Raw genomic sequence first — 121,896 nt, forward strand, 5'->3', positions numbered from 1 at the left:
ATTATTTCTGCATCTCTTTTAACACCTAAAATAACTACAACTCACACTTGAACCACATTAAATGAACTTACTTATTAACTAGCCAAATGAAACAATAACACATCTATAACATTAAATAAATTACTGCCAAATAGGAACATCTTTAAACATACTACCTTACAAAATACAACAACTGTTCATTTTTGATTATTCACACACAATCATAAATATAAAACATTTAAAAAATATATAAATTGATGAAATCACAAGAAATCAATTTACAAAAACATTACAAAAATTTTAAATTAATCAATCACACATAAATAAAAAATAACGAAATAATATTTTCAAGAATTAAAACATCACTAAATAACTTAAATCATTATTAAAAACTAAAATACTCATCTTATTAATAATTACCGCTTTTTATCTCCCCTACCGATTTAAATTTTTACATAGAACTCTACAAAAATCCTTAACAAGTAGATTTATAACTTAAATTTAAAACATTTATAGATAAACATACTTCATGAATAATCTACACACCAAACAACTAAACTAACAAGAAAAACCTAATAAAATACTAATATATTCATAACATCAAAACCCCAAATCATTAACATAAAAACCCATATAAACACATGAAAATACCTACAGTTAAAAAGACGTACCTTAATGAACAATATTCACAGCTTAATAATTCATTACAAACTCTTACCAATTAATGATTAACATTAATTACTTGATACCAATAAAATACAAGAAAATGTTACTTTAGCCAATAACTATAATAAAATATCGTAACTAATAACTTAAAATCTCACTTTATTAAAAATATAAAACGGTGAAGCAACGTATCATAAAAAAATCCCATTATTATCACTACACAGATATACGTATATACATATATCTATATACAGATAGATAGATAGATCATATATCCATCTCAACAGCAGCATCTGGGACCGATTCCTGTCTTCTCTCTTGTCTCCTAAATTTATTAGCCATAGAGGATGGAGTAAGGAAATCATTTTATTTATCACCTTGTTCTCCAGAAACCTGAAAAACAAAAGAAAACAGAACAAAAAGAAAAAAAAGAAAACCACATTTGAAAGGCAGATCCTCACCAGCAGCTGGTCCATCTCCTACGGGGGACCATATTCTAGGGCACTTTTGGTGCACTTGCCTGAACCTGTCAGGGCACTCTGTGCCTGCAGAAGAGATTTTTTTTGTCAGGGAGAGGCAAGGGGAGGAGAAATAACGTTCGAGACAGCTCAAATCCATTACTGTGTCACTTCCTGTGCAGCAGGTCCTGTGACAGGATGGGAACTGAGGCTGCTTGAAATTTAAAAGCTAAAGACACCAGCACAAGGTGTCCTTTTGCTTTGTCAAGGAAGTGATTCCCAAATCACACAGCCCCCCCACCATCGTCCCTCCTACCACCACCTGAAAGCCTCTTGATTCTCTTCTCAAAAACACAAGGGACACCTCAGAGTTCAGCAAGTTCTGCCAGTGCAGCCCTCGGGGTGCCCCCGTCTCCAGGTCTGTCCCCCTTGCTTTCATCCTCAGCCACGTCATTCTTCAGCCGTGGACAGGAAATTGTCCCCATTTCTCCCGTACTTCCCTGGTTACCTTTTCTCTAAGCCGTGCAGGACCCACGAGTGGAGGCTGTGATCCTCTATCAGCTCATGGGCAGCTCTAGAGGTGACACGGGCAGCACTCTGTCGTACCTCCAGAATACGACTCTGAAACAGACAATGCAACTTGTTCTTTTACAGCCAAGATCTGATTATCTAAAATAAAATGAGCAATTTGGCTGGTACCCCATCAACTTCCCATCAACTTCCAGCTAAAACGAACACCGCCTGTTCTCAGCAACTCCAGAGAAGGAAAGACATTCTCCCTTCAACGCTTCGCACCACAGGTGCTGCTCTTACAAGAAGTATTCAGGTAGCAAGACAGTTTTCTCTTTTTGTCCGAGGTTTTGATACCTGAAATCCTCAGGGTGGATGCTCCCAAACCCGAGAGTTCCCGGCAGGCGAGGTTCCCTCCTGCCGAAGCACTGTGCAGGTGACAAACGTGCTGGCTGGGGGAATAGAGACCCCAAAAAGAAAAGGCCCCGACTGCAGGAGCAAAACCACGGCACCCCCGTGAGGCTCCACGACGGCAGGAACCGGTCCCAGGTTCAGGGGATAAGGATGGGACTGGTTTAGACACAAGCAAAATTATTTCCCCATCCACACATCCACAAAACCAACAAGGAACAGATTTTCAAGAGGACCAAGGCAGAATCAGCTATTCCTTTCTGTTTGGTACTTGAGATCTCGAGGCCAATACAAGCTTTTGTGGTTTTGGGGTATTTGGGAACTGTTCTTTTTCAATTCTTACCTGGGAGCCCTGGTCACACAAAGGACTGCTGAGAAAGGCAAGAATGACCCGGAAAATCCTCTGGTAGACATAGAGCTCACAGCAATGTTTGTCACGCAGCCCTTCCCCAAGGAATCTGAGGATCCACTCGTGCTGTTTTGTACTGGAAGCCACAAAGAAAAATACCACCGTCAGACATTCCGACATTTCCTAAGGATACCTGCTCCTAAGAGCACAAAACCCCGGTTCCCTCCGAGTGCCAGCTCAGGAATTACCACAGCTTGTTCTGGACTTCTCAATTTTCCATTCCTATCAAATTTAATCGCTAACATCCATTGGGAACAGTCAGTCTGCAGCCCAAACATGCAGTGGAAATGGAATTTTAGAAGTTGCTGTTTCTAAAATACTTCAGTTGAACTCCAAGTTACTAACCTAAACTCAAAGAGGAATTGTAGCTAGCCGGGGCAGAACATTCTCTTCTCGTGCTCACAGAGCATACGCAGCACAACTCCTTGTGCGTTTAGTATTAAGAAGACAACAAAAACCTCACAGAAATAATAACATTTTGAATTCCTACATGAAACATAAGAAAGACGCTTCTAATTAACTACCTGTGGGAGAATGAGGTCTCATTGTATTTTTGCGGCTGTTTCTAATACATTTCTGAAGAATTACTGGGTACCTAAAATGGGACTCTCACCTCAAAATCAAAACTGTAGAAAAGCTGGAGAAAACCCGGTACCTTCCTCAGGTCCAAACAGCGGTGCGACAGAAGGAATCTCTTTACCCTTATGTACACGTGCTCCTCTGTAAAGAGAAAAGGCTGGCATGGTGGAGGAGGACAGCGCTCCCAATCCACAAGCCCGTGCTGTCAGCGTACCTGTCAGCTCCCGGCGGTGGGCAACTCCGGCCCTGCGGGCAAGGGGGAGACGGCTCGGGCACCTCCAGCGGCTGCTCTGCCCCGATGCTTTCGCGTTCTCCTGCATTTCCCTGCAGCGGAGGGGGTCCGGGACGGGGGCGGATCGTGTCAGAGTGGAGACGGCGGGGAAGCTCGGGGAGGCGGCGGGAACGCGGCGGGACGAGACGGGGACGCGGCGGGACGGCGACGACTCGCTTGACCTTCCAAAGATGGCGGCAGGAGGGGCGGGGAAAGCCGGGGCCCCGCTCCGCCGCCCGCGCGCCGCCCCGGCGGCATTTTCCGGCACGCGGTCGCTTCCAGCGTCTAGAGAGGGACGCGCGCGGGGATCGGGAAAGGGGAGTGCAGCCCTGTTCCGACGCCGCTCGCCCCCCGCCCGCCGCCCCCGGCCCGTGAGCGCTGCGACCGCGCCTCCGCCGCCCGCCGAAAGCGGCCCCGCCGGGCCGCCCTCGCCGCTGCCGTTCTTCTCGGTCATCGGGTCCCTTTGCTCTCCCGAATCTCCTTCACCCCTCCCCTCTATTTACAGACACCGCCCCGCTTGCCGCTCGCTCCCGCGCCTCGCCCTTCCCACGCTCGGCAGCCGTCCTTCCCCCCTCAGCCGGCACCCAGCGGCGAGGGGCAGGGCGCTGGCTGGGGGGGGCTGCAGTACCGCTCTCTGTCCACAAGGCGGCAGCACCGCCGGCGGCGGCCACAGCCGGGGGCTGCCGCTCGCCCGGAGGGAAGGGAGGCAGAAAAGAACAGGGGCGATCCCCTTGGAAAAATCCTGAAAAATAAATGGCCCAAAAAACATCCGCACACAAACTAAAACACACTGCCTCTAACCCAATACAACCCCTCCAAAATCCTTTTCTTTTAAACTCTCTCTAGCTATCTTTCATATTTATACTTTTCACATTCGCATTTATCATGTATATTGATGCATGATGTTATTTCGATTCTATACTAAATATCTTCCTATGACTTCTATTTATTTCTATTTTATCTTTTTATAGATCTAGATATATATATGATGCATTTCTATATTTATATTGCAAAAATAGTTCTGTTATTTAAAATAAAAGCCCTGCCTGTAACCAAATTCTAGCTCTATGATATTAATATTAACGATCTCTTATTTAAAAGAAAAATGCTGCCTGAAACCCACCCGTCCGCGGCGCAAGTGTGGCAACAGCCCGTGTCCGCAGTACTGGCAAGGCCGCGGGAAATCCCGGCGGGGCGGCGCCTGCGTGGCGCGCGGGCAGTGCAGCAGGCGGACCACGATTTTCCCGCGCTTTTTCTTTTTTTTTTTTTTTCTTTCCCTTTTTTCGCCTGTCCGCCATATTGAGAAGGTCAAGAGTGTCCCGGCCGCCGCGACACTTTCAAGATGGCGGCCGCGTGAGGCCCTCGGAAGGGAGAGGCGTTTTTGCCGATGCCTGTCGGCGCCCGCTCACAACCTGACCGCCCGCGCAGCCGCTGAGCTCACAGTCCGTGGCCACGACACGGGAAAAAGCGAAAAAAATCCCGCGGGGCGGCGCCGGCGTCAGGGTGGCGTGCAGGCAGTGCAGTAAACAGACCGTGGTCCTCGTTTTTCCCGCCTTTTTTTGCCGCCATATTGGGAAGGTCAAGCGAGTCCGCGACAACCCACTCCCAAGATGGCGGCCGCGGGAGGACCTCGGGCGACGGCTGCAGTCCCGCACTCTGGCCACAAGGCGGCGGCACTGCCGCCCGCCCTGGGGCTGCAGGCGGGGAAGGCGCGCAAAGAAGAACAGGCGCGACCCCCTTCCAAACATCCTCTGCAATAAATGCCCCTAAACAGCCCGCACGAAACCAAAAAACACCGACAAAAAAAAAAAAAAAAAAAAAACAAAACTGCCTCTAACCCAATAATAACCAAAATAAAAAATCTTTTCTTTTAAGCTATATTTCAATCTATATTACTTTTATATTTTTTATATTTATATTCACATTTTGATTTAAAATGTATACTGATGTATAATGATCATTTTATAATTTCTTACATTCATTCATATTACTTAAAGTTTATTTTATTTTATATTTTTATGCATCTCTTAATATATGGATTACATATTTCTATATTTAGATTGATATTTCTGAAAGGTTTATATTTTTAAAAATAAAATCCCTGCATCTATCCAAGTAAAAACCTAAAAAAAAAAAAAAAAAACCTCTTTTAAACTGTTTGTAAATTTATCTATATATTTTTCGCATTTATATTCAAATTTGCATTTTAAAGGTAGATTGATAGATGTCGTTATTTATATTCTATCTCTTCCTATTACTTATTTTTACTTATATTTTATATTTTTATATCTATCTTTATACATTGATTATATATTTTTATATTTAGAAGTCTATCAAAATAAAATGTATATTCATATTTTTTTAAATAAAGACCCTGCCTCGAACCAAATAAAAACCAAAAAAGCCCTTTCTTTAAACAATATTTAAATATTTATAGCATATTTTCATCATTATAATCACATTTGCATTTATACTTTCTATGGATGGATTATATTTATAAATGTATATAATATATATAATAAGATAACAAGATAGATAAAATATTCTATCTATTATATTTCATACATACTGCTAATACTTCTATTTACTTACATTTTAATTTTTATATAGATTTTAATGTACGTATGCTATACTTCTATACATAGATTTCTAATTTATTTCTATTTCTAATTTTTACAATAAAAACCCTGCCTACTAACAAATACAACATTTTAAAAATCCTTTTATTTTAAACTATATTTGAATATTTCTATATTCATGCTTTTGATATTTACATCTATATGCTCTTGTATATTATATTACAGTATATTGACGTACTATATTTAGATAGATATAATATATTACATGTAATGTGGTATAATAAGACATATACACTAGAATATCTATGAGGTATTGTGTCGATTTCTGTGATTTTGTATTTTTTTTCTATTTTCTGTTTATATTTCTATATACACGTATATTAATTATACATTACATCCTCACAGCGCATACCTGGGGCTGTTCTGGCTTTCTTTCCAAATGAATTTAGCAATACTTTCCTATTTTTACCAAGACCTATAAAAACGAAACATTTGCCAGGATTTAGTAGTATTCTACACACCCCCCCTCCCTGTGCATTTGGGGGCAGCTTTGGGTCCCTCGGGGGGACGGCACCCGGCAGGACCCCCCCTCATTCGCCACCCACCTGCTCCTCCGCCGCAGCGTGCGTCCCTCTCCTAGGGACCTTGGGGTGCCCCAAATGACACCAGAGCCCCGAGTCTTCACCCCTTTTTCCTGGCCCCCAAAGAAGGCACAGAAGGAGTCTAACTGCCCCGGACAGCAGCCCAGCACTTGCTTCCATCCCTTTCCACATGTACATCCCCCCCGAAAGGGACTCTGCCGCAACGAGAAAGGGGGGCAGCCCCCAGAAGGGTCGAAGCTCCTGCCCAGCCTCGCTGTCACGGGCGAGGGGCAGAGAGGGGGAGCGGCAGAGACGGCGGGGACGCGGCACGGACGGCACGGCACCGAGCGGGGGCCGCTCTCAGCGCGATGCCGGCAAAGCCGCAGGTCCGGCGGGGCCGGGCGGGGTTTGACCGGCACGGGGGGATCCGCCGAGAGCCTCCGGCCCCGTGCGGGGGGACTCCCGCAAGGGCCCGGGGCCGCCGGGCTCCGGCCCTCTGGGCTTTATGCTCCGGCGCCCCCGGCCCCGCGGCTGCGGGGAAAGAAGGAACGGGGCGACGGCAAGAGAGGAGGGCTAGCAGGGCGTGAGACAGCGTATGGAGGGAGGGAGGTCGGGCTGTGGAGGAAAGCGGGAGGGCAAGGGAAAGGCCGGGAGCGGGGAAGAGGGACGGTGCACAGAGGAGGGAGAGAAGAGGAATAGAACGGAGGAGCGGGATAGGGACAGGGCAGTGGGGGTCGGGTTTGCGAGGGAGAGGAGGGGAGGGTCCGCGGACAAAGAACAGGAATACGGGGAGGAGGAAGGAAGGGTAGAGGGGGGGACGGGAGGGGAGACCGAAAAGGGAGAGAAAGGGGTCGGCTTTGGGGAGAGAGGGAACTAAGGGATAGAGAGAGAAAGAAGGGGAATACGGGAAGGAGGAAGAAAGGAAGAAGGATTGGTAGAGAGAGGGACAAGAGGGGGAGCCTCAGAGAGCGCCGATCCACCCCGAGCCCGCCCCGGCGGCCCGCCCTGCTCGGGATGCTGCGCTCGGCGGAGCTCGGCTCGGTTCGGCCCCACTCGGCTCCTCGCCTACACTCGGGCTGTTCTCCGCTAGACTCGGCTGGATTCGCCTCTTCGGCCCAGCTCGGCTCGCCTCAACTCGGAGCCGCTCGGCTCCGCTCGGCTCCGCTCGGCTCCCCGCGGCAGCGCGCCTCCCGCGCACGCGCACAGCTCGCCGCTCTCCTGCCGCCGAGCCCCGCGCCCGGCCCGGCCGGCGCACGGAAACCCCCGCGCCACATCAGAGCCAGCAGTTTCTGCGCTAAAGCCTTTCTGTCCTAGAAGGAGATAAACTTCTCTACCTCCTTCGTCTCCTCAGTTTTCTTCTTTGATTTCAAAATCAGAGTTACAAAAACCTACTCAACTACAAGACTCAGTAAGTAGCCGATAAAGTAGTCCCGTCAATTGCAGAACCTAAAGAACACGTTATACTTAAGTTTCCACACTTAAAAAAAGAAAAATCACACACGAGTCCTACTCACTGTGTCAAGCCTTATTTAAAACACACAAAAAAAACCCTAAAAGAAATAGTTCCACAACCAAAACAGAACAAACAAGTAACACTAACTAAAACCACGCATCCAAATACACTGTTTATCAGTCACCAACCCGAAAAATCTCTTCTCAACGTGTCTCGTTTGTATACCTCCTCACAACTAACCTTATCCTTTACAAACACTAAATTGCAAATCAAAAAACTTACACATAACATAAACTCTTCAAATAACATTTATACACTCATACCCCAAATTACAGGTAAACCACCAAAAGTCAAATTACTCAAATCATTACAAACAAATACTTGTACAATATTTAGTTACAAAACAACCCCCAAACCACACAAAACCACAAAGTTGTTACCTCAAAACAGCAAACCTACAATTTAAAACAATTAATCCACTAAGACCAAACTTAACAATAATACATTAAAAAAACGCCCCCCAAAAAAAACAAACAAACAAACAAACAAAAAAAAACAAACAAACAAAAAAAAACCACAAAAAACAAACAAACAACCAAAAAAAAGAACACCCACCCAAAAATACCCAATCGCTCCAACACAAATTTACTTCTCAGGATCAAAACAGTACGACCTTTTAATAACCTAATTCTATTATTTCTGCATCTCTTTTAACACCTAAAATAACTACAACTCACACTTGAACCACATTAAATGAACTTACTTATTAACTAACCAAATCAAACAATAACACATGTCTAACGTTAAATAAATTACTGCCAAATAGGAACATCTTTAAACATACTATCTTACAAAATAAAACAACTGTTCATTTTTTATTATTCACACACAATCATAAATATAAAACATTTAAAAAATATATAAATTGATGAAATCACAAGAAATCAATTTACAAAAACATTACAAAAATTTTAAATTAATCAATCACACATAAATAAAAAATAACGAAATAATATTTTCAAGAATTAAAACATCACTAAATAACTTAAATCATTATTAAAAACTAAAATACTCATTAATAATTACTGCTTTTTATCTCCCCTACCGATTTAAATTTTTACATAGAACTCTACAAAAATCCTTAACAAGTAGATTTATAACTTAAATTTAAAACATTTATAGATAAACATACTTCATGAATAATCTACACACCAAACAACTAAACTAACAAGAAAAACCTAATAAAATACTAATATATTCATAACATCAAAACCCCAAATCATTAACATAAAAACCCATATAAACACATGAAAATACCTACAGTTAAAAAAGACGTACCTTAATGAACAATATTCATAGCTTAATAATTCATTACAAACTCTTACCAATTAATGATTAACATTAATTACTTGATACCAATAAAATACAAGAAAATGTTACTTTAGCCAATAACTATAATAAAATATCATAACTAATAACTTAAAATCACACTTTATTAAAAATATAAAACGGTGAAGCAACGTATCATCAAAAATCCCATTATTATCACTACACAGCTATACGTATATACATATATCTATCTACAGATAGATAGATCATATATCCATCTCAACAGCAGCATCTGGGACCGATTCCTGTTTTCTCTCTTGTCTCCTAAATTTATTAGCCATAGAGGATGGAGTAAGGAAATAATTTTATTTATCACCTTGTTCTCCAGAAACCTGAAAAACAAAATAAAACAGAACAAAAAGAAAAAAAAAGAAAACCACATTTGAAAGGCAGATCCTCACCAGCAGCTGGTCCATCTCCTACGGGGGACCATATTCTAGGGCACTTTTGGTGCACTTGCCTGAACCTGTCAGGGCACTCTGTGCCTGCAGAAGAGATTTTTTTTGTCAGGGAGAGGCAAGGGGAGGAGAAATAACGTTCTAGACAGCTCAAATCCATTACTGTGCCACTTCCTGTGCAGCAGGTCCTGTGACAGGATGGGAACTGAGGCTGCTTGAAATTTAAAAGCTAAAGACACCAGCACAAGGTGTCCTTTTGCTTTGTCAAGGAAGTGATTCCCAAATCACACAGCCCCCCCACCATCGTCCCTCCTACCACTACCTGAAAGCCTCTTGATTCTCTTCTCAAAAACACAAGGGACACCTCAGAGTTCAGCAAGTTCTGCCAGTGCAGCCCTCGGTGCCCCCGTCTCCAGGTCTGTCCCCCTTGCTTTCATCCTCAGCCACGTCATTCTTCAGCCGTGGACAGGAAATTGTCCCCATTTCTCCCGTACTTCGCTGGTTACCTTTTCTCTAAGCCGTGCAGGACCCCCGAGAGGAGGCTGTGATCCTCTATCAGCTCATGGGCAGCTCTAGAGGTGACACGGGCAGCACTCTGTCATATCTCCAGAATACGACGCTGAAACAGAGAATGCAACTTGTTCTTTTACAGCCAAGATCTGATTATCTAAAATAAAATGAGCAATTTGGCTGGTACCCGATCAACTTCCAGCTAAAATGAACACCGCCTGTTCTCAGCAACTCCAGAGAAGGAAAGACATTCTCCCTTCAACGCTTCGCACCACAGGTGCTGCTCTTACCAGAAGTATTCAGGTAGCAAGACAATTTTCTCTTTTTGTCCGAGGTTTTGATACCTGAAATCCTCAGGGTGGATGCTCCCAAACCTGAGAGCTCCCGGCAGGCGAGGTTCCCTCCTGCCGAAGCACTGTGCAGGTGACAAACGTGCTGGCTGGGGAAATAGAGACCCCAAAAAGAAAAGGCCCCGACTGCAGGAGCAAAACCACGGCACCCCCGTGAGGCTCCACGACGGCAGGAACCGGTCCCAGTTTCAGGGGATAAGGATGGGACCGGTTTAGACACAAGCAAAATTATTTCTCCCTCCACACATCCACAAAACCAACAAGGAACAGATTTTCAAGAGGACCAAGGCAGAATCAGCTATTCCTTTCTGTTTGGTACTTGAGATCTCGAGGCCAATACAAGCTTTTGTGGTTTTGGGGTATTTGGGAACTGTTCTTTTTCAATTCTTACCTGGGAGCCCTGGTCACACAAAGGACTGCTGAAAAAGGCAAGAATGACCCGGAAAATCCTCTGGTAGACATAGAGCTCACAGCAATGTTTGTCACGCAGCCCTTCCCCAAGAAATCTGAGGATCCACTCGTGCTGTTTTGTACTGGAAGCCATAAAGAAAAATACCACCGTCAGACATTCCGACATTTCCAAAGGATACCTGCTCCTAAGAGCACAAAACCCCGGTTCCCTCTGAGTGCCAGCTCAGGAATTACCACAGCTTGTTCTGGACTTCTCAATTTTCCATTCCTATCAAATTTAATCGCTAACATCCATTGGGAACAGTCAGTCTGCAGCCCAAACATGCAGTGGAAATGGAATTTTAGAAGTTGCTGTTTCTAAAATACTTCAGTTGAACTCCAAGTTACTAACCTAAACTCAAAGAGGAATTGTAGCTAGCCGGGGCAGAACATTCTTTTCTCGTGCTCACAGAGCATACACAGCACAACTCATTAGTGCGTTAGTATTAAGAAGACAACAAAAACCTCACAGAAAGAACATTTTGAATTCCTATATGAAACAGAAGAAAGACGCTTCTAATTAACTACCTGTGGGAGAATGAGGTTTCATTGTATTTTTGCGGCTGTTTCTAATACATTTCTGAAGAATTACTGGGTACCTAAAATGGGACTCTTACCTCAAAATCAAAACTGTAGAAAAGCTGGAGAAAACCTGGTACCTTTCTCAGGTCCAAATACCAGTGCGACAGAAGGAATCTCTTTACCCTTATGTACACGTGCTCCTCTGTAAAGAGAAAAAGCTGGCATGGTGGAGGAGGACAGCGCTCCCAATCCACAAGCACGGACGACAATTTGTGGAAGCTGCAGTCAGTGAGCGTGCAGCGCTCCGAGCTGGGAGAACAGCCCGGCAACTGCAGAAGGCCTTTGCTCTGAGGCGCGTTCCCATTGCTGCCCACCCTCCCCTTCTCTTGCCCAGGAGGAAAAGCTCAGGCAAGAGCGCACGAGCAGAGAGCAGGTGAGGGGATCGACACTCCCCAGGGCTCTGTTTTTCATCCCAGCAGTGACACACGCAGCACGTTCCAGTACCTGGCTTCAGGATCTGCTGTGCCACACGAGCAGCGCAGAGGGTGAGGGAGAAGGTGAACCTGAGGCTTGGCTGCCTGATTCCGTTCTGCACGGCATCCAAGAGATACAGCAACGGCAAGGGCCCCGGGAGAGAAGCCTGAAGCACAGCCCAAATGAACACAGCAGGAGCACAAAGACATCGATCAGCTTCCGGGACATTTCACGGGTCACACAGGTAAGAGCCCCAGTTCAGCAAATCTGAGGGTTTGGTGACGTCAGGATCAAAACACCCGGAAACCTGTGAGAAAGAAACTGAACTGCACCCGGCTAAAAGCCGACCCTGCCTCAAACTCCTTCAAACAACTTGTTCACGAGGAGGCAGGGATTGATTCAATACTCACCAGCCCATCTGGCCAAGGTCAGAGCTCTGTGCCCACCCAGGACACGGCAAACAGCAGGGACCTTTCTCCCACTCTCCAGCACGGACCTGCGAAGCCAGGGAGAAGTTTACAGAACAGAAGCAGCCAGAAGATGCTCTCTACTTCCATATGCTCTCTGATCGATCATTCCCAAGGAAAGTCCCCACGGATCGGAAGCAACAACCTCTCATTTCTCCTCCGCAATCATCACTGCTTGCCTTTCTGTGCGTTTCCTCCCGTGCCCTTCCCCAGAGCACATTAAGTCCATCTTTTGTTCCCAACCGCAGCTCTCCAGCACAAATGCCACTCCTCACACACACAAAGCAAACAGTCATCTGCCTCAGCTTTTGGCTTAGAAAGTAAAAACCTCAGTGCGTCCGGCTATGTGATTAAAACACAGAGACGCACGGGTGGACATAGATGGAAAGCTTTTCAGGAGAGAAAAGAGCTGATTCGCTAGCACGCCTCCATACAGCTTCAGAAAAATCAGAATCCACAGCAACTCCTAAGACCCCTGCTGAGGAACCCAGCCCTCCTGGGAACACCCAATTCAGCAGCCACGGGAAAAGGATGGGAGAAGCCAAGCTTGGGGTGAAAAAAAGATGACATCAATACAGCAGCCTGTAAAAAGCCTTCACACAGCAACAGTGGGAACCAGTCCCATTTGCTCCGTCCCTGCTTTTTGCGATGACACAAACAGGAAATGAAAACACGTGAAACACAAGGCACACCTATAGGGTGTACCAGGTGCTCCTTTTGGCAGCGTGGACGACAAAGGTCTCTCTGCGCACTTACAGGCAGCCCGGTTTCAATCCATCCTTAGCCCAAGCCTTCCTCGCCTCCCATTCGCCAGCGCTCTGCGCTGGCCTTTGGAGCGCTGGCCCCGTCCTCCCGCAGCAGCACGGCACCGGAACACAGCGAGGCAAAGCGTGCCGGAGCCGCCCGTGCTGTCAGCGTACCTGTCAGCTCCCGGCGGTGGGCAACTCCGGCCCTGCGGGCAAGGGGGAGACGGCTCGGGCACCTCCAGCGGCTGCTCTGCCCCGATGCTTTCGCGTTCTCCTGCATTTCCCTGCAGCGGAGGGGGTCCGGGACGGGGGCGGATCGTGTCAGAGTGGAGACGGCGGGGAAGCACGGGGAGGCGGCGGGAACGCGGCGGGACGAGACAGGGACGCGGCGGGACGGCGACGACTCGCTTGACCTTCCAAAGATGGCGGCAGGAGGGGCGGGGAAAGCCGGGGCCCCGCTCCGCCGCCCGCGCGCCGCCCCGGCGGCATTTTCCGGCACGCGGTCGCTTCCAGCGTCTAGAGAGGGACGCGCGCGGGGATCGGGAAAGGGGAGTGCAGCCCTGTTCCGACGCCGCTCGCCCCCCGCCCGCCGCCCCCGGCCCGTGAGCGCTGCGACCGCGCCTCCGCCGCCCGCCGAAAGCGGCCCCGCCGGGCCGCCCTCGCCGCTGCCGTTCTTCTCGGTCATCGGGTCCCTTTGCTCTCCCGAATCTCCTTCACCCCTCCCCTCTATTTACAGACACCGCCCCGCTTGCCGCTCGCTCCCGCGCCTCGCCCTTCCCACGCTCGGCAGCCGTCCTTCCCCCCTCAGCCGGCACCCAGCGGCGAGGGGCAGGGCGCTGGCTGGGGGGGGCTGCAGTACCGCTCTCTGTCCACAAGGCGGCAGCACCGCCGGCGGCGGCCACAGCCGGGGGCTGCCGCTCGCCCGGAGGGAAGGGAGGCAGAAAAGAACAGGGGCGATCCCCTTGGAAAAATCCTGAAAAATAAATGGCCCAAAAAACACCCGCACACAAACTAAAACACACTGCCTCTAACCCAATACAACCCCTCCAAAATCCTTTTCTTTTAAACTCTCTCTAACTATCTTTCATATTTATACTTTTCACATTCGCATTTATCATGTATATTGATGCATGATGTTATTTCGATCCTATATTAAATATCTTCCTATGACTTCTATTTATTTCTATTTTATCTTTTTATAGATCTAGATATATATATGATACATTTCTATATTTATATTGCAAAAATAGTTCTGTTATTTAAAATAAAAGCCCTGCCTGTAACCAAATTGTAGCTCTATGATATTAATATTAACGATCTCTTATTTAAAAGAAAAATGCTGCCTGAAAGCCACCCGCCCGCGGCGCAAGTGTGGCAACAGCCCGTGTCCGCAGTACTGGCAAGGCCGCGGGAAATCCCGGCGGGGCGGCGCCTGCGTGGCGCGCGGGCAGTGCAGCACGCGGACCACGATTTTCCCGCGCTTTTTTTTTTTTTTTTTTTTTTTTTTTTTTTTTTTTTTTCTCCTATCCGCCATATTGAGAAGGTCAAGAGTGTCCCGGCCGCCGCGACACTTTCAAGATGGCGGCCGCGTGAGGCCCTCGGAAGGGAGAGGCGTTTTTGCCGATGCCTGTCGGCGCCCGCTCACAACCTGACCGCCCGCGCAGCCGCTGAGCTCACAGTCCGTGGCCACGACACGGGAAAAAGCGAAAAAAATCCCGCGGGGCGGCGCCGGCGTCAGGGTGGCGTGCAGGCAGTGCAGTAAACAGACCGTGGTCCTCGTTTTTCCCGCCTTTTTTTGCCGCCATATTGGGAAGGTCAAGCGAGTCCGCGACAACCCACTCCCAAGATGGCGGCCGCGGGAGGACCTCGGGCGACGGCTGCAGTCCCGCACTCTGGCCACAAGGCGGCGGCACTGCCGCCCGCCCTGGGGCTGCAGGCGGGGAAGGCGCGCAAAGAAGAACAGGCGCGACCCCCTTCAAAACATCCTCTGCAATAAATGCCCCTAAACAGCCCGCACGAAACCAAAAAACACCGACAAAAAAAAAAAAAAACAAAACAAAAAAAAACTGCCTCTAACCCAATAATAACCAAAATAAAAAATCTTTTCTTTTAAGCTATATTTCAATCTATATTATTTTTATATTTTTATATTTATATTCACATTTTGATTTAAAATGTATACTGATGTATAATGATCATTTCATAATTTCTTACATTCATTCATATTACTTAAAGTTTATTTTATTTTATATTTTTATGCATGTCTTAATATATTGATTACATATTTCTATATTTAGATTGATATTTCTAAAAGGTTTATATTTTTAAAAATAAAATCCCTGCATCTATCCAAGTAAAAACCTAAAAAAAAAAAACCTCTTTTAAACTGTTTGTAAATTTATCTATATATTTTTCGCATTTATATTCAAATTTGCATTTTAAAGGTAGATTGATATATGTCGTTATTTATATTCTATCTCTTCCTATTACTTATTTTTACTTATATTTTATATTTTTATATCTATCTTTATACATTGATTATATATTTTTATATTTAGAAGTCTATCAAAATAAAATGTATATTCATATTTTTTTTAATAAAAACCCTGCCTCGAACCAAATAAAAACCAAAAAAGCCCTTTCTTTAAACAATATTTAAATATTTATAGCATATTTTCATCATTATAATCACATTTGCATTTATACTTTCTATGGATGGATTATATTTATAAATGCATATAATATATATAATAAGATAACAAGATAGATAAAATATTATATATATTATATTTCATACATACTGCTAATACTTCTATTTACTTACATTTTAATTTTTATATAGATTTTAATGTACGTATGATATACTTCTATACATAGATTTCTACTTTATTTATATTTCTAATTTTTACAATAAAAACCCTGCCTACTAACAAATACAAAATTTTAAAAATCCTTTTATTTTAAACTATATTTGAATATTTCTATATTCATGCTTTTGATATTTACATCTATATGCTCTTGTATATTATATTACAGTATATTTACGTACTATATTTAGATAGATATAATATATTACATGTAATGTGGTATAATAAGACATATACACTAGAATATCTATTAGGTATTGTATCGATTGCTGTGATTTTGTATTTTTTTTCTATTTTCTATTTCTATTTCTATATACACGTATATTAATTATACATTACATCCTCACAGCGCATACCTGGGGCTGTTCTGGCTTTCTTTCCAAATGAATTTAGCAATACTTTCCTATTTTTACCAATACCTATAAAAACGAAACATTTGCCAGGATTTAGTAGTATTCTACACACCCCCCTTCCTGTGCATTTTGGGGCAGCTTTGGGTCCCTCGGGGGGACGGCACCCGGCAGGACCCCCCCTCATTCGCCACCCACCTGCTCCTCCGCCGCAGCGTGCGTCCCTCTCCTAGGGACCTTAGGGTGCCCCAAATGACACCAGAGCCCCGAGTCTTCACCCCTTTTTCCTGGCCCCCAAAGAAGGCACAGAAGGAGTCTTAACTGCCCTGGACAGCAGCCCAGCACTTGCTTCCATGCCTTTCCACATGTACATCCCCCCCGAAAGGGACTCTGCCGCAACAAGAAAGGGGGGCAGCCCCCAGAAGGGTCGAAGCTCCTGCCCAGCCTCGCTGTCACGGGCGAGGGGCAGAAAGAGGGTGTGGAAGCAGAGAGGACATAGGAAGAAATGAAAGAACTGGGTGCATGATGAAATTGAAAAAAAAAAAAAATTAAAAAAAACCGAACACCAACAAACAAACAAACAAACAAACCCACAAAAAACACCCAAACAAACAAAAACCACCAAACTGGTATGGGCAGCACGACAGAGAGGGATTTAAAAAGAACGGAAGAGGACACAAGGAGCCCATGAGGAACAATGGCATGAGGAGCACCATAGAGCCACAGAGAATAAAAAGGAACACGAGTGAGGAATGGAGAAGGACAAAGACAGAGTGCCAAACACATGGCAGGGACAGAGGGATACAGAGACACAGAGGGAAACAAGGACCCAGAGGGGAAAAAACCACAGCCCATGCCGGTGGGGGGATGACGGGCAAGACGCTTCTCCTCCAGTCACTACACAAGTGCAGCTTCCCTGCAATTTCACGCTCAATATCTCTTCAAGCTTAACAGGTGGAGAAACGGGTACTCCAAGCATCTCCTTCCTTTGGGCGGCACAGACCCACTGGGAGAACCTGGAATTCCAGGATGGATCTAAACAGGGGAGTCCCACTTGCTACTCTCTCCACCTTTTCTCCAGCTTAGCCCTGGGCTGTGGAAGAAAAGACAACAAACATTTAAAAACCAAACTTGAAGTTTTGGTTTTGAGGATGCCCAAGCTGAGGAGAAAGCTCTTCCCACCACCCTCTTGGCCTTTTCCCACTCTGAGGAATTGTAGAAATGCACATCCAGACCCGGGGTGGGCAGCCTGGGATGTTTTCTACACAGCAAACGCCACAGGCCCGAGCACCAGAAGCCTGGAGATGCTCTGGATTGCAATTCACGTTTCAGTGAATCCTACAAGGGAGAGCCAAGTCATTTGTGCCTAGAGGAAATACAAGTCACCGTTTTTAACAGTTAAAATATCCGTGAAAGTTACTGGCTGCCTACAGCAGTGAGCTTCATGTGACCTCCCACACTTAGGGATTTATCAGAAGAAGCAGTTTCAGGTTCCTTCCTTTTGGAGCCCAGCACCAAACGGGAAACTTCTCACGACTGCTCCTGAGAGAGGCAACAAGTGGAACTTCATGAGCTCAGGAAAGCGACTCCCTCCCTGTGTCATGTCTCACCTGCCCGAGCACAGTGCTTTTGTACCACCTCTCTGCCTGCTTTCCACGTTCATTTAAATGTGAGAAGCCTGCAAGCTCTGCCTCCAGCCCCAGCCGCATCTTCCCTGGGCCACAGCACTGCCCCACCTGCTCAGGTGCTGCTCCCCTCCGCTGCGCTGCCCCTCGCCCCGGGGCCGGGGCGGGAGAAAGTGCAGGTTTTGTTTTCCAGGAGAGGCTCCGCCGGGCGGCCCCAGCCCCGCAGCGCCTCCCCGGCTTCGCGCAGCCCCCGCCGCTCGCTCCCACCCGGCTCTGCTCGGGGCCGCCCCCCGCGGGGGCTTTTCCCAGGAGCCGTCGTTCTCCGCTCATCTTCAACCTCGCTGCAGCCACAGCAACTCCCGCCCTCCTCCATCGTCACCGCAACCCTCTCCCGTCACTGCCGTAGCCGGGACCCGCGCCCGGCGCTCCCGAGCCGCTCCCGCGGGGCAGTGGAAGTGCCCACGCGGGCGTCACTGCGGAGCCGGCGGTGCCGAGCGCCGAGCCCCTCTCAGCCCTCACACGGGGAGTGCAAAGGTTTAGGACATTGAGGGCATTGACGGAGCAAATGCCAGACCAGAATAAATCATAAAAAAGTTTCAAGACTTCTTCCAAGTTTCTCTCCAACCATTTTACGTGGAGGTCCATGATTTTCCTGCTTCCTTCTGGAAAAATGAAATTATTCCTCAGCTGGGGAGCAGTCCCAGTCCAGTCCGAGCATGTGAGGAAAAAACATCTGCTCCCTGTGTGCCAGGAAGAGCCTTTCTAGGTCAAAGAACTGAAAAAGACTTGGCGTAGTGCATTTTTTTCCCCTGGAATAAGTGCACCCACCTAGAATAAGGCAGGCACAGCTTGTCAGGACACACTGCACTCTCTTCTCCAAACACAATCCTGGTCTCGTTGCAAACTGCCTGTGCCATGTGGTTTTCTCCAGGAGAAATTAAGGAATTTCTCCTGGCAGTTTGGAGATTATGTTATCACAAATGAAAGAAAGTAAAGAAGAAATATTCCCAGTAAGAGCCTTTGGGACCTTCTGGGCTGAATTTGGAAGGGGACATTCATTCTCTGCAAGTGCAAATACACAACAACCTCCAACACAAAGCAAAATATGTCAAGTGAGGTCTGAAGGCACCAGTTTGACAAACCTCATCGTCATTCTTTTTTTCAGTGACTTTTGCAATCAAACTCTAAAGCTGACAACCTCAACTGTCCCCGTGCTCCATCCAGCCACTCCGGAGCAAAACAATATTCCCTGTCACATCGACAATATACAGAGGGCAGAAGTCTCCTCTTCAGAAGCTCCTGGCCCGACCTGGAACTACAATGACATATTGCACATAGTAGGAGAAACTCCATTTGATTTTTTTGTTTAAGCAGAACCTAAGGAGAAGTGCTAGAGAAGTGGTATCCACCTATTTGCTACCACAGTGGAGATGGTGACTCTGTAATTCCTACACCACCTCTCAGCATCCTAGCTTTAGCTCTAGGCTGTCCAGAAGAGGAGCCAGATCTCTCCAATGGAAAAGATTTCTCACTTATTGAGTATGGAAATGGCTGAAGGTGGAATCTAGTGAAAAAAGGAATTCACAAGTAAGATCTAAGGCAACACAGTTCTTACCTTTATCAAATCCAATTAAAACCTGCAAATGTTTGCATGTCTTTGTGTGCATTCACAAGTGAAGAGAAATCCAAAGCTAGAGTTCATTATCAGGACCAGAAAGAAACCAAGGTACGAGACTTCATTAGGATACGTAAGATTAGCGCACGAGATACAAAGAAACAAAGTATTTATTGTTAAAAGCTCTTTGATGAATCACTCGGCATCATACAATGGATATGGTGGCTACAGAGTAGAGGGAGTCTCTCTCCCTTCCCCCTTATTCTTTATACATGTATTTGCTCACTCTCACAAACCCACTGTTGTATTTTTTAAATGGAGTTCCTCTCTTCAATGAGTTTGGAAAAGATGTTTATAATACAGGATCTGGCAGAACAGACACATCCTATTAAACAACAGAGCAGTTACAGAAAGGAGACGGCTTTCTTTAGGAAAAAAGAGCCTTCTTTCCCTCCTTATCTCTTTGCATTGCCTTAAAAGAGTTCTCCACATGAAACCAGACCAACAACCCCCAAATACCTGATTAGCATTTTGGCAAAATTAGGAGCCCTAGGATATGCACCAATATTGATTTAAATACTAATATTTTCACTTGGCTTCCACAGGGGAAGTTCTAAACAATGTGGTGCAAAAAACCTGCCAGCCAAGACGATGTCTGCACTACAGCTACCAACCCTGCTATGTTGAACAACTGAATCCCTGCTGGTAACAGTGAAAATGCTTTGACAGCGTGTCTCAAAATTATTTGCAAAACTTTTGGTTCTGTCCTTGCCTCCCACTTCCTAGGCTACACACCGAGACTGTCTCTCCCACGAGAGACACGGTGTGTGTCTGCATACACAAATGCACACAAAATGCACAGACTCACGTGGGCTGTGCTATTTCCAAGAGTAATTTGCACATTATCTTATGCTGTGTCTTTCTGGTGCTTCAGTCATACTCTGCCCCATTTTTAAATTTCCTTTCCCACTGTTGTACTCTGCTCTTTATTCCACAACTGAACATTTGCTTCCCCTTCAATCTCTAAGAAACATTTGATCTGATTCCTGCCTCATGGCCAAAAACCCAGAAGACTAAAAAAAACCTGTTTTTAGTCTGCCTGTTTCTAACCTGCCACGTCAACACTTCTGCTCCAAGATACATTTCCCTACTACTGGTACTCCAGAATTCCACTGAACTCTTTCCTAGTTTGATGCCGTATTTTCTAACGATGAATATTATCATCTATACATGAATTACTTCTATGGACAGAATGTTTTTTTGCAGTATGCATAGATTTGTATTGTATGCTGGCAACTGAAGACCCCAAAACATCTTCTTGTCATCTTTTATACACACAAAAAGACAACCATCCTGAACTTAAAATAAATTCCTCATTCACAGTCTGCCAAAATTACCTGCCTGTTCAGTGCCACTACCTTCCATTTTCAGTGCTCAAGCAACACTTGGTCTAGTTGCTTCCAGTATTGCTCCATTATTTATCTTCAAATAAAGTTTTCTTTGTTTCGCAAACAAGCAAGCTCTTAGCTGCACCTGTGGAACAAAGGACAAAATTTTTCTCTCTCTGATTCAGTGAAAGACCTGAACAACTCCCGAACATAGGAAAAAGGCATCAGACTCTCAAATCCCAGTTTAACCAAAGGAAAGACACCTGACAGCTAGTCCTAAGACTCACTGGTAGTGACCAGTCTTTTTTTATAGACAGTGAAATGCAAGAATTTAGATTCTGGACTGCTATCTCCAGTGCCATCTTCAGTGGCTGATTCATGCACACACCCATTTCAATATAACACTGCTGCTTGACAGAGCTTCAGCTTTCAGTGATGCGGTTGTGAACGCTGGCACCAACACCGTATTACTTTTGTTAATTTGCTCTGAAAGAGACTTGGAACCAGATCCATCCAATTAATTCTACATAGACTCTAAAACCAGGCTGGACTCCAGTATGTTGTCAGCTGTGGCAAATGGCTGGTATTGCTCTCAAGTATCTGCCACTTCAGCGGGAAGGCTCTCAAACCCCAGAATTCCCTGGCAGACATTCTGCAGGTATCTATCTCAGTCCCGTGCCCTTCTCATATCCTTGGTATTTTTCTCTGTATTTCTTATTCCTGCAGACTGAGCATATCCCTGAATGTAGCTGCTCTGTTTGCCACATACAGACAAGAGTTTTATACACCGAGCAGCATGCACACAATGGACACAGCAGCATAACAAATATGGAAGCACAGCAGCAGATGACCCCCACTGTTTTTTTCTCAGAATGCTTGTTTGTAGTCCAATTAGCAGAGTCCTAAATTAAATAACGTTGCAAGTCCATCACTGTGGCAACCTCACAGTCCCTCAGTATAACCAGTTTAAGACTGCAGGATTTCACATTTTACTGTGAAAAGAGGGGTTAACACAAAAGGGAAAAATGCCAAGTCAAGCCATTCCCAGTAAAAGGTCTCAGACCATTAAGTACTGCCGTACTTTTTCTCACACCAACAGGTTTTGTGGGAGAGTACTGCCATCACATAAATTCAATCAAAAGTAAATTTTCCAAGACATCTCTGAACAAAATGGATGGACTAAAAGCTATGGCACTATTAATGTGAAAACAAAGATATTAAATAAAGTGGTAAAGAGAAGACTATCTCTTCTGTGACTGAAGAGAAGAAACTTTTAAGTCAAACTAAGAAAGAAATTGGCAAAGACAGCAGAAAACACAACACTAGAGAAAAAAACGCATTTATTCAGAAGAGCTGCCTTCCTTCCGTACCACATGCGAATTTGATTCTCTTTCCAAGGAAGTGTAAGAAAGGAGGTGAAAAGGAGTAACCTAGAAGAGGATCTTGAGTGCCACATCAAATGGACAGTTATACTTCGGCAGCTGCTTTTTGGAGTAGAAATTATATTAGGCCTTTATTACAGCTCATCTGTGCACTACAAAAAGTGAGGAGGGGAAGGATTTAAGGAAGATGTCCCTGCTTCCAAGAAATTGTTCTGTAAATTCTCATTATCTGAATTTGTCATACATTTACAAAGAAGATGATTTCCAAGGGATATGTTCTCTGTGCTATTTAAGGCTGATAGTGCTTTATAACTCAACAGCATCCAAAATAACCAGCATGTATCATGTATGGGAGAGCTAAATAATTCCTAGTAAGAGGCAGTTCACCTGTGATCAAAATGTGAGATCAATCCAGGGACTCTGTTAACATCTTGAAGTAAAGAAAAAACTACCATGTGACATTAAGTTAAGCTTTTTGGATTCTACACCAAGAATTACGAAGTTATTTTCAGTGATGAACCCTACAGGCACACAGAGAAACATTAAATAATCTGGTATTTTACATATATACTTATTGTTAATATCTGCTGTGTTCAAGGCAGGCATCAGCAAAGCACCATGACGTTCTTTTAGTTTTCTCAGAATGCCTCATGTGTTGCTAATACCAGTGATATTAAGGATGCATAAGAAGCTCTTATCCCAGGAATGATCCTCTTTCTCTCAGTACAGTGTACAGATCATACCCATCTAGTGAGACGTGATTCAATCTACTTTTCACAGCCAGGACAAGGGGAAGAGAAATTATTTGTATCTGCAGAAGAGATGGCCTGACTATATGTCTTTCTTCCAGACGAGCTCTACGTTCCAGGATGCAAATGCTCCTAGTTTGTTCTTTCAGATGGTGAGATAGCTTCTTGCGTTGGTCCGGCTCAAATAAAAACTCTATCCAGCAATATAAAGCATTCCACAGCTAAAAGAAAGACTATCTTGCCTAATTCCAGATAAGTTACTGTTTGAGACTCTTGGGTACCATAGGGTAAGATTTCATTTATTTCTCTAAATCTGTAGTCTCCCAGAACACCTATCTCAACCTCCGCCATCGGTGCCACCATGATTCTAAGCATAGCCCATTAGGATTTGCTATGTAGTGTCTAACTTTCCACTAAAACTTAACAATGTGCGTTGATGAGTGAACCTTTAGTCTTCTTTCACACTGGCACTTGTATGGTGCTGTCTCTGGCTTGGAATGGTTTGACACCTGCCCTGGGCAAGATTTTCAAGGGTCACTCTAAAGCTGGTGTTCTGACTGGTGTGTTGACGGCACATTCTCATCCAGTCAGGAAGCAGGTCCATGTGTAACAGTGAGCTAAGTAACACCGAGAAGTCCACTGGTTTGGCGGTCATGATGCCAATGGAATTTTGTGAGCAGTACTTATGTGTTACGCACTCCCAAAGATTGTTCCAATTCCTGTCGGCGCTGCTGGATCTGAAAGAAAAAGACACACTGTACAGTTTAGCAGATTAAATTGCTCAGTGGCAAGTGATGCATTCATTAGTCAGCAGTGTGGATATTTCTTTCATACCTTGCAGTAGAAATATCTGCTCACAGCTTCTTGAGACCATGGCTCGTGATAAAATTCAGCTCTGCGTTCTTCCTCCGGGTTTCCAACCACATCAGTCATCACCTGTGACAAAAATGAAACCATTTTTCACCATAGCTCTTCTACTACATAGAGAAACTTTCAGATTTGCCCAGAGTGAAAATTTATCTACATTACACATAAAAATAGTCAGAACTGCTCTCAAAGCCCAAAGCAAATGGACAATGTGTGCTTACTGCCAAAACAGGATCATAGAGCGATCAAATGGTTTGCGTTAGAAGGGACCTTTAAGCTCCTCTCATTCCACCCCCCTGCCATGGGCAGGGACACCTTCCACTAGGTCAGGTGCTCCAAGCCCTGTCCAGTCTGCCTCCAGGGATAGGGCAGCAGGGGGTTGGAGCCGTTCTACAAAAAATAGAATTCTGATGACTATGTCTCCAGCATCACATAATCACAGGTAAATATAGTTATTGGTATATTTCGCAAAGCAGTGTTATGGAATCAGAACTCTGTTGCCAGCAGGGCAGCACCTTAACAGAAAAGGCTCTTATGGGACTAGTTCTCAGTCAGGGAAAACTCTGAACAATTAATCCAAGTATATCGCTAGAGAAGCTCCACTGCACCTCTGTTTCTAAGTTCCTCAAGTCAAAGTCTGCTTTATTTAAACATGCTTTCAGATGCCTGTCTCCTTTGAATACAATATAAATAGTAATAACCATAATCTTAAGAGTAGATTTTGGGAAGACTACTTAGTTAACAATAGGCATTTATATAAGAAAGACACAATGATTTTATTAAAATAATTTAATGGATTCAATAATACAACTGATTTAGAGGCATGTCAGCTAAAGACAGAAAATGTGAAACCATGAGGAACAAATTATTAATTTTTGCTGTCAAACAACTGAACTTCTTTACATTTGATTTCTTGCATATCTCAAATATAAGCTCAAGGACAGCTGATAAGATTAAACCAACACTCAAATTGTGTTCTCGTACTATAGGATGCTCCTGCTGAGTTTTACACAGCTTTGAATTTACAGAATACGTCAACAAGGCCCTGCATTTTGAACTTACTGTCTGGCCACAAACTGACCTACCACTCCCATGAAACACCACTGTTTCATGGAACTGGAATACAACCTAAACTACCTTTCCCCAACCTAAACTATCTTTCCTTTCCTAAACAATCTTTCCTATCTTCTCTGGGATTGTAGTAGTCCACTCATTGTCTGCCTTCCACCAATCATCCATCCTAGATGTTTGGCTATACACTCTATGCACATTTAGATAAAATTCTTCCATTCTGGTTCCACTAAGATTTTTCAATGTATTTTTCAAATCTTAGCTCACCTTAAGATCCCTGCTTTGGGACCGGAGAAGGTCTTGGATGTATCCTTTGGGATCCTTGGAGAAACTCAGCATAAAATCACGTTGTATTTTTAGCTGATTTATGGATTCAATTGTCTCATGAATCTGACAGAAAAAAAAAACCAAAGCGGATATTCTTTAATTCCTCCCATGCTCCAATGACCATCAGGTCAGCTCTGATACTGTCTTTGTACTCCTGGTAATGTACAAAGGTGACAATTCTACACCACAGACTTGTGCAGCCCTTCCTAGGGCTTTTTCAATTCAAAAAGTAGCAGCTTAACTGCAATCCTGCCACTACATTTTGGTCTCACTTGTACTTCTGCAATACAAGTATGTACAGGATTCTCCTTTACTTCCTGCACTGAACTCCTGCATGGCATGCAGAACTAAGCCATGTCACTGCACAACGTAATAATCTCCTGTGTAGAATCACTCTGCCTGCCAAGACTGGGATCTTTGAGGAAAGGTGCTACATAAATATGCAGTTAAGCAGTGCCCAGTGCAAGAAAGCAGTTATTCCCCTGGTTACCATCGTGATCACATCTTCAATATCCTATTGTAATCCTTAAAAACTCTAGCAGTTTCCTGATCAAGTCCATGTCAAATGAATAGCCATGACTTCTAGATTTTTCTTAAGAGAAAGCCTGTAAAAGTCACGATGGCTGCAAAAAGAAGAGCGTGAACAATGAGAAATCATGATTATGGAAGGTTTATAGAAAATTAATCATATCTTTAGAAATACTATGGCAGAAATCTTAGCTAGTGGGGAAGAATGAAGAGTGAGGAGCAGTCAAGATCCTATAATGGATAGTCATCAAGTATGAACGGGAGGACAGCTCATGAATCATTTGCACATAGACACACACAGAAGCAAACTTTTGCTGCCCTGTTCCTCTAACATTCTATTTTGAAATAGTAAACCTATCTTGCTTAGTTTCATGTATTCATCTCTTTTGCCAAAACAGCTAAGGTGACCAAGCATGTGGGAGAAAATAATCATCCCTTGATCTGGTTATGCCATCAAGGCCACCAGTGTAGCCACTACATTGTACGTTAAGAGAAGAGAACTGCTGTCAACTTAAAATCATTCCTTCTTTGGGAAAACGCTGTAGTTGTGCGGAGTGAACTCCACATGTGCCAAATTCCCAGGAGGGGACTCCATGGCAGCACAGCAATGTGATGCACAGAGGGTAACAGGAGCAGCCCATGCCCATTCACCCAGCAGTGACTTCAGAAACTTCACTGATCACAGTTTGCCCTGTGCTGTAGCAAATATTCAAAAAAAGACGCGACACAGACAGGGGAAAAGGTGAGCGGGACCGGGAACAGAATAACACTATGCATGCTGCTTGCAAGCTTATATAGGCTGGGAAACAACTGACTGAGCAGCTGAAAAAGACCGTCCTCAAGAGCCACAACAGAAAAGACACTGCAACAGTTACCAGAATGCATTGCATTGCTGGTGCCCAGACCCCTTTTAAAACTGCATGAAGACCAGAGTTTAACACACTTGTTTGTATTAGCAGTAAACAAAGAGAACTTGGGCCTTGCTCTGAGAAGGCATTTTTGTTTATCCCTTACTGATTCAAATCAGCCATTGGAACACGCCAGAACTGGCTAACAGCCCCTAGGACACGAATCCCTAAAACAGCCTGCAAAACCCACCACTGCCTTAAGACAGATATTATTATTTGAAGTGCACATGATCCTCTTCCACTAACACTTAGAACTGCCAAAGTGGTCCAAGTGATTTTCCTGCCATGCATGTTCCGTATTTCCACCTAATGCAGAGAGCCATTCTGCAGTTATGAATACAAACCCCACACCTGAATATGAGATTCTCCTAGCTTTGGCTTAGCAATTTAGCAAGATATCACGACCTCTCAATAAAAAGTTAATCATACAGTTCAGGTGGTTCTCAAGCATCAGGAGACTCAGTATACCACCTCTGAAACTCTATCATCTCAACAACCATGTCAGGCCTTGGATCAAATCCTAAGTGGGAATGCCATTCACCCTGATGTATTCCCACTGCATTTGGCTTGAAAACACATGCCCTTAACAAGTCCCCGTCTCACAATATTACTCTCTGACACATGACACCAAACACATGTCAAGCTACACAATAAGTACATGTACCATGGGATACTTTACTCTTGAGCTAATACCTTGTTATCCAATGCTGTTATCTCCTGTTGGTTAGCTGTTGAGAGAAGAAAACTACTCATCTGGCCCTTTAATGGGTCTTCAACTTCTACATCTATGTCATAACAAGCCGTCTTCTTCTGATCGTTGGGGTCAACACTATGGAGAGTATAACACAAGATCATGAGAACTGCCATAATGAATCAGAATTAGTTTCCAACTAGCCCAGAATTCTCTCTTCAATAAAACCTGTTGCAGATGCTGTGAAGAAAGTGTAAGAACAGGGTATCTTTATATATTTTCCTATTCTAGTATATTCTCTCATCTTTTGTCAGTCAGATTTCAAAGACTTTTGAGCTGGAGCTTTTGCCCAGACCATCAAATTTAATTTCTAACATCCTCCTGAGACCTGTTACACTAAATACCAGTATCATTCTTTGGCTTGTCCTGTCCTAAATTTATCTTTAGTTTGCCAACTTTTAGACTTAACATTTACTTTATTGTTAGACTAAAGTTTCTTAACAAGAAAACAGTCTTCAGCGCAGTAGTTGGTAAATCAGACTTCAGTCACTGTCACTTGCAATATAAAAATGCTAGCTTCTCAACCCTACCTGTCAAATGTGTGGGTTGTGTGCATCTGCAGTAGATAGCAAAAAAAAAAAAAAATTGCTCAGGATGTAATTGAGCTTGACTGACTTGGGGGAGCGGAAGAACTTCCAGGGATGGAATTGCAATAGGAGCGTTGTAAGCAGGTGGAGGAAGGTGATCCTTCTCTATTCTCAAGACCGATGAGGACACCTCTAGTACTGTGTTCAGCGCTGGGCTTCCCAGTGCAAGAGAGATCTATGGAGCTACTGGAGAGAATTTTGCAAAGGTCTGTGAAGATGATTAAGGCATTAAAGCACCTCACAGTTGAGGAAAGACTGAGAGGTCTGAGACTATTCAGCCTAGAAAACAGAAGGCTGATGGGGAGGGAACTTACCAAAACCTGAAGGGAAGGTTTAAAGAAGATAAAGCCAGGATCTTTTCAGTGGTCAGGACAAGAGGCAGTTGATGCAAACTGAAACACAGAAGGCTCCTTCTGAACACCAGGAAACATGTTTTTACTGTAAGGGTGACCAAGCAATAGCACAAGTTGCAGTAAGACCTTCAAAGCCCATCTGCCTTTCCCCCAGCCCAGAGAGTCCCATGTTGGAGACACTCCAAAGCCATCTGGACACGGCTGTGGCCAATGTGCTACAGGTGGCTCTGCTTGAGCAGGGGAGGGCATTTGACCAGATGATTTCCAGAAGTCCCTTCCAACCTCAAACATTCTGAGAATCTGTGATGCTGTGGCCGCCAGCAAGAAGATGAGCAGCAGAAGGAAAGCCAGAGAAAAACCCAGGTCCGGGTCTGGTTCTGCCGCTCATGTCGAAAGCCACAGAGAAGGCTCCACATTGTCTTTGGCAGCATTGCTCCTGGCTGAGTCCTGTCCTCAGGCCTCTCAGAGTCCCGAGCCCAAGTCAGGCAGGGCAGCAGGGCTGTGCAGAGGGACCCTGACAGGCTGCAGAAACGGGACGGCACTTCAGCACGGTAAAGTTCAGCACAGGAAAAGCTCTGCTCCTGGCAGAGAATCACACCGTGCAGGGGGACAGGTGGGCATCAGTGGGGTAGAAAACAGGTTGGCAGGAGAGGGCTTGGGCACCCTGAGGGACAGACAACAGTGCAGAAGGAGTCTGAGGGGTAAGGCAGCCATAGCAAAGGTCAGCTGCAAAAGGGGCTCTATTAGCACAGGTTTTGCCATCAAGCCCAGGAAAGAGGCCCTTGCTTGCTACTCCACGCTGGTGAAACTGGATCTGGACTGGTGGGCACAGGACCACAGAGATGTGACACCCTGGAGCGAGGCCCGCAGAGGCTCAGTAGGATGCTGGGGGCTGGAGCACAGACCTGCCAGGAGAAGCTGCAAGAGCTATAAGAAATTTGTTTCTAGAAAATCATGACAGTAGTCAAAAAGGGGGATGCTGGAGATAGCCTGTTTATACTAGAAGAATATCGGAGAGCTATGCTTTGCAGTCTGCTTGTGTTCTTTAACAGTGTGGAAGATGTCTCGCTTCTTTGCAGAAATGGAAATCCCACAGAGGTTATTCTTTTTACCTCTGATTCCAGGTGTGTCAGCTGCAATTAGGAATGCAGCTCAAGAAAATCTCCACTTCTAGCTTGAGCTCAGGTAAGATTTGAGTTCTACCAGCATCTCTATGTCTACTTCAACCCCATTGCATTGTTTCTTCTTTTTCTTCAAAAAGGAAGGTTGTTGGTGCCCAGAGAGCGATTCTACAATACTATTATAATTTCTTGAATGAGTTTAGAACACTTCACATTTCTATCCCTGTGCATATCCTATAAAACTAGAATGAAAAATTGTGATGTACTTGATCTTCCTGTAAAAGGCAGGCCTGAGGATTTATCTGAATTATGAGCACATACATTACAATCACTAGTGATGAAAAATTCCCTGTAGTAGTGTGCTGGTTTTGGCTGGGATAGAGTTAATTTTCTCCATAGTAGCTGGTAAGGGACTGTTTTGTGAATTTGTGCTGGAAACGGTTGGCCACACAGAGATATTTTCGTTATTGCTGATCGTTGCTTGCAGCCTGTCGAGACCTTTTCAGCTCCTCACACCGCCCACCAGTGAGGAGGCTGGGGTGCACAAGGAGCTGGGAAGCGACACAGCTGGGACAGCTCACCCAACTGACCAAAGGGATATTCCAAACCATGTGGTGCCATACTGAGCAGTAAACTGGGGCAGGTGTTCACTGCTCAGGTCTTGCTGGGCATCAGTCAGTTGGTGGTGAGCAATAGTTTTCATCTGTATTGCTCGTAGTGTTGGATTTTGTTCATCATCATCGTTATACTGTCTTTCTCTCCCTTTTACCTTTTCAACACTTCCCCCTGCCCTGCTGGGGAGAGAATGATGTGTGGATTAAGATTGGATTAAACCAGGACAGGCTGAAGATTGGATTAAACCAGGACAGGCAGCTGGCATACTGTTTCAGTGGCTGATTACATTCACTCTAAAAAACTGAATGCAGAGTGACAGGGCAGAGCATTTGTGAGACCCTGTTTTAAGCTTGTCTGGACCAGGCCCTTAAGTATCCTGGATAGACTTTGAACCTGATTTGAGTTTGGATGGGGGAGCTCTCAATGACGACCAGTAATCCGTTCTATTCTGTGACTTTATGATTCAGCGACATACTTCTTTAAGTTCAGTGACACCCAGATTTATTTTAGCTTAGCCCAACACTGTAAAGACTTCACTGCAAAAGTACTACCTGTTCCCAGGAAATGAGTTCTTCCTTTATCCACACCATTACGTCAGTACCATTTAAGATTGTCAGGTGCTGTGTGGTGCACACAGCGTATCAGAGAATGCTGCTAGACACAAAGCTGTAGCTTTGTGACACACACCTGTTCTTTAGCTGGTACATGACAAAAAACACTTCCTCTGGGACCTTTTTGTCATCTCTCTGCCCTGGAAACATAATCATCAGTTCTTTGTCATTTTTCTCTAAGCAATGACTATCTATCTCTGAGGAGCTCAGCTTTTTTGTGGTCCATTAGACAGGTCACTGCATTGTGCCCAATGACAGTACATACACAGCTCTCGATCTGCACGGCCACCAAGCGGTTTTTTCATTACTCTGTTTGATACATTCAAATGAATCAAAAAGCAAACTTTATTTCCATAGCCTATGCAATATTGTAACTTCTTATAATATATGTTACAAATTTAAAATAAAAAGCCCAATTTTAAGCAAATTCAGAAACATCTGCTTAAAAATATATTGTATATATTCTGTAGGAAATCAAATCAGTAACCTAAGTAATAATAATTTTTAAACATCCAGAATCAGAGTTTTGACCCTGACCACAAAAAAACTTGGAAAGGATTGAAATATCTGAACAGTAAAGTTGCAATCCCCAGAAGTCTCTTTATCCCCCTCCTCCATGTACACTGCTGTCACTTAAATAAGGCACATGCTGGAAGAGCCCGAGAGAGCTGAAAGTTGTGTTCATCTGCTACGCCAGGAAGACATCTGTTTTGACAAGGATACAAGAGCTCAGTATCTTGGTCACAATGACCTCCTCTGAATCCAGGCATTCTTTGTTGTTAATCTGTGGAGATCTCTTGACTCCTTGGCATTCTCAGGGTAAGACTAACAGTCAAGGAGCTGACCCAATCCCAACAAAGCATGCATGGACTGGCCCTGCATTTAAAATCACAATGATGTTGTACATTGTACATAATATATCAGTGATTAGAATGATTGCCCATGATACACAATACCTCATCTCAATTTCTTTTTTATCTCTTTTTTTGGGTTCAAACTTTCATTCCTCTCTCCTTAGCAAAAAGCTCAACTAATGGTATTCTAGTAAATATAAAAGCTGTTTTCCATATTCCTAGAAAATTGGTGCTGTGTTAGTGAAAACAATTCGGAATTATACAAACTAGAATGACATATAGAACAAACATACAGCGAAGTCCAAGGTATTCATCTGGAAGTTATAAAAACTGGATTTTGGTCCCTACAGTGAGTGCAGCTCTTTCTGTAGAGTACTGCAGTACTTTAGTGAGTGTTCTGCACAGGACAGTGCTGAGCTGACCAACCAGCTTACCTGATAATGTGGTTTATCACTATCGGGTCTGGCGGCAGCAGTAGGTTAGTGAGTCTCTGAGGAATTTCAGAAAACTTTAGCCGTGGACAGTCAAAGATCTGGAACACAGTAAACGACAAATTTTATTTGTCCAAAGCCCATCTTGCAGTTAAATGAGAAAGTAAGGAATCTGCAGCTCACAAGGAACTGAGGCAATTACAGAAGGTGGTTTTGAAAGCTGTAATTCAGGTTCCTTGCACAGATTAAATTTTTGGTCACTTCTGTCCCTGCACTTTCATCTGGGCTTCCAGACATATCCATCAGGCCATGACAATTTCAGGTGTCTCATTTTTGGTTTAGCTGCTGGAGGGAACAGGACCCTTCACTGGGACATGAGGACGAACTGTATCAATGATGGGAGAGAAGCAAATACTCCCTCTCTTACTGAGGGTTTACAGCAGCATATTGTAAAGAAAATGACTGATTTTTTTTTACCAGAGAAAACACAAACAGTTTGCATTCCCCCCCCCCCCCCCCCCAGGAATGTTTCCTGCAATATTTTGTGCTAAAGAAAAATACAAGAAAACATTTCTGGATTTTAAAACCATTTGCAATTTGTGGGTTTTTCAGGATTACGGAAAAATAAAGTCAATGTGATATTATTTATTTTTAACCAAAGCCTGAACAGTTTCTTTGGAGGGATCCACCCATTTCCAAACAGTTTATGGTTACTTTCTCTTTACTATGGTCCTGAAGCTAAATAGAATCGTAGACTCATAGAATATCCTGGGAGGGAAGGGACTGACAGGGGTCATTGAGTTCAGCTCCTGGCTCTGCACAGGACAACCCAGGAAATCACACAATGAATTTCTGCTGAATTCAGGGGGAAAAAAACAAAACAAAACAAAAAAAATCTGGAAAAGGTTAAAAGCTGTAGAATTTGGAAATTTTCTGTGAGCAATGGCAGTGCATTGACGTGAATATAGAAACAACACTCTTTACACCTTGAGTTTTCAGAAATATAATTATTACAGCCTTTGTTTCCTACTATGATTTTTAATGCTCTCAACAGGCAAACAGACTTTTCTCTAAAGATACTCCATTTAAACTGACTTAAAAAAAAAGTATATTAAAAAACTATATATTAACACTTGCCTTAAAATGTGCCCTTATGTGGAGGCAATTTTTAAAAATGTTCAGGCCTATGCAAATGCCTCTTAGGGAAACTATTTTCACCTGACAGTAGAGATACACTTCTCATAGTATTGTATCTATAAACAGAAACAACCTTTGCAGCTCCAGAGACAAAGGATGCAGGCAGGGTTGAAAAATAAAGGACGCTCAGGTTGTAGAATAGACATACAATAGACATCTGGGGTTCCTGACATAGGGTATCTTTTGAAATTCACAGTTTTCTCACGTGAGTGAATTTGGCAGCAGAAATACCTAGGAGCCAGCTCTAGGAACCATTTGCGAGGTTCTATTGCTTTTAAAATACCTTTGAACCTTTTTTTTTTTTTTTTTTGTAACACAAACAAACAAACAACAACAACAACAACAACAAAAAAAAACCAAAAAAAAAAACCAAAAAAAAAAAAAAAAACCAAAAAAAAAACCAACACAAAACAAAACAAAACAAAAGAAAAAAAAAGCAATGGGTTTCAAATCTCCCTGCTAATGTAAACATCATTTTTAAACAGAAAAGTATCCGTCTTCACCAACTCTAAAAGCTGTGTTGGACATGCCTGCATCCAGGAATTCAGCCAGCTAGTTTCTGAAGAACAAGGAAGTAACAAAACTTACTGAGTCTGCAGTCCTTATTTGAGTTCTGAATTCTGACACTTGATAGAGATGACTGTGGAATTCCCACCCAAAATCTCTCCACACCAAGCTCGATGCCATCTGCTCTCATCACTGGCTCAACACTCATGTCAAACTCCTAACGTGGATGTGTGCCCGAGTGACAAGAGCTTTAAGAAGGGAAAAGGGACCAAGGGCACATGTTAGTGAGAGGAGGATGGGAGACTGGAAACTAAGGGTGGGTGGAATTTTCCTGAAGCTTCTCACATTCCTGCCTAACTGAAGTTAGTGGTCTAAACTAAGTTAGGCTCTGAAAGCCTCTCTGGCAACAATGACCCTGGTGGGTCAGGTAACTCATTCAGTGATAATTTTTTAATCTGTACTGTCTTGTGCCCTTAGACATAAGCAGAACACAGCAGCGCGGGATTCAGAAAAACTGGCACACCAAGTGAGAAAAGCGGTATCTCAAGGGGAATGCCAGAGCTACTGGTGCATTGTGTACTGCTCCCCTGAATGATACACACACTTCCAGCCAGGACAACGCTTTTCTTTCCAGGAGTGATGTGGCTACAACGATAGAATCTACAGAAATATTATCAGACTGGAAGGCATTACTAACCCAATTCCTTTGCCCTCCATCTCTCAACCTGAGAGTATCAGAGTGAAAAACAAAAAAAAACTCATCATGAAATATTTCATTTATTGTAAGAGGATTCAGATTCCTAAGTACTAGTGTCAGTTTTGAAAGCAAGATCACCTAATTAGGACAATTTTGCCAGAGACCTAAGGAAAACAGAAACACTCAAAACAATCCCGTTTATAATTTAAATCAGTGCAAGCACTGAATTCTTATGAAACTATTCCAGATTAGCCAGCTCTTGCAGCTCTTGAGAGTCAGTCTTCTAGAAAAGCAATCAGCTACTTCCCAACTCTCTCATTTAACTCATCTTCTGAGGATGAGAAGAAAAGGTGTCATAGCATTCCTGCAGAGTTCTAAGACAAAGGAAACCTAAGAGCAAATAAGTCTCTAATGAGGTGCATGAGGAGAAGATAGCTTCAACAACTTCTTATTCTAACAAAGTTCTTAAATTAAAAGATAAAATAAATAAAATTGATAAGGCTCTCCTGCTTACTAAAAATAAGATATGTACATCTGTACAGGGCCACACAAAGGATCTGCTACAAATCTACCACACATACTACCCTGCCCTGGGTAGTGGCCAAAAGTGGATACTAAAGGAAAAATGTAAGAACAGGAGAAACATATACTGGTTCTCCCCCTGAGAAACCTCCCAACTTCCACAGCTTTGCATTTAAAACAGCCCAAGATTTCTCATCCATTGGTTTGTCACTTTTGGAACCTATATACACTTTATACCTATATACACTAATATACTTTAGCATTTGCAAGGTTCTATTGCAAGGAGCTTTGAAGTTTAAATATGCTCGAGTCCTTTTGTTTGTTTTCAATTTGCTACCTGACAGTTTTAGTTGGTGGATTGTAATTATTGACCAAAATATAAAAAACTACTCCTTTAACACCTTTATCTTTCTGCTCATGAATTTTCAAATGTTTTTCATCTCCCCCTTCCCATTTCCTCTTTGGGCTGGCAGAAACAAAACTCAGTCTAAATTTGCTATAGATAAATAAAGAATGGAAATCAAACAATCTAATCAAGAGAACAAACAGAATTGTCATTTTGCCAAAAATTCTTACGTGGTTTTAATATGGAATTTTCACTATTTGTGAAAAAGACTGCATGCTGTAATCCTCAAAAAAAAAACCAAAACCCAAACAAACAAGAGAATGACTATATAATCCTGATGACTTTGGTTCTCTATTCCTAAAAATACCCATGAATCTTACAATTATTTTGTTGCATTTTGTAGTCGCATATGTGCAGAGGTATCTTTAAATTTACTGCAAGCATTGGCTACTTTGAACTGCTGTAGGGCAAATTAATAACAGAAAAAAAAAATAAAAAGAAAACTGGGATACAAGTTTCATCACAACACTTACTTTCATTGCTTGCTAAAACATTATTCATTCATTGTAATTGCCAGTACTTTCCTTACATAGAAGTATTTCACAAACCCTACTTTCAATACTTTCAAAGTCATGTGCGCCTGAGAAACAAAGCCAGGTAAGACAGTGATAGCTCAGTTAACACTACCTTTCAAAAAAAACCCATAATCATATTTACAGAAAGGGTGGAGATGTTTTTATGTGACCTTCTTGGTTAATTCTAGAGATCATTGTGCAAGACAAAAAGTCTTAACATGCTACTTTCAAAAAATCATGCAGATCATTAAGAGTATTTAATTATCTGAAGAAGATTTAAGAAAAAACAGCTTTTCTCATTTGATCTTCCATGTCTTCTTCCTTCATAAACAGGGAAAGAGAAGGGAAGAAAACAGGTCTACATATGATGTGACAATCAGAATCAGCAGATTATTTCTTAGCATAAAATGATACAATGGAGGAAAAAAACCCATCAAATCAATACAGAAGTCCTCCTTCCTGGAAAGACCACAACTTTTGTGGAAGTGCTGAACCACCAGATGTAGGGAGTTTTGACAACACTGGCACATGGAGAGGGTGTTAATGATATTAGTTGTAGTGGCTGCTGAAAGCCATTCAGTACTGAGGATACCGCAAATCATGAAGGGAAAATAAAAATCAGTCATTTTCATTCATCCCAAATTTGTGGCTGGATGTTAGAGTTTGCTTCTAAAGAGCTACTGTGTCCAAAAAAGAGTTACCTGCTGGAAGTACTTGTCGCAGTTAATGTATTCCTTATCATGCGAGTCTTGCAGCTTGTTTGTTTTGATGTACTGCCAGAGAGCCTGGATGATGGCCGAGCGCGTCTGCGTGTGGATCCCCAGCAGACGGGCCAGCCGCGGGTCCAGCTTGAACTGGGGAGGCTGGAACAGAAAGCCAAGGAGGTGGCAGTACAGAGGAAAGCAGACAGAAACGCAAGGATGAAGTTTCAGTTTTAAGTCTCGGGGGACTCTGCTCCTCAGGAGATGTATCCAATTCTGTGGCAGAGATTGCAAAAATACAAGTATTGTATTTTTGTGTCCCACCATTCGTGCTCTGGAAGAAGGACCTTGTACCTGTGCTGTGCACACAGACTACCTGTAGCACATGCTTCAAATAATAAAAATTTGCACAAAGACTCAGGAAGAATTTTCCCTTTCAACACTGATGCAAAATTTGACTTTTGGGAATGAGAGAAGAAAAAGAACAGCCCTTCCTCTCAACTACTGGAAGTTAACCACAGAGAGAGAGAAGGAAGGCAGGATGACACTTCCACAGCTGCTAATAACTGCTGTCTCATGTCAACACACTGTCTTGGAACTCTGTTCAGGCACGAACATTCTGGTGCACATAAAAGAATTTACCCAACCACAACCAGCCAATGGTTTCTTTTCCTGATCTCAGTGATACAATTCAACTTCCCTGTTCTCCATCTCTTGTAACACAAACTCCTTGGATAATTTGGAATTGCATGCTTCTTCAAGTGTGTACTCATACTCAGGTTTAGTATTCAAGACATTATTAAGCAAGGATTACTCTGATGGGTGGTGGGTCACCCAAAGCTCGCTGTATAACAAATCAGGACCTAAGAACAAAAGGACATCTATTTTAAAGCATAAATTTATAATAATGGCGAGCATAACAAACATCATTATATTGTCTTAATAGCAAAAATTCTCACTGCCTGTATCAGTATTTCAGTTAGCCAATACGCTCCCTAAAATTAATAAAATTTTCTCTCTGTTAACATAAAATGGAGTGTCTATATCCTGAATAGATGCTATTTGCCTGGAGGCAAAAGAAGGTGGCAGAGAACAAGTTCTTAAAGTTACACCATCAAAATGCATCTGAGCCTGAACTGTCACTGAAAAGAGGGATCCCATCTACTCGCAGCAGTGGAGTTCAACAGTTAACAGCTTCCTTAAGGCAGCAACATTTCTTCCGGGGACGGTTTCAGTCAGCCTAGTGAGCTCCACAACTGCAGTATCCATCGTTTGTGCCAAGGTAAGGCTGCCACAACTACGCAGCTACTTCAGGCATCACTAGCAAAAGCTTCTCCTCTGAATTTTTTTTAAAGAACCACACGCATAACTTGCGTACAACTTATCTGACTATTCTCTAAGAAGCTAGAGGAGAAAATGCATATTTTTTCTGCAGATGGGCAATAAAAATACTAATTAACATAATGCCAAGACCAATATTTTGCTAGACTATATTAGAAATTCACTTGATTTGTCCCCTTTAAATTTTAAATAATCAGTCCATTTAGTATCATTCTAACTTCAATGGACCATGTGACACTCAAGTACAAGTATATTGGGTTTTGAGGTGTGCGACAAGATGAATTTGTTCTGTTGCACTAGGTTCCCAGTGGCTGTATGTTCCAGGCTAAAAGCAGTGCACTGACCTGGTAGTCCAACATGAGGAGTAATGTGCATCGCACGCTGACATCCCCAGGTCTCTTCACCTGGAAGCCATCCGTTTCCTGGGTCGTGGGAGTTCTGTGCCACTAACAAAGGGAAAACCAAAATTGTTGGTCTTTTTTTCACTGATGTCCATGGAGGTGCATCTTGAGCAGAATACCATACCAGAATCAGACAAGTGCAAGCTTTCTGAAGATCTGGAAATCTAAAAAAAGAAACCCGACAACAACAAAACCAAACCACACCGCCCCCCCTCCCCCTGCTCCCAGTCATTTCAATTCAGCTTTAGTGCAGAATCTGCTCTGCTGTTAACATACTTTACTTGTTAGGAGAAATGTGCACAATATTTTCATCTTTTCATACATTCTGTTCTAAGATGTGCACTGCAGCACTAAGTCATCTATATTTTTAGAGGAGAATCCTTTAGCAAACATTCTTAAGGATAATGAAATTTTGAAAACTTTGAAAATACTTTAAATGAGATAATGAATGCAAAGTCCCTTTAACAAGGGAGGCAACAGGCGCCAAGTGTTTTATCTGTGCCAGTAACTGGTTTGTACGCAAAGGGTGCACAGCCTTCTCACCTCCACAAGATGATTGTCAGGTCCATAAAGATCTTTGTCCAGTTCAATAACCAAACTCTTAAAAAAAGATGAAAACTTCCGTTTCTGTTTGCTGAGCTGTACAAGCAGAAGAACCAGACATGTATAAGGCTGCATTTATTAGCTTGTGTCCTAGACTTCTCAGTCTGTCTTGAACATTAAATCCTATGTAAACCACAAGTGTGATCAATCTAATTGAGTTCTCCCTCTGACAAAAACAGGATAAGATGCAAAAATCTCTACAGTAGTGGAAGAGTGCACATTTTAGGGAAGATTTCCTTGACTCTTAATGTTATTGAAAAGGACTGGCCTGTAAGGTGAACATGGCATCCATGAGACAGGTCCAGAGAATGGCCATGAAAATTATCTCAGGACTGGAGCACCTCACCTGTGAGGACAGGTTGAGAGAGGTGGGGTTGTTCAGCCCAGAGAAGCATGGGTTGCAGGGAGTATTTAAAGGGGGCTTGTAAGAAAGATCAAGGGAGACTTTTTTACCAAGGTCTGTAGTGACAGGGTGAGGGGAAATGGTTTTAATGAAAGATTGTAGGTTTGGACTGGTCTTAGGAAGGACATTTTTTACTTAGAGGGTGGTGAGGCACAGGTTGCCCACAGAAGCTGTGGCTGCCCTATCCCTGGAAGTGTTCCAGGCCAGACTGGATGGGGCTTTGAGCAACACGGGCTAGTGGAAGGGTGTCCCTGTATAGGGCAGTGGGATGGAATGAGATGGTATTAAAGATCCCTTCCAACCCAAACCATTCTATGATCCTAAGTCCTCTGTATACCTTTCTTTTTAACAGCCTGGGGTTTTTTTGATGAATGCTAATTTCTTGGTCTGATTTATCAGATTACAGGAAATTTTGCAGACTGGTTATACACTAATCAAATCTATTTCCTTTTAAGTTTTTTATTTTCATTTAATTATCAGTATTTGTTGTTTACTGCACAGCTCACACTGTCTATATTAAAAACTAGAAGGTGTGTGATTACCTGACTCTCCACAGAATACAGGCCACAGGATTCCAATTTATTTCTTTATATTTAATGGAGATAATATTTTATTAAAAAATGCTGGTAATTGAAAAGCTGTATTGTTCCAATAAAGAATCTCTTTCTTTATTGAAATTTATGCCCTCATTTCTTAACTGAATTTGTCTAACATCAATTCCCAGATGCTGCACTTTAAAACAACTTCCTCCTCCAGCAAGACTCTGATTCACGTACGGTTACCTCCAGACAGACTGAAAGCCTTGCCCTCTCCATGCATGCATGTTCTCTACCTGTTTAGCCTATAAATACTTACTTGTGAAGTGTATTCAAATAGATGACGCCTTTATTAGGAAAGTCCAGCCTTCCCCAAGGACAGCTAAATCCACCACTGAGGCTTCTGAGGACTTCATAATGGTAAAATGTTTCTCCCATCCTTGCTCTAACCATTCATACATTGTGTTGTACCCCCTAGGAATATGAAGTAGTGCCTTTTCCTTGTTATCCTGCTCTTCACAAGAGGCAACGCCCACTGTAGGCCAGAATTACCACACCTGTTGTAATCTGAACCCTGCCATCTCTTTAAAAGGGATTAATCTCAGCCCTCTTCTCTCCACTTCCTCCTACCTGTCCTGTCCTTATGTCTGCCTCGTTTTCTGCTGCACTCTCCAACATTCCCACTAGGGCCTTTACCTTCACTTGGGTTGGGCACAGTGCCTTCCCAGCAGCAACAAGTCAACAGTGCCATTCAGACATGTTTTGTCTCAGCTGATGTCCCCAGTAAAACCTACCACCCCAAAGGATAATCTTTAGATCCTGCCAGCCCCAATGAAGCAGAGATAAGTCATACATCATCCAGGAGCTTCCCCTCCACGCGCAGCTCCCACGAAGCAATGCTGCCATCAGAGTCATCAGCGTCTGATTTTGCAGGATTAAACGTGTTGGAGATGTAAAGTCTCAGTTTCCGCTTTTGCTGTTATGCACAAAGACAAGGGGAAAGTACATATCCAGTTTAAGTTCAGGATCTGAGGAAGCTGCAGAAAAGGTGATAATTACACATTTAATAGGGAATCTCCATGTTTTGTACTGCTGCACCGGTTGTATTAGAATTTAAGATTCTGTTACATGTACGAAAATGCACTGAAGAGCTGAATCTGAAAATTCCTTTCAAAAACTCCTGGATATACAAACATGCTGAAATTCACTGTAAATGGAGGAAGACAGGAGATTGCCATGCCTAAGAATCCCATACATCTGGATTAGATATCTGAGAAATCATTGTGAATAAAGCATGATATTATGTCCTTTCTGGCTTCAACCTAGATTGCTAAATTCAGTTGCAGCTCTATTGCAACACAAATGTCCTTCTTAGTTGCATCAGTTCAGATTTGTAAATGGCAGTCACAAATACAGCTCATGCTGCAAACTACCTGCCGGGCACATCTCTGCCCATCTGCATTCTACCATCATGCAGCATCCAGTAACAATCCTCCTGCAGACACACCTGAACACACCGACACACACACACCGGCTGCCTTACCCTCCTCTTCACCCCACCTGCCTTCACCCTGAGCAAACATGCTGCAGCTCCAGCTTGCTGGGAGACCTGAGTGAAGGAAGGCACCCTGCTTCATCCCTAACCCAGATACTCAAGTCTGTCAGAGATACATTCATGCTAATACATTGTCATTTTTACAGACCACCTGAAGTTTCCTGGCCACTATAATGGCTTATGGCTGTATTATTTCTCAGTGCCGTTCCTTCCATGCATCATGTGGAAAACCCAGCTATTAAGTCTGATGCAGGGATTCCAGAAAAGATTGTTACCAAAAATTACTTTGGGACTCTAATCTCCAATACCTATGTAGAACACAATGTCAAAAAGGCTACAGTTGTCAAGTTAATGCCAACAAAACAATGTAAGAAAGGAGCAATTTTATAAAGCTTATACATACATAGGAGAGAACGAGTAACATACAGCAGATTATACAGCATAATCTTGCATAGAGGAATGGGGAAGGCAGAGATGTATGGCTGAAGAGGAACAGGAAAATTACTGCATTTTGCCAAATCTGGAGAAGACAGTGACAGAGAAGTTTGATAGAAATGGAGTGTCAACAGTATGCTCTGACAGGGAACAGGATTTTCCAAAGTGCCATCAGTGCAGAAAATGATAGGTTTACACAGGTAAGAACATGCAGATTAACAGAAAAACCATTCTTGTGAATCCATGTTTTCTCCATCCTTTCCCACAGGATTTCTGTTGCCAAAGTGCTATTTCATAATATAATTATTTTATGGACCCCAAAACTCTATTATAGTGTGGTGGATTTGTGAAGGACTTCACATTTCTAAACTCAAAACTCTTCAAATCACCCTGGATATTTTATGCACCATTCCTAAATTTTATCCCCACCTGGATTACTTGCAGAACTGTACCTACATACACAAGCAGGCTTTTACTTACAGACATCTAGTGTTGCCAGCACCACTGGCTCCTTGTAAGAGCTACCTGGGAACGATTCTGCTCCCAGACATCTTGGGAGGCTGTCTCCTCTTCCAGGAACTAGACAATGGCTCTTGAACTTGCCCTACATACCGTTATTACCAACAGTGGTAATGCCTACTTTGTGCAGTGAAATTTAAAGAAAATAAATTTAGAAATCCCTAGCAAAATTTCAGAACTGTGGCTCTACAGCCAGGAACAGTTACTTTGGACCCTTAAGCTCCTTCTCTCCTACTGTGACTATTCTCCTGGCAGCTGATTCACACTACCATCGAGCCTGCAAAGCAAGACCCTTAGCAGAGACCCAAGAGTACAGTATGAATCCTACGTGAAGGGATCGATCCAGCAACAACTCCAGCATGCACAGCTATACTGCTATCATAGGGATGTCCAGTCTTGGAAGACACCAGTTCAGAGATGAGATACAGTCAAAACTGAGCTCAAGAAAGAAAGATACCAACATGGTGCTTGGTGGGATTTTAGAGTACAGGCCATAAAGCCTCTTCAGCTGCTGATACACACTAAAAACCACTGCATTTGGTTCACTCTCAGTATCCCTGTGTTCCACAACAATGTCAAGTTAATATCCAGAAGGCTCTCAGAATGACATATCCTTCCGTCTCCAGTTGAGCAACTCCATCTCCTCCAGGCAGGAAATGATAAAATTTATGAGCAACTTGATTGGTTTGCAGCTTAAATAAAGCAGTGGCAAGAAGCCACTGCCCTTCAATAAGTTCTGCAGATTTCTTAGCCTGGTGCTTTATCACACAGACCTAAAATCTGCTCTCCTCTCTGTATGGTGGATTCTCAGAGAACAGAAGAGTAAGCAACCAAAGGATTCTCAGTAGCTGGGAGCAAAAACTAAAGAGAAGACTTACAGCTGTAGGGCAAAAAGAAAGCATCACATTTCATCTCTTCAGACACACAAGAACTTTACCACCCAAAAAGGCAAAGCTAAGCACGGGGAACTTCACAGAGACTTGATCAACATTGTGAATCAAATAATCTCTTGTCCAAAAATCAGTAAATGCTTGATCCCTTTGCTCTCTTATAGTAAGACACTGATCTTTGACTCAACTTCAGCAAAAGGAACTTTAAATAGCAGTCACATTAAAATGAAAAGTCTTCCCCTAAACCCCTTGTATTTCACGTACAATTTCTCCTTGAGAAAACGAAAAGGAATAAAGTAATCATATGTAACAGATGAGCGGTCATGTCAGCAATGAACTCCTGCAAAGGTCTCAGCACAGCTGCTGGGTGAGCTCACGTGAAATCACACAGATCTGAACGGGAGGCTGACAGGAAGGGTGGGGCAGCACACCTACAGCTTGCTCTTTCTTCAAGTTCTCTGATGTCATCTTCACACAAATCAATACAGCTTTAAGTTCAAGTAAATGGGTGAAATGCTGGAACTCTGTCAATTCCTTCAGAAAACCTTCCCTGGTTTACAGTGTTACTTTTTTTTTTTCAGTTTCCATTAGTATTGAATCCCTAACAAGTCGAATCAGAAAGTTAAGTATCTGATGATCCCATGATCTGTGTGCTATCCCCCAGACAAATCTCCATCAACTGCTCAAGTTAGTTTCCTTCAATGAACTCTCAGGCTGGACCCAAAACCTCCCGGACACTTCCAGGGAAGTTGTGCTTGGGATTTTAAACAAATGAACAAAGTTATTAGCAGATAGTCTACTGCTAACTGACTCAAGAAAATCTGCCAATCTTGTAAGTAGTATTGTGTTAAGAGCTTTCTAAGTATATCTTAAGGGTGAATTTCTATGAACCTCAACATAGCATAAAAACCTCAAGCAGAAAGCACAGAAAAGATTAAAATCTGTGTTTCCACTTTTGCATATACAGTAACTGTTTCCTGATCTCACAGAAAAAAAAACAAAAAACAAAAAACAAAAAACAAACAAAAAACCCCCCAAAAAACCCCAAACAAACAAACAAACAAAAACAAAAAAAAATAATGCACAAAAAAAAAAAAAAACAAACTCAGAAAGCAAAATGAGCAGTGGTAGCATGGAAACTAAAAATCAGGAGACAGAAAAAACAATGACCACTGTCTGAGCATTATAAAATACCCAAATTAAATTAAGAATATCCATATCGGAGCTGGAATATAGAGGCATCTCGCTCAGAGCGTCAACAAGATACGTCAAAATCTGTAGAGGAAACAAAATTAATTAGGCAACTCCTGAACAAAAAATGGACATGAACTTAAAAATGGCCAACCCAAAGCAGAAAAATCAGTGCCTTAGTAGACTACACAAGTATCATGAATAATAAAAAGGAATGAGACAATACTTACTGAGTTCAAAATTTCACCAACACATGAAAAACACTTGCAGACAGTTCTATAAAAGTGTAAACAACAACAAAACTCAAAAAAAGGTGAAGCAAATACTACAGAGGAATAAAACAGAATTTTGTATGCACAATAGTCTACAAAATCAGCTGTAGCAGCTTATTTCATAGTTGTATATTGTACTTCCTCAGGAGAGAATGAGGAGTTGTATAGTGACAGGTAATAAGAAGAAGACAGGCGCACTAAAAAAATCATTTTTCCACAGTGATTGGGAGGAATGAATTTTTTACCTGAGAAAAGAGAACATTAAACAACCTGAAAGACATATCTAAAACACTGACTGATTAAATGAGGTAAGGTGTTCGCACTTCCCTTATCTCATAATGCAAAAAGCAGAACACATAGAATTATGCCACAAGACAAGTGTTTCAGAAAAAAAACCAAATTGCTTCTGGCAACAATCCAATATCAATTCCTCAGTCATCTTAAAACCTGAAAGTGGGGGAAAAAATCTCAATTCACAAAATTAGGGAGAGGAACACTATGATGGTGTTCTGACGCTACTACTTGTTTTTCACCTAAAAATGGAGAACCTGGAAGCAGATCATTTAGTTTGGAAACTGCAACTATACAAGTATCTGGTAAACTGAATGTCTCACATCAGTTCATTGCAAAAGAATGACAGTCCCTGGATGACAGTCTCTGGTTTGGGTGAGATGAAAGTACTGTCTGTGGTGCCAGGACTTAGAGTAGGAGCCCTGCTTGTGACATGGTCACATCCCACTTTCAGTCAGAAGACTCCGATTCAGGCTTTGGGATGAAAATCATCTCAGTCTTATGTTATGGCGACAACTGTCTATCTCAGGGTTACACAATGGAGAGAAACAAGCATTTTTAGAGTGTTATTTATCTGTATTATTTTATAGATAATAATACCACTTCTGTATGAGAAGAACTGTGCCCTGACCACCACTGCCTACACCAGCTTAATCTCTCAAGCATGAAGGGAGATGAGTGACTAGCTCACATGTAAATTAATGAAATGGCTATGTCTATACTTAGTTAAATAAATCCCACTCCCAAAGACCACCATGGTCTTAGAGCTGCATAGATTTTCAGTAATTCATTTTTTAATGACAGCTACTGGTCTGTTGAGCGTATGGTTTCTGTTTCCTTCAGGCCATGGAGTTTGCTATATCTGTCAAACAGCTCTGTCTGCCTGACTACCTCCTAAAAGTTTTTTTCTGGAATTCTGGCCGTGTGGGTCTTCCATGAAGTCAGTACAAGGACACTTGCTAATGCTGCTCTGCAGACAAGGAATTCTGAGACTCTCATGACAGATGCAATCCAAGAATGCAGGACTGGCTGAAGAAGACGAGAGTACACAGCAGTGTCCAACCAGCAGAAAACTGCCAAGGCAAGATCTAAACTGGAAAAGCTGGCAGCTGAAGAGGGCTGCTGACAGTAGTCAAAGGAGCTGACAGGTGGGGAAGGCCATTTTCCCCTTCAACAGCTGCCCAAACCCCAGGTCTCCTCACTTCTTGAGCCATCCCACAGCTGTCATCTGGTTCAAGAGTGCAACTGTTCTTAGGAGATCCAAGTAGGATCAACAAGCCAAACATATTTTATGCACTGTCTTCACGAAAAAAAAAATGCTTTAACCAATTATCCCTAAAATTTCCCCAGAATAGTTAGTCTTCAGACAGAAAAAACCCCAGCCTGAGCAGCACTAGACCATAAATCTGTGGTTCCCTACAATTGTTTCTAGCTACAGCTCAATCACCGTGACAAACACTGTAACTGCAACTACAGCTGATAACTCTGAGAAATCCTGCATATCGCCTACATAATTTCACATACTTTAGACAAGTTAATATTTCTCCTAGGATTACAATTCCAGTTTGAGAATCACTGTTTAAGGCAAGTGTTTCAAAATTACAAGAGTTTTGATAAGAGATGGAAATGCAGAGATAACTTCTATTGCTGTTACCAGTTCTGCAACTATAATAAAATGGAAATACTTAACATTAAGAAAAACCCAAGTTTATCTAGGTTTAGCCCTATTTTGACAGGTCTGATACCTATATGCTAGGACTACCTATACACGAATTTGGAAAACATCTGTTTGATCATTCTCTAGATGTTAACTGAGTAAATTATATTTAAAACATGTTTGCTAAGCCCTAGATGGAAACAGAATTTTCTGTCTACAGTTTCTGTAGAGTGTTGTGCCTCCTACACTCTTCCCTACCCCAGACACTGAATACCTCAACAGCACAGCTTACAGCTAGGACCTTGTGCACTTGTTAATTCCCTCATTAAAGAGTTTGCCACAGAATAAATAACTTCCTGCTGATTTATGAATTCAAGTCAAAGTTTTCAATCACCTATAAATGCGGCCAGATTCCTAACTAGTTTAAAAGAATGGTGTTCAACCCATATCAGGAAGGTAAGACAAATGATTTCTTCTGAGAGTACAATCTATTATGTGCAACACTTTTTAAGAATGAACTCATGATTTAGACCATCCAGGATTCAGTTTCCTTTCTGTCTAGGAGGTGTTAATGGAACTTAATTTTTTTTTTTTTCTCTTTCACATATATCAACTGAAAAAACACCAAGAGGTAAAAGCCTTCTACATTTTATCAGGTACCTGCACAGTGACAAAGACAACAGAATAGTGAACTTTGTTGGGCTGACCCCCATCACCGTGGTACAGACAAGAATGATAGCTTTATGTCACGGCAGACATATAGCTACAAAACCCTTCAGTCAATGGGAATTATTTGAGGAATAGAGTATGAGCTACCCAATACAGTCACAAGAACTTAAATGAGATATGAAAAGAAATTCTTCACAATGAGAGTGGGCAAAAAATGTAACAGACTGCCTGACAAGGATGTGAAACCTCCATCATTACAGATTTTCAACACTCAACAAGGCCTTGACAACCCTGTTTTTAACAGAAGGTTGAACTAGATAACTTCCAGTTTCCTCCTATCTAAACTATTCCATGAGTCCAATGAACAGACTCAGAAACAGACCTTTTCAGTGGGATATTAGGAAGAGCGAAGAGCAGGACTTTATCTAATAGAAACTGGAGAAAATGTCATCCATTATTTTCTTACACAAATAATAACTTCTGTAAGTAATTCTTCCCATTGTGTGTTCTGTTAAGTTCCACTTTTGACCAAATTTGAATTGGAAATGTAATACATACCTTCAGCACACCCCTCTAATCTCTTATTTTCTCATTTGTTATCATTTTAATACAAAGTTCCCAAACCAGTGTTTATCTGTCCTTTATTTATCCCTAGGCTATTATTCCCCTTATTAAAGACTTTCAGAAGCTAGAGCTGGTAGAGTGGTAGAATTTTCTCTACCACTTTTCTATGCATGCTGATTCCCAGCTGTTCGCTCTTAGGAGCTCTGCCTAACCCATTCCAAAGCATTTCTGCTAATGGGACTTTTACTTGAAAGGTACTTCCACCATTTACTACAAGAATTATTTTCCTCCTCTGCCACAATCTACACTTTTTTCACAACGTACCTTCATCGGCCTCTTCAGCGCTTCCTGAATATCCACGCGCTTCCGCATAATGGTCTGGTCTAGTTTGCGCTCAAAGGCCAAGAGATCCATGTAGGCCTGGGACTCAGGAACCAGCTCCCGGATCTGAGAAGGAAGCAAGGAATATCCAAACATTGGAAGCACGAATCTGCCATGTTCCAGAACAGCAACACTGACACATTCCCGGCCCTTGGACAGGCGTGCCCAGAGGAGTTCTCCCCCCGACAGCAGCTCCCAGACAGTGCGGCAGGTCTCAGCGGCATGGCACAAGCACAGACTGAAGAGCAGGAGCACAGAACTGAGGCTAATGCATTCTGTAAGACCCTGCCTGAATCCACAAAGCCTGAATCATGGCTGTTTTCTTCGAGTGAGGCTTAGCTACCAGCAGCCAGGAGACTACCCTCAGCAATCCAAAGTACAGTGAATTTGTCCTGTTCAAAACTAGAAAAGTGCTGCCACATAGGATGCCTGCCTTTGTCAGCACATCTTCCTGGCTGAGGTGAAATTAACCTTCATGTCAAAGTTTCAACATGAGCAGCCACCAGGTGTCAACTTGACACTGCCAACTTTTATTGGTATTTTGATACATTAGTTCTATCGACAAACCCCCTTTTTATTTTCTCTTTTACAAGGAAGTTAGCAGAGGAGGGGATATGAAGTAGGTTGGAAGTAAGACCTAATGAACTGAGCTTAGAAATGGGTAAGTATACCCTTAAATGAAAATGTTGGTTTTTAATTTGGAATAACTCATGCAGGAAAACCATAAAAAGATACTGTAAGTAATTAAAATAGATCTATTAGACTACCTTTTCCATTTCTACAAAATTCACTCTAGCTTTCACTTATTAACTAAAATATTTACCTTATAATATTCCCACAGGAATTAATAGTGAGTTGGTATTCATGTTTTGCTTTAGAATCAGAATTAGTTACAGTTAAAATTACAGTTTATATCTGGTGTAAGGCACAAACACCTATGTGAGAGACACCAGGCATGCACCTGTTCCCTGTGTTCTGCAAGGACATGAAACTATAGCACGAGGTCATGCCAATAGCCGGCTCTCCTAGTATTGTGTCTCTGACAAGGTTGCAAAGTTGCTGCCTTTTAGTATCCGCAACAGCCCAAGCAGAGTGTTCCAGAACCTCACTAGGCAATGTGGGAGGAAGAACCTCCTTTTTCTCATTTGGAACCTGCCACGAGTGAGTTTCATTTGATGCCATTTCCCTGCACTGCTGGAGCAGCAGTGGGAAGGCATTGCCTAGGCACCTTTGCTATATGTTTTACAGGTTCTTGTCATACCTTTTTTAATAATTTTCTTTTCCAGCCTGAAGATGAACAATTTCTCCCTGCTGTATTTAGATAGACTAAGGTTACCAAATAAATGTCTCTTTCAACCAACTCTTTTTGTTTTGAGATGGTAGAATACCTGCTCTACTTACAGCAAGACTGATACTTTGGAAAAGCAGAAGCCACAGAGCAAAAATTCTGTTCAGCTTTAGTCAAACCATCATATTTTTAACTGCTTATATGCTTTCTCAAAATGTTAGTATCAGCAGCATAATAAAAGAAACATGAGCATGAAGAGCAAGCATTACCCTGGAAACATCAAGGAATTGACCGACAGCTTGCAGAGTAAGGGCAGCGAGGCAGTGAGTGCAAATATTTGGACACAACAAAACACCCCAATGTTTTTTTCCTGTTCTGCACAGATGAAAAGATTCCTCAGTTCCTTGCCTGAAGAAATTAATGATGGTGTGCTACAGTCAATTAAAAATTCTGGACCGAGAAAGTAGTTTCTGACCTTTAATGCCAAGTTCCATCAGAGTCAGTTTGTGAACCCCCTCCCGGGCACATGGTGAAGCAGGGCAAGGCATACAGAGTCCTTAGGATCCAGCCTTTACAACGCAGGTGATACAATCTTTCTGGCTGGTTCAAGACCTGGGTACTAGACCCAGGATCTAATAAAATTTCTAGGAAGTTCGTAGAAACAGCAGAAACCTTCAATAACTATTTTTATTCCACACTTTTACATCTTTTATCATATGAAAGTGAAAGGGTTATTTCCTATTCCATTCCTATAACCAAACTGGATGTTAAATATTATAAGATGCTAAAAAGCACAAACACTTTAAAATCAGCCAAAGACAAAACTGCATCTAAGTCCTGGAACTGCAAATGGCCGCAGGTTGGGAGAGCATTGGAGAGAAGAATTGTACTTGCTGTGTTTGTATTCTTCTCTAGGGATGTGTTATGGTCACAGCAAAGATGGGATTTTGGGTAAGATCAAAGGCTCACTCAGGCCAGTTTTGGCAGCTCTCAGTCTTTTGCTTTCTCACCCTACTACTGGAATAATCTTTTGGAGGCATGATAGTGCCTATGTGATAAGGATCTGTGCAGCCTGCCTAGTTCCATCTCTTGCATGGCTTGCCCTAACGGAAAAGTTCATAGCTCCGTGCAGGTCTACACTCTTCTACTGAAGTTCTAACTATAGATACAAAAAGAGTGTTTCAATACTTAAATTCTCCATTCTGGCCTTTACCTAGAAAGGCCAGAATGAAGAAGTTTCTTGAAGAAACTCCAGAAAGCACCTAGCAGAACCAGCATCTCGTCAGCCAAGGTTTTGAACATATGTAGCTATAGTTTATCTTAGAATTCCATGGATAACTGGAAGAGATTACTATTAACATTAGTAAGACAGAGTCTTTCTTGAGGCTGGAGTTATCTTTCTATTATGAAAATTCAAACATTTCAAATTTTTAAATATTAGTAAAAAGCAATTGTTACTAAATTATGCATTTTTATCCTTGATTTCCACAAGATTTTTTATGAGTGGTGGCAAAAAAAATGGTCAACTTGCAAGTGGGGGCAGTGAGGACAGTGTGGAAGGAATGCCATGATGGGAGATAGTGTGGGGGCCCCACTACACCTGCCTGTAAACAGATGTGCAAGGCTTGTGAGACAGAATCAGAGACCAAGGAACAGCTGCAACACTACAAATTCTGGGATACAAACAACATCTTTGGATAGCTTCTATGGCTGTCACAGCACGACATCTTGGAAGGCAACGACAGCAGTCAGCAGGCTGGGGAAAGCAATGAGGAAGCCTTCTGCAAGAAGGTGAGCAGCAGAAGGAAAGCTAGAGAAAAACCCAGGTCCGGGTCTGGTTCTGCCGCTCATGTCTAAAGCCACAGAGAAGGCTCCACATTGTCTTTGGCAGCATTGCTCCTGGCTGAGTCCTGTCCTCAGGCCTCTCAGAGTCCCGAGCCCAAGTCAGGCAGGGCAGCAGGGCTGTGCAGAGGGACCCTGACAGGCTGCAGAAACGGGACGGCACTTCAGCACGGTAAAGTTCAGCACAGGAAAAGCTCTGCTCCTGGCAGAGAATCACACCGTGCAGGGGGACAGGTGGGCATCAGTGGGGTAGAAAACAGGTTGGCAGGAGAGGGCTTGGGCACCCTGAGGGACAGACAACAGTGCAGAAGGAGTCTGAGGGGTAAGGCAGCCATAGCAAAGGTCAGCTGCAAAAGGGGCTCTATTAGCACAGGTTTTGCCATCAAGCCCAGGAAAGAGGCCCTTGCTTGCTACTCCACGCTGGTGAAACTGGATCTGGACTGGTGGGCACAGGACCACAGAGATGTGACACCCTGGAGCGAGGCCCGCAGAGGCTCAGTAGGATGCTGGGGGCTGGAGCACAGACCTGCCAGGAGAAGCTGCAAGAGCTTCTCCAGCCTGGAGAAGAAAAGGGAAAAGGAGATCACCTGGGAGAGGGTGACGGCCACGTGGACTGGTGAAGCACAGAGAGGGCCAGCCTCCCCTTGGAGGCGCATGAGATTAGCGTGAGAGGCAACAGAAACTCACTGCAGCATGGGCAATTCATTCCCTATAAGAACTGGTTTGTAAAAAAAACCTCTGACAAAACAAACAAAACGCATCATGGTATCAAAACCTTGAAACAGGCTGCCAAGAAATGCTCTGGAGTGTCCATCCTTGGCTGGAGGTATTCAGAACCTGTCTGGACAAGGTCCTGAGCAAGCTGATGTAATTTGAACCTGTTTTATACAACAGCTGGCCTGCAAAACTTTCACAGGTCCTATTGCTGTGCACCTCCAATATCCCAGAAAAAACCCAATAAATAAAATTAGATCTATTTCAGGCAGGAACAATTGGAGCTGCATTCTTCACTGTCTAAGCAGGACAAACAAAAGGGTTTCAGCAATCTTAATTAAGAAAAAAAAGAAGTCACTAATAAATAGAGATTTGGCAACTTCTTGAGAATTAGACTACCCTAGAATTTCTGTCTTTGAGACAGGTAACAAAATCCAAGACCTCTTACTCCCCCAAGTCCGACAAGCTCAGTTTGATCCTTAGCCTTTTTTACTACCTATGGCAGATGGACATAACCCACACATTTCACAGGTATTGTTGAGAACCAGATTTTTTATCTTAAGTGGCAATGACTGAAGTCTGACTTGGCAGCTACTGGACAGTTTCCCTGCTAAGAAATTTTAGCCTATAGCTTGACAAAAGTGTCTCTAACACTGAGGCTTCTACGGTCAAAAAAGACAGCCAAGGGCTGACACTCCTTATAAATCATAACTGTGCCACCCTATGGCCTCTAAGAGAGAGTGGTTTGAGGAGGATTTCTGACTGGCTACCATGGGGCCAGTAACAGTCCAGTAAAATGGCAGAAGCAATCCATGTTCTTGGTCCTCCTCTCTTGGGACTGGGCAAGCCATTGCTGTTGCTAGGTTCCCCTCAGAGCCATCCGTCAGCCTGAACAAGGCCAGTTGTCTCAGTCTTTCCTCATGTGCTGATCCAGTCATTCAATCAACCTGACAATCATCCACTGTCCTCAGTCCAGTTTGCCAATGTTTTTCTTGAATTCAGGATCCTAAAACTAGACACAGTGCTCTAGCACTGAGCTAACGAATACGGAGCAAAGAGGGGTAATCGAGTCCCTCAATCTCTTGGCTGTGCTCCCGGCCACAGAGCTCTCGACCCTGATAATCATCTTTGCTGACAAGGCATACCTCCTTGCTCGCACTGAGCTCACTGTCCACCAGTGCCTCCAGGGCCTTTCCAGCAGTGCTGCTTCTCAGCCAGGTAGCACTCCTCTTTCTCAAGGAAGAACATTTGACCTAGTTGACTTTCATAAAGTTCTTGTTGGTTCATTCCTCCAGCATGCCCACAAGCATATAAACTGGTTTCCCCACGCAGTGATTGGTGTCATCTGTAGATTTTATAAGCAAGCACTGCACTGCCTCCTCCAGTGGCAAAGATGCTGGACTGAACAGCTGCTATGACACATATGACACATCCCTGCAGCACTGTGATGTCAGTATCTTCATGGCCAAGAGCAACCATTAGCCACCTGCTCAGCCTCATCATCCGCCCACATGGCTGTCAGCCCGTTTAGACCAAAATGTCCCAACCTGAATACAAGACTATTATGTATGAGAGAGCAGCCTTGAAAGGACATTGGCCAGCTCTCTCAGCTCCCTCAGATGCATATCTGTTGGATATCATGGAGCTGTACAGGTCAAGTTTCCTCAACTAATCCCTGGCCCTATCCCTGTCCACTGTCGCCTGTTCCTCTTGGATGTATTCACTGATCACAGGGCATGGAGGCATCATTAGTGCAGACTGAACAAAGAAGGCTTTGAGTGCTTCAGACTTATTGTCTCTGTGATCACTGGATCACCCAGCCCACTCAGCATGGAGTACACATTTTCCTTGGTCAGCCTTTGTTACTATTGCAATAGTAGAAGCTTTTCTTGTCCTTGATGTCCCTTGAAGATCTCAACTACAGCTGAGCTTTGACTTTGCTGATACCATTCCCTGCATGCCCAGGCAATGCTTCTAAACTCCTCCTTTGTAGCCTGTCCCTGCTTACTTCTTGTGCATTGCCTTTTGATGTTGGGACCACCACTGTGATTACCCTATTCTTGGCTCTTCATAAATCTGCTCATTTTCCTGCATTTAAAACAGGCTGCTCTTAAAGGTCCTTAAAGACCTCCCAGCTTCCTTGAGCCACTTTGCCCTTCAGAGCTGTTTCTCAAGGAATCACACCTACCAGTTCCCTGAATAAGCCAAACTCTGCTTGTCTAAAGTCCAGGGTTTGTACCTGACTACCCTCCTTCCTCATCCCTGGCAAGATCTTTAATTTCTTTATTTCACAGTTGCTATATCTAAGGCTACCACTGATTATCACACCCCTAATCTCTTCTTTCTTACATGAAAGAATGGCAAATCCAGGTGTTCCTCACCTCTGGTTGGCTCAGATGGAGAAAGAGGTGGACAACAGCCATGCAGTGACCAAACCACAGCAGGACAGCTATTATGGCATGGGATCTGTGCAGAGAATTCCACATGGTGGTCAGTGAACAACAGCAGCAAAAACTGACTAAACATTAGTGTAAAGGAAAATGGAGTAGAGAAGATGAAAAGGAAAGGACGAAAAGTCCTCAGGAATTCAGGGCTGAGTGAGAACAACAGCAGCCAATACTAAGAGACAAGCATGCCAGTGAAGGAGGGGCAGTTTGCTGTTTCAAAGTTGCACTCCACTCAGCAAGTTAAACAAGGAAAAGCAGAGAGGGGCACAGCTCTGGAGCCAGAATGGTTTTCAGCTGAGATTCTTGCATCAGAAAGGGTAGGCAAGGAAGCCAAAAAATCGGAATGGTGGATCACATTCACAGCTCCTGGGGAAAAAATGTAATGACTCAATACTAAGAGAAAGTAAGACTGACCAGAAGTAATGAGGAGGCAAGGCCTGGAAAAAGAGGTACAATCTGAGGTGCAGTCATGTGTCCCTACAGACAGTTTGTGGTCTGAGGTTGAAATTGAGGCACAACTGCAAAACCTGGGTCACAAGGGTGACATCGGCTCCAGAGATTTAGGTCCTCAGCCATGAATGAAGATGCCTGTGAACTTCTCCAAAACTGAATGAGGGTTTCAGCAACAGCCAAGTGTGAACAAGGGAAAGATCCAGAAGTGAGGAAAATAGGGCAGGAAAGAACCTGCTGGACAGAACTGGAGTCAATGTTAAATACACTATAAAAAATACTAAGCCTTGTCATGCTACAGTATGTCAGTGTGAGCATAACCAAAGTCCTTGTGTTCATTAAAATTGCATTTTAGACAAAAGATATGCAGTCAATGCAATCAACTTGCACTTAAGTAAAGCATTTGACATACAGTCATGAAGGGAACCACTCCTTAAGACTGAAAAATGGGAGTTGGAGCAAGACCTGGCATATGAAAAAAGTGTTCTTGTACAAAAAAGGAGAAGTATGCTAAGAACACTTAGTAATGATAAATTTGGGCGTCACTATCATTGCAAGGAAGAGGACAGTACAGAGAATGTAAGGAAGCTCAGAACTGTATAATGGAGATGGGATGATATATAGCATTACAACGCACAGGATCATGCCTCAGAGTCTACATCCTGCTCTAATATGGGAATTCATCAGTTGCATATGACAGAAAGCAGAAATACTTGTATTAGCCAATCACAGAATGACCAGAGGCTGTATCAACGTGGAAAGGCCAATTAAAAAAAAAAAGCCCAGCAATCTCAATTTGCAGTGCTATTTCCAATAGAGCTAAAAATGCAGGAGCAGCATTCAAGCACGGTGAATACTGGCAATCTGTAATACTTATGTATAGTTCTGGTTTCTTGAGAGTAGATTTAAAAAGGTTTGAAAGACATTAATTTAACCTGGATCAGATGAAACAAATGACTAAGAGGATTTCAAGAGGGGAGCCTCTCTAACTTGCCAGACTAGAAGTACTTCCCTTGGTGAGCATAGCAAAACAAAAAAAACCCCCAAAAAACAACAAAACAAAACAAAACAAACCCAAACAAAAACAAACAAACAAAACCAAAACAAAAAAAAACAAACAAAAAACCCACAAACAAACAAACAAAAAACCAACCAAGCTGGCAGATCAAAAGTATATCTCAGGTAAGGAACCTAACTAGTCTTGAAGTGGCAGCTGTGTCATGGCTTCCATGACAGAGGGAACCAGGCTGGAAGTACCAGGATGTCCCATGCAGTTCCCTAATCCAATCTTCCTATGTGCAAAGTTTGCTGGGTTGAATTTTTCATACAATTACATTCCTGTAAAATTAAATCATTTTCAAACAGTTGACCTGGAGTGGCTCAGTGATCCTACCCAACCAGCATGATGCTCCAGGACTATGGCACAGGCTTGACCAGAGAGCCTGGAAATCCAACAAGATGTTGTTACCTGTGCCAACTGCCTGAGTCATTATCATAGTCAGGAACAGTAGTGAGGAACAGTGAGAACCCACCTCCTTTGCCACTACTACATAAGATCATTTCTAAGAGTATTTAATATCTTGCCCTCTCCCCTTCAAAGTGCCCAGAAAACATTAGCAAGAGTCTGCAAAAAGTCTGTGGGTAACAGATGGTGACTGGCTAGAAAACACTCCAGAGGTAGTTCCAGAAAGCTGGAAGTTTCACCCCATGTTTCACATGCATTCCACAGCCACCAGTGCACATCCTCCGCTTGTCAGGACAATGATATAAACAGCATTTCTTCATCCCACAGATGGTGTAAGGGATTTCTGCCACATTAACTGGATGATGTGACTTAGAGAGAGGTCACATCATTGATACCAGTACTGCAGCCGCACTGATAACTGCAGAAGAGACTTCTAGCAAATGCCCTATTACTCCATCAGTTAGAGGTAATTGCTCATAGCAACAAAGATACTGAAAAGCAAGAATATTTGGTGACAGCATGGTTCTGAAAGCATCTGTAGAGATCTTTGACACACCTATGTAAGGCTCTACCTATTAAAGAATTATCATGGACTTGGTAAACAGAGTCAGTGATCTTCTGCTAGCAAAAAAGTTTGATTATCTCTTACACCTTTTAATCTTATAAAGGCAACACGCAAAATAAAAACCGAAAATAAAAACACTCCTGCAACCAACCAACCCAAAACAAAACTAAAAGCATCTTGAAATGGACATATATTTCCAGCAACAGCCTCACTATACAGGATGTATCATTGTCTGTGAAAACAGTTTGTGTGGGACAGACAAAACTGACAGTACAAGAAACTTAGCTTTCATTATAAAACAGGTACAGACCACCAGCAGAGCAGGAATGAGGCTTCAACATAATTACCAGGGAGGCTGCAAATGGTTCAAAAGTCTGGGTTTAATGGTAGCTTAGTCCTTTCAAGACAGCAACATAAGAGATCTAATGGCTTACATATGAAAGGCTCTGCTTTCAGAAAGTGGCAGGAATAACAAGAGAAGTAGTGATAGCATAACATCAGGAGTACCAAAGTGGGCTCACCTCTTTGGATGGCTGGTAGTAGGCACCTGTGAAATCTCACAGAAGTGACTTTGGAGCCTGCCAGCAAGTTTGGACTCACTTTAGCAGTGGAGCTTGAAAACTTGGAAAGGATATGGAGGAAAAAGACACCCCTGTCCAAGGGATTCTGAGCCCAGAAAAAGCACCAGCAGTCAAAGCAACTTATATTAGGATGTGACAAGGGTATGTATTTTGAAGCCTTTAGGGACCAAGCAGTTTCTTGTGAATTGTACTGAAGAGGGTAAAGAAAAAGACAAGTGAGAGGAGAGCAGAGAGAAATCCCAATGTTTGGAAAGGAAGAAGAAGATGTAAGCACTGAGGATCAAACACAGGCAGACACCAAAAGCCAGACGTATCCCCAGGGATAAGAGAATTAGTAACTCTCCAGACAATACAGACCCCTCAGACTCTGTTGTTTACACAGGTTCACTTCAGCCCTACGGTGACACAGCCATAAAAATCATAACCTGGCAGCTCTACTGGGCCAGAGACCTGAGCCTGAGCCCACCTCCTCAGGTACAGCCACACTCTGGACCAGGTTTTGGCCAGCCTCAAGAAAGGCTCAAAAGCCTTGTGGAGACCCGAGGCCCCAGTGCCGAGCTGCCGCCTGGCAGCCCAGCACCACGGTCCCTCCAGCAAGCGGCAGTGCTGGCTCGGCTAACCCAGGCACGAGGCCGCGCAGGCCGGGCTGCTCTGTGCTCCCAGCCCCCAGCCCAGCCCCAGCCTGGCTCTCCAGACTTTCACCCACTGCCTACTTACTTTTTAATTAGATTTTTAAACAAAAAGTCAAAGAATTTTCTAAAATTCCTCTAATTACACTAGGATGCTGAACTGATTGTGAAGGGAATAGGAAATGAAAGCGACTCACCCTCTGAGGGAGAATTTTGTCAGCCATCTTCCTCCTCTTGGCACTGTACATTTTTTAAAGAAAAAAACACGTTACCATGGTGACAGATCTAGGAGTAACGAGGCCACCTGCTAAATTATCCTGACATCTCCACATGCTGGTGCACAGCTGTGCATGCATCAGCAAAAGGGTCTCACCCATGCCCAGGACCTCTCGTACCCCTTCTCTCAGCAGCCTGGGGAGGCAGTTAGGTAAGAACAAATCAGGGCTGTCTGTTATGCATCCTGGAAAGAAGTCTGTAAGTTCTTTGATCACAGTGTCTTCCGTGGTGCAGGGCGGCAATATATGCAAGTGCATGTGCACACACTGCTTCTAGGTACAGACAGGCGTGCAGAGGACAGTCTCACGTGTGGCGTGCACAGACACACCTATGCGTGTGCACATCTGAGTGGCTGAGTGCCTGCAAATGGCACATCAAACATCTGTTCAAACAGACAACATGCATTTATTCAATCATGCCCAAAATTAAGTGCTGAAGAACATGCATATGTATGTATTTCATATGATGCATGAAAACACACACATATGGACACCCTTCCTTCATATGTACATACACACTTGTTTAACATATTTGCATGAGTGATAGATAAAGGTAGAAGACCTTACATTTCAACATTTCTTCATCTTTATGAACACGCATGTGGGAAGATGTATGTGTGCCTGCATTGTGTATACATACTGTGTCCATACCCATACATAGGCACATTTCTATAGCTGTGCTTTTAAAAACACGCTTGTACTCATGTACATAAACACAAATGTGTATGTGCCTAAGAAATGTTGCTGTCAGGAAGACTGTATTCAGATTCTAAGAACTGTTCATGCCCACCAAACCTGTCACCCAGCTTTCTCTAACAGGGCCCAGAGGGAATTCAGGTCCTATTCTTCATCTCTTTAACTTGTGAGGCCTTTATCTTAAGCAGGAGATTAATCACTCCATCTGTGACAGACAAATGGGAGAAAGCAAACCACCTGCTGCCACGCTGCCATATCACAAGGACACCCCTCCTTACTGTCTTCACACTGGAAGTCTGTCATCAGCCGTGTCCACATAAAGCTGTTTCCATGCACATTGGTGTGGCATATTCTCTTCCTATGTTTGTTAATAATGAGCCAGGGCTGAAATACCAGATTCTTAAGACTCTTCCCCATTCCCACATAAGCCAAGGCTGAGGAACGCTTTGTGCCTGGAGGTACAGCGGGCAGAAAATTCAGTTCACCCAACTTAATAGGTGAACAATGTCCCTTTTAAAAAGTGTAGGAATAACGGGAATGGAATGTCACATGGTGTGAAACTCCAACACCTTCCACAGCTCACAAAATGAAATCTGCACTGAAACACTTCACAGAATCTGGAAGTAAAGGCTGAGCAAGCCCCAACCTCCCAGAGGGATTGGGATATGCAGGTACCTGCAACAACCCCATAGGCTTGCAAATAAAAAGCAAGAAAAAAAGAAAACAAAGCAACATCCCCAAACAATCTGGATCTCAACCAGTTCTTCAATAATCTCTTACAGAAATGAGATTTTTGTCTCCACCAAACCTGCCAAGAAAGGACAAGTGCAACTTTCTTGGCCCATGCTAGGAAACACAGAACTCATTTTACCCCCAGAATTGGACCCAAGGTGCCAGAAAAGTGTGCCTGAAAAACACATAATGAGAAACGACAGGGAGGTGGAAATGAAAAAACATTCAATACATTATCTGAAGGGAAGGCACAGCAGAAGAAACAGAGAAACTCTCTGAGTACCCAGGCAGCACTGGTGTGAACTGGGCTCGATGCAGTTGAGATCACTGTTGGGTCTCAAACTAGAAACACTGAAGTTAAGAACAATGGAGGGGAACTTTTTTCTGTGAGTCAGGCCACCAACTTTTAGCAAATACTGTCCTTTAATGCTCCCTGGAAACTAGTTAGTGACTAAAGTTTACCTTAATTATCCAGCAGGGGCAATTTTTCAGGTTATATCCACCTAGTACCTGAAGGCTGAGCATTATTTTGCACAGTTTCCTGGAGAACCTCCTGGGAGGTGCTATAGAATGTGCATTTTGGCTGGTCCTGGGAAAGGCCTCCAAGAGGCACATGCACTGCTTGTGCTCACGTGCTGCATTCACGCACATTCCTTCTGCGCTCAACCTTTTTCAATTGTAATGTATTAATACTCTCAAGATCAGTGTCCTTTCCAGATGCATCCCAGACACAAGCATTCCCAAATCTGGCTTGCTGATCCAAGGTATATAACCTGGACAGAGCAGGACTCCTGAAGAACTGAACTTAGAGAGTCACGTTTTACCTACAGCTGGATTCCCTGACACCACCAGAACACTGCCTGAAGCTGTATATACATCTATAATGATTTTGCAAAAGGTAGCCCACGCAGATGACTGCACCCTATGTGCATGTGGATCACACTCAACACTCAAGACCGATGAGGTCTAATGTGCTGCAAAAAGAAATTAGTTAACCTACTTAAGAGAGAATGCATTCAGCAGTGTACAAGGTGGGCCTATTTCAAAAAGAAAGTTCCACACAGAAATCCCTCTATTTTAATGAAATTACTTCCAGTGCATATTTATTTACTTTGTATGTAAAAACACTTGGGACAACTGCAAGTTTTATGACCATTCTTCTGAGTGACCATAATACAAGCATTCACATGACAAACCAAAGTTTTTTCTGCTTGTGTCATTTACAGACTACTAGGTTAGCCAGTCAGAAATCAGAGCAACTATACAGAACAGGCAACAAATAATAAAATAATTGTACTATATTAGAAGAGAACTGTTCATTAATTCTAAAGGCTAAACATACTAGACAAATTTATGGCCTGACAAACCTGCAAAGTAAAAGCAGAATAACTTCAAAATCAGACATTATTAAAGGTTGGTTTGTTCAAGACCATTCACAAAAAAAAAAAAAAGGTAAAATTTACCAATGTTTTTCCTGCTTAAAAAACTGTCAGTACATAGATCTTCTATTCTGTCTCATTTGATCTTAAAAGTCTTATCTACTGCTAAACAGGTATCATCTTTGCTTCCTCAAATTGTCCTCCTGTGTTTTCTTTCCAGAACACTCACCTCCTAGCTCGGTTCTGAGTGGCTTGCTGCTGCTGTTGCACCTGCTGTTGCACCTGCTGCTGCTGGACCTGCTGTGGTGCAGTGCGTTTTCTTGTTGTTTCCATCACAGTCTGGGGCATCCCAGGTCGCACTGAGGGGCTTCCAACATATGGGGGGCCTGGAGGACCCATGGGAGCCCCCTGATGAGGCATTCGAGCTCCTGATGGCATCCCAGGGCGCTGGAGGAAAAGCGAAACAGAAAGAAAAGCCAGTTTGGTTCCTCTTTCTGCAGCTGCCAAGACATTTGTACATCATGCGACACAGGTCTCAAAAGAGTCCCCATTTTGACCATCCTGATAAGCACTAAGCAGCAACACAAAGCATGCGAGCTCTGTAACTGGTGTATCTTGGATATTGTGAAGAGGCATTCAGGGATAAAGTAGACAGGAAACAGGGAGGCAAAATACTAGGCTTGGGAAAACACTCCGTGGTCAGCAGCATATCCAGAGCAGGTTACAGCTGAAAGCTCTACCTTCAGCCCGAAGGGAACACCCCATGGCAGCGACACGCAGTCCACACTGGTGCAGCTCACGTGCTGCTCTGAGCACACTCCCACTGCGTGCGCTGCACTGCGAGCAGGCAGCTCTGATCAGCCGGGAGACAGAAACCAGCACAGGCAAACACCAGGATAAACATTTTCCACTGAGAGCCTTCTACTTCGCCTACACCAGAGAGCAGTGTAAGTTCATAACGCAACATGAATCCTTTATAAAAAAGGTCATGTCTCAGATCAACCCTTTAAAAAAAAAAAAAAAAAAAAAAATGGATGCAGTAGTTTGTCAGCAGCCCCTGTAAGCATTCTAAAGCCCTGGCATTTATGCTGACTTCTGCATGCTCTTGAGAGACACTGAGTCAAATCACGAGCTTAGACATAAGACACACAGTAAATCCAATTCTGAATTCTAGAAGTTTATAGGAATCAAGGAAAGCCACCAGTAAAATAATGACTGCCTGTAAAATGCAATTCCAAACAGAGAGATGATCTCATACTGAGAATTGTCAATATGTATATGTCCACATGTATGCAAAAATACAGACACACACACTCTCTAGGCATTTGAACCAGAACGAAACTAAGGATAACCATACAACAAAAGTCCTCTGAAAGCCAAGTCCCTCTACAAAGTCTCTTAAGGAAACCAAGAGGCAATGGCATCCATTATGGATAAACAATTGGTTAAAGGATAGAAATGAGGCAAAAGTAATTGGTTCTGAAAACAAAAGAAAGGCACATGTAAACTTCTACTGGGATGTCTCCTTTTCAGCATATTTAAAACAACCTGGGGAAAAAAAGAACCAAAAAAAGCCAGGAAAAAAGCAAGGAAGTGAAGAAGTTTGTTGGTAAAGCTAAGTTATTCATGCTGACAAGGACGAAGGCCAGCTTCAAGAACTGCAGAAGGAATTTATGAGACAGAACAAATGCTTAAAAGGAAGATGCAAATGTAGTTCAATGCATATTGAATTGAATTACAAAAGGGGAAAAAACAATCCAAGAATCACAGACAAAGCGATGGGCCCTAAGCTGATTGCTGTCCACCAGAACCAAGACCTTGTTTAAACAGACACTTCCAGAAAAATGTTAGTTCACTGGTTACCAGAGGTCAAAAAAAGTCATAAAGAAAAGAAATAAGAGTGGAGGGAACAGAGGATATCAGTGTGCTATGGCCATGGTGTGTCCACAAGTGAAGGTCTGTGTGCAGCTCTGGCTCCTGCAGCTCAGTGATGGCAGAGCAGAGCTGAAACAAGGACAATGAATGGCACAGAAATTCTTAGCATACTGAACTGCATCCAGGGAAGTAAAGGTAAATATATTGTGACTTTTCATCTGGAAAGAAGTGATCCAAGGTGATCTAAAGGGGCATTTGCCAGAGCTCTGCAGAATCACGTGTGGCCTGGGGAGGACAGTCAGGTATTGACTGTTCACTGCCCCTGCCAGAATAGCAAACCCTGGCCATCAGCAGGAAGGTCAGACTCACAGACCACTGGAGGGGTGAGTTTGTCACACTGTGACTATCAGCCCATGGAACCCTCTTCCAAAAGGGTGCTAACAACATGGAAGACATGCTTTGCTCAATAGTTGCAGACTGCAAAAGTACTTGGGAGAAACACACTACTGGACCCCAAAGTGAGATATGTGCACTCCTGAGGGTATGCAAGCCAGTCCACTAGGGGTGGGAAGAAAATATTTAGTGCACAGTCAACATATACAATTATTTTTAAAAGTTTATTTCATCTTTATCTCCTAATTTCTGTGATTTCTAAATATATAAATATGTATTATAATAAAACTTAATTCTAAAAGTAATTTGGACCCGCATCTCCAAATTAACTACCCAAATCCAGTATAGCTCCTAAAGCCCCAGCTCAGTGCCCTCCTTGATCACCACAAGTCTTAGATATTCCTCATGCTTGAGAAAGGAGAGGAATGGATGATCAGCAAAGAACCAATATGGGCTCTAACTGGTACGGACAGAGAAGCAAGGTAGGAGAGTCACCAGCGCAGGAATCCAAGCAGGTGAATTGAGCAAGTGTCGATGTAAGAAGGCAATGGCAGGTGTGGCCATAGAGAGAGCAACAGACAGTCCAAAATGCAGCTTTGTGCAAAGCTCCAAATGTCCTCTGCCATGAGCCTGGAGCCCCGAGAACAGCTGGAAGAGAACAGTGCTCTCTGTCCCCGTGTATGTGCCCCGACCCTCTGACCCAGGCAGAGTCAGCGGAAAGAAATGGCCCAGAAAATGCTTCTCTCTTGAGCCTGCATTTAAGATCTGTCATCTGTCAAGCCACACATTGTGGCCTCCTTCCAGCAAAGGGCAGACCACCGGGCCAGCTGTTGCCTGTCAGTCAGCTGGGGACATCTGACAGTCATTCAGAAGAGCCTGGATCCTGAGCACAGCCATCTCATGGAGACTGACTGGCTACATGGATAAAACTGAAGGCCCACTTTGGTGCTGCTCTAAAGGACAACTCAGGGCTTGAAGAACAAGGCCAGCAAGCTAAATCTACTCTTATTCTTGGTCTTATGTTTTTGAACTTCCTTCAGTTTCCTTTGTTAAGCACTAAAATAGAGAAACATAGAGAAAGGACAAAAATGAGAAAAGAGAGGCAGCTTTAGCAAAAGCACATTCGATCTCATCCGTGGACCGCCTCATTCCTTCACCTCTGTTCTCATGTTCCTACCTCCAAAATCACTCATAGATAAAATATTACTATGCAACTGTGCAACTGTCTTCCTGCTGCAAGCCCACCAGACTCTCAAGATACAGAAATGCTTTATCTATTTAAACTTCGATAAAAGAAGAACATACAAGCAGTATCTCACCTTATCTAAAAGCTTATTTTGCTCTCAAACACATGTGCGATACAAGACAGTGATGGACAATACATCAAAATTTTCACAACAGTGACATTAAAAAAGAAAAGTCTTCATACTAAAGAGTATCCCAATACCATTATGGCTTTTGAAAGAGATCTTGAAGGTGCATCTATCTACAGGTTAGGATCTGTCTCTCCTCCTCTTCCTCAGCAGGATGGAATCTGTCTCAAACAAGAAGCATCCATGGGAAAAACTGCAGTGCAAAACAGCACTGACACATCCTCCTTCCTGGAAAATCATCTACCTGAGACTCCGATCCCTGACCTATCTCTGTTTGTACCCACAGTCCTATCTCCTTTTTACCTCCATTGATTCCATTTACATGTATTAATCTGCACAAACACCTCACTGGATGGAGGGCAAAACCACTGTTGGCCATAGGAAATGAGGAAGACCACAGCCTGTCCCCAGCTGAAAGGACCACTCTCACAGCTCTGGGAAGGTGAAGCAGAGAATAGAGCAGAGGTGAGGCACAGCAGCAAGGCAAAGACACAAAGGCACACAACCAGTATTTCATCGGTATACTGGTCCCCAAGAGTTCTGCCGACTGCCTGTATACATGTGCACAGCCCATCACTACTCTGGCTACAGCTGTTCAAACCTGAGCATGCTGTCAGTGCAGCAGAACACCACCCCCTGACACCTGCTGCCATAGCCCTTCACTGCCTTCCACTGACCAGTTTCCTAAGTCGTGTTTGCCTTGTCTGCTGTCTTCTTTTTCTGAACTTCCTGTCACATTCCTGCCTCTGTCCTCTTTGTCATCCTTAAGTGAACTTCTGTCTGACAGCAGTAACAAGACAACATTAGAGCAGTGCTTTTCTATGTTCTTCTGCTGCAGAGTCTTTTCTCAGGGGATGTGCATCACAGCAGTCAAAACATAGAAGTAGAAAAAAAGGGTCCTGTCTGGACATACCAGTAAGAGGAAAATAACCTGGAGAACTGACAGGTGAAAGTATAAGAAAGTGTCAAGAAACGTAAAGCAAGAACACCCACAAGAGGCCTCAGAAAGACTGAACAGAGAGCCAGGAGTTGCTGCATTGCAGTTGAGTGCTGAGCTGCACTTACAGCAGTCTCCTGTCCTGACAGACTCCATCCACCTCAGCACCACACAGGCAGCTCTTATGGCTGGCTCGTGGGGAACAGCCACCAGCTTCTTGTTAACAGAGACACTGACAGATTTTGAGAATAACCACCACCACCAAGTATACAAACAGCATATTTCTTAACTAAAAAGGAGCCTCCAAGAAAAATGGAGAGAGACTGTTTACAAGGGCCTGGAGTGACAGAACAAGAGAGAAGGGCTTCATACTGACAGATAGTAGGCTTACATTAGAAGAAAATTCTTTTCTTATGAGGGTCATGAGGCCCAGGTTGTGGCTGCCTCATCCCTCGAAGTGTTCGAAGTCAGGCTGGATGGAGCTTAGAGCAATCTGGTCTACCTAAAAGTGTCCCTGCCCATGACAGAGGGCAGGGACAAGGTGATCTTTAAGGTCCCCTCTAATCCAAACCATTTAATGATTTCTATAGGGCATAAACATAAGCAAGGGGAGATACCTGATGCTGTCTGGAAGTAAGAATGAGTAACTAGAAGTACATGGAACCCTTAAGAAATTTAGACTAGATTGATACTGTGTGATGGCAGCAAGTTTCTGCCTGCACAAATGGTTTCCCAACTGCATGTGTTGTTTCAAAAGTACAACAAATAAAACTGGTACAAGGCTTCTCTCCTCCTTACAAATACAGATGTTACTTCATGAGTTCCCTTTTTTAATGTCTATGAATCTTTTAGAGGCTTAGTAAGCTGGAACATCAGTATCACAATTCTTGCCTCCTGCCATATTCACCTTCCTCCATTTCCCAGAAGCTCTCAGTCTAAGTCCAAGTGTTCCAGGTACCACACATTTTAATGTAATATTCAAAACAATCCAGAAGTCTTTAACTAAGAAAACATCCCATTTACAGAATTGGAACATGAGATTAAGTTCAGTTCTATTTCATGCGTGTCTGTTCACAGTTCAGAATAATATACCACCAAGTTCAAGTGGTGCACTTGGATGTAACCAAAAGAAAAACCCAAAAAAGTCTTTGGAATTGAAACAAATAAACCTTCCAGACCAGCTTTAATAGATCTCATTATACCACTGCTGTGATCTAATGCAGAGAAGGGATTTTCTGTGAAGAATTACCAGAATGCACCTCTTGAAAAGTATGGCTTTGGGAGGGAGAGGAACAAGAGACCTCTGCAGCACCATGACTAGCTTGGAGAGAGAAGAAGCTGGTCAAGAGCTCATTGTCTCTTCCCTTACAGTTCCCTTACAGTTGGCAGGATCAGATAATTCCTTATGCAAGATAAACTGAAAAAAATTCCTGACACAAAACACTGACTGCTAGAAGTTTAGAAGGGTTCAGGAAGATAGCATTAGACTAACATCCATAAATAAAATCCACATAGAGGCACTACACAGAGGACAGCTGTGGGTCAGAAAGCTCCCAAGCTCCAAATCAAAGTATTTGTATGAACAATCACTAAGATTTTGCCTTCTTCCTGTACTTCCATGTTGCCTTCCACTGCCCCCATTCTACATGGGATACTGAACTAAATGATCGTCTGACTATTTTCATATTCCTACAGTATTTTTTTTTTTTTTTTAGAAAGAGAAGAGCAATTCAAACATCTCACAGGTCCATATTATCCATACACCTACATTCATCAGCAAATCCAAGTTTTCTCAGCCAGGAACTCAGCTTTGTTTAACAAGCTCATATTGCACAAAATCACATTGATCTCAATTAAAGCCTTGACTAGCATTAATGATTTTATTTTCTTCATTATGTATGAACCTTTCTCTATTTAACAGTCTGAAATCAGTCCATGGCTAGAAAAGGACAAGCTTTCAGTCTCTACCAGCAGCTTGCTCACATAGTTGAACATTGTACAAGGTTTTCACTCTAGCTGTCCCCTGCATCTACTTTCCCAATCAAATTCCTTGCCGTAAGGTTTTTTGATTTCTCCAGGCTGCCCTACTTGCCCCAAACACCTCCTTGTTGACCACAACATGGAACATGTACACAGCAAACCAGTCCCTCCACTCCAGGCCCCATTCCCTGAGGATGCCCTTGCAGAGAGAAGCACGCAGGGAGCTCTGTGGTAGAAAGTGGAACAAACTGTCCAAAACAAACAGTTCATGAGGCTCTTTTCTAGGCATTCCAGTGTTAGCTGGCTTATGCTCTGACAGGACAGTACCTACACCCATGACAAAAGAAATATTAGTAGGATATTAGCAAAGCTCTATTTTTTTTTTTTTCAAACTTGGCCATACTCTCTTCACCTCACTATTGCCAGTAGTGATCTCTACAACCCTGTGACTGGGTGGGAGAAAGAGTCACATTTATTCACACACTTAAAACTAAAACAGACCACCATTCAATTTTATGAAAATCTCTTTAGTTCTTCCCATTCTAATAAAACCTCCATAATTTTTATAATATATATAATGTGAGTCCTTGAGGTCATGTAGTTCTTCCTTATCTCAAAGAAGTACCACCAGTATCTCCATCATCTTTGATAGATCTTTACTTCTTTAACCAGTACCCAAAAGCCTCCAATGACAGAGATTTTACACCTTACATAATCAGTCTCCATACTTAGAGATTATAAATAAAACCAAAAATACCCCTATTCCCTCACTGATGAAGCCTTCAGAGGTGTCCCGCTACTACTGCTCTGAGTTCCCAGTCTTTTGGCTTGTTAGTCATATAGATTACTAAAACCAGAAAAACATTATTGTAAGTATATGCCATGGATTTACAGTTGCTTCTGCGTTATTCCCTGCCTCACTTCTCAATCAGGCTAACAGTTTATGTGATTTCTTATTAGTGAGACACTAGGTAGCTCACAGGACATCCAAGCCTTTCTCCTGAATGGTAACATTTCATTTAAAGCCACGATGTATCAGGAGATGCAAAACTCATATATGAAATTAATTGCTTACCCCTTTTTCCAAATCACTGATACATCTGTTATAGATCTTCCATACCCATCAGACCTGTTGTTTAGTCTATTCTAACACTGACGAGTTATTTACCATAGATATTAAATATTTGTTTACATATTGGCATGGTCTGACATTCTTCTTTCACTGTTGTAAATGCCGTTTCATATGAGACACTTGATGTATTCACCATAAAATCCTATGACCAAATTTGAGAAGTAGATAGCCAAAGAAGAGGACTGAGGATAAGGAAAGAAGTCACATCAGCGATACACAAGTTTGTATGAATTAGCAATCTTGGAGTGTAACTAATATTAAACTGTAGAGATTAGCTGGAACTATGAAATAACACCTATGAGCAGAAAATAAATATGGATAAGGACTTATATCGCCACAGAGAGCTTCCTAAGCATAGCAAAGAGGACAAAGACCAAGATCACTATGGAAAACAGAAGCTGATTTGAACTGACAGCAATTACATTGTAAATACAGCTATGACTCCAGAGTTAAGAAAGGCACATAGACCTTTATGGGGTAACTGGTGGATAAAAGGCAAGAAGACTGGCTTTGGAAGGAAGATAGAGTGGGAACAGGAAAAGGACACAGCAGCAGATTTAAAAGGTCAGAACAACAGGAGAAGAAAATGAACCTCTCAGCAGGTTCTTGTGTGCAGATGACACAGCCAAGGTCACCAGCACAAGGCACCAAGCGAAGGTTCCTGCAATCGAGTCACAAGAGGACAGAGGTCTGGACAAGAGTTTTCACAAGACCAGCACCACAGACCTTCTCAAGACTAAACAGGCAGATACCTGTTTGAGGAAGAAAAAGACAAAAGAGAAAGAAACAAAGAAAAAAGCAGGGGAGGGAGACACAGGATCCATTTAAGGGATCCACCCAGCAATAAGGCCTATGGTAGGGACTAGAGGATAGAGGAAACCGAGGCAAGGAATGACCTGCAGCAAGACTAGTAGCTTGTTCAACAAAATATAAGGCAACAGCTGGACACCTAGAGAAATGTCATAAAGACTGCCTGAAATGTACTACTGGAGAGCAGAAAATGCATTGATAAAAAGATAATCAACATAAATGTGGTCCATTTGTCCATACAAATGCTAGAAAGAGAGAGGAACAACAACAACGGACTAAGTACAGCATAAAGTCTTTGGGGGGAAAAAAAATTCTTCCCACAAAAATGATGCACAAGACGCTGATGAAACTGAGCAGGAGTAAAAGCATAGTAAAAATAAATAACTGAAAGATATTTATCCTTTCTAAAAGCCCAACTGCTAACCAGAGGTGTAACAAACTATCAAGGTCTCAAGCAGGAGAGAATGAAGTGTCCCACTTGAGAGTTTTAACCTTTGAAAGATTTCACCTTTCATGGGGGGATCCCTTCTGCCTGGGACAAACAAGGAAGAAGACATCATCTAAGCTGGCAGTATGGAAAAGCACAAAAGCAGGATCAGGTGCACAAGAGCAAAGGGCAAAGTGACCTTAGCAGAGGAACATATGCTTCCAGAAAGATCAAGTGAATCCAAGAGCTAAGTGCCCGTAGGAAATACTGCAGGAAATATCCTGTTAATTTAAGTCTCAACAAAGCAAAAAAAGATTTCTCACAACATTCTATCTCTGTTTGCTTCTCCCCATTTTTTGAGAGGGAAGAGAAAATAATTTTCAATAACCCAATTAAATAATGTTATCATAGATAGAATAAAAAAAATAGTGATTTGAAGAAGAGATTGGTCCCTGAAATTAGAGCAGAAATTTCTGACTCCAAGAAATTCCACTAAAGTCTGCTATGCAACTGGATTTTTCAATTAATTAATTGAGGTGTTGACACACTTTGGGTAGTAATAAAACAGAAGAGCCAGCGCTAGGCAAACTCAAGGTAATGGCTGGCATGGCACATTCTCTTATTTGGCAGGATACAGGGCCCGGAGAGATAAAACGAAGTTATAGCTTTTTTTCATCTTTTTTTAAGTCATGGAAGAGTGACTACCCCAACCCATGTTTTGATCAAAATGAACCTGAGATGAGGAAAAAACTAAAGGAAAGAACAAACCAGGCACAAAAGCAGAACTAAAGGAGATGATAATGAAGGAAAGGAGAGGGTGATACAAGAGGTGTTCAGGCACCAGAACAACAGCCAAGGAGCCCCAGCCTCAGCAACAAGAAGCAGGAAAATATATACAGATATTCCAGGCTAATGCATATATTCAAGTAAGATGCCACTAGCAACAAAAGTCCCAGGGTAGAAAAGGAAGACTTTCCTGGCATCCAAATAAGTAATGGAAATGAGTTCTGCTATATTCATTCCAGTATAAATTAAAAATTTCCCAGGCTTAAGAGCCCTGCATGCTGCTTTCACATGAAGGCCAGCTAGATGTGGAATAAGCAAATTCACGTAACTATTTTTGCCACTCTTCTTGATACTAAAGGAAGAGCACTGGTGTGCAAATGCCAAGGGAAACTTTAGAAAAAGCAAAATCATCCCATCTGCACCCTCCTAGCTTGCACTTCTGGTTCTGCTCAGATACAGCCATCACAATCCAGACCACCTTGACAAACCCACATGTCTGCAAGTAAACCACTGCTACCACCTGCACACCCACCCTCTGTCACCCCCGAACAGCTGCCAATCTCGCCCAGCCTGCTCCTGTACACTGGCACCACATCACCTCTTCACAGCTCCCACCAACTCAGAAGGCCACCTCAGAGTCCTTGGCCCTATCAGTCCCACCATATCCAGGATCTAAAGGACACACACAAGATCCTACACATCTGAAGCATGGAGACAACTCAACAGTCTGCCTTGAGCCCCACAGGTTTTTATGATCTCTGTACAAGAGCCCCCACCTGATGTCTTCAAAAAGGTGTCACAGGATCCTCAAGAAAGAAGCACTCGGGAATATCAGCATCCAAATAATATCACATTCCTTCAGGCTCTTTAACAGCCTTATTTCTGTTCAATGTGTATCAATGCTAGAAATCCAAATGTTACAAATGGTGACTGCTCTCAGACACTAGAGTCATTTAAAGAACGTTTCCAATGGCAGCAAAACAGGGTGAGCATTTCCCCTTAAATGGAGATCGAAGACCTGATTATTAAACAAAAGCTGGAACCTTTTTGAAGACCTGAACGATTGCTTTAATTAAGCATGGCACCCTGACATTCTCTCGTGGGTGAGTTTCCATAGACTGTTACAGACCTGCAGAGCTAATCTCTTCAAGCCCCTGAAAGTCACCTGTTAAGTAGCCAGCGGATACAAATGAGCCAAGACTGGAGACAAGAACCAGAGGCAGCACCCCAAGGCTTCATCAGGCTCTCATCAGAATTGTTTTTCAAAACACAAGTTTGATTACAGAACAAAGTGTCCTACAAGCCCATATGGGTTAGATCCAGTGCAGATTCTGCACCATGATCAGGCTGAAAAGCATGCTATTCACCATTCATGGAGAATCACAGCAAAAAACACAGCACACATCCCCCCAGACACAAGCTGTATTAACAATGAATCAGTGCATAGGCTGGGGGTTCCACAGACCCCAGTGTTCTCCTGGTGAGGCAGCTACCAGCGCCCCAGGAGCACACTGCAGGAGCTGATCCAGCCCAGCACAGAACCTCCAGTTTCCACTCATCCCTCTATTCAGAGCCAGCCAGCTCACTAACTTTCCCGACTCACCACCCCATGGACCAGAAACTCAAAAAGTTTGCTTTTCGTAGCTTTGCGAGCCCCTCCTGTAACTTCATCTGTAGCCATCAGGGTCTGCTCAGCCTCTCTCACTCTCTCTCTTCCTCTTTCTTTCCCTTTTCTGCCTTTTTCTCCAACTCTCCCCTCTGAGTCCTGCTGGGCTCTCACACTTCTAATAGCACGGAGTGGGGAGGGGGCCCCTTCAGGGCCTTCCTGACGGCCCACTCGCGCTCAGCCTCAGCTGCTGCATTCCTCCACTGATAAGCCAGAAATAGTTTGTGCTGCCGGGCTCTGTCTGTTTACTCTGCAGGGACAGAAAATCCAGCTTTTTAAACCTCTCTGTCCAAACAGCAGAGATAAGCAGGAGGCAAATTGAAAAACACGTCTCAGTTTTCCCTGGTAGTGCTGCAGCCTCTCCTCCTCTGCATCAGGGATGGGAAATTCTGGGGCAAGGGGAAGGGGGAGGGGGCAACTTCAGCAGTGACACAGAGCTCAGCACCTCGCAGAGATGTTTTCCCATTAGAAAATGCAGCAGGCGAGCAGTGGTTTTCCCTTGCTCCCACTGCTCCTCCTGCACTGCATTTCCAGGCCCTTTCCCCAGGGACCTGGCAGGCAGCACACAGAAACATTCGCTGGCAGCATTTCCAGCATGAGAGACGATAGCTAACCCCTCTGGACAAGAGAGAAGCAGCGGGAGGCCGGAGCTGGGAACAGGGAGGGACAACATGTGGAAGCGAGGGGAAAGAAAGTGTGTGAGATCAGCGGAGGAAGGGGGTGGGGGGCAGCATGGCGGCACAGCTCCCACGGATTGTTTCCAACCCCCACTCCCACCACCTCTCCCCAGTGACCACTCCCGGGATGCTCTGGTAGCACTGTGATGGATCCTCTAGAGACCCCAGGTGACTGACAGATGCAGACAAATTATTAACAACACGGCTACTGTAAGACATCAGCAGTTCACTGCTTGCCACACAAAGCCCTACAGACAGTGTGTGACGTCCCAGGACACTGCTGGGAACATGAAGCCCAAGGGGGAAGGGAGAAGAGAGCAGCAGCCCAGCCCCTCGGTGGCCCTGGGGCGAGCGTGGCGCTGGCAGCACGGCGGCCATTCCACAAGACGAGTGTGGCTCCTCCATGATGGCCGAGCCCGCAGTGACGGCCCGGGGCACCGATCTGCTTCCCGGCAGCTCCAAGCGCCCGCAGCTCACAGGGGCCGATGCTCCCTGCTCTCCCTTAACGCAGCAATAGGTTGCCAGGTTACAAGAGGGGCTTATTCTATTCCTCTGCTTGAAATTCTTGTCTAGGGGCTGTGAATTTTCTGGCAAGACTGCAAACAGAATCAGATCAGAAACAAATAAAAATTATTCTGCCCTCATCCAAAAATAAAAACAAGCACAGAAAAGATGCTGCAGTGACTAGCAGTGAAGGGCAAGCCACAAAGGTCACATGGCCTTCTGAACGTGGGGATGAGGATAGTGACCTCCACTGATTTTTAGGGTCACCCCAATGTAAGTGCTAGTGTATGGCAACAGCCCTAGGAATCACAGAAATTTAGGGAGGGTGAGCGTGGTTATCAGCTCCTCCTCTCAGCCCCTCAGAAGGAATACACCAAGCAAATCAACATAACCTTGCCTTGTTTTGTGCTGGAAAAATTCCTAAAGTTCTAGCTGAACTAAAGGCACATATAATCTGGAACCAACTGCTGCATGTCTGGTGGACATGGTCATGTCAGGTTAACTTGATCTGGAGGGCTTTTTCCAACCTAAACGACTCTAAATTCTACATGCCAGCGTGACTGGCAAAGCAGCACGCAGCTGGTATCTGCCATGTTTTTTAGACCCCAGACTCACACAGGAATGTTGGCTCCCATCATGTGAGCCCCTTCCCTGCTCCCGGCAGACACCGTGCGTTTTCCTCACAGTCTGCACTAGTTGGTGCCGCACTGGCCGGCGGTCTCAGCAGTCCCGGCCGTGGGCGGCACCGGCACCGGCCCCGGTCCCGGCCCGTGCAGCTGTTTCCCCCTCGCGGGGAGCCGTGCGAGCCCCCACCGCGTGAAGCGGCACCGAGGACGGGCCGCAGTGGCTCCTCCAGCGGCCGTCGTTACGGGCCCGGCGCGGGAAGGGGCGGCGGCGGCTCCGGGCTGCGGCGCGGCGCGGCGCGCGGTCCCCCCTCGCGTCCCCCCGCGCTCCGTCGCCAGCACCATCGGCACCGAATGGCAACGGCGCGCCCGGCACGGGCAGGGCGTGCGCCTGCCACGGTCCCGGCCCCGCCGCGGGCAGGCGAGGACCGGCCCGGGCCAATCGGCCCGCCCGGGGCCGGGCCGGGCCGGGCCGGGCCGGGCGAGCAGAACCGCGGCGCGGCCCCGGGCGCGGCGCGCGCATGCCCAGCGCGGCCCCGTGAAGGTCAGCGCGGGCCGCGGGGACGCGCGGGCGGCAGCGCTTTAACCCCTCCCGCGCCGCGGCCGGGCGGGGCGGGGCGGCCCCGGGGCTGCAGCGCCGCCGGAGGAGTGGCACGGAGCGGGATCTGGCTGTTCTCGGCCGCCCCGGCCCTTTGTCCGCCGGCCGGAGCATGCGCTCGGCTGCGCATTTCAGGGTTTTCTTATTTTCCCCCTTAGCTGCAGATACGGCATGGAGCCGCAGCTGCCCCGATCTCCATCAATAGCCTCTGAGTACCTTCTGGAGCAGGAGGACATTTGCTATAAAGTGCTACTAATTTAAGCTGAAAACCATACCATATATATTGTTATCTATCTGGATGTCCTTTACAGACATCCAAAACCAGGTTTCCTTGAACATCAAATTCCAAGGCCAGTCGCGCTTCAGCTGTCAACTGAGTAAATATAAGAAAAAAATGTTTAAAAATCCTGTAATAATAAAAAATCAGCTCTTACTTAGCATGATGGTAATTCTCCAAGCACTTTAGAAAATGAATCAGTACATGCAGCTCTTATGTTTTGCAAATGGAAAATACGGTGCAACTGGATGGAAGTGACTTGCCCAACATTACCTAGCTGAGAATGAAACCCATTTCCTGTGATTCTTCAACCCTTCACAATAGTGTCCAGGAAAACGTACTGTGTGCGGCATTTGCACAAAGGGACGAAGGTTACCATGCAAGAATGTAATTTCCCATATTAAGAGAAACAGCATATAATTGTATTTTAAATTGTTTGGTTTTCTATTTTCCCTTTTTTTTTTTCCCATAAATGTGTAGAAAATAGTTGTCAATATTCTTTTTAAAAGTGACTGATTTAACCCAAGTCATCCCCAACTCCTGCAAGTATCCTGGCAGCTCCCAGCCATCTCTGACCTGGAAGTTCTCTGTGCCATGGGGCTCTGTGCAAGGCTTGTGTTCCTCCACTCATTCCTGAAGGCTCTTTCATACTCACTTTAGCTCACTTCATGTCCCATTCCCAGACCATTTCATTTCAGAGAAAGGCTGATCTCCTTCCCCAGTACTTCCTGGGACACTGGGTGCCCACTTGGTCTCTGTGTCTGTGGTTTGGTTTAACTTATGTTAGTCAGGGCTTTTCAGGCTGTCAAACTAAGATAGTCCCATTAGAAAAGAGATGAACCCAGTTTTGTTTTAGGGAGATATGTTTGCTGCTACTTGCCATTTTTTGATCTGTAGGTAATTGTAGAAGTACATGAAGGTGCTGATTACCTTAAGCAGGTGTGGTTTCCCTCATCCAAGTTTCACTTAAGTCAGCATTGCTCTTTTCACTGAAATGTAAAGTATTCACTATAGTTTTGGAATTGATGCAATGTGGCATAGAAGACATGCTAGAACCAGAAAATATCCCAAGATGGAGGCTCTGCTTAATCTAAAGCAATGTCCATTTGTTCCTGAGTTCAGAATTATTCAATAGTCTCATTAACAATATGGATAATGTACTTAGAGAACATGCTTATTCAATTTCCTAGAAACATACAGTTTGGAGAGGTTACAAGTTTGCTACAAGAGATTATCAAAATGAAAATCCTGAGGACCTGGAGATATGTCCTGTTTTTTTCAAACCACAATTCAGTCAGAAACAGTGCAGGGTTCCACATAAGGATATAAATCAACAACTATCTAAACAGAAGATGGGGAACAACTGGCTGAAGAGAGGTTTATTTTTCAGAAAGAACATCTGGGGATATGATAGATCATAAGCTGAATGTGAGCTAACAGTACTACACTGTCACAAAATAAACAGATAAACCCCCAGAAGATCAGGAACTGCAGGAATGCTGCCCCACTGCTCTCATCCCCTTGGTGGCAGCACAGGCACTGACAACAGTACTCAGATTCTTCATTTCTCCTCATTCCGTCTCCCTCCTCCCCATCCCCTGAGCTCTCCAGGCCACAAGTTGTTCCAGCTCAACATTTCCTTAAGGTTGAGAAATCAAATTTTGCCAAAATTGCTGAGGAACTCTTCCAAAGCAATTCTGTCGTGGTATGAATTGTCAGTGTCTCATCCAGACCAACCTTTGCCATCAGGGGCTCTGTGTATCAGAGGAAGTGTGGGAGAAACCAGGAAACCAGGATGGTTAAAGGAAGGACAGGAAGTGTGACAAGAACTGTAAAGTCAAAACAAGACTAAGAGAAAACAACAGTCATCAGGTGTCCAAAAGGCTGCTGCAAATACAGGGAAGAGCTGCTCCCCATACACAGAGTACAGGAAATAACGGCTTGAATTTCTCACAGGAAAATTTATGTTAGATATTAAGGAGAAGCACAGCAGTGACAGTAGAGATGTTCTGGGATAGTTTGTCTAGTAGGGATGGGACTCCTCATCGCTAAAGGTCTTTCAAGAACAGAAGAACAGGTCAGACAAGCATCTATCCAGAGTGATGGATGTGGTGTGGATTCTGACTTGGGGCAGGACAGAGAACCAGCTGATTTCCAGAGGTTCCTTTTGCCGTATTTCCCTAAAGAAACTTAAATTTTGTAACACAAAGGTTCCTTTCTCTGTTAGGATTTTCCAGTACTTGTTTCTAAAATCTATCTGCAAGGGAGGGGAGAGAAGGCAGGAAGGCAGGAAGGCAGGAAGGCAGGAAGGAAGGAAGGAAGGAAGGAAGGAAGGAAGGAAGGAAGGAAGGAAGGAAGGAGAAAATAAGATAAACAGAAGTGTTTGTCTCTGTCTCTGAAGGTTCCAAACATCATTGTGCAGAGGTAGAGAGAGAAATTTACTTCCTGATTATTTTAAAAGTAATCAAAGGCAACAGCAGGAATGCTAAAAGACAGAGAAATATATTAAATATATATGTAATATTATAGGATACAAAATAATGAGCCATTAGAATTATCATCAACCACACTAATATTTTAGTCAATTCTGTTTGACCTCATGGTAAGCTGTCTAGTTCTACCATGCCTTTACCTCCACTTTTCCATCATCACCATCCTCACCATCCCTCTTTACATCGAGTATGCAGCAAGAGCTGTGCATGGCTTCAAACATCTGAGCAAAGAACCAGAGCACTGCAAGCAGCAGCCACAATCCTCATCCTCTAGCCAAGGGCCAGAGCAGAGCTGCAAAGTGTGAGAGGTTAGTAGTAAGACTTTGGTCCTGGAAGGAGAACAGTTGGGAATACAGATTTGAATTTTTCAGAAGTGAATGAAATAGAGGAATTCTTGGTGGGTAATCCTGAGGGAACAGAGAAAAAGATCTATCAACAACTGCCCTCAAACCAACTGCCCCCTAGTCCAAGAAGTGTATCTTCATGATATTTGGTGGTTAGAATGATGGCTTTGGGGTGTGTTTGGTAAGAGCATCTAGAATATCCACCTGCTGTCACTCACTGACAGAACAGAGCTGAGGGAACCACTGGGTCAGCACCTGGGAACCACTGGTTCTTCCCAATGAGAGTGGTGAGGCCCTGGCACGGGTTGCCCAGAGAAGCTGTGCCTGCCCCATTCCCTGAAAGTATTCCAGGCCAGGTTGGACAGGGCTTGGAGCAACCTGGTTTACTGGTTGGGCTGGAAAGTCCCTTCCTACTCAAACCATTCTACAATTCTCTGATTCTATGTGTAAAAAACAGCAACCATGTCACATCTAATCCTTTCAGATATAAGTTTATTGCACAGCACTTTAAATTGGTATTCCTACAGGACAGCTGCTAAAAATCTGAGTTCTGGGGTTTTGTGGCAATTTTCATTAACTCTTATCAACATTGTCCAAATGGTCCTTTGTGTCTAATGTTTATGCTTTGAAGCATTTCTACATACCTGTCACATCCACATTCACCTTTTGTCAGACTAAACACGTGAAACTGTTATTTGCCTTCTTAAAACTCTGTGCCCATTTCTCATCATTCCATCTTTTCCTGTCAGTCCCAGTTAACCTGGCTAGAATAAGGGCAGACAGAACTGTACCTCCATTGTCCAGGCCACATGCTCGTGTGCCATTAAGACTTTTCTCACAAGCAGAAATCTATCAAACCTCTCCAGGCTCATAGCTACCTTCCACAACATCCTGACAATGACAGCTCCACGTTCTCTTGAACATGAACTGAAGTACCAGGCTTTTTCTCCTTCTTAAGCACTGTCATTAGATCACTTCTAGCATACAGTGCCTACTCCTGGGACAAGGCCCCAAGTGCATGGCTGTGCACTGTATTGTCACCAGATACCAGCTGGTTTCTGCTTGTGTAGTTCACAGTCAAGCAGTTCTTCCCACATAATCTGTTCTCTTCTGCTTCAACAATACCTATTTTGCATCAGCAGCAAATTTAATTATTACATTGCCTATTTTTGTGCTATGGGCATTAGTGAAAATATTAAATTACACCAATCCCTAGAGAAATCCTGAAGAAACTGCAATGTCTTTTGTGTCTTCTTTACTGAGCTCCTTACCTACACTGCAGTTCTGCTTTTACCTGTCTTCTGAGTCCCAGCCAAATTTTCAGATCACAGTGTATCAAAGGCTTCACTCAAGTCTAGACAAGAAAGACACTGAGTCCTTTGTGAGGAATCAATCTACTTATCTGAGAAAGAGTAGATTAGTAAACTTAGGCTGCTTTTTCATACCACACATATCCTTCTCATGCTCAGTTATTTTCTCTTTCAAAAATCATTCTTGAGCCTTGCAGGGACTTAGGATGAAATTAGTGCATCTGCCTAAAGTACTCTTGCCCTTCTGTATTGTCAGAAAACCTACAGAATTGCCTGTTTGTTTGTTAGGAAAAACAAATTTAAAGTCCATTTTGATTAATACCAGCAATGCTAAGAATTATGTCCTATCCTCACTGGAAATACTTTGAAAAGTGTCTATAGTTTAATCAAATCAATAGTAAGTAAATATGGACTGAAGGATGTATTCATAGGCAAAGCTGCTTAAGAATTGAGCACTAGGAGGCTGGAGAAAGCACAGAACCAAAGAAGGAAAACAGAGCAGTCTTGGCATGGACTGTCTTATAAATCCAGCTCCCACTTCAGCTGAACTGGAAGGACAATTAACAGGGGTTAATCACGTTGGTCTTAGAACATGATGGAACTGAGAGCAAGCAATAGTGGTGATCATAACAAAAGCTGCATTGCCAGACAAGGCAAAATGTCTTTTAAAATTATTTTATTTGGCAGAATAATTACAACAATTACAGATTACTCCAGAAAGTCAAAGTTAATCTCAAACAGTACATCATTACAGCAAACAATGGCTTTGGAAAAAAATGGCAGCCAGTGGGAAATGGCAAATGTGACTTGGCACATTGTAGGCAATGTAGTAAAATATTATTATATGCCTGAAATTCTTAATAGGAACATAATTTGTATGTAATTTGTATGTAACATTATTGAAAAGTTATAAACAAGTAATAAGAACAAGTGGAAGGAAAATTACTACTATGGACTCCAAGGGGGGTTTTCCATACAGATTTTTTTACCTCCTTCAAAGATCTAAATGAGAGAAGCAAAATATTTGTAGATTAAATCATCACACAAGAAGATTTTGGAAAAGTGTCATAGCCAATCAGGAGAGAGGATAAAAAACTCAACTTCGCCTAAAATGGTAGACAGGAGATTTAAGCTGGAAAAAATCAAGGTGGTGGAAGATAAATCCTGAGGTGGAAGAACTGTGCTATGTCTGTAGAGCAGGTAGGATGGTTTGCTAATCCTTTCAGCGCCGATTCACCCCGTACATAAATATATGTATGAAATCGCAGCAGCTCATGGCACAGAGACATTATTACAGCACTTGGGCTCCAGCTGGACAATGGGCTTTTGACTAAGGCTCATCTGAGCAACTGAGTATTGCAGAAGTGGAAACGGTCTGGAATGGAATGGAAACGGTCTGGCTACAGCACAACACAGTGGTTTGTCTGCTCCTCTCCCTCAGCAGAGCACAGGCACAGCAGGCTGGCAGCTCCCAGCTCAGAGCCACAACCTGCCTTTGGCCTGGGCTCACCAGCACACAGGGCACAGCAACGCACCGGGAGGAAGCACCTCTGAGCAACAAGGCACACCAGTGATGCCACAAGTTACTTGTTAAATCATCTTCAAAATGTGCAGAAGAAATGCCAGTTGAATCATTCTGGCATTCAGTGCTTTTCAAAACAGGGTTTGCTTTGGAGAACTTCCATGAGAGGGGCGTGTTTCTGCATGGCCATGAACTGTCAGAGGGAGAAGAGCTGAGTGTTTTACTTTGTGTCACATTCTCTGTCACATGCCACAATCCTTCCCATTCTTGGGACTCAGTAGTTTCTGGTGCCTGAGACTATGAGGAGGTACAGCTAAGAACAATGTCGTCTCTGACCTTGACAGTTTGCAGATGAAGTTAACGGATGGAAATAGAAGGAGCACAGTGGAATAGAGAACACCAGTCATCCCGACAGGCATGCCAGCTGTCTGGCCACACTTGTTTGGAACAGCCATCAAATTCCTACCCTGTGCACCCATCCTCGACACCTGTTTTCAGATCAATTTATACCCAGCCTGCAACTTGAAACCATAGAAATAACGCACTTGTGGGGGATTTCAACTACCTTCTTGTCTCTTGGGAAATAACTATGCTTCCTTCTTCAGAGAGATTCCTTAGTGTTCTGATACATGTATCAAATACACAGCCAAGCTGGTATATATACCTATGATACAGCAACACCAAATGCTAATTATAAATATTATGCCATATAATAATACATAAATTTCTGCTAAGATTATAGAGAGAAAGGCTTTCTAAATTATTATTGTAAGTCTGAGGTACCATGAAAATTAAAACAGTATTTTTTAAATCCTTTTAGTTCAGATCTTGGACATTAATCTCCAGTAGGGTATTCAGTGATCTAAACAAGCATAAAACAAACCTAAAAAATTAGTGAAAAGTTTATGTAGTGGAAAGTTAATCACTAATATTCCAATACTTATTATTGTATTCCAATAATTAATTATTGGAGCTAAGGCAGCTAAGAAATATTCCAACACAAAAAAGCTTGTCTTATTTCTGTTCTTCAGAAAAGGTTCTTCTGTCTATCACATAACTAACTCCTTTTCTGCTGCATCTTTAGCAACTCTTCCACTTGGCTGATTTTGTTTTGACAGTTACTCATTTTTTCTTATCTTCTGTTTCTCCACCTCCTTCTATTCAAGTCAATCCTTCCTCTCCCCAGTTCAAGCTCCTGCTGTTGCACATCACAAAACCGCAATTCTGTCGCTTCTGAACTTGGCAAATACTTTTTTTTCACTCTGATTAAATCCTCTTGGAATGCCACAGGCAAAAATTTGCTCTGAAACTGTCTATATACAGTGCAGATACTGCATACAGATAAGGGCCCAATTCTGCATCCCTTTGCATCCCATCAGCCTTATGCATTTGCTGATTTTACCCTGCCTTGCATCCACTTTGCCACACAACCCCAGGATGCCTTTTCTCTTCCACAGCACTGCAAGGAGTCAACAATCACAGCTCCTTGTAAGAAATTATTTAATCAAAATCAGTTGCAGACCTAGATCCCTCTCCAGTTATAGCCTTATTGTAAGGCTTATGATCTTTCCTTACACTTCAACTCCATTTGTCTACCAAAAGACCAGTGCTGTGAACCCTCTTGCCTGCCTGCAGAAACAACAGGTCTCTGACATTTCAAACCAGACAAAGCCCTGAAGAACACGCTCAGAAAATTACTGTTCTGTCTGGCAGCTGGTGAAGAATGGACCACATGTAACTCCAATAGTTAATATTTCAGCTCCTGATCTTGTTGCAGTCTCCCTGTAGCAAAGCATCTGAGAGAGCAGGAACATGTGAAATGCTTTTTCTGCCATTTGCCTATGGCTGGAGGACAGAAGGCCCTCAGCCACCATCTTCAGACTGATGAAGCCGTGACATATTCTCCTGATTCTTACAGCAACAGTGCCGTATCTGCTCCCAGACTGACAGCCCACCTCTCCCTCCTACAGAAAGCTTACAAACATCCATGCTGTTAGTGATGCTCTCTCTGGTCCCTTTTTAGCCTGAACATGCACTGAATTCCAAGGTAACTGACAACTCACAGGACGGGAGTGTTGTGCTGGCTGGAGCCTTTAGGACTCTTTAGGAAGGGCAGGCTGGGGGGTGAGGAGGAGGAGGAGCTGCCCTTCAGCCAAGTGTGTGGCTGGAGCACACAGAGCTCCATCTTGGGATGGACAGAGCATGAGCTGAGAGCTCACAGACCAGAGTTAGGATCAGAGTTATCAGGTGGACCAATACGTAGCACCATGGTAGGTGTCTGCTGCAGAACTCCTGCTGAGGAAGAAGTAGTGAGAACATAGACAGCAGTACAAATCCCCATGTCCACAGACAGCAGGAAAAATCCCCATGTCCACAGTCTCTGGTCTTCATGGAAGACTTCAACCACCCCAGTATCTGCTGAGGGGATAACAGAGCATAGCACAAGCAACCCATGAGGCTTCTGGGTCACACTGATGATAAACTCCTAACCTGGACAACTGAGGAGCAAAGAGAGGTGCTCTGCTGGGCATGGAAGAACTGGTCAGGAATGTGAAGGTCAGAGCAGCCTTGGCTAGACCATGAGATGATATTTCAGGAACATGAGAGGATGGACCAGGATAGAAAACAATCAATTAATTGGAAAGAAGAGAGTTCCAGGAGATCTGGTTGATTTTCAAAGGCTACCTCCTCCAAATTCAAGACTGGTTCATCCCACAGGCAGGAAATGAATCAAAAGCACAGGAAGCCTACATGCATGAACAAGGAGCTCCTGACTGAGCTGAAGCATTACAAGAGGCAGAAGCAGGGCCAGATGACCCAGAAGGAATACAGAGACAGTGTCCAAGTGTGCAGGGATGCTGTCAGGATAACAAAAGCCCACCTGGAGTTGAATCTAGTGAGGAACATGAAGGGTGGACACAAAGGTTTTTACAAATATCTCAGCAGTAAAAGACAGATATGTGAGAATGTAGGCTTACTGAGTGAGGAGGGGATATGCTGAGAATGAACACAGAAAAAGTTGAAGTACTGAATGCCTTCTTTGCATCTTTCTTTATTGGCAAAATTGGCTGTCAGGAATTCCAGGCTCCTAAGACCAGTAAGGAAGTCTGGAGCAAGGAAGACTTGCCATCACTGAAGGAAGACAAGATTAGGGAATGTTTGAACCAGATGGACATACACAACAGGTGAACAGGTTTTTATTTAGAAAAGGTTGCCCAAAGAGCAAGTTCACTCCATCACTACAGATATTCAGAAGTTCACTGAACTTCATACTCAGCAAATTGCTCAAGCTGACCCAGCTCTGAGATGGGAAGTTGGAACACACGATCTCAAGAGGTCCTTTTAAACTTCAACCAATCTTTTATGATTCTACTCAGGAAAGACTTAAGCATGACAAGTAACTCAGTCAACTTGCCCAATCAATTCATGTAGTGAATTCGTATGAGGAACCACAACCTGGAGACTGGAGCTGAGACAAGGCAAGGACAAAACACCTGGTGTGCCTTTACCTGCAAACATATATGCTAGTCAAGCAGCAGTGATTGAAAGTGTTTTTTGCCTTAAAAGGTATGTATTACGGGCAAAACAGCATGCTAATGAAGGTAAGTAATGCATTTCTGTTTTGCTATCCTTTAATGCAGGACTAGAAAGAAGCTACTGGAATGAAAAGCAGGCTGTTGATGAATAAAACTAAACACTGCTTAGTAATACCTACGCACAATACATAGAAATGCATTCAAAATGCTGCTTCTAAAATAATTTTCTCAGTTGATCACTTTGAAATTAACACGGTTCCATTAATGCTTCTGCATCCCATGCCTCATATTTAAAAAAGATAAAAACATCAAACCATGCTTCAATCCTACTTCTGGTGCCAAATATGAGTTGGCTCCCTTAGAAAAGAATCACAGTGGGTTTAGAAGAAGTGGTGCCTATTATACATAATTTGCTTACTTTATTAGCAGTTCTTATGTGGTGGATCTAGTGCAGATAGGCCTGTCAGTGTCTCTGCACAATTCTTCTTTTAGACACCAGAAAGGGCTGCTGAGATGCAGACTCTTTGCATATACGTTTCCTGTTTTTTCAGATCTGTCTGTCCACGCCTTTGAAAGAATCAACATCAAACGCTCTCTGATGCCTCTCTGGATAGCAAAAATCCTACTCTCCTTATGGAGAGCTGCAAAGAACTCTTTAATGCTGGCAATTAGGAAGGAACTCCCCAGATGAAACAACACTGAACAATTAATCTGTTTTACACAGGGAGCAGGGAATAGTACCACACTATTCCAGTTCACTCCTCCTTGTCAGCTGCAGGATCAGAGCACCTGAATGTGCCCACAGCCTCTGCTTCAGGGAGGAGCAACAACGAGCTGGGAGCTCTGCACAAGCCCTCCTTGAGCACCCCTCCAGTCCGTTGCCATGGTAACAGAGAGATGCCTTCCTGTTGCCAAGGAGACAGCCACTGCTTTTGGAGACTGTGCCCAAAGCATTTCAGCATCTTTAAGATCATGAAGAGTTTCACAGAGTCATAATTCACCTCCCCCAGTTAAGCACATCAATCATTCTTCCATTCCTGTTTTCAGAATATGTTTTAAGCATTTTGCTATATGTGAGATTAATCCTAATATCTGGTTTTGATATCAACACTTAAAATTACATTGTCAGCCTACACACCTCTGCATGCCTGCTTTTCTCCTGTTGTCCTGCTGCTCTTTCAATTCACTCTCACTGATCTAATGTGCAATAAACTGATTCCTTCCTCTCCATAGGCTTCCTGTGGTCTAGAACTGCACTTCCAGAAAAGCTGGTTGGCAAAAGGCAGTGTCCATCTCTCTTCTGTCTTTGCCACTAGCTTAAACCAGAGCATGTCTGTGAAATGACCCGGCTCTGTAGTGGAGCCCCAGGCGGCAGCGCACACAGCACACAGAGCACACACAGAGCACGCAGAGCACGCACAGCGCACACAGAGCACACAGAGTACAGCACACACAGCTCCCACAGAGCACACACAGCACACACAGCACACACACAGCACACACACACAGCGCGCATACAGCACACATCACACAGAGCGCACACAGCACACACGCAGCACACAGCACACAGAGCACACACAGAGCACGCAGAGCACACACAGAGCAGACAGAGCACACAGAGTACAGCACACACAGCTCCCACAGCTCCCACAGAGCACACACAGCACACACAGCACACACAGCACACACAGCACGCACACAGCACACAGCACACAGAGCGCACACAGCACACACGCAGCACACAGCACACAGAGCACACACAGCATACAGCACACACACAGCGCACACAGCACACACGCAGCACACAGCACACACGCAGCACACAGAGCACACAGCACACACAGCACACACAGCACACACACAGCACACAGCACACACACAGCACACACAGCGCACACAGCGCACACAGCGCACACAGCACACACAGCACACAGCACACACAGCACACAGCGCGCACACAGCACACACAGCACACACAGCACACACAGCACACACACAGCGCACACAGTGCACAGAGCACACACAGGACACAGAGCACACACGGCATACAGCACACACACAGCACACACACAGCACACACACAGCACACACAGCACACACACAGCGCACACAGCACACACAGCACACACGCAGAGCACACAGAGCACACACGGCATACAGCACACACACAGCACACAGCGCACACGGCACACACACGGCACACACACGGCACACACAGCACACAGAGCACACAGAGCACACACACAGCACACAGCGCACACGGCACACACAGCGGCACACACAGCGGCTCACGCAGCCGGGGTCAGCATGGACACGGTCCCGGCAGGTCCGCACTGCCCCTCGGCGGCCGCCCTGGCCGGTTCAGTGGGGAGAGTCCTCAGCACGGCACCCTTGTGCAGGTGGGATCTGCACTGCAGCCATGCAGGAGGAACGAGGCAGCTCCCTGGTCTGTAGGATGCAGCGCACACGGCACTGCCGGTGCCCCCAGTCCTGTTTCGCATTCTCTCTCCTCCCTCACCCAAGCCTTTCTCCCGTCCTTCTGAAAAGACTGCACTGATACTTAAGATTTGCAATTTGGGGAGGAGTGTCAACTGAAATAGGGGCCTTCTGCTCCACATACCTGATGTGGGGAAGGAGACACCGCTAGAGACTGAGCTCAAAGGATCAGTGGATAGCATGCCTCATCACGGGGAAGCCTGGTGGGTCAGCTTTTCTGTCAGCACAGGGACACTTCTCCACCCTTACACCTCAATTTACTGACTGAATGCAGTGCAGTGCCCTAAGAGTGAAGGGGAACATGGTCTAATCACAGAAGTACAGAATCATTTAGGTTGGAAAAGACCTTCATCATAAAATACAACATACATCCAGCACTTCCAAGTCCACCACTAAGCCATGTCTACAAGTGTCATGTCTACATGTCTTTTATCCTCCCTCCAGGAATGGTGACCCTGATACTTCCTTGAGAAGCCTGTGTTGGGGCTTTGGAACCCTTTCAGTAAAGAAGTATTTCCCAACAACTTGAACCCGCCCCCTTCCTCCTGTCCTTGTTCCCTGAGAGCAGAGCTTGACCTTCACCTATCCTGTCAGGAGCTGTGCAGAGCCACAAGGTCCCCCCTGAGCCCCCTTTTCTCCAGGCTGAGCCCCTTTCCAGCTCCCTCAGCCCCACCTGGGGCTCCAGACCCTTCCCAGCTCCATTCCCTGGACACGCTCCAGCCCCTCCAGGTCCTTCTTGTCATGAGGGGCCCAGAGCTACCCCCAGGACTGGAGGTGGCTCAGCAGGGCCAGCACAGGCACAGGCACTGCCCTAGGGCTGCGCCCACACCGGTGCTGCTACAAGCCAGGTACCATTGGCCTCCTGCCCACCTGGCGGCATCTGGGCTTATGTTCAACTGAAAAAAAACCCAACACCCAAAATATTTTGTGCTAGTTTTAAGCCTGTTGCTTCATAATTTCATCACATGCCTGCATCTTCTATAAATTCTAAGCCCTTTTGTGCTTTACCTTTCCTCAGTTGTGGTTGATAATCTCTAGCACTTTTACCTTTGTATATCATTTCTCTAAAGAATTCTCACATGCCTCCTCGGATGGAAATCTCTCCACCTCTCACTGTCCTAATCACTTTTTCCAGAATTCCTCTTGTTCTACTAGTCACTGCATCTTAAGCGATATGAAACTCCATTCTCTCTTCACAACATAGGAGAGCCACAGAACTTCAGCTTTGTTAATTCATTTCCTGTAATATCTAACATCAAAGTTTCCATTTTAATCACTACTGTTAAGCTCAGGTTTACAGAACTCTGTATAAAGATGCCAAGATTTCTTTCCTGAGCTGAAAGGGATAATTTTAGCAATGATGTGGCTACATTAGCAGGTTTATTTTCTTTATGCACTTTACATATAAATTTATTCCGCCATATTGTCATCCAGTTTTGAAACACACTTCCCCAATCCTAAGAGACAGATTTAGGTTCTGCTGCGCCAAATAATATCTACATTATCATCTAATTTTGTTGCTTCATTACTTAGACCTTTGGAAATCATTCATCATACACTGAGCACCAATGGGGAACCAAAAAAGTACAGAAACACAACATTTAGTCATCCTTCTACAGCCACCACCTTCAGCAACTCCCGGTGTCCCAGGGATTGCACTAACCCAGCTTAGACCTCTTGAAAGCTATGCCTGCAGCTTCCTAAAGGCTCATCAGTCAGTGGAAGTCTGCTCTAGGACTTTGTTGCCATTATCCCTTGACTAACAGCCTAACAGTGTCTCTCTTTTTCTGTAGCACTTTCCCCATTTACTTATTATCCCCTTTGCAAGGAGAACCTCCTTGACTGCCTGACCTTAATGAAGAAGAGGTGTACCCTTACATTTTCTGGCAAAATTCACCAGGAAGTGCAAATTGCTGCCCCTGGGGAAGAACAACCCCAGGCATCAGGACGTGCTGGGGGTGACTCAGCCCCAGAGCAGTTTGTCAAAGTCCCTGAGTGGAACCCGAGGCAGCAGCGAGGGCAGGGCACCTGGGCTGCACTGGCCACAGTGCCAGGAGGGGATCCATCCCCTCAGTGCAGCAGGATGAGGCCACAGCTGGAGAACTGTGCCCAGTGCACGAGAAACATGGACATAATGGGGAGTGCAGAGAAGAGCCATGAAGATGACAAAGGCACTGGAACATCTCTCCTGTGAGGAAAGGCCAGGAGTGCTGGTACTGCTCAGTCTGGAGACGGCTCAGAGGGGAGCTCATTAATGGATATAAATACTGGATGGGAGCATGCAAAGAGGATGGATCCAGGCTCTTTTCAATGGTGCCCAGTGACGGGATCTGATGCCACAGGCACAAACTGAAATACAAGAGGTTCCCTTGGCACATCAACAAATAGCATTTTACAGTGAGTGTGACAGGTTGCCCAGACAGGTTTCAGAGTCTTCCAGCTTGGAGATATTGAAAGGCTGTCTGGACATGGTCCTGGGCAACCAGCTCTGCTTGATGACCTCCAGAGGGCCCTTCCAACCGCAACCATTGTATGAGTCACTGCTTTTTCTTACTGCTTACAAAGAGTTTTCTTTATTGACTTCTATTTCCCTTATTAGCTTTTATATTCTTTAGAAACCTGGCTGAGAGCCATTTTTAAAACACTGAAATGCAATATGCTGACAAGCCCACTTGTATTTACATGACCTGTAAAATAATTCTAATCCTGATAAAACAGGGACACAATGGAGAATAGAATAACAACATAACAGATCCATGGGGCACATGTGTTTGTCTCTGCAGAAGACACGCTGACTCCTCACCTGCGGTGGCACGCTTACACACCAAGTCTTCAAACAAAAAACAGGACTACACTAATTACAACTTTGTGTGCAATTTACATTGTTAAAGATATTAACAGGTGAGGATGGCTGCAGCACTTGACAGAGGCATTCACTCAGAAAATAAAATTTGAAAGAGTTATGAAGAGCATGACAGAAGACATTACAGAGCACAGCATCAGTCAGTACTGGTTTTTTATCACACTGCAGCCAGTGCTGGTCACATCTCTAAAAGCACACAGCAGAATTAAAACCATACAGATATAGAAAGACTAGATACAAAGTAATGCTCTTATGGAGTGGAACTGAAGCAGAGTGCCTGTTTATATTACAGAGGAGGGGGGAAATATACAGAATAAAAATTGTCACTGTGAGGAAAGGAGCACATTATCTTGGAACAGAAGAACTTGAGGATCACCAACAAAAATGGAGGACTAAGTTCAAAATGAATTAAGTGTTTTTCATGTAAAATAGCCAGCCTGGGGCACTAACTGATGTAGGACTTGACAAGAGACGCCGAAGATGCAAAAAGCAGTAACTAGATAAGGAGCATCCAGTTTTCTCAAACTTGTAAACCACTTGGCAAAGCCTGTATGTGTCAAATGTCCACCAGACACACACCACCATTTACTTCAGAGGATGGTGGAGACTTAGAAGTACCAGACGGTCCAGAGCAAAGTTATGACAGCAGATGTTTCTCAGGGCGCACTGCCTTGGTCCCCTAGCTGGTCTGTGCACATCCCAGGGAGATCTAGGCATAGAGATCTGGATCTATGCTGTTCTCAGCAGTCCACACTGGTTCACTTCCTTACTAAGATAGGTCTGGACTACCAAGCACAAAACTGGCACAAGGATTGCTTACAAACCACATACAGATACTGTTGGACTAGAGACTTTCATTCTTACAAGAATGCTAAGTATTAAGAGAACAAGCAGAGGGGGCTGGCATGGCCTTTACAGCTTCAAATCCTTCCCTGCCCCTTGATCTGCCAAAACCCTTCTTAACAGATATTTGTCCAAGTTCTTAAACCCTCCACTGGTAGAAGGTCTACAAGCAGTATATCACATTTAAATTTCCAATGGTTAACCAGCTTGTCTTTGTGGAAGGTATAAGGTTCACAATGGAAATCAATTAGTGCTCAGTAAAATATGGGTGTCATATGATCCAAAGGCTTCTTTCAGCCATAAGATCCATTAACGTGTAAACAACCATGATCAATGTGGATTAACACCTGGCTTCATGGCTGGTGTTGATGACTGGCTTCTCCAGTCACGGGATGTTTTTTGATGAATACAGATTACTAAGGAGAGATAGGATTCACCATCAGCCAGTTCCCTGAGGACCCTGACACATGTTTCATCAGGTCCCATGGACTTCTGTATGTACGTGTTCCTCAGATGGTCTAGGTCCTGATCTACTCCTACAGTGGGCAGGGCTTCATTCCCCCTGTCCTTACCATGAGATTCAGGGACTCCAGAGATTTGGGAAGAGCAATTACAAGTGAAAACTGAGAGGGAAAATGTTGTTGAGTACCTCAGCCTTCTCCATTTTGGTCATCATCAATTCTCCATCTCATTTATTGGGGGAACATATCCTGGCCATGAGGGCTGACATCCCAGAAACAGCCTGTGTCCTGGGCTGATCCCACAGCATAGACAGCATGTATAGGGGGGATTATTCCTGTTTGCACTTCTCAGACCTCACCTGTGGTCCACAGTACAAGACAAACATGGATCTGTTGGAGGCAAGCCCAGAGGAGGCCACAGAGATGCTCTGAGGGCTGAAGCCCCTCTGCTCTGGAGATGGGCTGAGAGAGACAAGGCTATTGAACTGAGAGAAGCGAAGGCTCCAGGGAGATTTTCTTGCAGCCTTCCAGTATTTAAAGGGGGCTTGTAAGAAAGACAGAGAGAGACCTTTTACCAAGGTCTGTAAGACAGGACTACGGACAACACTTTTAAACTGCTGTTTTAAAGAGGGCAGTTTTAGATTAGACCTAAGGAAGACATTTTTTACAATGAGGGAGGTGAAATGCTGGAACACTAGGTGTGATCTGTGAAGGTCCCTTCCAACCCATACCATTCTATCCCTCTGTGACCCACAGTGAATGAGCTTTGTACTTTCTCCTGCAACTGCTAAGATTGGCCCCTGTCCACACAGAGTGATCAGCCTGCCAGCCCATTCAGTTACTGTGTGGTTACCCCTATGATCTCAAGGAACAAACATGAATAAAACCCCTCAAGTAACCTTCCACTATGTCCTCTCTCTATCATGAAAATGGAAAGGTTAAAAATCTGCAAGTAACATTTTAAAGTCATTCCTCACTGGTCTCATAGCTGCAAACACAGCTTTTCTGTTCCATGTAGACACCACCTTTTAACTATAAATTCTGCTGTTGCCATGAATCATAGTATTTGTCAGGGGAAAATGACTGGTTTAAATCTTTAAAATTAATACATTTATAAATTTTCAAAATCATACTTTGTTGGACCTCGCAATTTCACCAAGTGAAGTCAAATTTCTTTCACATCGTAGATTCATGAAACGTTAAGGAGTTGGAGTGGACTTAAAGATGATCTAGTCCCAAGCTCCTCTGCCCCGGGCAGGGACACCTCCCACTAGACGAGGCCACTCAAGGCCTTACCCAACCTGGCTCTGAGCACTGCCAGGGTCGAGGCATCCACAACCTTCCTGGGCAACATGTGCCAGTGTCTAACTACCTTCACAGTAAAAATTTCTTCCTAATATCTAACCTAAATTTCCCCTCTTTCAATTTGTACCCATTACTCCTTTTCCTATTACTCCAGTTACTAACAAAGACTCCCTCTCCAGCTCCCCTGCAGCCCCTTCAGACACTTCCACATAACCTTCTCTTCTCCAGACTGAACAGTCCCAACTTTCTCAGCCTGTCTCCATAGGGGAGGTACTCATCAAAAACATACTTGCAAATCAAAGGCCATGTGCTGAAAAGTTAACTTTACATGATTTCCCACTTCAATGCAATAGCTGTGCCTGTAAATATAAAAATATATAACTGGTAAATTATGTTTTCTTCTCTGCAGTTTAGGATCTCAAAAGGAGCTGAACTACCTTTAAACAAGTAATTTTAAGAAATTTATTCACAGGCAGAGAGTAAGTGTGCCATATTTGGGGGTGAAAAATACAATGTTGAATAGAATCTTGCAGCAGGCAAATTCTTCAGTCTAGCTAAGGCCTTCAAGCTAGCTAAGGCTAGTTCTGCTCAGGGAGAAATGCTTCTATCCCTTGCTTTGGGCACTGATCACAGACAGACACAGACACCACTTCCATACCAGTACAGAAAACAGAGAAGGCTACAGGACTGTAAGAGGCCAGAAAGGAAAGGATTGGAAGTTTGCCTCTCAAACTCTGAAACCTGTGAATGCAGAGTTTTTTGGTTTTTTTTTTTAATGGAAGGAAGACTAAAACAGCTTTCCATAAAATTCATGAGGTCCTTGTCGAGCACAGAGCTGCTAGGGCTCTCAAATACATCCAGGTACAGAAACGACAGTGTCATTGTCACTTCCCCATCTACTCAGTGAATATTGGAAACAACTGACAAGGGCATCTCAGGCTGTCAATTCACACCTCACTTGATGAACACTGACAAAATCAAACACACCTCACTTGATGACCTCTGAGGAACATTCCCAGAACAAGACCTGTTAGCCAGTGTCTGCATTATGAAAACACTATGGAGAGCACAGTGCAACCTTGTGAACTAGATGAAAAGGCACATAAATTGTAGATACCTGCTTGGTTCCATGTACCCAGGATGTTTCTATGTAAATGCAAAACCTGGATAACTCCCCTGGTATTACACCCGAACTCTTAATCCTTCACAGTTTAAATTAAGAACCATTCAATTCCTCCAGCTGCATCTTTCCAGAAAAGATAAGCTCCTGGAATGCTGTTCAATTCAAGGAGAGACCACCAAATTCCAGGTGTTAGTCCAAGCACTCTGCTTGGAAACCACTGCACTGGGTGAGGAGATAGTGCCAAGTGATAAAGAGAACGGAATGTTAACGTTAACATCTTAATGAAAAAACGGAAGGAGTTTTCATACATAAGCCCTTCCAATTCCAGTGAGAACTGTTATAACCTAGGCTGTTTATTTCCAAAGCAAAATAGTATGCATTTCTTCTGCCACACAATTTACACTATCAGTGAGGTGACCTGTGTAGGCTGTGAAAGGTGAGAAGTCACCAATCCAGGTGTGGCAAAAACAAAAGTCCCCTACAGGCATGCTGTGTACTGGCTGGGAAAACAGACAGGTAGCTACAGGTGGACATTCACAGCAGAAGCAACAAGAAGAATGTAACTAATGTAGAAAATGAGGATGTGAGTGGCAGATTTGGGCACCTTATCATGGAGATGCCCATCCAGCAACAGCAACTACTGAAGAAGTCTTCCTAGGTGGGAAGAGCTAATTTAAACCTGCACTGAGAAGGTGCCAACAGATAATAACCAGATAATAACCACCCGACAAGAACTAATCATGTTTACTTGTGGCAAATGGAGTAATGAATTACCACAAAGAATACTTGCTACTAGTACTACTCCTAATACTCCTCTTAGCAACTGCATTCTTCAATATCACTTCCTCTGAGCCAGTCCACTCTGCCAGACCAGCATCTTCCTGGCAACACTAGCACAAACTACCACACAAGTAACTGGCTCTTCAAATGACCAGTTTATGTCAGCAGCAGCAAGCTGGCGTCTTAGGATTCATTTCACAACATAGTATTTCCCATATGCCCAAAGGCAAACATTTCCCATCCCCAGTCCAAAGCACAGACACATCCTTCCTGACTAAAACAGGTCATTTTTCAAAGAGCTAAAACCTACCTGTATCAGACAAGGCAGCTGAACACCTGGAGTCACATCTGTGTAGACAAGAGGAAGTAAGAAACTTATCCTGTGGATGGAGCTGGAGACCAGCTATTATGTCATGATAAATTAGCAGGAGATGTTCTCATTGACCTTAAGCAGGAACAGCTCTAAGACAGCAGGCTGAGGATACATTTGGATCCAGCTCTGAAAGGAGAAAGTACATACTGGGTGAGAGGGAAATAACATACAATAAAAATAACATTTCCTAGAACAGCATGAACCCACGTGACACTTCATAAGCAGCACAACTTGCGGAAAAAGAGAGGGGGAGAAGAAAGGGAAGATGAGACTGACATAGCAGTTTGGGACTTCTCTGGGGACTGTGCACATAGGTGCATGACCAGGCTGCCAGGACAGCAGTTTTGCCCAGGCACTGGCCCATCCATGTAGGCTCTTCAGTTTCCCCACGGGACCCAGCTTGTATTTGTGGAGTCTGGAAAGAACGTGGAGGTTACTGCTTGCCCATAACCTGTCAACCTATTGATCAGGCTCTGATAAGAATCACAGGGTGGGTGGGATTGGAGTGGACCCCTGGAATTTGCCTGTCCCAAGAAGCAAGGGTATCGTCTCACACAGATGTTCTCAACCTTGGGGAAGCAGGCCAGTTTAGGAACATTAACCAAGTCAGCTTGCTTTCATCCTTAAAAAAATCAATTCCTTAAAGAACTCAGAATCAGCTCCTACCAGAACACTCCAGCATTTTATCAGGCACCATTAGCTGCCTGAGTAGGTTAAGGAGAGTGTGGCAAGCTGGAATAATTAATGATCCTACAGATTTAGGGCGTAGTCAGGCAGCTTCAGTGTCTGCATGCTATGATAGCTCCCAGAGAAGATGAACCAGGCTAAGAAGGAAAAGGGACCTGTTCCATGGGAAGAGCTGAGGCAGTTGCACCTGCACACACAAAGCCCTGCTGCTCCTGACAGCTCTGTACTGTAGCTGATGAAGAAAAGCAGCATTACAGCAGAATAGGTGTGAGCACCAGCGCACACAGCATTCTCAAGCATAAGCTCACATCTAGACATACAAATAGAAACAACTGTTCAGAGAAGGGATAGGTAAGAAAGGGAAGTATGAGCATTGCAGTGCCAGCCTGGGCAGTGCCAGGCAGCATGAGCAGAGTGGATAACTCCACCAGGGACAGGACCAAGGCTCTGTATCTAGTGGGGTCAAGAAAAGGGAAGAACAAGAGGCAAAAAGAAGATAATGGTGAATTCTGCTGAAACAGAGCAGTAGTAAAGGAAGGACAGAGCCCAGGCTCGCAGGGGCTGAGGCAAACACTGGAGTGGAGGCAGCGCAAGTGAGAAGGGAGAGTGCACGAGGTACAGAAAGGAACATTACTGCAGCGTTGAGGAAAAGGAGGAGAGCAAAGGCTGAGTATCCTCACCCTGCCTTAGGGGCAAGGCCAAGCTGCAAGTTCCTCCTCACAGAGAGGTCAGGGAATTCCACAAGGGAAGACGAGCTCAGCTTGTTTGATTGGTGGCGTCCCCATGGAAAACAGCAGATTGTTGATTGCTCCTGAGACAACACCAAAGAACTGGTTATTTTCAGAAGCTGCAGGACTTCCTTGAATGGGTGGTAGGGTGAAGTCAGTCTCTCCAAGAAGGGCAGTGCTGACAGCACCAGGCAAGGATAGTGCACACTCTCCCAGATCATGCTAACTGGTGAATGACATTGCTTGCTCCTCAGTCCCCCATTTCAATTCTACTTCAGTTTCTCCCAGCAGCAACTTGCACACAGGGATCCTCCACAGGCCATGGTGGTGGAGGGAGTGGAGAAGAGTTCAGGCTTCAGGGAACAGGAAGGAGGGAAAGAGCAGCGATCTCCAGCAGCAAACTCCTGGTGCCAAAGTGAGATGGTTTGCATGTGTGGGAAGTCAGGAGATATTCCAGAAGGCCATGCAGAGCATCAGTCTCTCACAGGCACGGATCTGCTAGTCCTGAGAGAGTATCTTGGACTGTATGTTATCTCCCTCTGAAGACAGAACTGAGAGGCATCTTAGGGGCAGCAAGTCAAATACTCTCTCTCAAAAGCTGCCATCTCCTGTGTGAAGGCTGGTGGTTCCCGCAGCACCAGAGACAGCAGTCAGTTAGATGCAGGGCAGCGCTGGGGCATCTCCAGGGACAGGGTGTTAAGAGGAGGACCCTCCTCTCCAGAGGATGCATGGACCATGTCAGGGCAGGATGGGCAAATCCAGAAGAGTGATGGTGTCTCCCTCGGTAAAGTCAGTCCCTGCTAAAGGAGACTCTCCCGAGGGGGCCTGCAGCCCACATTCGGGAGCGGTGAATGAGCACTGGGCTCCCCCTTTCTGCCTGGCTCTCCGAGCGAGCCGAGTTCCTGCAAGGCAGCAAAGCCGCCGGGGCTCGGCAGAGGAGCGGGGCCCGCGCTGGGACACCCGGCGGGGTCAGGCGGGCGCTGCACCGCCTAAAGCCGAGTTCGCGGGGCAGATCAGAGAGCGCGGCGCAGCAGCCGCCAGGGTGCTCCAGCCGCGGCTCCACGAGGGAGCGGCAGCGGAGGAAGGCGGCACCGCCGGGCGGTACCGGCGGCGCAGGGGTCCGCCCGGACTCCGCCAGGTTACTCACCGGGCGAGCCCTGCTAGCAGCGCCCGGGCGGGAGCAGCAACGGCGTTGCCCGGGGTCCGTGCCCGGCCCTGGGTACCGCCGGCGCCTGGCAGATGCCCGGGGCAGGGCCGGGCCGGAGAGCGGCCGGGGCGGGGGGGCCGCGCGGCGCTCACCGTCCCGTCCATGCTCCGCTCCCGCCGCGGCCGTCCGCGCGCGGAGCGCCTGCGCGGCGCTGCGGAGAGCGGCCAGGGGCCGTCTGTAAAGTGCATCTCGCCCGCCGCGCCGGGGGACAGGGTCCCGCACCGGGAGCCCGGCCTCGGCCGCGCCGCTGCGGCGGGAGGGCGGTGCAGCCGCGGCCCCTGCCCCGCTCCCAGCCCCGCGGGGGCGGCGCGGCGCGGAGCTCCTCCCGGGGACAGGTGGGTGCGGCGCCCACGCCCTCCCAGCCCCACGGGCTGCTTCGGCTCCGCCGCCTCGACGGACCTCGAGAGAGACGCGGACTGGCTTTATGTCCGCCGCCGCCGCCAGGGTCCCCAGCCCCGCCGCCCCTGCTTCCGCCACCACAGCCACCCCCTTCTCTCGCCACCAGTGCCCCGCACACCGCTGGAGCCCCCTTTCTACCGCAGCCCCCAGCCCCGCACTCCGCGCCCCGCACTCACCGCCGCCCCCTGCCGCCCCCGCCGCCGCAGCCCCGGCGCTCTCGCAGCGCTCCCGGCGCCGCCGCAGCCTCCGCGCGCTCCCCAGCGCCGCCTGCCGGCCCCGCTCTGCATCACCCCCGGGCCGCGGGGCCCGCCGCAGAGCCCCCGCCCCGCCCGGCCCGGCCCGGCCCGGCCCGCGCCTGGCTGGGGCCCAGCACCGCCCGGCACCGAGCGGGGCTCATCGGGAGGCAATGAGAATTCCAGTGGCGATGGGGACGGTAGTAGCAGGATGAGAGAGCAAAGAGGCCAGGGGAGCTCTGAGGCACGTGCAATCCTTCAAACTCAGAACCCGCCCAGAGCTGCGATCCGCTCTCCGCACGCTTTGCCTGGTGTTAAGGAGCTGGTGACTCCCGGGAGGGTCAAGATGAGGGTACCGGGCCTGGCGGGCTACAGGTCTGCGGTTCGGTGTCAATTGTAACAGGAAAATTGCTTCTTAAACGCCCCGGGGGTGATCTGTGTGACATGCACTTTGACAGAGCAATTAGAAGAAACCTTCAGTGTGACCTACCAAAGCCCTGCAGTCCATGGGGATGAGGGAAGTTCGGACAGAACGAGCACTGACAATGAATACTTCATAGTAATGCTCCAAGGAGCTGTGAGGAAGGAGTGAAAGGACTGAGCTCCACCTGCAAGGAGCCAAGCAAACCTGACAGCCTCACATGCTCAAAATCAGTGCAAGTCTAAAAGATGAAGTAAAATATTGTAAAGATCACAAGGTGGATTTAAGTCTTAGTGGGTGTTTTTATGGAGGGACTGTGCACATCCTTTTGGCTTTTTCACCATATTTTCTGTGTCACATTTTGAAGCTTATTTCCTATAGTTATTTGTACCAGCAAAACACTGTTGCAAGTGGAAAATGAGCTTTGTGGGACCTGTCACCAGAAAATTGCCCCCTTTGAGAACCCATGGGCAACGGTTCAGCATGCATGCTGAGAAGATAAGGTAAGTGCCTAGCACATCCAGAAAGAGTTCGTAATGGGAGAGGGTGACTGAAGTACAGGTCTAGGGAGTGAGCCCTGGGACAGTGGGGCATGAAAGCATCTGGTATAGTGGGGTTCAGGCCACAACTCCTGGCTTGAGACCAAGCTGGCAGCTGGCACCTGCACATGCTCTGCAGTGCTGTACAGAATATTTCACAATGGATGTGTGACAAGGCAATGCTCCAAGACAACGAGAAGACAGCAAGCTCCTAAGAACTCTTTGTGCTGGAGTTGAGAATGGAGGAGTATGCTGAGCAATACCTTGCTGTAGCTGGGGAAATATGCACCTGTTAATGAGAGCATCCTGCCCTCTCTCTGCTCATCTGACCAACAGCAACTCCAGAACTTCTGTGAAACAGTTTAGACCATCTGCAAGACCTGGGTTGCACTCTCCAGTGTGCTGGGAATTGGCTCTGCAGCCCTTTGGGGTGAAGCAGCTTGTGAGCTGTGACTGAGTGGAGAACATGCCCAGACAGACCTGAACTGCTGGTCAGGTCTGCCCCAGGGAGGGGAGGCCACCCTGGGAGATCCCCCAAGGGAGATGGGCTACTGGTCTAGGTCACATGGCAGAGGCACATCATTTATATTCTGGTCTTGGAGAAGACTGGACACTATGATTAGATAAAATACCCGAGTTCACAGCATCTGGGGTTTTTTTTGGGTTGGTTTTTTGTTTGTTTGTTTTTTAAGTATACTTGTTAATTTGGGATAGAGTAGCAGCTCTGTCGCAGATGAAAAAGGTGGAGAGTCTATTTTTACCTGTTTCTTGAAGTTAAAAATGCAGCTGGGACCGAAGCTTCTTTTGTTTGTAACATACACTACACGTCCTTCTCTAGGATCAACAGATTATTCCAACAGGATATATCAGCCAGTCTAAAACATGCAATGGATGAGATTACCTTCACAACTGAAGACAAGGAAGAAAAACATCCATTGTTGTGGACCCAAAGAAGGTGAAGTATACACAAAAGTAAACACACCCAGTGCATGTTGGGGAAAGCAGATTCATCAGATAAGAGTGTGCATTTCTTCAGGGCTATAAGATCATACCCAACAGTCATGGTAATTTGTCTTCCTGGCCAGTACATGACCCCACTACATGATACAGACCAGTACATGATACAGACTCAGTATCATGATCCTCACATAGTTCATCATTTCTGGCTGAAATAAAGTGCATCCTTGAAAAAGATCTAGTCTTTTTTAGCACAAGAGACAAAAACGGTGGCACAGAGTCAAATCAAAAGCACACCTGACTGATCTACCCTCTCCCTGACAGTGGGCAACGCTGCCTAGAAAAAAAACACTAAATAGGGTGGATGAAGAGTGCTCCTTCCCTGGCAGCTCTCATAACACTTACAGATTTGTAATTCAGAGACCTGCTGTACCAGAGGTTTTGGCTTTGTGTTTTAACAGCCTTTGATAGATTTCTCTTTTGCAAATTTCATCCACTGTATAGTGACAGTCATGAAATTTAAGGCCATGAAGGACTTACTCTACCCACTTACATTTGACAAGTAATTTCACACTTGTCTCCAATGACTTCTGTTACACAAACCAAGTAAATTGCAGCACCCAGGAGAAGTTACCACTGTAATTCCACTAGCTACTCACTTGCAGCACTGAAAGCATGTGCCTGTTTTCCTTTGGAATTAAATCTGCTGCAGTCATGCCTTACCCCTGGACAACTAAAAGCTGCTTTAGTATCCAGTGTTTTCACTTTGTACATGTACTCACACACCCTAATCAGATCACTCACAACCTTCTAAGAGTTCATAGAAACATAGGAAGGTTTGGGTTGGGAGGGACTTTTAAAGGCCATCTAGTCCCACCCCGCCATGGACAGGGACATTTCCAACTCATAATAAGGTCACTCCAAGTCCCGTTCAACCTCGCCTTGGAGACCTCCACGGATGAGGTTCTTTGGGCAACCTGTGCCAGTGCTTTCCAGCCTCATTTTAAAAATGGTCTCTCGTCTAGTCTGCATCTATCCTCTTTTAGTTTAAAACTGTTAAATCCAGTTTAAAGTAATTACCCCTTGTCTTACAACTACAAGAGTTCTGCATCTCACACTGTAAAATACTTCTTACAATCTTCAGGTAAGTTTTGTGATCTTCAAATGTTCTTCTTTTCTCTGTTCCCTAGAAGCCTTAAAAATAGGCTGTGTGCTATGCCACCAGGGCCCTTCTTGCTGTCTCACATCAACAGCAATTGATTTCTGTTTCCCCCAGACTGTCTACCTGTAAAGATCTGTTATATCATGTCTTAAATCTATACTTTACAGGGCTGGGACAGAGCCTGGATATTAGTGTCTGAAACAGTGGTCCAAGAAAAATTAAGCTGCTTGCACTTTAATACAGTCAGTTTCTTTGCAGACTTACCTTTTTTTAACATGCAGTCCTCTCTGGAGGAGTGATACAACATCTTCCCCAAGCACATAAGTTTGCATTTGAGTGTTCTAAGACAAAAGTCTATATGAAGGGCCTTACTCTTCTTCACTATTATCCTCTCTTCATGACTTTTTTGCATATTTTTATATATCTGCTGGTTTTATTTGTAGCGATCTTATATTTGCTTCCAAATAATCAATTAAGTGTCAAACAACACTGGCTGGAGAACTCTCCCTCAGATAAAAACCAGAATCCCCAGCTTATGGATTGGGCAGTTTGCTGGCAGTATTTCCTGCCTTTCCTTTCCCACAGAGCTGGATTGTAAAAAAATAGAAGAATCAGCTTCCAGCTTCCCTCAGCTTTCTCCCAAGATCCAAGATGCTCTTAAGAATTTTAAGTTCTGTGTAGTGTTGCATCATCATCTGACATACCCTGAACACAGGCAGGGACTTGCCAACAACAAGTTGGCAACAACATTCCTGGCTTTTGGGTTACATCCATCAAATCTCACTACCCTGTTTCCCATTATTCTTTCTTCTCTAATGAGGACTCACTAATGATTCTTGCTTGCCCTATGTCTTTTCAAACCCTTTCCTTTAGCAGCTTGTTTTACATCCCAGACATCCCCACCTGTCACATCCCCTACAGCTCTCAGTCAGCAATTCCTGACAACCAATTCCTGTATCTCTCCCACGTTAATGCTCAGCTTAGTGGCATGACACCCTCTGTGTCCCTGTGCAGAAAATCTGCTGCTTGCTTGGTTTCTTACAGCACCCAGTGTCCACTGCCAGTCCTTCCAGATGTGTTACGTAGAACAATGATCCAAGGAATTCTCCTTGGATATTACACTGTACTGAAACTTGCAATTACAAGCTCTGTATCCTCACTGACACCGGGAAGTTATTTTTCAGGCACCAGAATCTCTTTTGCATTCAAGACCAGCACACCATCCCCAAGGTGAGCAGCACTGGAGTTTTCACTCTGTCCGTCTCTGCCGTGGCACATGATCCCACCTGGCAGTCGCTGCATTCCAAGGAGACATTAACGTGAGCACACACAGGCCTGTGCTGCTCACAGGGCAAAGTCAGACCTGGTTTTGCAGCACAAACCCCTTGCCCACCAGGCAGTCTCAGCCAGCTCATCATACAGAAATGCCCGTGGGCAGCTCTGGGTCATGCCCAGCCATTCTGCCACTCATATAGCCTGGCTTTTGTCTAACAGCGAGGCAAAAAATTCTCACGCAAGCATCCTTTCTGTGTGACAGCAGAAATGAGGAACAGAGTTGTTTTCTTATAACGGCTCTAATTGCAAAAAAGGGAGAACCACCACTGCAGGTGGGGTCTGCAGGGCATGCTGGGTGTGGATCAGAGGCCCACTTGGGGTTCTCCACATCTAAAGGATATGAGATGATGCACACTATTCTTTTGTGTTTGGTCTAACACATATTTTAAATAGCACCCTACACAGCCCGAGTCTCTTTCCTACCTGTATTGTAATTGATCAGGACCTCCTCATGCAGAACGACTCTCATAATAATAAAAGGTTTCCCAGGTAATTGCCGGTGTCCTCATTCTGTGAATGTGTGCTTAGATGTTGCATATAGGAAAAACTTTGCAAAATAAGGGCCTTGTTAACCTTGTAAAATCATGGCTCAGGCCTGCTACTTTGGCTAAGTAGAAGAGGACTATGGGAAAGTGACTCATCTGAATTGGAGGTAGAAAAACAAGTTATATAACCATTACGTGCTCACATTGTGGTGAATGCTGGTTAGCTGAATTACATTTGCTATGCTAAAATGGAATGTAACTGCTAACAGCCTAGCTACTTTAAAAGGCCCGTTTTTTCCAATAAAGGGCTCTCCTTTGCACCTGCCTGGGGAGTCTGCATTGCTCTGCTTCATTCACTTAGCAACAAACACACATCCACATAAAGCACTGCAGAAATCTGTGATCTTCCCATGTAAATGTAACTGAGACATGCCTTACTTGTTAAATAACAAAATCCGAAATTTCTATCCAATTTGAACCAATGTTGCTGACTTTGAATCCTTCTTTTAAGCTTTTCTAATTTTTCAGCATCTCTTTTGTTGCCCACACCAGACCTTCACCTCGCTCACCTCATGAGATGAGTGTAGCAAGTACAACCTCTCTCCGTCAGCAGTGACCCTGCAGTGATGAACAGGGTCAGTCACACTTGCTGGCTTATCACATAAATTCACAAGCTCACATCGGGGCTTTGATTTCTGGGATGCTGGCTGGAGAAATGATGCTGGAAAGCTGAAAAAGCAAAAGGATTAGTGGGGTCCTGGTGGATACCAAGCTAAACATAAGCCAGCAGCATTCCCATGGAACAAAGGTGGCCAACAGCATCCTGGGCCACAGCAGCAGGACTGCGACCAGCAGGTCAAGGACAATGACCTGCCTCCTCAGCACAAATGGGACATGCCAGGAGTGCTGTGTCCTGGAGAAAAGGAGGCTTAGAGGTGACCTTATTGCTCTCTACAACTTCCTGAAGGGAGGTTGTAGACAGGTGGGGGTCAGTCTCTTCCACTGGGCAGCAACTGACAGAACAAGAGGACAGTCTCAAGCTACGTCAGGGGAGGTACAGGTTGGATATTAGGAAAAAAATTTTCACCGAAAGAATAATAAAGTACTGGAATTGTCTTCCCAGAGAGGTGGTAGAATCACCATCTCTGGATGTGTTTAAAAAAAGACTGGACGTGGCACTTGGTGTTATAGTCGAGGTGTTAGGGCATAGGTTGGACTTGATGATCTTGGAGGTCTCTTCCAACCTCATCGTTCTGTGATTCTGTCCAGTCTGGGCTTCCCAATACAAGACAGACATGGACATACTGGAGTTAGTCCAGTAAATGGACGTGGAAACATTAAGTAATGGGAACTGGGACTGTTTTGTCTGGAGAACAGGCTCAGGGCAGTCTCACCTGTGTGTGTGTCAGTAATGGGAAAGTGTAAGGAAGACAAACAGCTGCTGCTCAGTGGCGTCCAGTGATGCTGAGAGAAACAATGAGCACAAATTAAAATGCAAAAAAAATTTCATTTGAACAGCAGAAAGAAGTTTTGAACTGTAAATGTTACTATCCACTCTACTGCTGGAAGTCTCCATCCCCAAGATACTTAAACTGGAACCACTCTGCAGCTCTGGAAGAGCCAAAACCATCAAAGTGAAAGTGGTTGAGTAGCTTTGTCCAACTAACCCAGACAAGCTGTGTTTATGCCTCTTGAAAAAGTGAAACGCATAAACACAGGAGGGTGTTTACCTCCCTCATCCCAGAGGCTGCACAGTTTACAAGTGACAACATTACTCTGCCTGGAAAGAAAATTTAATTTATTTTAAAAAAACCCAAAATAAACCAAACCCCTCTACTGAAACAGCCTTATTCCATAGCCCATGTGCCTCAGGGTCTGAGAGAGTCTTCCTCCTCCCCTGACCTCACATACCCTTCACCCATGGCAAGGCTGAGAAGGGGATGGAAAGTGACGAGTGTTAAGGTGCTGAGAAGCTCTTGAAGTTTCTCATCTCTCAAGTGCTGTTGGCCTGTTCCTGCTCAAAGAGGGCCATGGCTAAATGTGAGCGGGATGCAAGTCCTTCCAAGTTACTGAGCACACAGCGGTGGTACAGTTCCTCGCTGAGCCGGGGATTGCAGCTTCTCAGTGTGTATTTCTGCACTAGCCCTGGCTCCACAGCCCTGAACAGGTGCAGGCCAGAATAGTGGAGGAAGACATCAAATACCTCCATGCTCTCCAGCACCTCATCTCGGTCCAGGATATCAGCTGCGAGCTTGGTACGTGCTGTCATGTAGTCAGAATTATAAAAGCAGGCCTCAGCAAAGGAATGTCTGTCAAAATGCCCATCTCTCAGGAAGTCAGTGCTGGAGGATGCTGTCTGATCACCACGGTACACCAGCGCAGGGTTGAACTCCTGGAAATGCACAGGGAAAAAGACTTGCCAATTGCTGATGGTATTCATGCGGCAGCGGTTCAGAAACTCCATGTTGATTTCTGTCCAGACGCTGGCCAAGAAAAACAGTGTGTCCACAGGGTGCTTCTTTGAGACTATATCCATGAGCTTTACTTGCGATGGCACCTCTGTTTTAACACTAATCCATGGGATTTTAACTTCTGCATAGCGTTTCTCTAGCTCTCCTACCATGGCTTTGACTCCAGCAAAAACATCCACCTGACCAACCCTCTGGGCATCGTAGGGATGGTAGATAAAAAGCAAAGTCAGCAAGGCATTATCATGTGTGTCCAGTGTGTTCATAGCAAACATATCCAGGAAGTTTGCTACAAAATCCAGGTCCTGCACTGTCAAGGGAAGCACCATTTGCACCCGTGTGGCCTCTGTCACATATGGCATGGGAATAATTTCCACCTTACTTAAGGGTCGGACCAAGCTCACTCGCTTGGCCAAAACGTGACTGTGACCCTTCTGAGTGGCAGCCTCCAGGAGCAGGTCCAGGGTGTATTCCATGCCCCGCGTGGGGTCGAAGCGCCGGTAGCCATTCAGCAGCTGCCGCTTGCTGAAGCGGAGCAGGGGCTGATAGAGACGGTTCAGCTGCTCCACCGCAGACTCAATGATTTCACTAACATCTGCCTTACTGGCTCCAGAGAGCTCACACTTTGGGGAGCCGTCAGGACAGGAGAACAGGTGCTGTTCCGTGAAGTAGTCCCAGCTGATCACCTCAAAACGAGACTTTGGAAGGAACGGGGCATTAATGCCCACAGGCCAGGTCACACCCGCCTCACCTGCAGGGGTCAGTGCTGTCAGGTTCCTGATCTGCATCTGTGCAAAGAGAGAACACAAACTGATTGCCACTATGTTCTCAAAGATCTAGGCCAGCTCCTCCCCAGGCCCACTTCAACCCCTACAACTGTACATGGGTAGTGTCACACCAGGAGTTTTGGGTAACCCGGTATCAGAAGTTCTGTTTCTGAGACAAGGGACTATAGCCTGTGTCTGATTGACAGTTGCCCACAAACAGAAGCAATGATCTTCCTCCAGTGTGCTGAAAATGAAGGAAATCCTCTGTTTGGTCAAGGAGCTTTTGCAGGTAGCCCTCACCACATACCTGGAGGTCCTGGATCTCCTGATAGACTCTGTCCAGCTGGATCCTGCTGAACTGCTTGTGCAGCCGGTACATCAGGGTCATGTCAGAAACAGGGTGAACCGCAAGAGCTGCTTGGAAATCCTCTTCTTCCTCCTTCTCCAGTTCAGTATTCTTGGCTAATTCATAAGTGTGATAATGCTGGCCCTGAAGCAGACAAAAGCCAGAAAGACTGGCATGGAACTTGAGTTCACAGAGGAGCGTTTCCTCACCCCACACACACGTCTGTGTGTACTTTCCATACTGAGTGCAGTTTCCAGAAAAAAAATGTGGTAAGTTGTACCTCCCACCCTGCACTGCATTCCCACTTGATCCTCAGTACCAACATACCCTTTATCGTGCCCTCAAAAACCTGTGAATCAGCCCTGCTAGTAAGGCTGAAAATTAAATCCTGTGTGTGCTCTCTCCCTCAACATACCAGCTGTGATTCTGGGCCCCCCCGCCAATGCTGCCATAGCACAGAGCCCTTCCTTCCTCTGCAACTCACAGCAGCAGCTCACAAAAAAAGCCACTTGGCTATGCAGTAGAGAATGAATCAGATTCTGGGCTTTGTCAGGCTCAGCTAACACAAAACCTGAGCAGGGAGGTAGTACCTGGAGCTGGGAAACACAAGTGATGCCAAGGAAATCAATGATGCAACGACCTAGCCACTCATCTGGGCGCACACTGAGGATCTCATTGCGGCAGCTGTCCAGGTGTGGGTGGAGCTTAAGCAAGAGGCTACGGGATAGCAGGTAGCCAAAGCCCCCGTGACAGTAACGGGCCTGCTCATCTCCCCCGATGAACTCCTCTGCTCGGCCCAGGTACACATCTTGGTTAATACTCAGGTGTGTCACCAGAGCCTTGACCTGCTCAGCTTGGGCATAGGTGTCATCCTGCATGATGTAGAACCAGTCATAGTCAGAACCAAAATGTTGATGGATATAGTTCATGGTCTCATACATGAGCCAAATGGGCCTCTCGTCGCCGTGGGCCACCAGCACCATGCCATGGGGCACCTTGGCACTGCGCAGCCCGGTGAAGTACAGCAGGCGTGGGAAGTGGTGGGCCACTGTCTTGTTCACTGCCACTGCCAATGTGTTCAATGTGGCCTTGGAGGTCAGCACAGCCACAAACAGTCTCTCATGGAATCCCAATTCTGTCTGAATGTAGCGAGTTCTGTAAAGGAAGTACATACCTACATGACAAACAGCTGGAGGAGAAAAAAAAAATCAAAGAATTATGGTAACCTGGGACAAATCATTAAATGCTGGAATCTACCCAGGGTGAAAAAGTCAAGCCTAGTCATAGAAGTTTAAGAGAAGACTCACTAGTGAAAATCCCATTTTGTAAAAACACTTGCTTCTTTCAAGGTTGCTACAATCTCACATTATCTATTTGAGCTAGAAAACTGTGCCACTGCAATTAAAATTAAAATACCACAGAGCTAACCACTTGAAGCTTAGTACATGGTGCAGCTTAGCAGGTATGCTCAACAAAAACACAGGAATGATTATTAAGGAGTCTCTAGTGCTGGTGGCTGAGGGGTGCTGGGGTACACCAGCTGCACACGGGGCCCTGGGTGCTGGGAGATCACTGAAGACCCAGGCCATGAACCAGCAATGGGTGGTGGTCTTTGGCCACACAAAAGGCACAAAGCCCGGCAGGACCCAGTGAACAATGAGGAGACTCCAGACCAAAAACCACCACTGCACCAAGGGGCACATGAGGAAACATATGAAGAGAACAGACAGACTGTGAGGGTACAAAAGTCCAGGGGTCCCTTTGTTCAGGGTCCCTCTGCAGAGGCACCACCCTGAGCTGTTATGAAATTGCTACACCATAAGTGAAATACTAAGAGAAACCAAAGAGACTCTGCTACAGGAAACTTGTCTGGCAGTATGAGCGTGGTGTGTGGAAGGAGCTGAGCAAGGCACCTCTTGGGTCACCAGAGCTGCAAAGGAGCCTCGGTCCCAGCAAGGACAGCCCAGGGCAGGCGCGGCCCAGGGCGGGCACAGTGTGGCACCCAGAGCGGCTCCTGGATGGTCAGGCAGGAAAATTTCCTTAACACATACACTACGATTAGTTGACCAGAATTTTCCTAACAAGTAGACCAGTTAAAACAAGTTTTGAAGAATAATTTAACACGTTCTATTAAACATGAGTAACAAAACAACTCCCAGATCTCAGAATGGTTTGGGGCAGAAAAGACCTTTAACGTCATCTAGTTCCAACATCCTGCCACAGGCACAGACATCTTCCACTAGACCAGGGTGCTCCAAGCCCTGTCCAACCCAGCCTAGGACACTGCCAGGGATGGGACAGACACAACTTCTCTGGGTAACCTGTGCCAGTGCTTTGCCATCCTCACAGGAAAGACTTTCTTCCTAATATCTAATCTAAACCTACTGCCCTTCAGTTTGAAGTCACCCTGCCTTGTCCTGTCACTCCACGTCTTTGTTAAACAGTCTCTCCATCCTTCTTGGCTGCTCCCTTTGCAGTACTGTAAGGCTGCAGCTAGAACACTGTGAAGCTTCTTTTCTCCAGACTGAACAATTCAAATTCTCTCAGCCTTTCCTTCACCCCTCTAATCATCTTGGTGGCTCCCTCTAGACTCACTCCAACAAGTTGATGTCCTTTTAGTGTTGGGGACCCCAGGGCTGGATGCTGCATTGCAGGTGGGGTCTCACCTGAGCAGGGCAGAATCACCCTCCCTGTACTGAGAAGAAATAGTCTCACTCTTCTTGGGCAATTTTGCTACCTTTTTTCCCCTCAGGTTAATTTCCTGAACACATCTCTTGCAGCCCTTAAGGCAACAATCTTGGCCGTTGCCTTGGTGCACCACACTCTTACTACACAAGTTATTTCAAACAGTAAACTTCACCTCGAACCTGTTCGCTTACACGAAGATTCAAAACTTCCCATGAGAATATTTTGCTTGAAGAAAATCCAGGCCAGAAAAAACACGCCTTACCTGAGCACTTTTTTGTAAGGCTTGTTGGGGTCTCTGTAATACGGCACAATCCGAGGCCTGAAGTCCTCGTGGCCCGGGCCCGGCCTCCCCTCCGCTGCCTCGGGCGGAGCCCCACGGGCGGGCGGGCCCGGTGCCAGGCAGCGCTCCTCAGCCGCGCCGTGGCTCCAGGAAGCGCGCAGGAGGCTCAGGCTGCAACCCAGGGACAGCCCGAGCAGGAGCGGCAGCGCGGGCCGCAGCGCGCTCAGGACCGCGCCCAGGCGCATCGCGGCAGCTACGGCCAGGCCGGGCTCTCGGAGCAGCCGCAGGACATGGCGGGCGCGGGGCGCTCGGGCGGCAGCGGTCCCGCGGGACGGCGGCCCCAGGGCTCTCTTACCCGCAGGCCGGTGACAGGACGGAGGGCGGGCCGGAGTTCCGAGACAGGGGCGCGGGGAGTGACGGCGGCTCCAGCCCGGCCGCGCTCCGCCGCTGCCACCTCACCTGCCACATCGCCCCGCGCGCTTCCGCTTCCGCCGCGTGGTGCCCTGCGGCCGCTCTGGCCCGCGCCGCCTTCGCCTCTATGGTAACCTGCGGGGGCGGGGCCGGGCCGGCGCGCGGCATGCCGGGAGGCGCGGCGGCCGTGCGGACTGCCCGCGCACCGCCCGGCGCCGGTGACGGTCCGCGCTACGATTGGCCGGTGCGCCGAGGGGGCGGGGCGCTCGCACGCGGTCGCGGCGGGGCTGTTGCGACAGAAGGAAAGCGCGAGCGGCCGGTGCGGGCGGGCCCGGGGAGCTGAGCGTGGGGAGCAGCGGGGCCGGGTCGGGCCGGGGTGGGGTGGGCGGCGCGGCGCGGGCAGCCCGGCAGGCGGGCGGGAACCCTCATCAGGAGCCGGGGGCGCCGTGTGCTCCGGGCCGGGGAGCAGAGGCGGGGCGACCCGGGCCGGGCCGGATCGGCGCGGCCTAACGGCGCCTGTCGCCCCCTCTGGCGTAGCTCCCACCCGCGCCATGCCTTCCGACCTGGCCAAGAAGAAGGCGGCCAAGAAGAAAGAGGCGGCCAAGGCCCGGCAGCGGCCGCGCCGGGTCGCGGACGAGAACGGTGATGCCGGGACGGAGCCGCAGGAAGTCCGGCCCCCGGAGGCCAACGGGACGGTGCTGCCAGGTGAGAAGCTGGCCGGTCCTGTGTCTGCCCCGCGTGTCCCAGGGCGGGGGGCCTGGCCGGCGCCGTTCCCGGCGGACCGTGTGCGCTCGGCTGAGTCCCGGGGTGCCGAGCCGCGACGTTGATGTTCTGATGAGGCACCTCGGGCATGGGCTGCGCGGAACCGGGCGGCTGCAGTAGCTGCCGTCGGGACCGCTCTGCCCTGGGGCAGCAGGACACCCGCGGGCCCGGGGGCTCCGCACGGGCCACGAGTGTGAAGGATGCCCACTGGCCCTCGCTTGAGGCATGGCAGTGTGAAGGTGGAGGGGGCTAATGGTGTTTTCCCCTCTCTCAGACACTGTCCCTATCTGCTGCTACTTGATGCCCGGACCTGTTTGGGTTTTCTTGGGTTTTCGTTTCGTTTGGAGTTTTCTTTCCTGCTGCAGAAACCACTGTAGCGTCTGAATTAATTCTCTTACTGCTATTTGCTATGACTCTCTGCTCACCTGTTTCTCTGAGACGTAGCTGGTTTGCAGAAACTAAGAGCCTGCCTCTAAAAGAGGTTTTGTGCCTGTTAAAGAGAAAGGTTTTGCCACAGGGAGCTGTTGGTCCTAAAGGAAATAGGGCTGGTAACGCTTAAAGAGAGTTTATTTTTGGGCCTTCCTTTAGGTCACCGGGCAGCCCGCGAGGTTCCTTCAGGCTCAGCCCGCGGTGCGCTGTGCCAAGAGGCAGTCGGTGTGTGGCACGGAGCCCGGGGGACGGCAGGGCCGCAACGGCCGCGGCTCCCGGCGCGGTTGTGGCTCCGGGAGGGTCCCGGCGCGGTTCGGGGCTCCGGGAGGGTCCCGGCGCGGTTGTGGCTCCGGGAGGGTCCCGGCGCGGTTCGGGGCTCCTCCGGGAGGGTCCCGGCACGGTTCGGGGCTCCGGGAGGGTCCCGGCGCGGTTGTGGCTCCGGGAGGGTCCCGGCGCGGTTCGGGGCTCCGGGAGGGTCCCGGCGCGGTTGTGGCTCCGGGAGGGTCCCGGCGCGGTTCGGGGCTCCTCCGGGAGGGTCCCGGCACGGTTCGGGGCTCCGGGAGGGTCCCGGCGCGGTTGTGGCTCCGGGAGGGTCCCGGCGCGGTTGTGGCTCCGGGAGGGTCCCGGCGCGGTTCGGGGCTCCTCCGGGAGGGTCCCGGCGCGGTTCGGGGCTCCTCCGGGAGGGTCCCGGCGCGGTTCGGGGCTCCTCCGGGAGGGTCCCGGCGCGGTTCGGGGCTCCTCCGGGAGGGTCCCGGCGCGGTTGTGGCTCCGGGAGGGTCCCGGCGCGGTTCGGGGCTCCTCCGGGAGGGTCCCGGCGCGGTTGTGGCTCCGGGAGGGTCCCGGCGCGGTTCGGGGCTCCTCCGGGAGGGTCCCGGCGCGGTTGTGGCTCCGGGAGGGTCCCGGCGCGGTTCGGGGCTCCTCCGGGAGGGTCCCGGCGCGGTTGTGGCTCCGGGAGACCCCGGCGCGGTTGTGGCTCCGGGAGGGTCCCGGCGCGGTTGTGGCTCCGGGAGGGTCCTGGCGCGGTTGAGGCTCCGGGAGGGTCCCGGCGCGGTTGTGGCTCCGGGAGACCCCGGCGCGGTGCGAGCCGCTGGCGCGCGCCGGGGCCGCCGCGGCGGAGGCAGCCCGGCCCGAGCCGGCCAATCGCCGGCCTCCGCCGGGTTCATTTGCATACCGCCTCCCTATTGGTGCAGCGCGGGCGGCCCCGCTCCGGCCGGGTCTCGGGAGGGGCGGGCACCGAGCGGGCTCCTCCGGGACCGGCCCCGGCCCTGCCGGAGCTCCGGAGCCTTTGGACAGCGCTCTCGGGTACGGGATGGCATGGCTGGGGTGTCTCTGCAGGGCCGGGACTTGGACTCGATGATCCAAGTGTGCGGGACTTGGACAAGATGATCGAGTGTGATGTGGGTCCCTTCCAGCTCAGGAGATCATGTGATTCTGTGTCAATACCGGCATATTTCTTGCTGAGCTATTTATGTATCGGGGTAACATTCCCTTACCCATTTTTGCTCACCTGTTTCATTCTTTGTTGTCACTGACCTGTGGCATTGCCCAAAGGGGTCCTGTACCAGTGCTAGTGACATTTTTTACTCCTCGGCTAAGGCACATTTGCCATGGTGTTAATAGTGATTTTGCAGAGTGAGTGATTTTGCTAGGAGTGCTGGATGCTGACAACCAGGGTGTCATTCCGTACTGGCACGATCAGAAATCAGGTCTGCCTGCCAGGATCCCCAGTGCCATTGGCTGCTTCAAAGGGCAGCATCTCTCACTGAGGAGTGAAGTTGGCCTGTGACAGGTCAGCATGACAGGAAGGATGGCAGTGACTCTGGCACAGGCAGCCCAGAGAAGCTGTTGGTGCCCCATTTGTAGGAGTGTCCAAGGCCAGGTTGGACTGGGCTTGGAGCAACCTGCTCTAGTGAAAAGTGTCCCTACACATGGCAGCACGTTTGGAATTAAATGGTCTGGAAGATGTAAGCCAAACCATTTTAGGATTCTCTGATTCTATGATTTTCTTGTACTGTAGGAGGAAAGGAAGATGGAACATGCAGATGGCTATTGTAGCTCCTCAGAAAATTAGTAGGGTCTGTTTCAATGCTGCTGCTGCTGCTTCTCTATTCTCAGCTTTCCCTTTGTTTATTTTCTAGTCAATTCATTTTCTGGCCAAGTCTTTTCTTACACTTGCAGGCAATACTTTGTATGCTCTATTCCTAGTCTAGTTTTTCCTGCAAGGGGGGGTTAGTCCCATCACATTCAGAAAACGGCTCACTGTTGTGGCTGCTCACTTAGTTGTGATGGTCCTGCTTTGTTTAGATGACATTTAGATATTTAGCTGGTGGAAGCTCCTACTAGACCATATGTATCCTCCTGCTAAGCTGAAAAGCTGAGTGTCATTGCATCCTGGTCTCCTCAGCTCTTCCGTAGAAATGGGAGTTGTTTTTGTGGTCCTAGGCTTTTTGATGCAGGGGCTTATGGCTTCCCTTGTGTTTGTAAATCAGTAACACTTCTGGTCTTCTTTACATATAGAGGTGGATGCTCTTACAAAGGAGCTGGAGGATTTTGAGTTAAAGAAAGCTGCTGCCCGAGCCGTGACAGGAGTGCTGGCCTCCCACCCCAACAGCACTGATGTGCATATCATCAACCTCTCACTGACCTTTCATGGCCAGGAGCTGCTGAGTGACACCAAACTGGAGCTGAACTCTGGGAGACGCTATGGCCTGATTGGACTCAATGGGATTGGTAAGCTGAGGGGAAGCAACATGGCTCCTTGGAACTCAGTAAAGGTGTCTCTGCTGAGAAGCTGGGCAGGTGCAGGTGGGAAGTGCTGGAAACCAAAAGGAGGGCTGTTAGACAGACATGGCTGGGACCCAGCAGTTTCTGTTCTCCCATGTCTCCAGCCAGGAGGGGAATTACTAGGATTGCTGATAGAAGTCTGAGATTACATTCTAGATTTGGACTGTGTTTTTGATCTTGTTTCTGTTGAGAGTTGGGTGAGTCTGGGATCGTTAATCTGCCTGATTCCTGTTTGCCTGATTAGCTTAGTAGAGCCAGCAAACCCAATGCTGATGGTGTTGGTCAAAGAACTTGTACTGTATGGAGAAGTAGAAAACGTGTGGTTTGGCCTGACTAGGAAAACAACTGTACAGTCCCTGGAGAAAGTGATGCTACATTGAGAGATGCAGAATATGGGTGTGATTAGAGAGGTGCTAGTAGGAGTGACCGTCTGGTTTAAGTTTCAGGAAAACCCAGGTTGTTTAGGGATGAGTGCATTACTTTCCTCTGTGTTAGAAGTCTTCGGAATCTGGGATCCTGATACCAGCTGTCAGACCTGGTTAGACAGCAGAAACAACAACAGAGATAAAGTTTCCCAAATCTGAGCAAGGGATGAAGTGCAGTGGTTTCCAAAAAGCTTCTTCATGTCTCAGTCCTGTCCTTAGCTAGGAGGGCGGCCTGTCCTACCGAGGCAGTGGGCTCTGCTGTGCCTCCAGTTTGTCTGGCTTCTTGGGAAAAAAATTCCCCAGGATTTTCTGAGATTGGAAAGGGAAGGAATCACAGTGGGATCTGAGTGTATCTCATCAGTTTCACTGTGATGTTGTATCTCACTGAATCTAGCAATTAATTGTGATTATCTGCACACAGGGAAATCCATGCTTTTGTCAGCTATTGGGAAGCGAGAAGTGCCTATCCCAGAGCACATTGACATCTATCACCTGACCCGAGAGATGCCTCCCAGTGACAAGACCCCTCTGCAGTGTGTGATGGAGGTGGATACAGAGAGGGCCATGTTGGAACGAGAAGCGGAACGTTTAGCTCATGAAGATGGTAAAGCTTCTCAGAGTCCCAGGGGACATTTCCTCCATTTCCTTCCCTACCAAAGGAAATCTAGGCTTCTTGGGGAAGTTTTCACATGTTGTGGTACCCGTTTCCCCCAGCTGCCCTGTACTAATGGGCACGGATGACACTTCTTTGGATGAATTATTCCATGCGGCATCTTTAGAAGTGTCTCAGGCTTGGATATGGAGGGAGCTAAATAGGAATAAAGCAGAGGGACTGTGAGGTTTCCCAGCTGTGCAGCGGTGCAGCTGAGAGCCCTTTGTGGGCAGAGGTGCTGACCGGCAGGCTCTCTTTCAGCGGAGTGTGAGAAACTCTTGGAGTTATATGAACGCCTGGAGGAGCTGGATGCTGATAAGGCAGAAGCACGAGCCTCACGTATCCTTCACGGCTTGGGGTTCACACCAGCCATGCAGAGGAAGAAGCTGAAGGACTTTAGTGGTGGCTGGCGAATGAGGGTGGCCCTTGCCAGGTGAGTGGAATAGTGCCGCCTGCCTCCTGTGAGAATGCGTGCCTGCTCGTGACTGCAGAGTCACAGACAGTTCTGAGAACTCAGAGCAGGGTTGGGAGGCTTTGGGTTACCTACACTTACCCTTTGCTGTCATCTCCCCTGTCCTTGCAGAGCACTCTTCATTCGGCCTTTCATGCTGCTGCTCGATGAGCCCACAAACCACCTTGACCTGGATGCCTGTGTGTGGTTGGAGGAAGAGCTGAAAACGTAAGCATGGAGGAGTTTGCTGCTTCTGTGGGTTGTGCTTTTCTGCTTTTCAGCATGTGAGCATGAGCATCTTGTCAGCACATAAGCAAGTTCTGCAGAAGTAACTGTATAGTTCTTGTGGGTGCAAAACTGTGTTGCAGTACCAGTGCCACCTTCTGCTTGCTGCTATGTGAGATTCTTTGATGCAAGGGTAAAGAATTCAATTCAATTCCCTGTCTCCCTGGCACTGAAGAAATGAGAAATGCTGGTTTGTACTCCCAGGTTAAAGGTGCTTCCTTGAAAGCAAGGAGCAGGCCTTTGCAGCCTGTGTACCAGCATTATGTACTGTACTGGTAGTATGAGCTGCCTCCCCACTATTTCTCTGTTTTCACAGAGATGTAGTATCTGAGTGTATTGGTTTCATCTTTTGCTAGTGTGTGAGGTGCCTGGTTTTCATAGCAAGGTAAAATGTTAAGGTGTAAGGCAGAAAGCTTAGGAACAGTTAGGAAGCTCAGGTTATGGGGTATGCATTAAAATAACTGTATTATGAGAAGGGCTTTGCCTTTGCAGAGGTTTTCCCATCAGCTCTGTCAGTTGAACCTTTTGCATCCTCGCTTTAGAAGTGAGGTGCTTTAGAAAAGAACTTTGAACCTCTTTTGGGGACGCTTTAACCCCTCATTGTACGGATTTGGAGCAGAGCCAGATGCAATTTGCGTATGGATGGGAGTCTACTGAGGGGAAAGTAAGCAGCAAATGTTGAAACTTCTTAGAAACGTGATGCCAGTGGAGTCAGCTGCATCAGTGACACAAGTCACTTGCCTCAAAGGCAACCAGCTCTAGGCTTTCTGTGATAACAGGCAAAGACTATGTAATGGTGCAGGGTGTTTTACTAAAGTGAAAACTGTTGGCAGGATTTGCTCACTGCAGTTGGTTGTAGCTGCTTTACTGCCGATTTCCCAGAGCATGCATATAAAGCCTTTGTCACCATCAGGGCTAACGAACAGGATTTCTTTTTCTAATTTAGTCTCTAATAACTTACATGGTGCCACAGGTTCAAGCGGATTCTTGTGCTGATATCCCACTCCCAGGACTTCCTGAATGGCGTCTGCACCAACATCATCCACATGCACAACCGCAAACTTAAGTACTACACGGTGAGTAGACAGAGCCCCATGTGACCAGAGAGCAGAAATAGGGACTGTTCTCTGGCCACATCTGATGTTCCATGCTCTCTTTCCAGGGAAATTATGATCAGTATGTAAAGACTCGCTTAGAACTAGAAGAAAATCAAATGAAGCGATTCCACTGGGAGCAAGATCAGATCGCTCATATGAAGGTACCTGCCTAGCTGCATGAGGCCCCCCCTACCCTTTGAGTGGGCATCCCTGCCTTTCGTCAGCCTTACCACTGTGGCTTTTGGCTAACTCTTTTTGCAGAATTACATTGCACGATTTGGCCATGGTAGTGCGAAGCTGGCCAGGCAAGCTCAGAGCAAGGAGAAGACCCTTCAAAAAATGATGGCTTCTGGCTTGACAGAGAGAGTTGTGAATGATAAGGTAGGATCAGATATGGGATTGCATCTAGAGATCTGTATTTGAAGCACGGACTACAGGAGTAGAAGGGTCTTCAGCAGACAGCAGGAATGGCTGACAGAGCTGATAGCAAGAACAAGATACCCCTCCTTGATGCCAAGTATCCCTGCACTCAGCATGGAGTAATGCTGAACAATGAGAAGGAGGAATTTTCTAGGGGAGGGGAGTGGAGTTGTCTTACCAATAAGGCTACTTTGCAGATATAGAAATCAGAAAGGAATGCCTAGGGCTCATAGGAGATAGGAGAGGATGCTCAGTGCAGCTTCTACTTGTGTAAAGAGTACAAACCCACATTTGTTTCAAAGGGAAAGAAAAAGGGATTTGTTAGCCAGCAGATGAGCTTGCAGGCAGCTCATCAGAATAAATCTGAGTGACTTGCAAGAAGGGCTTATAAAAAGCCACAATCTGGTGCCTTGGTCTACAGCTGATGTTGGTAGTGAGGCATGATTATACCGGAATGACTGGGCTGTCCATGATCTGGGTGTCTCACAGGTGGATATTCTGTGTTAACAGACTTTATCATTCTACTTTCCGTCCTGTGGGAAAATTCCCCCTCCTGTCATCATGGTGCAGAATGTCAGCTTCAGATACACCAAGGATGGGGTGAGTATGGGAGTATGCATACAGAGATTACCTGTATTATTCCTGCCTTGTTTGGGAGTGGGAGACTTTTGGCTGAGCTTCCTGAGGGGGCTGCAGTGTATGACTAATGGAGCAAAGTTCTTGGCAGTGCTAATGCTGGGCCTGCTGGGGACAGAGCGTTACAGGTGCAGCGGGGAGGTTCTGGAGAGTACTGAAAAGGCATAATGTGTTTTTTGTGGTTCGCAGCCATGGATCTATAATAACCTGGAGTTTGGGATTGACCTGGATACTCGTGTAGCTCTTGTTGGACCCAATGGAGCTGGAAAGTCAACACTGCTGAAACTGCTCACAGGAGAGGTTTGCTCCATGCATTGTCTACCCTGCTCTTGGCCTTTACTTTTGGGATAGTCTTCAACAAAGTGCACTTGTTTGCCAGAACACCCTGATCAGGCTTTACAAGTCCTATGGTCTTGTTGAAACATAGGGCTTTTTCTCTCATATTACCTGTTCAGACTGTCTCCCCTGTGCCAGACTGGAGATGGCTGGATTCTGTATTTCTGGCATACTACAAGAGGAGAGATTTCCTGGTGAAATGCTTTTATCTTCTCCTTCTAGCTGCTGCCCACAGATGGGATGATTCGCAAGCATTCGCATGTGAAGATCGGTAGATACCACCAGGTACTCCCTATAGCAGCCCCCAGGGGCAGGGAATGCTGAGGAAAAAGCTGTCAGGAATGAGGAACCTTGCCCCTCTAGTTCTGCTTCTAAGGCCTCTCTCCCAGTGCTGCCTTTCTGTGTCGGGAGATGGGGGAAGGAGTTGTTCCATGGAATAGGCTCCATCTCACGTTCTTACCCTGCAAAGAGGCTGGCTGTGGTCCTTCCTGTTCAATCTCCCACCTGCTATGACAGGTTGCCTTGTGTTTGGTGGTGAACAAGCCTCCTGTTCTGAAGCAGCACTCCTGTTCCTGAAATGGAAATTATTCCCTAATAGTTTGGCACAGAGGCTATCCTGCAGGTGGGATTATTGGCTCATGCGCTCTGCCGCTCACCTGGTACCAGAGGTGTGCAAGGGGGGTAGTGCTTAGGGCCATGAAGTGGTTGGCCTGCACAGCCTGAAGCTGACTTTTCTTCTCTGTCAGCACTTGCAAGAGCAGTTGGACTTAGACCTCTCACCATTGGAGTACATGCTGAAATGCTACCCAGAGATCAAGGAGAAGGAGGAGATGAGGAAAATCATTGGCAGATATGGTTTGACAGGGAAGCAGCAGGTGAGTATGAGCTGTTGAGGTTTGCTTTTTGTTCATTAGGGGAGTAGAGGTTCTGTGTTTTCTGTTACTCTGCTGATACCTGACAGTGTGATACAGTATGCAGCATGCCACACCACAGCATCAAAATGCTTTTTCCATCTCTGCCTTTGAAATTGGAGAAAAAAATAACTCACGGCTCATGGGAACTTCTTTTGGATCACAACAGTGTGTGGGTTAGAAGGGGTGACTCTCTCAGACTCCGGGTGAAAAGAAAGCAAGTTCTGGTATAGTGCTAGACCTGAGCATGTTTTAATTATAATTTGAACAATTTTGCTTCTGTCTTATTTCTGAGATGAATACCAGACAGAAGTGCTAGAAGATTCTCTGTTGTTTGTAGGGTCCACTTGGTTCAGACAAGAGAGTGGGCTCACCTGTGGTGCTCCAAGTCCAAGCATGACATGCTCCTGTACATGACACATCCTGTGTGTGACAGTTGTCCACATTGCTACAGTTCAGCGTTGATTTTTACGTTGGTTTTGCCCATTTATCACTGCAGAAGTTGAGAGTAGTTTGATTGTTGTGTCAGTGAATACCAGTCAGACAAATTAACTGTCCTTACACACCTTTAGTACAAGCTGGGCCTTGCTATGTGAAGTCCCTCAGAAACCCCTGGAATTCCCTTCTTCCCTGGGTGGGAGAAGGTTGGTGTAGGTATAAGGCTAACTGAACATTTGTCTTCTTGTGTCATGGAGCTGTGGGAGCCCAAGATGAGACCCAAGTGGTTTGGGTCAGGGTGGCAGGCTGTCAGGTCACTGCAGACCTGCAAGCCATGTGTGTGTTGGGCAGGTGAGCCCCATCAGGAACCTCTCTGATGGGCAGAAGTGCCGTGTGTGCTTTGCCTGGCTGGCCTGGCAGAACCCTCACATGCTCTTCCTGGACGAGCCCACCAACCACCTGGACATAGAAACCATAGATGCACTGGCAGATGCTATCAATGAGTTCGAGGGAGGAATGATGCTTGTCAGCCATGACTTCAGACTCATCCAACAGGTAAGGACAGTTACGAGTTTTGTCAGAGCACCTTTCTAACATTTTAAGTCATTAAAACAAGGTGTTTTCAACTGACTGGCTCTTACTCATCCCAAAAAGATAGGATGAGTGAAAAAAAATCGCCATTCCCTTACTGTGTTCATGATAAACAATTGCTGAGCTGGCCCAGGAAGACTTTAGGTACTTGAAATAAAGTAAAAACCACCACAAATCTGAAGTGCTGATCTATCCACTATAGCTTTGGCTGCAAGTTCAGGTATGATTTTATTTTTCACTGTGATAGATCCAAGTAGTTCAGGTCAGGAGCTACTTCTGTTTCAATTACCAATTTAGCAAGAAAGGCTTTTCATCTTAGTCCATGAACAAAACCAGAAATATACAGGGACCTAGGACTTTCAGTTCTAAAATCTTATACAAATTATGCGGGAAAACACCAGGGAAGATGTTTCCCTGTGGATACTTTGGTAGTCTAAACATGAAAGTTACCAAACTTTTCTTGCCAGACTTCAGAGAGTAATTTTTAATTAACTTTATAATTTTGGTAAGATTGTAAAAATTTGTACTGCAAACCTCCTCCTCCTTGTGTGTTTGGTCTCAGGTCGCACAGGAGATCTGGGTCTGTGAGAAGCAGACAATCACCAAGTGGCAAGGGGACATCCTTGCCTACAAGGAGCATCTCAAGTCGAAGCTGGTGGATGAGGACCCACAGCTCACCAAACGGACCCACAACGTGTGAGCTGAGGAGCCCCCAGCCCGTTTCTCCGTGGGGCTGGCGGTGGCCACGCCACTCGCCTCCCCACCGGCACCAGCGGGAGCGGAGCTGCTGCTCCCTCTGGCTGCGTTCTAGGATTGCTGCAATACTGCTTCCCCTCGACTTGCCTTGCACCTCCATGTTTGGACAGAGCTGTTCTCTTTTGATCCGGCTACATATGGGCAACTGTTTCCTTATTTAGACAATGTCCCATCTGAGCCAGGCCTTGGAATCTGTTGGCTTGGGGTCATGACAGTGGCCATTGGGGTGTCCAAGCTGCAGTGATACACAAGTGGAGACCCCAGGCCAGCTTCTCCTGCCTTTTCCTTCCCAATTTCTGCTTCAGTTTAGATACTTCACTTCCAACTCCTCTGGCCTTGGTTTGTTTTTAACTATTATTTAACAGTGTAATTAACGATCTGCCTGAGAATCCATCAGTCAATAAAGAGAGAAAAACAATCTTGTCTTGTTTTGTGAGCCATGGTAGTTGGGTTGTGCTGGGGTGAGTCAGCAAGTCCTGAGCTTTGAGTGAGATCAGCCCTTCCTGCTAAATGCTCAGTTCCTCAGTACAACCAAAGCTGTGGCCAGAACTTGAGAGATGTGAAGTGGTGAGCACTGAGTTGTGGAGGCACTGAGCAGGGTCCTCCCACCTGGGGCACCTCTGCTCAGCCAGACTGAACTCTGCATCTCCAGTGAGTCACAGAACAGGCCATGGGTGCCTCTGTTGCAGATAGTGACAGACACAACTTGAAAGTGTTCTGAAGATCATTGTTAGAGACAGAACATAGATCTATGGAACACCAGCGTGTGTTCTTACAAACACACTG

General features: G+C 45.5%; 3 protein-coding genes across 9 annotated transcripts; 1 reads left to right on the forward strand and 2 right to left on the reverse strand.

Annotated features, from left to right (window-relative positions):
- Positions 1–19,811: 19,811 nt before the first annotated feature.
- On the reverse strand, positions 19,812–104,644 carry SMARCD3 (SWI/SNF related, matrix associated, actin dependent regulator of chromatin, subfamily d, member 3). 6 transcript variants are annotated; one of them, XM_053999654.1, is made up of 15 exons: positions 104,572–104,644; positions 103,747–103,906; positions 94,962–95,150; positions 61,748–61,965; positions 58,634–58,676; positions 48,399–48,521; positions 40,885–41,007; positions 39,033–39,128; positions 38,433–38,534; positions 36,748–36,909; positions 32,206–32,303; positions 27,573–27,708; positions 25,384–25,506; positions 24,013–24,114; positions 19,812–23,915 (listed from the first exon to the last, which is right to left on the reverse strand). In XM_053999654.1, exons 4-15 carry the CDS (start codon positions 61,954–61,956, stop codon positions 23,862–23,864), a joined length of 1,371 nt encoding a protein of 456 aa, XP_053855629.1. In that variant the 5' UTR covers positions 61,957–61,965; positions 94,962–95,150; positions 103,747–103,906; positions 104,572–104,644; the 3' UTR covers positions 19,812–23,861. The 6 variants fall into 6 exon arrangements, with proteins under 6 accessions (XP_053855629.1, XP_053855637.1, XP_053855619.1 ...); XM_053999662.1 differs by lacking the exons at positions 103,747–103,906; positions 104,572–104,644 and adding an exon at positions 98,222–98,250; XM_053999644.1 differs by lacking the exons at positions 103,747–103,906; positions 104,572–104,644 and adding an exon at positions 96,392–97,216.
- Positions 104,645–104,952: 308 nt separating this feature from the next.
- Positions 104,953–110,175, reverse strand: CHPF2 (chondroitin polymerizing factor 2). Of its 2 annotated transcripts, none has more exons than XM_053999701.1 (4): positions 109,709–110,175; positions 107,349–107,913; positions 106,720–106,902; positions 104,953–106,433 (listed from the first exon to the last, which is right to left on the reverse strand). In XM_053999701.1, the coding sequence occupies exons 1-4, from the start codon at positions 109,969–109,971 to the stop codon at positions 105,171–105,173; spliced, it is 2,274 nt and encodes a 757-aa protein (XP_053855676.1). In that variant the 5' UTR covers positions 109,972–110,175; the 3' UTR covers positions 104,953–105,170. The 2 variants fall into 2 exon arrangements, with proteins under 2 accessions (XP_053855676.1, XP_053855668.1); XM_053999693.1 differs by having other exon boundaries at positions 107,349–107,947; positions 109,709–109,782.
- Positions 110,176–110,404: 229 nt separating this feature from the next.
- ABCF2 (ATP binding cassette subfamily F member 2) lies at positions 110,405–121,528 on the forward strand. Its single transcript, XM_053999715.1, has 15 exons — positions 110,405–110,456; positions 110,675–110,842; positions 113,846–114,058; positions 114,959–115,141; positions 115,451–115,622; positions 115,773–115,868; positions 116,899–117,001; positions 117,088–117,183; positions 117,284–117,403; positions 117,953–118,042; positions 118,268–118,378; positions 118,637–118,699; positions 119,161–119,289; positions 120,115–120,318; positions 120,917–121,528. The coding sequence occupies exons 2-15, from the start codon at positions 110,689–110,691 to the stop codon at positions 121,052–121,054; spliced, it is 1,872 nt and encodes a 623-aa protein (XP_053855690.1). The 5' UTR covers positions 110,405–110,456; positions 110,675–110,688; the 3' UTR covers positions 121,055–121,528.
- Positions 121,529–121,896: the final 368 nt, after the last annotated feature.

Source organism: Vidua macroura, chromosome 1 (assembly GCF_024509145.1).
Source record: "Vidua macroura isolate BioBank_ID:100142 chromosome 1, ASM2450914v1, whole genome shotgun sequence".
NCBI classification, from domain to species: domain Eukaryota; kingdom Metazoa; phylum Chordata; class Aves; order Passeriformes; family Viduidae; genus Vidua; species Vidua macroura.

Bases quoted from the DNA above. Each gene is read 5' to 3' on its own strand.
- SMARCD3 (XM_053999677.1), bottom strand. From the start codon at position 72,912: ATGGCTACAGATGAAGTTACAGGAGGGGCTCGCAAAGCTACGAAAAGC. The intron at 61,966-72,834 runs GTGAGTCGGGAA...CTTTTCCTCCAG, and splicing joins AGTTTCTGGTCCATGGGGTG to CGCCCTGGGATGCCATCAGG. The intron at 27,709-32,205 runs GTAAGCTGGTTG...TACTCTCCATAG, and splicing joins GTGATAAACCACATTATCAG to TGTTGACCCCAACGATCAGA.
- CHPF2 (XM_053999701.1), bottom strand. From the start codon at position 109,971: ATGCGCCTGGGCGCGGTCCTGAGCGCGCTGCGGCCCGCGCTGCCGCTC. The intron at 106,903-107,348 runs GTACTACCTCCC...TGTCTGCTTCAG, and splicing joins CTTGTGTTTCCCAGCTCCAG to GGCCAGCATTATCACACTTA. The intron at 106,434-106,719 runs GTATGTGGTGAG...CTCTTTGCACAG, and splicing joins AGGAGATCCAGGACCTCCAG to ATGCAGATCAGGAACCTGAC.
- ABCF2 (XM_053999715.1), top strand. From the start codon at position 110,689: ATGCCTTCCGACCTGGCCAAGAAGAAGGCGGCCAAGAAGAAAGAGGCG. The intron at 110,843-113,845 runs GTGAGAAGCTGG...CTTTACATATAG, and splicing joins CAACGGGACGGTGCTGCCAG to AGGTGGATGCTCTTACAAAG. The intron at 119,290-120,114 runs GTGAGTATGAGC...TGTGTTGGGCAG, and splicing joins GTTTGACAGGGAAGCAGCAG to GTGAGCCCCATCAGGAACCT.